This window comes from Delphinapterus leucas, chromosome 6 (assembly GCF_059928025.1).
Source record: "Delphinapterus leucas isolate spDelLeu-1000000601 "Yukka" chromosome 6, BTC_Dleu_Yukka2, whole genome shotgun sequence".
Taxonomy (NCBI): domain Eukaryota; kingdom Metazoa; phylum Chordata; class Mammalia; order Artiodactyla; family Monodontidae; genus Delphinapterus; species Delphinapterus leucas.
Genome location: NC_143134.1, coordinates 50,335,766 through 50,479,944, shown reverse-complemented (window position 1 = coordinate 50,479,944; position 144,179 = coordinate 50,335,766). Strand labels below are relative to the sequence as shown.

At 38.0% G+C, this 144,179-nt stretch overlaps 1 protein-coding gene across 3 annotated transcripts; it reads right to left on the bottom strand.

The window, feature by feature from the left end:
• Positions 1-64,306: 64,306 nt before the first annotated feature.
• Positions 64,307-138,833, bottom strand: CAAP1 (caspase activity and apoptosis inhibitor 1). 3 transcript variants are annotated; one of them, XM_089913120.1, is made up of 7 exons: positions 138,431-138,833; positions 133,745-133,945; positions 132,819-132,903; positions 131,859-131,934; positions 125,921-125,989; positions 107,500-107,573; positions 64,307-89,530 (listed from the first exon to the last, which is right to left on the bottom strand). In XM_089913120.1, the coding sequence occupies exons 1-7, from the start codon at positions 138,737-138,739 to the stop codon at positions 89,184-89,186; spliced, it is 1,161 nt and encodes a 386-aa protein (XP_089769246.1). In that variant the 5' UTR covers positions 138,740-138,833; the 3' UTR covers positions 64,307-89,183. The 3 variants fall into 3 exon arrangements, with proteins under 3 accessions (XP_089769246.1, XP_089769247.1, XP_022407340.1); XM_089913121.1 differs by having other exon boundaries at positions 138,334-138,605; XM_022551632.2 differs by lacking the exon at positions 125,921-125,989 and having other exon boundaries at positions 138,431-138,829.
• Positions 138,834-144,179: the final 5,346 nt, after the last annotated feature.

Below are 144,179 nucleotides of genomic sequence, written 5' to 3'. Positions count from 1 at the left end.
AAGCAACGCAAGTGTCTATCGACAGAGGAGTGAATAAGCAAAATGTGGTAAATACATACAATGGGGTATTATTCAGCCTTAAAAAGGAAAGACATTCTGACACGTTATAACATGGATGAACCTTGAGGACATTATGCAAAGTGAAATAATCCAGTGGCAAAAGGACAAATATTGTCAGTTACACTTACACGAGGTATCTAGAGAAGTCAGACTCACAGGAACAGAAGGTAGAATGGTGATGGTAGCTGCCAGAGGCTGGGAGGAGCGGGATGGAGTTTCAGGTGGGGAAGGTGAAAACGTTCTGGAGATAGATGGTGGTGACGGTTGCATAACAATGTGAATGTACTTAATGCCAATAAACTCTACACCTGAAAAATGGTTAAGGTGGTAAATTTTATGTTCTATCTATTTTACCACAAAAAATAAAAACAAACTAGAGTGGTAAAAAAAAAAAAAGTTTTCTGGCTGGGGGAAGGGAGAGATTTATTTTGAGCATCTGCCATAAATCCGGTTCCCTTGTTAGCACTGGGGAGATGGTTCCGTTTCTCAAAGAACCCATGTACCTCTAGAGAGAGGAACTGGATTGTTTCAATGAATTGGACCTACAGTGGAAAACTTCTCTGATAGCAGCCTGTGGAGTCAGAAAAGGAAGCCATCAACTCGTCCAGGGAAGGATGGCGTGCTGAGGGACAGTTGAAGGCTTCTCAGGAAAATAACACAGATGCTGAGTCTCCTCCGTAGCTCCAGCTCTGCACTTACTCGCCTCCCCAGCACTTTCAGAACCAGCAGTTGCATGCTCCTCTACTCCAGCCACTGCCCCATCTCCTCTGTTTCCAGGTCCTTTGTCTCATGTCCTGAAGTCTCAGCTTCAACTTCACGAGCACCAGTTGATTAACATTTTACAGAGGGCTGAGAAATTCTTCCTCAGTCAGAGGTTAGGTCCTTTAGGAAAGTCTCTTATACCTACTATTCTGCAGCTATTTTTGTTCTGCTTTGCTTTCTTATTATTACCATCCACATATCTATTGTAGGAATTTGTAAAAGTGGATAATAAAAAAGAAATGAAAAATAAAAGTCACCAATAATCCCACCACCTACCTACCTCCGAAAATACTAACGTGCACACACACACCACACATTTTACATGAATGGGGTAACACTATATGTTATCATTTTTAACCTGCTTTACCCACTTCACTCTGTCTTATCTCAGGTGACGACCCCTCTAGATTTGTGGATGGGGAGAGCACTGAAACAACATTCCAACATTCACCATCCCCCATGCAGACATGCAGTTCTCATGCCCAGGTTTTCTAAATGGCAGGATCCCTAGAGGGGTAAAGCAAGGTCTGCTGCTACATGGGGCCGGGAGCCTGAGGTTGAGGACAATGCAAGAAAAAGGAGTTTCCTGCACCTCCTGTCCTTCCAAAGCCCACTGCTCTCCCCACCTCTCCCAGCCATCCCTCCAAATACCACTCACTGAAACTTCAGCCCTTTGGACTACAACCGCCCTGCCAGGAACCAGGCAGCGTGCCACCCCAGCAGATGGGCCAGAGAATAGGTAGTCAATGTTGATTTCCTGGGACAAATAGGAGTATCAAGTGTAGATGCTGAAAACAGGACTCCTAGGTAAGAATTTATCCTTCAGCACTCAAATCACGACAGACACAGTCAGAATTCTAGCCGAGGGAAAAATTCACTCCGACCCAAGAGGAACAGCTGTCAAGTCTTGGGGAAAAAATGCTTCCGTGGAGAGGGGAGGGTGGCAGTGAGGCCAAGGAGCTCCCTGGTGGGTTCCCCTCGCATTCTGCAGAATCCATCTTCAAGCCAAAACAAGCTTGCTCAGCCCAGGCAGCGCCTGGTTAAGCGGCCATTAGAATGCAGAGCTGCACACACAGGCTCTCCAGATACATAAAGAGTCCATAACATTTGGGCTGCAGCCCTAACTCATTATTTGCTATGAAAGTTTATGTAGCCACAAAATTAAATGAGAAAAGCCCATTAGGAAGGGTTTGCAACCTACTTAACTCATGCCTGACAACAGCAAAAGAGCACAGTGTAGCTATCAGCTTAGTGGTTCTCCTTCCCAATTTAAATAATGGCTACTCCTTTTGGGAAGTTCCAAGCAAACAGGAGCCTCTCACACATCCTAGGGCCTGCCCACTGTGGCCTGGGACCCACTCCACAGAGGTAAGCGAGCCCTGCCTGTAGCAGTCGCACTCTTACAGGACACTGCTGGGGCCTCTGCTCCAGCAGCCACTTGGCAAAAGGCTCAGGCTGATTCTACAGGCTCCAATGGGTCATTTTAAATAAGGTCTGAAAATTCCCATTCAGCCACAAATTAGGCCTTTCAACAAGATCTCCTCTTTTTATTAAATCCTGGGTCAGCAAATCACGGCCCCCAGGTCAAATCCAGTCTCCTACTTGATTTTTAAATACTGTAAGGTTTAACTAGAATACAGCCACATTTCTATTTACACCTCCTCTAGGGTTACTTTTACTTTCACCCCACTGGGCAGAGTTGTAAAGTTACAAGAGTCTGCAGAGCCAATAAATTCAAAATTATTCACTAATCTGACCCTTTACAGATAAAGTTTGCCAACTCTTCTACTAAACCACTATAGAGATCAACTTTTATTAGGCATTGTTATTTTAAAACTTTTCTGGTATATTTTAGAAAAGACATGAAAACAGTGGTTATTCAGGGATGGAGGGATTATGGAGTTTTATTTCCTTCTTATTACAGATGTGTTTTTTTCCCACAAATGTTATGTATTCTTAATTATTAATAAGAAAAAAACCATTTTTAAGAAAAAGACGAATGGATGCCTTTGCTATGGAAAAAAGAATCTGTGGGACTGGTTGCAGGTGTACAAATGATGCTAAAACCAGACCAAATTTTCCATCTCCTTCCATGGAGAAAGGTGGATTTCTTATGATACCAAATATAGGTTGTATATGAGTCCAGGTCACCCAAGAAGCAGTACCCAAGACACGGAAGAACTTTCTAGGGGAAGTGCCTGTGAGAGAAAATGAGGAGGAGCTGAGAGGCTGTGTAACGCTGGTCTGACCCCAAGTGAAAGGGAAAGAGAAGGAAGATTGGGCGGCAGCGTCTGAGAATGTGGTACAGTTCTAAGAAAAGTTCAGGACTGTCAAGGAGTTCTTGAGCTGAAACCATCTGTCAGTGGAACCCGCCTCTCCCAGTGATGCACGAGCTTCATATCCTAGCCTAGCTCAGGTCACTGACTGACAGCAGCTGGCAGGAAACGTGGCCTCATGGAATTGCAGGAATGGATTTTTAGGCCAGGAGCTGGGGCCTTGAGCAACTACAGTCCTTACAATCAGAGATCTGAGAGATACACTGTCACGGTCACCTCAAAGAAAACCATAAAGAACACACACACAAAAGTACGTGACTCCAGCAAAGGAAACCATATATAAGACGAAAAGACAACCTTCAGAATGGGAGAAAATATTTGCAAACTAATCAACAGACAAAGGATTAACCTCCAAAATATATAAACAGCTCATGCAGTTCAATATTAAAGAAACAAACAACCCAATCCAAAAATGGGCAGAAGACCTAAATAGACATTTCTCAAAGAAGACATACAGATGGCCAAGAAGCACATGAAAAGCTGCTCAACATCACTAATTATTAGAGAAATGCAAATCAAAACTACAATGAGGTATCACCTCACACCAGTTAGAATGGCCATCATCAGAAAATCTACAAACAACAAATGTTGGAGAGGGTGTGGAGAAAAGGAAACCCTCTTGCACTGTTGGTGGGAATGTAAATTGATACAGCCACTATGGAGAATAGTATGGAGGTTTCTTAAAAAACTAAAAATAGAATTACCATATGATCCAGCAATCCCACTACTGGGCATATACCCTGAGAAAACCATAATTCAAAAAGACACATGCACCCCAATGTTCATTGCAGCACTATTTACAATAGCCAGGTCATGGAAGCAACCTAAATGCCCATCGACAGACGAATGGATAAAGAAGTTGTGGTACATATATACAATGGAATATTACTCAGCCATAAAAAGGAACGGAATTGAGTCATTTGTTGAGATGTGGATGGATCTAGGGACTGTCATACAGAGTGAAGTAAGTCAGAAAGAGAAAAACAAATATCGTATATTAACGCATGTATGTGGAACCTAGAAAAATGGTACAGATGAACCAGTTTGCAGGGCAGAAGTTGAGACACAGATGTAGAGAACAAACGTATGGACACCAAGGGGGGAAAACCGCAGGGGTGTGTGTGCTGAATTGGGCGATTGGGATGGACATGTATACACTGATGTGTATAAAATTGATGACTAATAAGAACCTGTTGTATAAAAAAAAAAAACCTAATACTAAACTTTCTTTGGGTTATTTGTATGGAAATATGTTAATATAAATGTTTCAGACATTACATGAAATTCCTAAACATCTTATATGTTCTGATATAATGTTATAAGTCATAATTCTAGTTATTACTTTAAAAGGTATATCTCAGAAATAACTAAATTTCCTTGTCAATTGCATTATTATGAACTTTCATCACATCTTTAACCAGGGTCATTTTTAAGTCTTCTGTCATTTACAGACAGTTCTGGGTGCACTCTGATGCTTCTGCAAAAATGTTCCTATAAAAGGGTTTCATCTTCAAGGAATTCATGGAAAAGACTCTGAGAAGTGCAGGTTTCTGGTAACTGACTGTACTGCTGAACCGAATGAATAAGCATTTTCAGAACCCTAATGGAAAACTGATGAATTCATAAAAGTGCTAACAAAAGATCAAGATGAAAAAAAAAATTAATTACATGGGACTGAGTAAACTGACGAGGATGATTATAATTTTTGTGACTTTCTGTTTGAATAAAAAGAGAAAAAATGTTAAAAAAAAAAGTGCGTGACTCTATGAAACAAATCATTTTATAACCCCAAAGCAGCATATATAAATGAGATTCCAAAAAGACACTGACATTTTGGAAGCAGAATGGACCACAGAACTCTCTAATTCAAGGTGTTTACAGATAAGAAGGTATTTCAAATAGTCTACCCTTTAGAAAATGTCTAATGTCCTATTTTTCAAGAGTATATTTTATATTCTGAGCAACACTGATTTGAGAACTTGAGATTTTCTGACACTGGTTAAATCCACGGGGCAGAGAAAAAGAGTTTCAGAGTTAAAAGTGAGCCTCAAATGTCAGGATCACCTGGGCCCAAATTCATCAATGGTAAGATTTTCAGGCAGAGATCAAATGGAAACCCCATCCTTTATTTCTTAGAGGCATATAAAATATCAGGTGAAGGCTGGATTATAGAGCTATCTAGTCTAAATCTTTCAATTTATCAGATAAAGTCACTGAAGCTGTGGAAGTAATAAAGTAGCATTTATTGAGAAAATATTATGCAAAGCAATATGACAAGCAGTATCACAAGTTAGGTGTTTTGAGAAGCTAGTTCTAGCAGCACAACAAAGGCTACTTTGGAGGCACACAGGTCAGTTAAGAGGTTATCATAATTGCTGGGGCAATGAGAGCAGGACTGGGAACAAGGGGAGACACACATCCCCTGGTCAAACAAGAAAGTGCAGAACCTAGAAAGTAGAGAAACTGGCAAAAAAACACAAAGGTGTTTCCAGACTGAAGGAGTCAGAGAAGGTGAGGCCTTTATCCAAGAGTCAGTAAGGACAGAGTAGGTGAGGGCAGACGACAGAGAGAAAACAGATGCTGCTGAACAAAACCAGACTTGTACAGTTTGAGAGGCTGCTGGAACTTTCATGTGGACCCAGCCAGAGAGGGGGTGACTATTCAAGCCTGAATCACATTAGCAAGGACAAGGCTACAGAAACAGACTCAGGAGTCATCAGTACAGATGTGACGAAGAACCTGGAGGATGACAGTGTTTGGAGAGTGGATGGAGGCACAGTACCCAGCTGAGCACAGTGGGGAAAAGGGGCAAGAAAAGAACCAGGAGGGGCGGAGTCAACATGGCAGTCGAGGAGAATGCAGAGTTCACAGCTCCGCACAACTAGGGCACCTACCAGGCACTGGTGGAGGACCATGGACACAGATGGGAGGAACCTCCAAGCAACTGGGTAGTATATGGGGGGGAAGTGAGCGTGGAGGAGAAGTGGAGGCGGGACGGGACTGGTGCCCCTGAGGGGTGGCTGGGGGAGGGGAGGGGTTCCCACACCCAGAGGGGGAACAGGGGAGGCCCTCGGGAGAGCGGAGGAATGGAAGGGAGCACGGCCAGTGTTTCCCCTGCCCACTTGGGCTCCAGGGAGCCTGCTGAGGTCCTGAGCCTAATCCTTTGGCCTCGGAGGCTCCCTCCAGCAGCTCTGAGCCTAAGCCCTGCCCCTACACCCCCACCCAGGGCCTTACCTCTTGAACTCCGGGGCCCCCCTCAGGCCGTGCTGCCTGTCCCCAGGTCCTAAGCATAGGCCCCGCCCCACGCTTAAACATCACCCAAGCCCCGCCCCCACCTAAGTTCCATCCTCCCGCCTAAGCTCTGCACCCCACAGCCAAGGCCTTTTCCGGCCTTTTTTTTTCTTTTTTTTTTAGGTTGTGGTTCTGTTTTACTTTGTTGTTGTTGATTCATTTATATTTTTACTTATTCTAATAAATTTTTTATTTTTCTAGTTTTACTTTATTCTTTATACTTTTATACTTTGTTATTGTTCTGCTCCTTTTGGCTTCTTCCCCCCCCCCTTTTCTTTTTCTGTTGTGGTTCTGTTTTACCTTGTTGTAGTTATTTCACTTATATTTTTACTTTTCCTAATATATTTTTAATTTTTCTAATTTTATTTTATCTTTTATTCTTTGTTTTTGTATGCTCCTTTTTTTTTCTTTTCTTTTGCTGCACCATGTGGCTTGCAGGATCTTGGTTCCCAGGCCAGGGTTTGGGCCTGAGCTCCTGTGGTGGGAACACCGAGTCAAAACTGCTGGACTAACAGAGAACCTCAGACCCCAGGGAATATTAATCAGAGTGAGGCCTCATGGAGGTCCTCATCTCGGCATCAAGACCTGGCTCTACCCAACTGCCTGCAAACTCCAGTGCTGGACACCTCAGGCCAAACAACCAGTGAGACAGCAACACAGCCCCAACAATCAAAACAAAACAAAAATGAAATGACAAAAAAAAATATGTTACAGACGAAGGATCAAGGTAAAAACCTACAAGACCAAATAAATGGAAACAAAATAGGCAATCTACCTGAAAAAGAATTCAGAAGAATGATAGTAAAGATGATCCAAATAACTGAAATGAAAAATACACTAGAAGGAATCAACAGTAGAATAACTGAGGCAGAAGAGCAAATAAGTGACCTGGAAGACAGAATGGTAGCAATAACTGCTGAGGAGCAGAATAAAGAAAAAAGAATAAAAAGAATTGAAGACAGTCACAGAGACCTCTGGGACAACATTAAACACACGAACATTCGAATTATAGGGGTCCCAGAAGAAGAAGAGAAAGAGAAAGGTACTGAGAAAATATTTGAAGAGATTATAGTCAAAAACTTCCCTAAGTGGGAAAGGAAATAGCCACACAAGTCCAGGAAGTGCAAAGAGTTCCATACAAGACAAAACCTAGGAGAAACACACCAAGACACATATTAACAAAACTAACAAAAATTAAATTCAAAGAAAAAATATTAAAAGCAGCAAGGGAAAAGCAACAAATAATATACAAGGGAATCCCCATAAAGTTATCAGCTGATTTTTCAGCAGAAACTCTGCAGGCCAGAAGGGAGTGGCAGAACATATTTAAAGTGATAAAAGGGTAAAACCTATAACCAAGATTACTCTACCCAGAGAGGATCTCACTCAGATTCAATGGAGAAATCAAAAGCTTTACAGCCAAGCAAAAGTTAAAAGGATTCAGCACCACCAAACCAGCTTTAAAACAAATGCTAAAGGATCTTCTCTAGGAAGGAGACACAAAAAAAGAGAAAGACACACAAAAACAAACCCAAATCAATTAGGAAAATGGTAATAAAAACATACATATTGATAATCACCATGAATGTAAATGGATTAAATTCTCCAACCAAAAGACACAGACTGGCTGAATGGATATAAAAAGAAGACCTGTATATATGCTGTCTACAAGAGACTCACTTCAGACCTAGGGACACACACATTCAAAGTGAGGGGATGGAAAAAGATATTCCATGCAAATGGAAATCAAAAGAAAGCTGTAGAGGCAATACTCATATCAGACAAAATAGGCTTTAAAATAAAGACTGTTACAAGAGATAAGGAAGGACACTACATAATGATCAAGCGATCAATCCAAGAAGAAAACATAACAATTATAAATATTTATGCACCCAACATAGGAGCACCTCAATACATAAGGCAAATGCTAACAGCCATAAAAGGGAAATTGACAGTAATACAGTAATAGTGGGGGGATTTAACACTCCACTTATACCAATAGACAGATGATCCAGACAGAAACTAAATAAGGAAACACAAGGTTTAAATGACACAATAGAGCAGATAGATTTAATTGATATTTATAGGATATTCCACCGAAAGCAGAAGAATACACTTTCTTCTCAAGTACACACTGAATGTTCTCCTGGATAGAACACATCTTGGGTCACAAATCAAGCCTTGCAAAATTTAAGAAAGTTGAAATCATATCAAGCATCTTTTCCAACACAATGCTATGAGATTAGAATTCAATTACAGGAAAAAAACCTGTAAAAAACACAAACACAGGGAGGCTAAACAGTGCACTGCTAAATAACGAAGAGATCACCAAAAAAAAAAAAAAGAAGAAATTAAAAAATACATAGAAACAAATGACAATGAATACACAACGATCCAAAACCTATGGGATGCAGCAAGAGCACTCCTAAGAGGGAAGTTTATAGCAATTCAAGCTCACCTCAAGAAACAAGAAAAATCTCAAATAAACAATCTAACCTTACATCTAAAGCAACTAGAAAAATAAGAGCAAAGAAAACCCAAAGTCAGTAGACGGAAAGAAATCATAAAGATCAGAGCAGATAAATGAAATAGAAACGAAGAAAACAATAGCAAAGATGAATAAAACTAAAAGCTGGTTCTTTGAGAAAATAAGCAAAATTGATAAACCTTTAGCCAGATGCATCAAGAAAAAAAGGGAGAGGACTCAAATCAATACTATTAGAAATGAAAAAGGAGAAATTACAAGTGACACCACAGAAATACAAAGGATCATATGAGACTACTACAAGCAAATATATGCCAATAAAATGGACAACCAGGAAAAAATGGACAAATTCTTGGAAAGGTACAACTTTCCAAGACTGAACAAGGAAGAAGTAGAAAATATAAACTGACCTATAACAAGTAATGAAATTGAACCTGTAATTAAAAATCTTCCAACAAACAAAAGTCCAAGACCAGATGGCTTTAAAGGAGAATTTTATCAAACATTTAGAGAACAGCTAACACCTATCCTTTTCAAACTCTTCCAAAAAATTGCAGAGGGAGGAACACCCCCAACCTCGTTCTATGAGGCCACCATCACTCAGGTACCAAAACCAGATAAAGATATCACAATAAAAGAAAATTACAGACCAATATCACTGATGAACATAGATGTAAAAATCCTCAACCAAATACTAGCAAACAGAATGTAACAACACATTAAAGGGGTCATACACCATGATCAAGTGGGATTTATTCCAGGGATGCAAGGATTCTTCAATATATGCAAATCAATCAATGTGATACACCATATTAACAAATTAAAGAATAAAAACCATATGATCATCTCAATAGATGCAGAAAAGATTTTGACAAAATTCAACCATTTATGATAAAAACTCTCCAGAGATTTGGCATAGAGGGAAACTATCTCAACATAATAAAGGCCATATATGACAAACCCACAGCAAACAACATTCTCAATGGTGAAAAACTGAAATCATTTCCTCTAAGATCAGGAACAAGACAAGGATGTCCACTCTAGCCACTATTATTCAACATGGTTTTGGAAGTCCTAGCCACAGCAATCAGAGAAGAGAAAGAAATAAAAGGAATACAAATTGGAAAAGAAGAAGTAAAACTGTCATTGTTTGAAGATGACATAACACTATACATAGAGAATCCTAAAGATGCCACCAGAAAGCTACTAGAGCTAATCAATGAATTCGGTAAAGTTTCAAGATACAAAATTAATGCATAGAAATCTCTTGCATTCCTATACACTAACAATGAAAGATCACAAATAGAAATTAGGAAACACTCCCATTTACCATCACAACAAAACAAATAAAATACCTAGGAATAAACCTACCTAAGAAGGCAAAAGACCTGTACTCAGAAAAATATAAAACACTGATGAAAGAAATCAAAGATGACACAAACAGATACAGAGATATACTATGTTCTTGGATTGGAAGAATCAATATTGCGAAAATGACTATTCTACCCAAAGCAATAAGCAATCTACAGTTCAGTGCAATCCCTATAAAATTACCAATGGCATTTTTCACAGAACTAGAACAAAAAATCTTAAAACTTGTATGGAGACACAAAAGAGCTGGAATAGCCAAAGCAATCTTGAGGGAGAAAAACGGGAGCTGGAGGAATCAGACTCCCTGACTTCAGACTATACTACAAAGCTACAGTAATCAAGACAATATGGTACTGGCACAAAAGCAGAAATATAGATCAATGGAACAGGATAGAAAGCCCAGAGAAAAACCCATGTACCTATGGTCAGCTAATCTGACAAAGGAGGCAAGGATATACAATGGAGAAACGACAGTCTCTTCAATAAGTGGTGCTGGGAAAACTGGACAGATACATGTAAAAGAATGAAATTAGTATACTCCCTAACACCATGCACAAAAATAAATTCAAATGGATTAAAGACCTAAATGTAAGACTGGACACTATAAAACTCTTAGAGGAAAACATAAAACACTCTTTGACATAATTCACAACAAGATCTTTTTTGACCCATCTCCTAAAGTAATGGAAATAAAAACAAAAATAAACAAATGGGACCTAATGAAACTTAAAAGCTTTTGCACAGCAAAGGAAACCATAAACAAGACAAAAAGACAACCCTCAGAATGAATCAACAGACAAAGGATTAATCTCCAAAATATACAAACAGCTCATGCAGCTCAATATCAAACAAAAATAAACAACCCAATCCAAAAATAGGCAGAAGACCTAAACAGACATTTCTCTAAAGACAAGCAGATGGCCAAGAGGCACATGAAAAGCTGTTCAACATCACTAATTATTAGAGAAATGCAAATCAAAAGTACAATGAGGTATCACCTCACACCAGTCAGAATGGCCATCATCAGAAAACCTACAAACAACAAATGCTGGAGAGGGTGTGGAGAAAAGGGAACCCTCTTACACTGTTGGTGGGAATGTAAATTGATACAGCCACTATGGAGAACAGTATGGAGGTTCCTTAAAAAACTAAAAATAGAACTACCATATGACCCAGCAATCCCACTACTGGGCATATACCCAGAGAAAACCATAATTCAAAAAGACACATGCACCCCAATATTCATTGCAGCACTATTTACAATAGCCAGGTCATGGAAGCAACCTAAATGCCCATCGACAGACGAATGGATAAAGAAGTTGTGGTACATATATACAATGGAATATCACTCAGCCATAAAAAGGAACAAAACTGGGTCATTTGTAGAGATATGGATGGACCTAGAGACTGTCATACAGAGTGAAGTAAGTCAGAAAGAGAAAAACAAATGTTGTATATTAACGCATATATGAGAAATCTAGAAAAATGGTACAGATGAACCTATTTGCAGGGCAGGAATAGAAACACAGACGTAGAGAATGGACGTGTGGACACAGGGGGGAAGGAGAGGGTGGGATGAATTGGGAGATTAGGTTTGACAAAAATACACTACCATGTGTAAAATAGATAGCTAGTGGGAACCTGCTGTATAGCACAGGGAGCTCAGCTCGGTGCTCTGTGACGACCCAGATGGGTGGGATGGGGAGTGGGGTGGGAGGGAGGTCCAAGAGGGAGGGGATATGTATACATATAGCTGATTCACTTCACTGTCCATCAGAAACTAACACAAGATTGTAAAGCAATTATACTCCAATAAAAAAAATTTTTAAAGGAAAAGAAAGAAAAGAAGATCCAGGAAAGCCTCGTGCTGAGGAAGGCGGAGGAGGGGAGAGCCTCCAGACGCCATAGCACTAACTTGACCGAGATCAAGTCACCAATACTTCCAAGACACCCTGCCCCGAAACCAGGCCAGCAGAGCAAAAGTCACACTGCAGAGCTGGAATCCAGCAGATTGTAAGGAAGTGGAGTCCAGCCAGGAAGGGAGAGAGTGGGGGAATTAGTGGAATAACCACTGGAGAGATCAAGGTTCTAACTGGCCAACCTTGAGCTTTTCACCACTGATTTTGCTGTTGTCACATGCTCGGGTACTTGGGTCTTATTGCCTTATTTCTTCATTCACTCTCACTCCTGACACTTAAGTTTGTGTAATCTGGTTTCCAGGTAACTGCACCCCATAGAATTCAACTGCGTTAAGGATTAAATAGGATTTTTGTGAGCAAGCCTCACACAACTATATGTAATAAGCAGCTATAAAGGAAACTAACCTATTCAGGATGTGGTCTGTCTCTTCCTCTGTTCATAGAGGCTTAATTTATGTCTTTTCTGAGCTTTATGCCTTAGAGAAGGAAATGGATTGCAGTTAAAAGGCTTGTGTACAAGAAAAAATACTTTTTAATTTCTTAGTAAATTGACCTCTAAGCATAATCATATCTTGGATCTCTGTTACTCTCTCTCTCTCTCTCGGTCTATTTCTCTGTCTCTGTCCTTCACACATCCACACAGTAGATGTTAAAAAAAGTTACATGAGTTTTTTTGGCTCTGGGATCATTATTATAAGTCGTAATAATATGGTTTTCAAAACATTTTTGTGTTGGCTCTGTAGCCAATCTTAACTGTAAAGATGATAAGCAGTTACTGTTATATTACAAATAAAACTTACACCTGTCTCTGTCTAAAATGCTACAGTTTATTATTGTTGTTGTTGTTATAGGAAAAGGAAAAAGCAGCCCTATAGGTATAACCCTTCACAGAAGAAAAATATCTTGCTGGCAACTCATTATTTCAGGTTGTTATTATGTTAGATGATAGCTTCTAGGTGTAAGGCACACACCTACAATGATCACATTAAGGCAGAACCTCATTAATAATAGATGAGATCTGATTATATCCATTCCTGATGCTAGTTTAATAACCTGTGGCACTTTTTCAACAAACAATAATCATTTGAACCTTTTTGCTTTTTAAAAAAGTCATCCTTGCCATATCTTGGTACCAAGTTGGAGAAAACAGGCTGCTTTTGAATCAAGGAGTAGTCCCTGATATGAGTCTTTCTGGTGCCTTTTAGCAGTAAGAATTAACATTTCAAAGAATAATAAGAATAATTTTAGACTGAATTTCTAACCTTTTAGAGATTTGGGGAGAAGCGACTTGATCATTTTTCATTGTTGTATGTCATGATTTGGGTTTTTTTAATAGAACACACCAGCTTCTGCATTTACACCAGACCCAAACACGTTGTATCTCCTGCCAGTGCATTTGGTCCAGTACAGCTATGATCTTTAAGACATGAACAGATATTCTGTGTAAAGTACTTGTTATTTCACATTATCAGAAACTTTGTTGTGGCTTTTCCTTGCCCAATTTTTGTTTAATTCATCACGTCTTATACACAAGCCCCATGTGCTGGGCTTAGTGATGTCCCCTCATTAAAAGATCTCCATATGTTACCTAATATGGCAAAAAAGAACTTTGCAGAGGTGAATAAGATTCTTGAGATGGGAGACTGTGCCAGATTAAGCGGCTATGTCTGATGTAATTACAAATGTCCTTACATGGGAAGAAGGTGATGTGATGACAGAAGAAGAGGCTGGAGTGATGTGCTTTGAAAGTGAGGGAAGGACTTACTTCACTTAGCATGATAATCTCTAGGTCCATCCATGCTGCTTCAAATGGCATTATTTCATTCTTTTTTATGGCTGAGTAATATTCCCTTGTGTATATGTCAGACAGAGAAAGACAAATATCATGTACTATCACTTATATGTGGAATCTGAAAAAATGATACAAATGAACTTATTTATAAAACAGAAACAGACTCACAGACTTCGAAAACAAACTTAAGGTTACCAAAGGGGAAAGGTGGGGGGAGGGATAAATTAGGAGTTTGGGATTAACATATACACACTACTATATATAAAATAATCAACAAGGACCTACTGTATAGCAAAAGGAACTCTACCTAATATTCTGTAATAACCTATATGGGAAAAGAATCTGAAAAAGAATGGGTGTATGTATATGTATAACTGTACACCTGAAACTAACGCAACATTGTTCTGGATTGGCCAAAAAGCCAACCGAATAAATCAAGTATATTTTAATACAAAATAAAAATTAAATTTAAAAAAATGAAATAAATTTAAAAAAATAAAAATAGAAATACTTTATTACTGAAAAAAAAAAAAAAGGAAGAGAAAGAAGGAGCCACAAGGCAAGGAATACGGGCAGCCACCAGAAGCCAAGAAAGGCAAAGAAACGGATTCTACCTTCACAGTCCCCAAAAGAACCGGCCCTGCCCACACCTTGATTTTAGCTCCCTAAGAGTCATTGCAGATTCCTGATCTCCAAAGCTGTAAGAGAATAATTTTGTGTTGTTTAAGTCACTTAGTATGCAGTAATTTGTCACAGCAGCAATTGGAAATGAATACACCCCATATCTGCTTTCCTTTCAAAAGAGTAAGAGAGAAGGGTAGATTTTATGGAGCAGAGGAAAAGGAAAAGGAGATTCAATAGATATTATTATAATCCATGTGATCTTGAACAAAAGAAGATGTGATTTTATAAACCATAATTTTCCTATTGAAATATAATGCTTGCCTATATAGAAAGCTGAAAGGTGTGAAACAAAGAGGAAAAATAAACAACCATTTTTAACATTCTATTTTTTCCTTCCAGTGTCTTTTCTACGTTTATTTTTATATACTTAAGCTTTTACTATCAGAGTGTTGGAAATATCCATGGAAGACAGGTCTTTGTTGCCCGTCTTGTAGATAAGGAATTTGAGGACCAGAGAGGTGAAAGTCATTTTGCCCAGTCATACAACTCATGAAGGACAGAGCCTGGATTCCAGATCTCTCTTAACAACAAAACTCTTTTAACCACAGCATACAATGAAGTTAGGAGATGAGAATAAAACTATGGGGAGAAAGATCCATCAAATTTTTTTTTTTTTTTTTTTTTTTTTTTGCGGTACGCGGGCCTCTCACTGCTGTGGCCTCTCCCGTTGCCGAGCACAGGCTCCGGACGCGCAGGCTCAGCGGCCATGGCTCACGGGCCCAGCCGCTCCGCAGCATGTGGGATCTTCCCGGACCGGGGCACGAACCCATGTCCCCTGCATCGGGCAGGTGGACACTCAACCACTGCGCCACCAGGGAAGCCCGATCCATCAATTTTTATGGAGGCTTTAAGATTCCACTCTTGCTCAAGTAAGTCCCAAGGTTCCTGGAAGCTTGGGAACGAGGTGCTGATGAGACACCCCCGTAGAGACATCTTCCTGTTTCCTAAACTGACTCTCCTTCTAACAGGCCAGTGAGGCCAGGAAGATATTAGGTAGATGTAGTTGATATTTAGATGAGATGCATAAATTAAAATCCCCTTTCATACCAGCAGCCAAACTGCTCCATTCATACAGCTGAAGGGAGATTTTTTTTTTTAATTCTTTGCCTCTTGGAATCCTCCAGATAAAGGCTTTCATGTCCATGCATTCTATTCATTGTGCTACCAATGTTATACTACTTTAACTTTTTCCACTTAAATGTATTTGCTTTGTCTTTTCAAAGGAAACTTAGAAAGGAAGAAAAAAAGGGAGAAAGAAAAGAGGAGAGGGAAAGAAGCAGGGAGGGCAGAAGGGAGAGAGGGAGGGAGAAAGAGAGAGAGAAAGAGAGTCAAGCTCTATGCAATGTGAAAAGTTGATTAACATGTTCTCACAATTTTGAATTTTGGAGGATCCATAGGCTACTTTTTAAAAATTATTATTCACTAAACATTTCTATTTGTGTCAAGCAATTGGGAGTTGTTTGCATTTAATAGTTTAACGCCTCATGCAGTCACTGATGTAGAGAAATTAATGTAAATGAAAATAAACTGGGTATTATGCCCAGTAGGAAAGCACCCCAGCCTGCATCCCTCATCTAATTCACTCCCTAAGCCAGAGGGCAAAACTTCTAATGCAGTGTAATTTCCTCTTCGTAAGGTGCAAAATACAGCCTCCACTAATGGTCAATTTGAAGGATGTTTCACACAGGGAGAGTATCCGCATCTCGGGAGGTACTTGGGGAGCTGGTGTCCTTTATAGGGGTTCTGGCTGGGACATTCATCCTGGAGGCAGTTTGGAGAGAGAGACAATAGGCAATAAAGCTAAATCATTGCAGAGATATCAGAGGGCTGTCCTCTGCACCTGGCTGGTGAAGCTGGGCTTGTAGCCAAGGCTGTACTACCTACTCAGAGTGCAATTCTCCTTCCTTCAAGGTCATTCTCCCTAATAAAAGGGATAGGGAAATGGGGCTGGAACTGAGATGAGATCTCTGACCCCTTTTACACAGAAAGTCTACAGCCACCGTGCTGCTCACATTTCTCTCTTTATGCATGTACCTATTCCTCATAGACCCAGGGCCTGACTGCTCCAGGTCATCTGACTACGTGGCCACAATGCATGAGGATTCACTGTGGCTGTGTTAGGACCTGTATTCCAAGATGGCGATGATGATGATGACGACGACAATGACATGATGACAAGGAGAGAAGCTAGCCTTGATTTATCACTTACCATGCACCAAGCACTATTTTAAAAGCCAAATGTATATTTTTTTCTTATTTCATTCTCCAATCAACCCTAGGAGGTAGGCACTATTGCCATCACCACCCTCTACATGAAGAAACTGAGGCACAGAGAGGCTAAATAACTTACCTGGCACCGCAGCATCTAGTAAGTGGAGACGCCAGAACCCTGGCTGTCTGACTTCAGAGTCTTCAGCCAGTATCTCTTCTGCCTCTTTTACATTTATAGTTGGTAATTCTCCCAGCAACCCCTAGGACAGATAACATTAACTATGTTTTATAGATGAGGAAACCTGGCCTTGCCCAAGCTCACTCAGCTTCTCACATTTATTTATAAATCCATAGGGCATTGGTTTGCAACCATTTTCCTTTTGCTGAAGTCTTCCAAGAAGGGAAAATTTATTGGAAGGTTGAGGCCAAACAAAACTTTTCAGACTGGAGTGAGAACAGGGTCACTCTTCACATCCCTACTTGCAGCAGGAAGACAACATCATCTTTGTTCGTTTCATAGCACTTATCATAATTTCCAAGTATTTGATGTCATTGTCTGATACTTATTCATTGTCTATCCACATAACTAGGCCGTAAGTTCTATGAGGCCAGGAAACTTAGTCTATCTTATTCACCTTTGTATGTCTAGCACCTAGCAATGCTCCAGGCACACAGTAAGCAATCAGTAGGTATTTACTGAAATGTACAAGGTTAAGTAATACTTTTCCCTCAATCCCATTATGGAGCAAATCAAGACAAAACAGAACTTCCAAAAACTGGAGAGCAGAAGGAAAAGTTAAATGAGGTTCTCTATTAACTGAGGTTTTAGTCCATTTCTATCGCTAAAATCACTTTACAGGGCATTGCTGCCACTGTGGGGAAAGCGTGGTGACTTAGGTCACAGGCACAGGCTCCAGTCACTCAGCCCAATGGTGCAGTAGGAAAAGGATGAGAGGATGAACCCAACAAGCATCTTGGAAGGTAAACAACTACACTTATGCATAGAGAGGTCATCTTCTTTTAATTTCAAAAGTGTTCCCAGAGCATACCTGGTAAATTCCCCAGAGAAACTGAAGTACAATTTACTGAAACAATGTGATGTTTCAAAGGTTTCTATCGGGAAGGCCTGCTAAAAAATTAAAGAAACCATGAAAGTAATGTCAGCAAATTTGGCTAGATCAAATAACTACATAAAATATTCACAAAGTTAAAAGAACTTCAGAAAACTATTTTTAGCAAGTAGGACAGACACTATCAAAAGATCACTCAAATTCATAGGAAAAATTCTCAGACTTAGTAGACAATTCTATAATGGGATTAAATACAAGTCTCCAAAGAACTCCAGTGGAACTAATTCTCCATTAAATGACTAATCAATATAAAGCCGTTCAATTTCACTGTAAAGCAAAAGAACTGTGACTTTAAAAAATGAGCAATGTCATTTTTTACAAGTTAGGTTTATTGAAGTATAATTTACACACAGGAAAATTCATTCTTTTCAAGTATATAGTTCAATGAGTTTTCACAAATATACACAGTCACGAAACCATCATCAAGATCAAGATATAGAAAATTTCCATCACCCCCAAAAAGTTCCCCTGGACCCCTTTCTTTTCAATCCCTTCCCTCTTCCCCAGAACCTGATCCAATTATTTTTCCTATAGTTTTTCATTTTCCAGAATGTCATATAAATAGAATCATAAAGTTAAGTAGCCTTTGAGCCTGGTTCAATGTCTTTTTTAGTCTATCAAAGTAGCAAAGATGTAAAAGGTAATAATAATGTTCATGAGTGTGCTCAGACCCAGCTAATGTATGAATAAACTGTTATTACCTCTCTTGGGTGCAAACTGGCAATATGTACCAAGAGCCTAAAAATATTGATACACTTTGACCACTAATTCAATTTGTAGAAATCCCTATACCAACAGTTAATATCAAAGATGTGCACAAAACTTACATATGCCCGAAGATGTTCATTACAGTGTTATTTATTATGGTAAAAATTTACAAACACCCTAAATGTTCAATGTAAAGGGAATGTATAAGTAAATTCATATAATAAACATATTTATCTATACACCAATTAGAAGTAAAGTTTACTGAAAGTTTTTGATGACATGGAAAATACTTATAATACTGGAATAGCACAAAAGCAACATACAATGTTGCATATATATTATGATATCAGAGTAAAAGCGCACAGAGAAAAGAATGGAAGGAAAATTATTTTCTCTGAGTGATAGATGACTGTGAAAAGTATATATTCTTCTGTATTGTCCTAATTTTCTTCAATGCCCTTCTATTATTTTTATAATTAGACAAATACCTTATAAGAGATATAAAGCTCTGCTTTCTATCTAACCTGAATCACTTTCACTCTACTCTAAACTCTTAGGAAGATTCAGATCTACTGGCCAATTACTCACACCTTTAACTAAGATTTATTAAGCACCTACTAGGCCCCAAGCACTCTGTTAGGTGCTAGGACTACAAAGAATTTGACTCTGCCCTTATCTCAAAGGAATATTAGGTCAATATGTAAACACATAATATTGATTACTTCTAATAATTTATTTTACATCTTTACTTTATGCTAGACACTAACCATTTTTCATACATTACCTCATTTCCTCATCTGTAAAATGGAGATAATACTTGGGTGGTTATGAAGAGTCACCCTTAAAGCACGCAGCCAGTTCCCAACATAAAGCAGGCAACAGATATTTGTTCTACTCTAAAAGGTTATAACAGTGGCAAGAACTCAATAAACTAAGAACTAAATATACTAGGGGCACAATTCTACAGAGGAAAGAGAGGTCAGAGACACTTGTGCTCTGCTTGACAAGATCAGGATTTTGCAGGTGGTCAAGAAAAGGAAGGGTATTCCAGGCAGAGGGGCCAGTGTACATCCTCATCTCTTTGAAGATGACTTTTCTAGCACTTCTATAAGGAAAGAGTTCCCTGTGTGATTCAGAAGAGCCTCTTAAAAGCAATGCTGCCTACTTGCATGAGACGGTCTCCAGTGTTATGACACCCCTTGATAAATGTCGAGATTCATTTTCTAACTTCATTCTATAGGAAAGAGAGACAATTCCATCCCATGCATTGGAAATTGCCCTTTTGTTGGCCTTCCCACACGGAGTAGGACCTTCACGGAAACTCACCAGAAAGCACACAAGCTACTAGGTAAGTGGAGACATCACACAGACCTTTGGAGGCAGCAACACAGCAATATTATTTTTGCCAACAAAGAGTTTGCTCACTATCTTTTCTTCCTTACTCTTTCCTTGTCCTTCGCACTATCTACTGGGAGCTCTCCAAGTGCACAAACAACATATAAATTCTAGCCATCTCAGTGATCTTCTGGAAGAGGAAAAAAGGGGAAGAAAATTTTCTTTTAGATAAAATTATCCTTGTTTTGCTTCACAAAGGTTAGTCACTAGTTGAGTGGTGTGACTGGTTACATCGCCAGCTTGAGCAGCATAAACTGAACACACAAGTTCAATGAAGACAGATGGCGAATATCCATGTTAATTATCAACCGTACCGAAGAGAGAGCTGAAGAGAAGCACCACGTCAAGGGAAGAAGAGGCACAAAGCAGGTCAACATCACGCAGTTAGAAATTAGGTCCATGTAACTGCTTATGGCAGGAGGTGGAACTTTCAATATACATATTCAATACAGATAACCTTCAAGGTTTCTGAACCTTCCCTCAAGAATCCCAGTTATTTCAGCCATAATTTCCAAACACCACTGCTTCTGCTAATACTTTGGCCCTGATTTAAGGAAACACTCCTGTTTAATTTAGAACCTAACTCCCACTCATCTTCACATTTTTCTCATGAGCACAGCTCACAAGAGGTTTATTTATAAATGAGTACCGAAAGTCACAATGGACCGACAAAGCCAAGGACATCCCTAGAAGTGGCCAAGTCAGCAGAAGCTTTGACATTCCATCAGCAGTCCTCTGCTCCTCTTAATGAAAGCACAGGAAGTAGGAAATGTAATACATGGTGGAAAACACTAGTCACAAGAGACCTTGTGAATATCTGTTCTTAGAGATGTTATGCATATAAATGAGGTCCATCCACCTTAGATTGCTGTGATGCTTTCCTGTTGGAACTGTGGGGTCGACTCTCAGTTTGCTCACTGATATGATTTTGCAAAAGGTAAATTAAGTTACTCTGAAGAAGCTTTCCTAAGTAACTTAATAATATGGCACTTTAATGTGATGGGACTATTCAATCCTAGAGACAATTGTCCATGTAGAGTAAGAAGACTATAAGGTGAAAAAAAAATAGCTTCCACTCATGAATCTCCTTTTCCTAATACCTAGGACCCACTGAACCTTCTGGATGAATATGTGCCATTTTATTTCAACCCAGACAACCTACAGTGGTCCTGAGCAGAACCCATAAATCCATCTATAATTTATTAAAGACTTTCATGGCACTCTGTTCAACCAGTTCACACAGGATGCTCTGTTAAAAAATGGTTCCGTCACTGGAAAAGAGAAAATACAAGTCTTTGCCCCAAAAGGTTTAGAGTGACTGCATGTAAATGTTTATAGACTGGAATTCCAAGAACATCTTGTCGTGATGCTGACAGGGCAAATAGCTCTGCATTTAGCCACAACTAATAGAATGTGTCCATGGACATTTCCCTAAGTATGTCTGAACATCACTTCATCCACAACTTTCCCTGAATTCAAGGAGCCCACAACTTCTAGGGTAAAATTAAAAACAATAAACACTCCGATTTTTGGTGTAATTGCAATCCTTTGTTAGCATCTTCTTTTTTGCATTTTGAGTCGCATTAGAAGAAATGCTTCATGGGCACACCATGTGTGAACAACCCTACTGCTAATGTGTTATTTCTATTCTGGGTGTAATATATTTTTACCCAGGGCCAGCAGAAGAAGAGAAATGATGCACAGATTTCTCTAAGGGGAGCAGGAAGGGGGAAAATACTGAGAACACACAACTACACTACCAGAAAGGTCTCAGCCAGGGATCTGTATAAGTCGGAAGAGCTGATAAACAAGACAAGGAAAAATCTGAGCCTTCACTGAACTTAACTTGGTGTCTTCCAGCCTTCTCAGGGCTGCCAGTGACAGAACTAGAGGGACCTCTCAGATTCAGAGTCAATGCAGGACATACTTGCTAGGCACTGTGCTAGATGATATCACCTCCATCATGGGTCACATGCAAAGGGCTCAGGCCTTTGCAGGAAGACTTGGCTCCCCTTTACTGGCCAGAGAATACAATAGCACCTAAGTAGAAGGCTTCCAGGATTGTGAGGCCAAGTGTCAGAGACCAAGTGGCCAATGGTGGGACTAGCACTGCTACTTTTAGAGCATTCACTGATGTCCAAAAGAATTTCCAGTGGCTACAGAAATTTAAAGGGATGAAACAGAAGCTCAAGGTCAAGGAGTGCCTTCAAGGCAGACTGTGCATGGTCGCTAAGGTCTTTTCCCAAGATGCCTCCACAGAATGATATTCACTATCTTGAAAGTAGACCGTGGTTCCCAGTAGGACAAAGTCAAAAACTAAATTTTTTCAGGATCCTGAGAATGAACCCACATCTCATATTAAACAAGCAAAAGAAACTAATGTGTAAAACCAGAAGACCAATGTATTTTTTCACAAAGAGAAATTAGTATCAAAGGGAATTACATGGATTCCATTTAACCATTGTTTTCCGGTTCTGTTCACAGATCTCTATGGAAAGCCATTAGAATGTACTTAAAAACAAGTCATAGAAAATCCAGCTCAAATTGGGTTAAACAATAATTTATTGGTTGATTTATATAACCCAAAAGGTCTGTGCTAGGAAGTACTCCAGGCAAGGCTTGATCCAGCAGTTTGAGGCTATCACCAAGAATTAAATTTCTTTTGATATATTGGCTCTATTTTCCATCATATTGGCACCCTTCCCATGGTGGCAAAATGGTTGTCAGCAGCAATAAGATGATATGCATTTTTCTATTCAACTTCAGTAAAAGAATGATGGCTTCTTTCTGTCCAACCATTAAATAAAGGTCCTAAACTTTACTTTGACAGGAGTAAATAAGTACCTATCCATGAACTAATCACTATAGGCAGAGGATTAGTTTAGGCCTAGGTCAGTTTTTATCCCTGAATCAATCACTGTGACAAAGAGTATGGGTTTGTGAAAATTGGTTTACAGCCAATCTCTGGAGTTAAGGGATGGCCAAACTACAATACAATCTATACAGTGTAAACCGGCTGGGATAAATGCTTGGGAGGCAGCTACATGATTCTACTGTACAAAGATATACTGTAAAGAGGGTTGCTTTATAAACCTGGGATCAGAAGAAATCCAGAAATACACATTTTAATGGCATTAAGATAAACAGCAGGCTTCCCCCAACTCCATAGGAATTCCATTGCCAAAGTTTCTAGAAAGTAACTGGCTAACTTCTATCAATATATCTTAAGAATGAAAGGGGGAAAAAAGGCCAATACTGTGTGATTCCACTTACATGAGGTACCTAGTTAATCAAATACATAGAGACAAAAGTAGAATGGTGGTTGCCAGAGGCTGCAAGTGGGGTGGTGGAGGCATGATGTGGAGTTATTGTTTAATGGGTATAGAGCTTCAGTTTTGCAAGACGAAAAGAATTCTGGAGATAGGTGATGGTGATGGTTGCACAATATGAATGTACTCAATACCCCAGAACTGCACTCTCAAAAATAGTAAAGATGATATATTTTATGTTTTGTGTATTTTACCATAATTTTTTAAAAAGGAATAAATGGATTAATTGGATGAGTTATAGGCATATCTTATAGGCCTTGGAGTTGAATTTCAGTATCTCCACTCTAAAGTGTTACGTGCTTTTTTTTAAGTCAAATTACGAAAGAAAAAAAGCATTATTTTTCTGTTGCAAAAGATCTAGGGTCAAACACCACAATGACACACTAAGAAATTGTCTTAGGTGCCTTTGGGCTCAAGGAACAGAATGTAGGCAGTTACCTAGTCTCCCACCATCATATGGCTTAAGTTGAGTCCATCTTGCTTAAGTGGGCATAGCTGGAGACAATTTAAATTGTGCTCCAGGAGAGAGATCTTCTGGTACCCGCCACCTCACATATTTATAGCTGGGAGGTGACAGAGATCACCTAACCCTGTTGCTCTGAAAACGAGGCACAACCTTGCCAGTGTGAAAAAACATTCTCTTCTCAATGCCCATCTTCTGGGAAGTTTGTGTATCAGAATTGGTGCCAACCAGTACAACTTCTGGCTCTCTCTGCCGGGCCAGCTCATTACCGGACAACCTGAGAGAAAGTTGCTGGAGGCATCCAGAGAGAAAATGGCTCGTTTTTCCTCATCATCTGACATCCAAGTGCTTGGAGGAAGCTTCACTGTGGTCCCTAAGTACTGACTGAAAACATCAATTGTATTTCAAAAACAAGTCAGTAGGACAGAGGAAAACACTTCATTGTTAGTTAAAGTAGCACGTCCAGGGGCCTGGGAAAAGAGCCGGTGGAGTTAGAACCGGTAAAGGATGAAGGAAGGATGCCGAGTGCACACACCTGATAAGGTTCATAAGCCACGGAGCTGCAGCCAGGCTTTGGTTATCTTAGCATAAGTAACAGGGCTGCATAGAGCTCTTTTATTACATTGACTTTGATTTCTTTACTCCGTGGGATCCCTGCATATCTGATAATTGAACTCTAAAAACACCAGACACTGAGCTGATGTGGCCCAAGAGCAGCCAGAGATATGCCCTCCAAAGACTATGTCTAACGTTGACAACTAAAGGATAAATATCTCACTGACTTCTTAATAATCCTTACAGAATTAATGCCATCATCTGGTGGTGGATTAGCATTTCCTAAATAAAGGAGCAAGTCCCTGGAGGGATGTAAGATGTTAGGTAATGATGAGTTAGTGTTTCATTTAGGCTTTGTAGTGAGTGAGACGATTAATACACCTACTCTTAGTGTGGCTGCACATTATTATTTGTGACATGGTAACAGTGTTTTGAGAATTTATTAACTGTAGGACATTGTGGTAACCTATATATTATACATCAGCTCCTCTAACCCTTAAAACAATGTAATGTCAGTATCATTCCAAGTTCACAAATGAAGAAATCAAAGCTCAAAGCGTTTGGTAATTTGTCCTGGATCATGTAATTAAGAAATAGCAGGGCTTCCCTGGTGGCGCAGTGGTTGAGAATCTGCCTGCCAATGCAGGGGACACGGGTTCCAGCCCTGGTCTGGGAAGATCCCACATACCGCGGAGCTACTAGGCCCGTGAGCCACAACTACTGAGCCTGTGCGTCTGGAGCCTGTGCTCCGCAACAAGAGAGGCCGAGACAGTGAGAGGCCCGCGCACCGCGATGAAGACTGGCCCCCTCTTGCCACAACTAGAGAAAGCCCTCGCACAGAAATGAAGACCCAACACAGCCAAAAATAAATAAATAAATAATTTAAAAAAAAAAATAGCAGGTCTGTGATTCAAACTCATATCTCTCTGAGCCAAAAAACTCACATTCTTTTTTTTTTTTTTTTAAACTCACATTCTTCATCATCATGGTTCAACAGGCCTATATCTCTGTTGGACTGATGAAGTTTTGGTGGGCATTCTACACTTTGAATTCTTCTCTCAAGAGGCATCTAGACAAAGCTGGATGTTGGGAAAACATAAATTTTATCCTTTAGGCAAAAGAGATGTCCAGACTTGAAGTTCCATGATATCCACTGTGACTGGTGATAGGCTGCCCCATCAGGAGAGGAAATGGAAACTGTATTCCTTAGTAAGAAGTGAGTTCCCCTGTTTCCAACCTTGGCTTTTTTTTAAAGAAAAATCAGTTTTTATTTCTATAATGTTGTATCTATTTTATTTATTTATTTTTGGGTCTTCGTTGCTGCGCGCAGGCTTTCTCTAGCTGCGGTGAGTGGGGGCCACTCTTTGTTACAGTGTGTGGGCTTCTCATTGTGGTGGCTTCTCTTGCCATGGGCACTAGGTGCGTGGGCTTCAGTAGTTGTGGCACGCAGGCTCAGTAGTTGTGGAGCACGGGCTAGTTACTCCACGGCATGTGGGATCTTCCCGGACCAGGGCTCGAACCTGTGTCCCCTGCATTGGCAGGCGGATTCTTAACCACTGAGCTACCAGGGAAGCCCCCAACCTTGGCTTTTGAAGCCTCCTTCAAAGGACTACTGCTTGAATAGCATCGGGTTTAAGCAGGGGTTAGCAGACCTGGGTTCAAATTCAAATTCTACCACTTAATAGCTGGTCAACCTCGGTCAAGTTATGTAATTCCCAGAACATCACTTTTCTAATCTATAAAATGGATATCATACTAATGTAAAATTTTTGCTCCCTTTTAACCTTTGCCATTTAAATAAGCATGTCAGTTGTGGTTTTAGTTTTCATTTCCCTAATGACTAATTTCTCTAAGGACTACATCTTCTTTGCCAAATTCTCTGTCGAAATCTTTTATACATTTTAAAAAAATTGGGTTGTTGGTCTTCTTAGTATTACGTTTTGAGAGGTTTTTTAAAAACTAAATTCTGGATATGTACCAAGTGTAGGTGAGAATATGGAGCATTTGGAAGTCTGATGCATTGCTGGTGAGAATGTAAAACGGTAGCACCACTTTAGAAAACTGCTTGGCAGGCGGGCTTCCCTGCTGGCGCAGTGGTTGAGAGTCCGCCTGCCGACGCAGGGGACACGGTTTCGTGCCCCGGCCCGGGAAGATCCCACATGCCGCGGAGCGGCTGGGCCCGTGAGCCATGGCCGCTGAGCCTGCGCGCCCGGAGCCTGTGCTCCGCAACGGGAGAGGCCACAACAGTGAGAGGCCCGCCTACCGCAAAAAGAAAGAAAGAAAGAAAGAAAACTGCTTGGCAGTTTCTGAAAAAGTTAAATATATACCTACAATATGACCCAGCCTTTCTATACCTAGGTTTTCACCCAAGAGAAATGAAAACACGTGTGCATGTTTAGTTAGTTTCCAATATTCCCCTTGTCCCGGGGATTGCCCCTTTTACAAAGGAGGAACCCCCCCCCCCCCGCAGTCATGCCTGGACCACGTGACCCTGCCTTCCTGGCCAGAGTCGGTCCATCTGACAGCAGGTCACTAAAGCTGAGAATTATAGATGTCAGTATCCTAGAAAAAAGGTCCATAATTTCCTGCTTCTGAGGTCCCTGACATTGCCTGGCTCCAACCCAACCAAAGACTGGTTGCTTTAGCTCTTAGATTTCAGAACCTGAGCGTCCTGTCAATAAATTCCTTCTATGTTAGCTAGCTGGAGGTGGTGTATGTTGTCTGCCACCCAGGGGAAGAAATGAAATTGACATTTAACTCATTGCATTGATATTTCTTATGCTTTCCATCACAAGTGGCCACACCCCTATTTTCTTTAAAAAGGGTGTTCAGTTGGCTCTGTGAGTCATTCATCCATCCCTTCATTTAACAAACTTTGATCCGATGACACACTCTATGCCAGGCACTATACCAAACATTTTCAAATCTTGTTCAAATTATACAACTGCCTGTGTAAAAATCGCATGCTCACAGCTGAGAAAGCTCAGGTTAGAGGGGTTCAGTTACTTGCTTAAACTTGGAGTCCCTGATAGGTACTGGATCCTGCCTGCTAGGATTTGAGCCCAGGCCTGACTAGCTTCAGAGCCACACTTTTTTCTTTTTTCGGTACACGGGCCTCTCACTGCCGTGGCCTCTCCCGTCGCGGAGCACAGGCTCCGGACACACAGCCTCAGCGGCCATCGCTCACGAGCCCAGCTGCTCCGCGGCATGTGGGATCTTCCCGGACCGGGGCACGAACCCGTGTCCCCTGCATCGGCAGGCGGACTCTCAACCACTGCGCCACCAGGGAAGCCCAGAGCCACACTTTTTCCATTACCCGTGCTCTGTCCGCTGGTAGTGGTAAGCCCCAACATGAGCAGTGAGCTCTCAGTGACCAGTCAAGCCACTGTGGCTGGCGGCTTTGGCAGTTAAGGGGTCCCAAGATGCTTCCTGGATGCTCTCATGACCAACGGGAGTTAGGTCAGGAGTTTGCCCCTAAAAGACTTAGTGTCCTGGGAACGGATGAATTATCTATTCTTGAAGGCAGGGACAATCAGAGGACCTTCTTCCCTGATGTTGATGTCTACCTAGTAATGAAACTGACTCCTCGGTGACAAATGAGCAGCAAAATCCTAAAAAAAAAGCCAGCCAACCACAAGCACAGGAAATGCTCAACCAGTGCCACCCTTGGTCACAAATCAAAAGATCATGGGGCTGAAATAGTCTTCCTGAGAACTCACTGGAACTTTGACCACTTATGAAAAGCTGAGGATTAAAGCTACATTTTTACACAGTTGCTGGAAACACCCCTAATAATTTCAGTTGCACGGGTTCAGGCTAAAGCCAGAGACCTCGTGATACGTTCTTTTCCTCAGGGAAGTAAGTCTACCAGAGCAGGGGGAGATTTTCATTTTCAATTTAGAGATTTCAGTAGAGTTTAAACGTGCTACTGTTGAATTTTAAAATATAATAAAAGGGGAAATTCCACAGACCTTCACTTTATATATTTTTCCTTATGATCAGCCTGCAGAAATACGAAAACTGCCCAGAGCTCACGTGCACTGAAAATCATCACAGTGTCATTTGCAGGAGTAAGAATGGAAACAAGCATTCAATAATCTGGTAATGATACGTACAATGTTACAAATTGATTTTATTCAATTTTTTAAAGTTTTTAAATAATCTGGTAATTCATGTGATAAAAACTATGTATACATCAAACATATTTCAAATACTAATTTAATAATATAGGGTAATATTTATGATTTGTTACATGATAAAAAATAGGGTACAAAAATAGATATTCAGTCTGATCCTGAAATGTGTGTGGTGTGTGTTTACGTGTGTGTGTTAGGAAGAGAATATACCAACAGCAGTGATATCTGAATATGTATAAAATGCTTTCCTCCTTACTTTTATATCTTATCCATTATTAAAATACATATATGCTAAATGTAATGTGGTACCTCAGCAGATTGGATCCTGGAACAGAAAAGGAATATTAATGGAAAAACATGGAATCTGAATAAAGTCTGTTGCTTAGTTAATAGTAAGGTAGCAATGGTGGTACTTTAGTTTGATAACTGTACCATGGTTATGTAAGATGTTAACACTTGGGGAAGCCGAGGATAAGGCTATATGGAAACTCTCTGTACTATCACCGCAACTCATTTATAAATATAAAATTATTTTTCAAAATAAAAGAAAAATTTAAATACATGTATGGCAAGCCACAGTGGAACCATAGTGGCAGAAAAGCCGTTCTTTATTTGTAAGGGCTGCATAATTTAGCATGTATAAACTGTCTCATTTTCTAGATGTATCTTGTTCTTCCACTTAGACTATAACTTCTTATGGGTCAGAGCTATCCTGGGCTTCTCTGGTGTTCCCCAGAGAGCACGTAGACCAGTGCTGGGCTAAGGATGTGCAACCAAGACCAACAGCTTCATTGGTTGGTTGACTTGTCCTGAGAAAGAAGACACCAAAAGGGACACCAAAAAATCCACTGTTGTGCCACTTTTCTTTCAAGCACTTATGGCTCATTTCCAAGTGTATTTTAGATGAATGATAGAAAATATTAACAAATTAATTAGTTTGAGCCATATGAAATTGCATTTTTAGGCCAAAGATGTCTAATATTTACATCTATATGGTGCAACTTAAATAACAAGTATTTTGTGTTAATCATTGAGGGAGGCCTTCAGAGGCAATACCTTATAAGCAACAGTATACACTTTACAGCAATTATTATTTCCATGAGTTCCTCTTCTACAGGGTTTGCTATGTTTCACTCTCAACTCATGCATTTTCTTCTTCTCCAAAAGTTATATGAGCAGTAAAAATCTCCCCAGTGGTTTGGAACTAATTTCTGAAACACCACTTCAAAAGATCACATGTCATGACGCACTGATATGTCTTGATTAATTGTGAGGTGTGTAGCAAATCATTCATTATTATTATTTTTTAATCCAAAATTTACAATGGGTTTGTCTTGTACTTTTCATATAAATGAGAACAAATTCAAGGTAATCCTTCTAATAGCCTTATACTCACACTCAGTCACTCTCAATATGGTTTCTCGAGCAGGGAAGAAAGAGGTGCAAAAACAGCCAGGGCTCTGGGAACCATATACAACTGGGTGTGTCCACGTGGCATGTGTCAACAGAGCATCATCAGTCTGTGCACATCTGCAAACAGAGGGAGGGTGAAAACCACTGTTGTAAAGACTTAGCAACTGCTACATGTTCCGAATTCACAATACAAGAGTCAGTTTAACTATTTAACCACACATGAGAAGTTGATTTGAAAGGTATATGCAACCTGACATCTATAAGAATATCTCTTGGGCTTATGGTAACAATCATTTAAAGGAGTGCTTTTTAAACTTTTTTAAAATTAGGGATGGCTTTTCTTTAAAGAAAAAAAAAGCAATCTTACAGCTTATTTATTTGTACAGAAATTCTTCCTGAGTGCCTACTACATGCTAGGAAGTGCTGTACCACAGTAATTAATAAAATAGATGCTGTCCCTCTGCACAAGAAATTAGTTGTAGAGACAAACAAAAAGTCAGGCAAACACTAAATGAAGAATTATAAGGAGTCAAAGTGTCATGAAATAATTGAACAGGCCCCAGGTGAGGGGGGGACCCAGTTAGGCAGAGAGATCGGGGAAGGATTATTTGACGCAGTTACGTTGAAGGTGAGACCTTAAGAATCGGAAGAGGACAGCCATGCAAAAAACAGGGAGATGGTGCAGGAGAAAAACACAAGTCCCTGAGGTTGGAAAATAAAGATGTGTACTGGTGCCAGTTTGCAGAACCATGTGATTTCCCCCTACTGATGCTCGCTTAGCAGCCCAGGTAAAGGATACAGAAGACGTATTTTGAATTGACACAGAATTGGGAATCGGCAGTGAGCATCATTAAAGGTTTAAGATGTGATACAAATGAAGGTGCTTTGAGAAATATGCACACGTTAACATTCGGTAAGAGACCAGAGAGATCCAATAATTACCTATGCAGAACCTTTTTTGAATACTCCTCTGCCATCCTTTCCAGAGGTCTGAATGTTTCTTATCCATCACAGAGACACGGAGACACTCAGAATTGTCGAGCAGATTTCACTTAACCTGGAGGTGTCTGGAATAAAAGTGAAGTTCACATCATCAGGATTATACCATTTCTTAGAAGACAGCTGTCATCTATATATCAACAAATGGAGCCTAAGGCAGCACTTTCTTCAGTACTTTTCTGTGATTCCATCCCCCGCCTAAAGGAATATTGCCAAGTCCGTGATAACTTGCCATGTCTCGCATATCATCCACCATTAACAAAAATCAAGTCTTCGTGTTTGTAATTTATGTTTCAGCACTTAGGGAATACCTTGCTGGTTATTTTAGATAGATAAATCAAATCAAAATTTTGTTAATAAAGTATTAGAAATGTCATAAGACCTCTGATTTATTTAAAGATGCCTAACATTCTTGATCTCCATTTATTTCAAGTTTTAGGAAGAAAAATGGTTAGCTGGATCATCTTGCTCTTATTTTTATTCCTTCATTTAGGAGATTACATCTCAGCTCCAAAACCATTTTTAATAATAAGATATGCAATTTTTAACTGTTGATATTTTTTAAAGAATAAACACGATTAAGATTAATTCATGCCATCCCAGATATACTCAAATAATGGATTAGTCTGTATAGCACATTGGATTCACGTCTGATAGCCAAGCTGTTTTTCATTTTAGCTTCATCCATATACTGTATATAGAAATGTACTCCTTTGTTTGCATAAAAGCCAGAACTACTTATGCAATAGAAGGAGATGAATGTAGACTGAACACTGCTAGGTAGCATATACCAATTACCCAGCTTACAACTTGTATACATTTACAGGGAATGCCTAGGATATAGCAAATTAACACTATAAAACAAAAAGCAAATGGTGTCCATGGATTACAGAGAGGTCTTTTTCAAATGTAGAGTGTCAGGAGATAAGACTTAAATATATGGAAAAAAAAAAGTAAAAAGAGCAGCAGAAAACTTTTGGAGGTGGTGGGAAGGTGCAAAGCACAGATTGTAGTGATGGTTTCACAAGTGTATACTTATTTCCAAACTCATCAAGTTGTACACATTAAATATGCACAGCTTTTTGTATGTCAATACCTCAATAAAGTGGTTTAAAAAACAAACAAAAGAATTAAACAAATGGAAGACAAACAAATGAAAGAAAAAGACAAAATCCGGATAAGCACACAGAGGAGGAATGGAATGGAAACTTTCCTTTTCTAGCAAAGAGTTAGATCCATGCCAGGTATCAAGTCAGAAGCTGATTCTCCATTTCAGGGGCTGCCTTATTTACATTTTCCCTCTGGGAGTCCGAGGGACAAAAGGTTTGTCGTTGACCTTGGAAATAATTAGCAACATTCTTCATCAAATACTTGACTCATTTTTGGCCTCCCTGCACTGGTGAACATGTATATTTTAGATGCTGATGAACACTCAGACAAAACAACATGATGGAGTTAGTCACTGCTTTTACAATTTCAGAGTGGACAGCTAAAGGATTCATAGTCTGGGATCATATTGGAGGAACTTGACATTGATTTGTCTAGTATTTGCCAAATAATAATAAGCAACAATATTGAACATCCAAGTAACATTTAGTGTAAAAGTAATAAATAATTCATGACATAAAGGTTAAAAATGCAAAAAGAAGCTTGCAGTTCTTAAGGTCATTCCTACTTGGTGCTGACTAAACAAAGCATAGTGAGTGGAGGGGGCGGGGACTTAACTAGGCTCAGCAACTAAGTAGCCAGGGGACCTAGAAAAACCCAGGAGCTTCAGTTTCACTATGGACAAGGGAAGAGTATGAAACAGTATGACTTCTTAGTACCTCTTTTTGCTATAAAGTTCTATGATTGATCTAAGAGCCATGATACAGTTGCCTTCCATTTAGTATAGAATCTTATACATTAGCTTCTGTCTTCTAAGTATGCTTAACTAATTATTGGATAGTCTAATAAAGTACTACACTTTTTAGCTTAGGTCTTGCTACGTCTGAGAAATACTGGACCATAATATTGAAAGAGGTCTTTAAAATTAGTTAGCTGTATAAACTCCAGCCTGAAGTAACATCCTCCTTTCAATTTCATTTCTCTTCCTTACATGACTTGTTCAAAACCAAAAGAAGTCAGACACTGTTCTCTCCTCTCATTTAGAGGAATTCAATACTCTATTGCACACACATTATTCACTGTATTCACACTACACCTTGCACACATATTATAGAATTATCAAAAGAGTAAAAAGAATCGTATGGTCAAAGAACAAATGGTACAAATAGTGCAGTTTGCCACAGTGGCAATTTAAAATCCTCTAAATATTGTAAAGGTTAAATAAGGAAGAGAAAGAATTGCTTACTATGCCCAAAGAGGCATACCTGGGTACAATTAGGAAAAAACAAAAGAGTAATAAGGATTCTCAGTAATACCTGATACACACCAAAGCCATTTCTTAAGAAAAATAAAGAGGAAAAATGGTTAGCACTAAGCTTAAACTGGGAAAAGATCAAGTTGCAGAATATAATTTTAAACAGAGTTTTATAGGATGAGACACCCTAATGGTGAGTCTCTTTTTTTTCTTCCATTTTCAAATTCACAATTTCTGTGACTCCTTCCAGTGAGGTTGCCAATACCATACAATGGTAATGAAAAAAACAAAAGAGCAACCAGCAGCTAAAAGAATGAAGAAAGTCTCTGTATTCCTACGCCCTCAAAGTTAAAATCCAGAGTCACCATTCCAGAGCCTGTCCAATAAGATAAAAGAGAAAAATTCAGATACTTGAATTTAGTCCCCCAAATCGCCCTGTTATATAAAGTGCTTCACAGTCCTTCTCTCTCTGAAGCTATTGTCATGAGCCCTTTCCATCCTTGTTCCCATTAACACAATAGCATAACTGCCTCTGGCACATATGAGAAAAATGTAATAGCGCCTCGATCTAGCCTTTCCAGTTGCAGGGAATCCAGAGAAGGCTGCAGTGGGAACATACGTCTACTTGCCCAGTAATGCTAGGTTTTACCTGTAGAGTATGAGTGTGTAGAGTATGAAGATGTAGTGGGTTGAAATAGTCAAGCAAACCAGGACGTGGAAGATCTGACTTTGCCTAATGACCTAAGAAGAAAGCCACCTACGCCCTCCAATTTCCTGGGCGCAGAGAGAAAGGAGACTTGGTCTGCCTCTCCCAATTCCTGGACATCCCTTTGCTCTGTTTGGTGGGAACATTAGGTGTCATGTGGCCCTGAAGAGAGGACTCAAATCCCACATCTAAACTATAAGGAGAGGGACTTCCCTGGTTGCAGTGGTTAAGAATCCCCCTGCCAATGCAGGGGACACAGGTTCAATCCCTGGTCCGGGAAGATCCCACATGCCGCGGAGCAACTAAGCCCGTACACCACAACTACTGATCATGTGCTCTAGAGCCCGTGAGCCACAGCTACTGAGCCTACATGCTGCAGCTACTGAAGCCCGCGAGCCCTAGAGCCCATGCTCCGCACCAAGAGAAGCCACCGCAATGAGAAACCCATGCACCGCAACGAAGAGTAGCCCCCGCTCACTGCAACTAGAGAAAGCCAGCGCGCAGCAACAAAGACCCAGTGTAGCCAAAAAAATAAATAAATAAAATAAACTATAAGGAGGAATGTGTTATCGCGAGATAGGGAAGTGCCCCACTCCCCTGCTCTAGCCATGGCTTCCTCATTGGACCCAGGGATTCAGGATGATGGAACCAGACTCATGAGAACTTACTGCTTTATGATGACCTTCAACATTAACACTCTAAAAAAAAGAAAACTTATTTATACCCTAAGCTCAGAGTATAGAAGCAGGAACAGTTGTGTATCTCAACCCTTGCCTAACCTGCAAAGGCATCATTGTGATGGTCCTGCCCAATCTCCTTGAATTTAACCTGTGAACAGAACATTCAATGTCTAAGGTTGAGGCATCCTTCTTCATTTCTCAATTATTCCTCTTTCAAATCCAGGTTTTTCTTGGGTCTCTAACAGCTTTCAAAAGTATTTCAGGCAATTCCTAGTTTTCTACCAAGGTTGAAGGGGCTAGAATGAAATTGGTTAATGTTAACACTAGATCCAGTACCCAGCGCAGAAGAGGCTGGGATTAATGGGGATCCAGTTACGTGCATCTGACACAAGTGGCCTTTTATTTTAATAAACTGCCTGTACAAGAGGCTTTCTAACAGAGCAAGAAAGAAAAGAAGCTTATGATCTGTCAAAATGTTCTGAGAGGTGTGCTAAGTTTAACCCAAATTGAAAAGGACCTTATTAACAAAGTAGTCTTTCTTCAAAATTGAGCCACAATCTTATTAGGCTCTCAACATCTAAATGCCAGTTAAAACCAATATACAGTCGGTGCTCCACATCTGCAGGTCCCCCATCTGTGGATTCTAGCAACCGCTGATGGAAAATATTTGAAAAAAACATTTTTTCACAAAGTTCCAAAGAACAAAACTTGAATTTGCCATGGCTAGCAACTATCTGTGTAACATTTACATCGTATTAGGTAGTACAAGTAATCTAGAGATGATTTAAAGTATACAGGAGGATGTGCGTAGGTTATATGCAAATACTATGCCTTTTGATACAAAGGACTTGAGCATCCATGCATTTTGGTGTCTGGGGGGAGGGCTGGAACCAATACCTTACAGATATCAAGAGACTTCTGTAGTAGATAGAGAAACAAGTTAAATGAACCTTAAGGAAACTTCAACCTCAGAATGTAGGACACTCTACAGGACTTCTGACATGGTTTCTCCAATAAATTGATGCCATTAAAAAAAAAAATGTGTGTGTGTGTGTGTACTGTTTAGAATGAATAAAACTTTAATGATATAACAACCAATTGCAACTTGTAGACCATAACTGGATCCTAATTTGAACAAACCAAAGATTAAAAGTCACTCATGATAATCAGGGCAATTTAAACCAGACTGAGTACTAGATGATATTAGGGAAAAGCCTTTATCAGTTATAAGTCTATCCTGAAGTATTTACACATGAAATGACAAGCTACTTGAAATTTTCTTTAATGTCCTCAAGAAAAAAGTGGGGGAATAGATTAAACAAGATGGGCAAAAGGTTGATTAGTGTTGAAGCCTAGTGATAGGTAGATGCAGGTCCCTTCTAGACTCTTATGAATATTTCACAATTTTCATGATAAAAAAGGTTTTAAAAGCCAATGCATTACCATTAATCTAAAAAACTACATAAGCATCATTATTATAACAATTTATTGCAGCACAAAATGGAAATAATCTAAATGTTCTACAGGAGAAAAAAATTTTTAATCTCTGATAAACCAATCTGATGAAAACTAGGCACCCATTAAAATGACAATACAGAAGAGAGCAACAAAGAAAATGGTTATGGAATCCTTATTTTTAGAATACGGCCTACGTTCACATTACAATCATAACTCTTTAAAATATGTGTGAATATAAACAAAGAATAGACTAGTGTATAAGAAATATAAAATAGCAAGTTGATGTGTCATAAAGTGGTGAAATGTTTTTCTTTTTGGTGATATAATACTGTTTCTGAAACAAATAAAAAACTGATATGAAAAAAACAACAAAAATTGATATGGACCTACATATGCTGAAATGTAGCCTAATGCAATGGAAACAGCACTGGCTTTGGAGTTAGACAATCTGGGCGATTTCTTTAAACAATCTGAGAATCAATTTCCTCACCTCTAAAATTAATGTAAAATATCGGCCGTTTAGGGATGCTACAAGGATTAGAGATGTAAGTAAATATCTACCACAATACCTGGCATGTATATAGTAAACATTCTGTAAACAGTATTTACTACTTGATTCATATTAAAAATGGGAGAGTTCTGAAAAAAAAAAAAAAAAACAGATAAAAGGTAGGTGAGAGGGCTTCCCTGGTGGCGCAGTGGTTGAGAATCTGTCTGCTAATGCAGGGGAGATGGGTTCGAACCCTGGTCTGGGAGGATCCCACATGCCACGGAGCAACTAGGCCCGTGAGCCACAACTACTGAGCCTGCGCGTCTGGAGCCTGTGCTCCGCAACAACAGAGGCCGCAACAGTGAGAGGTCCGTGCACCGAGATGAAGAGTGGCCCCCGCTCGCTGCAACTAGAGAAAGCCCTCACACAGAAACGAAGACCCAACACAGCCAAAAATAAATAAATAAATAACTTAAAAAAAAAAAAAAAGGTAGGTGAGCTAATGGTGAAATGGCCGCAGATTTTCATGGTGGTATGGCTTTTACACAAAAAACGAAGACAGGGCAAAATGCAAGGAGGTTTTAAAATGTTATCTGGGCCAGTAGGAGGTAAGGCCGAGCTGGAGAGGGGCCAAGGCTTGTATGAGGGCTGGTGTAATAAGGCCATGGAGCGGGTAATGAGGTCACCCTACAGGAAGAACGGGGGCACCATATAACACCACATTCAAACTACCCTGCAGCTTCAAGGCAAAAACTATAGTTCTAGAGGAAGGAGAAGGAGGGAGGTAAGAAAAAGTACCTAGAGGACCCCAAATCTGAATAAGGTATAAGAAATTTAAGTACCTTATTTGGGGGCTAGAGAGATGGGGCTTCTTGGAACTAACAGACAATCCCTAACCGGGATTATTATGATAGATGATAAAGTTTCAGAGCTTGAATGACCTGGAGTTCTTAAAAACTTATCTCATCCTGTCTCTCCATTCTACAAGATGAGAAACTTAGGTCCAGAAAAGGCAAGTCTCCAGGGACTATGATAAGATTCTATGGCAAAGCTCTGCCTAGGATGCTGGCTTATGAACCTGAGACCAGGGTTCTTGTCCTACCTCATCATGCCATCCTTCAGGATGGTTCATCCCATAACCTCACCAAGTCAATAACTTTTTCCCATATTTATTAAACATATGTAGCCTTCCATGTCTTCAACAAACAATAAAATACAAGCAGTTAACCTCTTCATTAATATCTTGCACGTCAGAAGCTCCCTACTAACTTCAAATTATTTTGTTGCATGAAACAAAAGAGAATGTACTGAATGTTTATCAAATGTGCCATCAGCACCTACTATGTACCACGCATATAAAAATGAATGGCACAGACCCTGTCGCCAAGGAGCTGACAATCCAGTGAAAAAGACGAGCATGCCCGCATAGAAGCATTATCTTACAGGTACAGATTACAATGCTTGTGCTGTGGAAATGAAGAAAAGGGAGCTCATTAGACCAGAGATGGGAGGAAAGGAAGAGAAAACTTCATTGCAGGTGATGCTGGAGGAGACCCTGAGGATGAATAGTTGGTCAAAAGGCAGGGACAAGAAGGTGGCTGGGGCTTCCCTGGTGGCGCAGTGGTTGAGAGTCTGCCTGCCGATGCAGGGGACACGGGTTCGTGCCCCGGTCCGGGAGGATCCCACATGCCGCGGAGTGGCTGGGCCCGTGAGCCATGGCCGCTGAGCCTGCGCGTCCGGAGCCTGTTGCTCCGCAACAGGAGAGGCCACAGCAGTGAGAGGCCCGCGTACTGCAAAAAAAAAGAAGGTGGCTGGTTCCCATACATGCCTGGCACAATAGCTTAGTGAGAGGTGGTAAGGGAAAATACAGAAAATACAGCAAGCATATACAGGAGTGAGAGCTGCGTGGGACGTGTGAGAAAAATCAGTCAGGCAAACTGGCAGCAGACTCGAGACCAAAATAAAAACCAACCTCTTTCAAGTTGTAAGAAAATATAAAAGAGAGGGAGGGAGAAGAAATGTTTCCTATCTCTGAGCTCTAAGTATAATCAGGCTATTAGAAATGAGTCGTTGCCAGCTGAGGCATAGGAAGACTCCAAGAGCAGCGCTAATTCTGGTCTTGGAGAGGCTCCAGCAGCTGCCACCAAACCTACATCTGGGGGTGCCAGTCCCGGGGTGCATATGCCAATTCTGGCTTCCTGGCAAAAATTCCTTTATTCCCTCTTTTTTTCTGGAATTTGGCCTCTCTTCTTCTGCCTTGTCCCCCCCCTTGCTCTATAGATCCATTGTGGTATTTAGATTAGATATTCCAACCCCAAAATATTTGGTCTCTCCTCCCTGGACCTGTATGGCTTTCAACAAATGATCCTTCAAAACTACCTGATGATGACAGCCCTCAATACACAGATGCTTCCTCTCTCAAGAACAACATCAATGAGCATCAAATTATAGGGACATACTATTACAGTGGGGAACTATCAATATATCCTCAAATCCAAAGTCTACTGCAAGGAAAACTTTATGAGAGCTGCAAAATACATGTGGGCCACACAGGAAGGTGAAGCGCAAGTTCCTGAGGAAATGGACCACTTCCTTGGAGCGAAAAAGAGCAGGAAACGAACACTGCTTTATACGTACCCCCTTTGTGCTGGGCACCACCATGGGTACTTTACACGTGTTACTGAATGTTTTTCTTCCCTTCTTTGCTCATTTCATTCAGTTTTATTCTTTCAAGTATCTCTCAGTAGTTTATACACATTATGCCATTTCTACTAAGGATGAATTTGGAGATGACGAGAACAAGGAGACTGCCAGTGCTAGAATCAGAGAAAGCCTATTTCTTCAAACTCATGTACATATATTCTTTGTAAGAGTTCTTACTAGTTTTCAGATGACAGAGCATTTAAGGATATACACTGACATGAACATTAGTATTTCTTTCTTTTCTTTTTTTTTTTTTTGCGGTATGCGGGCCTCTCACTGCCGTGGCCTCTCCCGTTGCGGAGCACAGGCTCCAGACGCGCAGGCTCAGCGGCCATGGTTCACGGGCCCAGCCGCTCCGCGGCACGTGGGATCTTCCCAGACCGGGACACGAACCCGTGTCCCCTGCATCGGCAGGAGGCCTCTCAACCACTGCACCACCAGGGAAGCCTGAACATTAGTATTTCTTAAAATACATTGTGGGCATAAAGAATGCTAAATACTCTATGGGTTTTGCCTTGTACTAGCACATCCTTCTGTTCAAAATGAGTACATTTTCTGAAACTGGTTGCTGAGATGAGAATGAAGGCAGGAAGAAGTTAAGAAAGCTTTACGAGGACTTAGCTCTCCCACCTGGCAGACTCTCTGGAGACCACCCAGCAACCCTGACAAATGATTTACATTCTTCTCTGTTGCATGCTTGCCTGGGCCTATTAGACTATTACAATATTAAAAGGGTCTTGGTACCTGTCATTATTAATTTTACAGAGTAACAAGGACATGCTCAGCCATAGTACTGATAGATTTGTAGAATATGTTAATCAGAGCACTCATTACTCAGCTAAGTTACCATTTTTTTTCGGATGGGCTTTCTCCACTAGTCATTTCTGATATTTAACAATTTGTCATTTCCAACTATGCATATACTTGTTCCCTAGAAATCTATTTATAGGGACTTTCCTGGTGGTGCAGTGGTTAAGAATCTGCCTGCAAGTGCAAGGGACATGGGTTTGAGTCCTGGTCCGGGAAGATCCCACATGCCACAGAGCGACTAAGCCCGTACACCACAACTACCGAGCCTGCACTCTAGAACCCGTGAACCACAATTACTGAGCCCGTGTGCTGCAACTACTGAAGCCCGTGCACTCTAGGGCCCACATGCCGCAACCACTGAGGTCGTGTGCTGCAACTACTGAAGCCCGCATGCCCTAGAGCCCATGTTCCGCAACAAAAGAAGCCACCACAATGAGAAGCCCGTGCACCGCAACGAAGAGTAGCCCCTGCTCGCCACAACTAGAGAAAGCCCATGTGCAGCAACAAAGACCCAATGCAGCCAAAAAATAAATAAATAAAATAAATTTTAAAAAAAGAAATCTATTTATATACATATTTTGTAATGTCTTGATAGCAATGATTTATTAAACATTTGTGCCTCATCACGGAAGGAAAAAAATCTTCTGACAAGTATCTGGAGAATTCAGCTAAGAAATGAGTGGATTATGAAATGTGGCATAAAAATATGTTTCTGCTTTTGAAATGAGAAAGCTGAAGCATAAAGCTAGATGAATCCCTAAGAACTAACATGCATGAAGATCTAATCTTTTTAATTCCAGAAGCTTGAAATGTACCAAGTTTAGATTTGGGGTGTGCATTTAACAAAGGCAAACTCAGGTATTTTTCTGGGTCAGGGTAAACAACTCAAATATAATTGAAAAAGAAATATTTTTCTGTTACCTAAAATACAAATTCTCTCTTCAAGTAATGATTCTTATTTTCTTGTGTGTGGGTGAAGGCCATCACACCCATATATCTCCCCAGTCTTTTTATTCTCCTCAATCTATTTCCACTATCATTTCTAAAAGATCAGTACTTTATCTGCCCAAAACAGAGATGGTGGTAGCAAAACACATAAGCCACAGTCTTAAGTCAGAGAGGCTTATGCTTCATACCCAATTATGTATAGCACAGCCTATATTGAAACACCCAGGATGGTTCAATGCTCACCCTATACTTCAAACAACTGTGTTACTGCTTACTTACTGCAGTAGCCTGGCTCTCCAGGTCAGGGGCTCTGATGAAAGGGTGAGGAATGCAGGTGGAACCAGAGAAGAATTTGTCTGGTTGCAATATCACTATCACTATTTACAAAATATCCCTTAATGTGGCTTTAAGCAGAAACAGAAATGTTTTCAATTTGGAGGCTGAAGTAGCCTCAATTGGGCTTTGTCTAAGGTCTTCTCTATCACAAATCAGGTAGTGATATATCTCTTTTTTGACATGGCCATGGCTCTTCATGGCCCAGACTCATTAAATGACAAGTTAAAGTAACAATAGGGACTTCCCTGGTGGCCCAGTGGATAAGACTCCACACTCCCAATGCAGGGGACTCGGGTTCGATCCCTGGTCGGGGAACTAGATCCCACACACTCCAACTAAGAGTCCGCATGCCACAACTAAGAAGTCCGCATGCCACAACTAAAGATTCCGTATGCTGCAATGAAAATCCCTCGTGCTACAACTAAGACCCGGCACAGCCAAAATAAATAAATAAATATTAAAAAAAAATAACAACAGACTGCTTTGTTTGTCCTCTTGAGCCAAAACTAAAGTGCAGAAAAACCTCAACCAACCCAACCAACCAAAGAACAAATGAACCGTTGAGGAAGGTGTTTTCCTTTTTCAATATTGTACAGTTCATGTTTAAACTGACAATCCAGATCTCTTCTCATGACCTTGGAGAAGCTCACATTTTTCAATTGTACAGTGTAAATCTCAGCCCACCTCCCCAAAGCATTGAATAATGAATTCTGTGAAAAAAAGCGTTATATAAAATGGGATGCTCTGGAAATAGGGTGTTATAATAAACCCATGATGCTCCACAAACTCCTTCTTACTTTCTACTCCTGTCATTAGACGTCTGAAAATTAGTTCTTTTGCCATCCTTTATATCCAGAATATAACTGAAAACTCTTGAGTGAGTGAGCCTCCCAAGTGGGTTCATTTATCATTCTGAAATCAGTGATCAGTCCATGTTATAGCAAGGGTGAAAAGTGTGATAGAAAAATACAAGAGAATGTTGACACCATAAGTATCCTGAAGCCGTGGCTTTCCCATTTTGTTCCTGACACAAATGCTTTCTCTTGTGATCTTTTTCCTAAGATTTGCAAGTGGGTGTGGCAGGGATGAGTGAGTGTGGGTGTGGGTGTGTTCGAAGAAGGGATGAAGAATATAGCCATCAAGGGCTCTGGTTCATTGACATTTGCTCCATTGTGGACCGAGCTACTAATATCCTTCATGTCAGCCTTGTTGGCCACACAGTAGCTCTCTTTGTCTCAGCCTTAGTAACTTTGCCACAATAATACAACTGGATGATGCTATGAATTGACCTGTACCACCACCCCCCCAGATTCATGTGGTGAAGCCCTAACCCCCAAAGTGCTGGTATTTGGAGATGGGGTCTTTGGGAAGTAAACAGGCTTAGGTGAGGTCATGAGGGTGGGGCCCTCATGATGGGATTAGTATCATTATAAGAACAGCCATCAGAAAGCTTGCTCTTTCTCTCCCTGTGGATGCAAAAAGAAGAGGTCAAGTGAGCACCACTGGAGATGGTCATGGTCTGCAAGCCAAGAAGGGAGACCTCCCCAGAACCCAGCCATGCTGACACCCTGATCTCAGACTACCAGCCTCTGGAATTGTAAGATAATTCATTTCTGTGTCTATGGTATTTTGTTATCACAGCGCGAGCTGACTAAACCAGGTGAAGAGACAAAGACATTCCGGGAAGAGTGATCTCCATAAAGATATGGTTGTTCTAAATGCAATGGACAGTTATTTCATCTCCTTCATACTTATATTTATGAAAGTTTCATTGAAATAGACATCCCTTGGCCATGCCCAGGGCTACCACTCTTGGAATAGGGAACAGAAGGATAAGAACTAAGGAACAAGAGGGTGGATACAGCCCTTCTCAGAAGATGGAGCAGTCGATGTCATTTTCTACATTTGATGTCTAGTCCAGTGGCAGTAGGTACAAGCAAAGGCACTTCCTGATCCTCCCACCAGAGAGGCCAGCGCTCGGGCAGACTGTGGGCCAAAGAGCCCTTCTGCACCCCATCGCCACCCTCCCTTGCCTCTGTGGTACCGGGAAGTGAATTAATTGAAGAGCTCACCTGCCTCCATCAAAGAGTAACTTAAGGGGCTTCCCTGGTGGCGCAGTGGTTGAGAGTCCGCCTGCCGATGCAGGGGACACGGGTTCATGCCCCGGTCCGGGAAGATCCCACATGCCGCGGAGCGGCTGGGCCCGTGAGCCATGGCCGCTGGGCCTGCGCGTCTGGAGCCTGTGCTCCGCAACGGGAGAGGCCACAACAGTGAGAGGCCCGCAAACCGCAAAAAAAAAAAAAAAAAAAAACAAGAGTAACTTAAGGAAAAGAATATAAAATGAAAGTATATATATATATATACACACACACACATATATATACACACACACACATATATATATATAAATAAAACTGAATCACTTTGCTGTACAGCAGCAATTAACACAACATTGTAAATCAACTATACTTCAATTTAAAAACCTAAAAAAAAAAAAGAGTAACTTAAAAGGAGAGGAAAACTACTAAATTCCACTACACAAACCAGGTTTGTTCAGTTCTTACTTTTGCACATCTGAAGCGTTCTATTTGACTCCTTATGGTTCTGTTACATTAGGACTTGTGCAAGGCCAAGATAGCTAGGTTTACTAGCTGCCAAGGGTCAAAAGTGAAGAAGCTCTCAGAGACAAATAAGCTTCTAATAAACTAAGTTTTCCCTGCTTTTAAAAACATAAGAATAAAATGTCAACGCTGTGCAAGCAAGTTTACAGAGATGGAAATGAAAGCTCTGCCTATCACCACAAGCTTTATTTTTTTTAATAAAATTGATTTGGATCAATTTGAGATAACTGCTGGGAGATGCCAGGTTTTATTTTAGAGACATCATTTGTTTTGGTTTCTGATCTGGGCTCAAAAAGGAACATTGCCAGTGTTTTTCCAGTGGCACAATGCTGTTCTAGAAGAATGAAAATAAGAAACCGTACCTGCATGATCTGGCAGAAAACACATGAGGGGAGCAATCAGCTCTGGGAAGCGTTGCTCTGAATGAGGTTTTCCTGGCTGCTTTAGGCCACGCTGTTTGTCAGTCTTTCAAAATTCAAGTCATTACCAGATGCTGATCTACTATAATATTGTGATATTTTATCTGATTACATTTACCTGATTCTGCCTTATCTGCTACTTGCTTTCCCATTCTTCCATGTATATTAAATGCAGGTGCTTTTATTATTCTGGGAGCTAGAAAGTGTTGACTGCTCTGAATATAAATGGGGATATTATATCATTAACTTGCTCCAAAAGCAGGGCCATTCACTGTATAAATCACATGCAAGGCACCTAGTGGAGACACAATAAACCATAATGTCTTGAGAAAGAAAGCAACGAGGAATGTATAAGGAGATAAAAATTTAAGACATTGTTAAAGAAGGGTAATCTTCAAAATCCTATTTGGTTCTTTCAAACCAGCATTTGTTGATAATACAACCTTTATATTAGAAACTTTTTTAACTTCATAAAGAAAGCTTTCGGGGGAGGCATCATGACATAGAATGTTATCACTATTGGACTGCATAAAAACATGATCACTAACCTTCTATGGCTTGTCTAGGTTAGAACATTTTGGGAGTACCTGTCTAAACTTTCAGAGACGTACACTCTGCTTTGGCAAATACAGTCTTACCCTCCCTGGGTTGTTCAGCTTAAACAAGGTGAGCAAATGGCCAAATGCTTTCAGCACTTCCAGACATTAAAAGGTGAATAGTTTAGAATCTGGTTGCAAATTTCAAAGGAAGTAATATGCAGCAAATTAAGGCAGAACCGTGACCACGTGTGGCTGCCCAACAGTCTGGGGTTATACGCTCTGCTTAGTTTCCACTATGTTGGCCTCACTAAAAGTTAATCCACAGCTATTTAAGTGGAAAGTTTCAGAAAATCTATTTTCAGAGCAAATGTTTCAATGAGCCACTGCCCTCTGTTGGATAGACTATCCGATGGCCTGTTCATTTATCAGAGTGTCAGATTCCTCCACCAGGTAACAGCTGGGAGCCAGGCCTTGTAAAGGAACACAGGTGACACTCCGCCTGAAGGAGGGTGGCCAGAGTCATCATCTGACCATCAGATCTGAACATATGAGATAGAAAAGAACAGGTTATGAGGACAACTGGGAACAGGAGGAGTAAGTTTCTCTCTCCTGTGTCGTCAAGGAGGATGTGGTTTCTGCTCTCACTTTCCTCCCAAATTCCGTGCGAGCAGACGAAGCCCAGCATGTGGATGCTATTCTTGTCTCCCTGCCCCTCACTGTTACCTATAAATGCACAGAACAGTCCATTTTCTTTTAACTAAACAAACATGTATTTCAAACCTCTTTAAGTCAAGGTTGCTCTTTAATCAGAGAATCCTTTATTATTCTTAAATGATATGCTTGAAAACAAAGCATGAATATGGAAGATAGTCTGATCTTTTCAATAATCCCATGTTTACACATATTTTCTCTGGAAAGACATTGTAATGGGTTTCTTGTAATGTGATGTTGGGGCTCACAGCAGGACACCCCAAAACATGCCACAATGACATATTGATTATTTTGAACTGAAGTTACTTGAGAAGCAGAGGACCCAAGGAGGAAACTCTGATGTTCCTCTGCCTCCCTGAAAGCAGGAAATAAATCTCTCATGTGAAAAGTGCACCCCCTGCATTTGGAAGTAAGACAGGCTTACCGCAGATACAAGGAGTTTGGGCCGAGAAGCTTCTATAAACAAACCTTGTTACTTCTTTAATTTACTACCCCAAGACCAAGCTCTGTTTAGATTCTTCACTAATTAAGCACCCAAAACTTAAGTGTCTTTGTCCTGTCAATTCCTCACAAATTATTTCTTTGACAGCTTATACAACTCAATATCAAAAAAAACAAACAACCCAATCAAAAAATGGGCAGAAGACCTAAATAAGCATTTCTCCAAAGAAGACATACAGATGGTCAACAGGTACATAAAAAGATGCTCAGCATCGCTAATTACTAGAGAAATGCAAATCAAAACCACAATGAGGTATCACCTCACATGGGTCAGAATGGTCATCATCAAAAAGTCTACAAATAATAATTGCTGGAGCGGGTGTGGAGAAAAGGGAACCCTCCTGCGTTGTGGGTGGGAATGTAAATTGCTGCAGCCACTATGGAGAACAGTATGGAGTTTCCTTAAAAAAACTAAAAATAGAGTTGCCATATGATCCAGCAATCCCACTCCTGGGCATATATCTGGAAAAGATGAAAACTTTAATTTGAGAATGTATCAATACATGCACCCCAATGTTCATAGCAACACTGTTTACAATAGCCAAGACATGGAAGCAACTTAAGTGTCCATGAATAAATGAATGGAGGGACTTCCCTGGTGGTGCAGTGGTTAAGAATCCGCCTGCCAATGCAGGGGACATGTGTTCAATCCCTAGTCTGGGAAGATCCCACATGCCATGGAGCAACTGAGCTTGTGCGCCACAACTACTGAGACTGCACTCTAGAGCCTGTGAGCCACAACTACTGAGCCCACGTGCCACAACTACTGAAGCCCGCACACCTAGAGCCTGTGCTCTGCAACAAGAGAAGCCACTGCAATGAGAAGCCCATGCACCGTGAATTTACCATGGGGCAGACAGCAGAAGCAAGAAAAACTACAATCCGGCAGCCTGTGGAACAAAAACCACATTCACAGAAAGACAGACAAGATGAAAAGGCAGATGGCTATGTACCCGATGAAGGAACAAGATAAAACCCCAGAAAAACAACTAAATGAAGTGGAGATAGGCAACCTTCCAGAAAAAGAATTCAGAATAATGGTAGTGAAGATGATCCAGGACCTCAGAAAAAGGATGGAGGCAAATATCGAGAAGATGCAAGGAATGCTTAACAAAGACATAGAAGAATTAAAGAACAAACAAACAGAGATGAACAATACAATAACTGACCTGAAAAATAGACTAGAAGGAATCAGTAGCAGAATAACTGAGGCAGAAGAACGGATAAGTGACCTGGAAAACAGAATGGTGGAATTCACTGCTGCAGAACAGAATAAAGAAAAAAGAATGAAAAGAAATGAAGACAGCCTAAGAGACCTCTGGGACAAGATTAAATGCAAAAAGATTCACATTATAGGGGCCCCAGAAGGAAAGGAGAGAGAGAAAGGACCCGAGAAAATACATGAAGAGATTATAGTCAAAAACTTCCCTAACATGGGAAAGGAAATAGCCACCCAAGTCCAGGAAGAACAGAGAGTTCCACACAGGATAAACCCAAGGAGAAACATGCCTAGACACACAGTAATGAAATTGGCAAAAATTACAGACAAAGAAAAATTATTGAAAGCAGCAAGGGAAAAACGACAAATAACATACAAGGGAACTCCCATAAGGTTAACAGCTGATTTCTCAGCAGCAATTCTACAAGCCAGAAGGCAATGGCATGACACATTTAAAGTGATGAAAGGGAAAAACCTACAACCAAGATTACTCTACCCGGCAAGGATCACATTCAAATTCGATGGAGAAATCAAAACCATTGAAGACAGTCAAAAGCTAAAAGAATTCAGCACCACCAAACCAGCTCTACAACAAATGCTAAAGGAATTTCTCTAAGTGGGAAACACAAGAGAAGAAAAGGAACTACAAAAAGAAACCAAAAACAATTAAGAAAACGGAAATAGGAACATACATATTGATAATTACCTTATATGTGAATGGATTAAATGCTCAAACCAAAAGATACAGGTTCGCTGAATGGATACAAAAACAAGACCCATATATATGCTGTCTACAAGAGACCCACTTCAGACCTAGGGACACATACAGACTGAAAGTGAGGGGATGGAAAAAGATATTCCATACAAATGGAAATCAGAAGAAAGCTGGAATAGCAATACTCATATGAGACAAAATAGACTTTAAAATAAAGAGTGCTACAAGAGACAAGGAAGGACACTACATAATGATCAAGGGATCAATCTAAGAAGAAGGTATGACAATTATAAATATATATGCACCCAACATAGGAGCACCTCAATACATAAGGCAAATGCTAACAGCTACAAAAGCGGAAATCGACAGTAACACAATAATGGTGGAGGACTTTAACACCTTACTTACACCAATGGACAGATCACCCAAACAGAAAATTAAGAAGGAAACACAAGCTTTAAATGATACAAATGGCCAGATAGATCTAATTGATATTTATAGGACATTCCATCCAAAAACAGCAGATTACACTTCTCAAGTGTGCATGGAACATTCTGCAGGATAGAGCACATCTTGGGTCACAGATCAAGCCTCAGTAAATTTAAGAAAACTGAAATCATATCAAGCATCTTTTCTGAACACAATGCTATGAGATCAGAAATCAATTACAGGAAAAAAAATAACCCTGTAAAAAACACAAACACATGGAAGCTAAACAATACGTTACTAAATAACCAAGAGATCACTGAGGAAATCAAAAAATACCTAGAGACAAATGACAATGAAAACACTATGATCCAAAACCTATGGGATGCAGCAAAAGCAGTTCTAAGGAAGTTTATAGCAATACAATCTTACCTTAAGAAACAAGAAAAATCTCAAATAAACAACCTAACCGTACACCTAAAGGAACTAGAGGAAGAAGAACAAACAAAACCCAAAGTTAGCAGAAGGAAAGAAATTATAAAGATCAGAGCAGAAATAAATGAAATAGAAACAAACAATAGCAAAGATCAATAAAACTAAAAGCTGGTTCTTTGAGAAGTTAAACAAAATTGATAAACCATTAGCCAAACTCATCAAGAAAAAGAGGGAGAGGACTCAAATCACTAAAATTAGAAATGACAAAGGAGACGTTACAACAGATACTGCAGAAATACAAAGCATCCAAAGAGACTACTACAAACAACTGTATGCCAATAAAATGGACAACCTGGAAGAAATGGACAAATTCTTAGAAAGGTAAAACTTTCCAAGACTGAAGCAGGAAAAAATAGAAAATATGAACAGACTAATCACAAGTAATGAAATTGAAACTGAATTTCATATTAAATGAAATTAAAAATCGTCCATCAAACAAAAGTCCAGGACCTGATGGCTTCACAGGTGAATTCTATCAAACATTTAGAGAAGAGCTACACCCATCCCCCTCAAACTCTTCCAAGAAATTGCAGAGGAAGGAACACTCCCAAACTCATTCTATGAGGCCACCATCACCCTGATACCAAAAACAGACAAAGATACTACAAAAAAAGAAATTTACAGACCAATATCACTGATGAATATAGATGCAAAAACCCTCAACAAAATACTAGCAAACAGAATCCAACAACACTTTAAAAGGCTCATACACCATGATCAAGTAGGATTTATCCCAGGGATGCAAGGAATCTTCAATATACGCAAATCAATCAATGTGATACACTATACTAACAAATTAAAGAATAAAAACCATATGATCATCTCATTAGACGCAGAAAAAGATTTTGACAAAATTCAACACCGATTTATGATAAAAACTCTCCAGAAAGTGGGCATAGAGGGAAACTACGTCAACATAATAAAGGCCATATATGACAAACCCACAGCAAACATCATTCTCAATGGTGAAAAACTGAAACCATTTCCTCTAAGATCAGGAAAAAGACAAGGATGTCCACTCTAGCCACTATTATTCAACATAGTTTTGGAAGTCCTAGCCACAGCAGTCAGAGAAGAGAAAGAAATAAAAGGAATACAAATTGGAGAAGAAGAAGTAAAACTGTCACTGTTTGCAGATGACATGATACTATACATAGAGAATACTAAAGATGCCACCAGAAAACTACTAGAGCTAATCAATGAATTTGGTAAAGTTGCAGGATACAAAATGAATGCACAGAAATCTCTTGCATTCCTATACACGAATGATGAAAAATCTGAAAGAGAAATTAAGGAAACACTCCCATTTACCGTTGCAACAAAAAGAATAAAATACCTAGGAATAAACCTACCTAGGGAGACAAAAGACCTGTATGCAGAAAACTATAAGACACTGATGAAAGAAATTAAAGATGATACCAACAGATGAAGAGATATACCATGTTCTTGGATTGGAAGAATCAATGTTGTGAAAATGACTCTACTACCCAAAGCAATCTACAGATTCAATGCAATCTCTATCAAATTATCAATGGCATTTTTTACAGAACTAGAACAAAAATTCTTAAAATTTGTATGGAGACACAAAAGACCCCGCATAGCCAAAGGAGTCTTGAGGGAAAAAAACGGAGCTGGAGGAATCAGACTCCCTGACTTCAGACTATACTACAAAGCTACAGTCATCAAGGCAATATGGTACTGGCAGAAAAACAGAAATATGGATCAATGGAACAAGACAGAAAGCCCAGAGATAAACCCACGCACCTATGGTCAACTAATCTATGACAAAGGAGGCAAGGATATACAATGGAGAAAAGACAGTCTCCTCAATAAGTGGTGCTGGGAAAACTGGACAGCTACATGTGAAAGAATGAAATTAAAACACTCCCTAACACCATATACAAAAATAAACTCAAAAGGATTAAAGACCTAAATGTAAGACCGGACACTATAAAGCTCTTAGAGGAAAACATAGGAAGAACACTCTTTGACATAAATCACAGCAAGATCTTTTTTGATCCACCTCCTAGAGTAATGGAAATAAAAACAAAAATAAACAAATGGGATCTATTGAAACTTAAAAGCTTTTGCACAGCAAAGGAAACTACAAACAACACAAAAAGACAACCCTCAGAATGGGAGAAAATATTTGCAAACGACTCAACGCACAAAGGCTTAATCTCCAAAATATAAAAACAGCTCATGCAGTTCAATATTAAAAAAAACAAACAACCCTAAACAAACATGGGCAGAAGACCTAAATAGACATTTCTCCAAAGAAGGCATGCAGATGGCCAAGAAAAGCTGCTCAACATCACTAATCATTCAAGAAATGCAAATCAAAACTACAATGAGGTATCACCTCACACCAGTTAGAATGGACATCATCAGAAAATCTACAAACAACAAATGCTGGAGAGGGTGGGGAGAAAAGGGAGCCCTCTTGCACTGGTGGTGGGAATGTAAATTGATACAGCCACTATGGAGAACAGTATGGAGGTTCCTCAAAAAACTAAAAATAGAATTATCATATGACCCAGCAATCCCACTACTGGGCATATACCCTGAGAAAACCATAATTCAAAAAGACACATGCACCCCAATGTTCAGTGCAGCACTATTTACAATAGCCAGGTCATGGAAGCCACCTAAATGCCCATCGACAGACGAATGGATAAAGAAGATGTGATACATATACACAATGAAATATTACTCATTCATAAAAAGCAATGAAATTGGGTCATTTGTAGAGATGTGGATGAATCTAGAGACTGTCATACAGAGTGAAGTAAGTCAGAAAGAGAAAAACAAATATCATTTGTTAACGCATATATGTGGAACCTAGAAAAATGGTACAGATGAACCAGTTTGCAGGGCAGAAATTGAGACAGAGATGTAGAGAACAAACGTATGGACACCAAGGGGGGAAGCGGTGGGGGGTGGTGGTGGTAGTGGTGTGATGAATTGGGAGATTGGGATTGACATATATACACTGATATGTATAAAGTGGATAACTAATAAGAACCTGTTGTATAAAAAAAATATATGAAGCCCATGCACCGCAACAAAGAGTAGTCCCCACTCGCTGCAACTAGAGATAGGCCGCGCGCAGCAACGAGGACCTAATGCAGCCAAAAATTAATTAATTAAAAAAAAAAGAATGGATAAAGAAGATGTGGTATATATATGCAATGGAATATTACTCAGCCATAAAAAAGAATAAAATATTGCCCTTGGTAGCAACATGGATGGACCTAGAGAATATCATACTAAGTAAAGTAAGTCAGACAGAAAAAGACAAATATTATATGATATCACTTATATGTGGAATGTAAAGAATAATATGACAGAATTTATTTATAAAACAGAAACAGACTCACAGACACAGAAAACAAACTTATGGTTACCAAAAGGGAAAGAGAGTGGGGGAGGGATAAATTAGGCATATGGGATTAACAGATACACACTACTATATATAAAATAGATGAGCAATAAGTATTTACTGTACAGCATGGGGAACTATACTCAATATCTTATAATAACCTATAATGGAAAATAACCTGAACAAAAAAATATATGTATATACACCTGAATCACTTTGCTATATAATTGAAACTAACATAATATTGTAAATCAACTATACTTCAATTTTAAAAATTTATTGTTTCTTTGTTTAAAAAGTATAAAAGCTGCTTGCTTTGGTCACTTCTTAGGTCTCTGTGTGCAAAAATTAAAATTTGTTTCTCCTATTAATCTGTCTTGTGCCGATTTTATTCCTAGTACAACCACAGAACTCAAGAAGGGATAGAGGGGGAAATTTCCCCCTCCCTGACAGTGAATAAAATTCATTTATTTGTTTATATATAAGAAATTTAACTGGATATTATTTTACATAGCTTAGGAGATCCATTTTTGAAAAATTGTGAAAATTAGTGAAAAAGTGAAATAAATATCCTAAACATAATAGCTAAAACTATCAGACTTTTACAACAGAGTATAGGAGAATATGTTCATGACTCATGAGTAGTCAAGATTTCTTAGGTCACAGAAAGCAATAACCACAAAAGAAAACAAAAACAGGCTTCATCAAAATTAAAAAACTTTTGCTCATCAAAATACTCCATTAAGAAAATGAATAGTCAATCCAACAGACTTGGAGGAATCATTGGCAAAACATATATCTAACAAAGGACTGTTATCCAGGATATACAAAGAACTGTGGCACTTCAACAATAGAAAGACAAAAAAACTATTAAAAATGGGCAAAAGATTTGAAGAATCAAAAATATATATAGCAGAATGGCCAATTAGCACATGAAAGAAGTGCTCAACATCACTTGTTATCAAAAAATGCAAATTAGAACCACAAGGAGACAGGACTACACGCCCATCAGAAGGGCTATAGTCAAAGAGACTGACACCAGCTACCCATGGAAGCAGGGACGCAGCACCTGGAGCAATGCTGTCCACGGTGGGGTAAATGATACAACCACGCTGGGAAAAGGTCTGGCAGTTTCTTCTAAAATGAAACATACATGTACCCTATGACCAGCAGTTCCACACAGAGGTATTTACCCAATATAAATGAAAATACGTTCACAAAAAAGACTTGTGATGTTTATCATGGCTTTATTCATATAGCCAATAACTAGAACGAGTCATAGTGCCCATCAACCGAAAAACAGATAAATACATGGTGGTAAGCAATGAAACTAGCAACACAAAAGAACAAATGACTGATACATGAAAAAACATGGATAAATCTCACAAGTATTATGCAGAGCAAAAGAAGTCTTACACAAAAGAGTATATATTGTATGATTTCATTGACATGATGCCAGAAAATACGAAATGAATCTACAGTGGAAAAATTTCAGAACAGAGGTTGCCGCTGGGGTTTGGAGGAAGGATTCACTAGGAAGGGGAGTGAGAAAACTTTCTGTGTTCTGAGTCTTGATAGCTTATATGTATATATACGTTTGCCAAAATGCAGCGAATGTTCACTTAAGATGGTGCATTTCATTGTAAATGTTACATCAAAAGAAAAATGTCAACAAATATTAAACTCTAATGCTAATGATATGCCTCTGAAGTATTTAGGGGAAGTATACTGATGTCTTAGATTTACTCTGAAGTACATCACAAATACTAAGATGGGTTTATTTATGGGATTGATAGCTAAGTAACAAGGCAAGTCCAGTAAAGTGTTAATAGTAGAATCTAGGTGCTGGGTATGTGGGTGTTCACTGTAAAATTCTTACAATGTTACCACTTGTTTGAAAATTTTCATAACAAAATGTTAGAAAACATGAAAAAAATAAATATGAAGTATGATATGCATGGCAGTAAACTTCCGGTCTGGCTATTAAGGTTAAAATTATAATTGTAGCAAAGGCTTATTTGCTCAGGTCTTAAAAACTCACAAACAAGCTTAACTTTATTAAGCTCCACAAAGCAGGGAGTTCTGCCTGTTTAACCAATTATAAGCACCTAGCATGGTGTCTGGCGTATAGGAGGTGGTAAATAAATATTTGTGGAATGAACTTGTTTACATATAATTCTTAATCAGACTATTTCAAGGCTTTCAGAAAGTGAGATGTGATCAAAGCAATTCAAGTGTCTTCTACAGCTCAGCCCATGATCAGAAGTATTTCTAAACTCAGTATAGATGATTCTAACACTGGTTAATATTAGTTGCCTAACTAAATTGATTTTTAAATGATGATGGGAGATAATAAAATACAAAGAATTTCAAGAGTTCTTGTAGTTTATTGATCTAAAACTGAGTTTGGCATCAGAATTATCTGAGAGTTTTATAAAAATTACAGTTTTCTAGGCTATACTTTGGAGATTCTGATTCAGTAGTTCAGTAGTTTTTTTTAAAGTCCTCATGTCATTTCATAGCATATCTAGGTGTGCCAATCAATGACCTTGTTCATTTCTTTTCAACTACTTCAAATATATCTTCCAAATAAATGGCAAGAGAAGTAACCTTTATTTAGCTGCTCCCACATACTAGGTACTGTTCACGTTATCCCATTTAGATCACACAATGACCCCTACAGGTGAGTATTATTAACTCCACTTTACAGTTTGGAAAATTGAGACTAAACAATGTTAAGTAACTTTGACTCAATTCATTATAGCTAACCGTAGAGGACCCAAGATTTGAAGCCAGATGTGTCTACAAAGCTACAACACTAGAACTAACCTTTTCAAAAAAGATAAGGGGAAAAGTTCTTAGAAAAGTTAGTTTCTCTTCTGGCATTAGCAACTGTGATATCATGCAGCAAGTTCTTAATTTATTACTTAAATGCCCGTTGGTATAATCTCAGCCTCTGTCTTGTTCCAGTATCAATGGAAAAGAGCAGCTAATGTGACCCTTTATATACAGCTTCCAGAAGAGCTTTGGAGGGAGACGGGAGAAAGAGAGTTCTAGATCTTTATTCTTCAATTCTTTCTATACCTACAGTGCTCTACTTCAAATCCTCAGAGTTCTCCAAATAAATGTCCCAAATTAAATATTGCATTTTCCTCTCTCTCACACACAAAAACAAGAGTCTTTAGCTCCTCACTATTTAAACATATCTTAGGCAAATTGTCATCTGCCTCACTGCTAGAATAAAGAATTTGTGGTCAAGGTCAACAGTAAATTGCTACCTCCTTCCTGGATTGCTGAAGTGACTGTTTGGGCTTTAGTTCTTTTAAGCTGTTTCCAAGTTTGAAGACAATCTAATTACAGACAATACCGCTTCACACACACACACACACACACACACGTTTTTATTAAGATTTTCATATTCCATATTGTGTTGCACATTGTAAGTCAGGGTCTTTTCTCAGGGACAGTGGGATCAGGAATCAGGTGTTGAAAATGTAAAACCTCCATCCTTCATTATATGGTTTCACAGCAGAGGTGTTCTAAGTCTTGGCGCTGTTCTCCCTGCAGGGGGCTCAAGACATCCTGCAGCTCACCCCTTTCAGAAGAGCACTGTCTCAGCCAGACACACTCTACTGCCGAAAAGATCAAGCCTTCCTGGGTCCAATTCCTTTTTAGTGCCCAACTTTCCTCTTTTATCCTAAATATCTCCTTCTAAGGAGGCATCACTGTGCACATAACGACTTCATGTGATACATGAAAGAAACATAAACCCTAATCTGCTATAACAGCCTATGATTCTTTCATTAACAAATAAGATAAATGCCTAAGTCACAAAAATAGATGTCTTTTCAATGTTCCTGAGCTTCAGATTCTTCAGCTATATAAAATAAGGAAGTACATTCCATGATCTCTATGATACCTTCCAGTTATAAAATTTTGGTATTAGACCAAAACAGGATTTGTTGGCTTGGAGAGGGTTCTCATTCACTTGGTCCTTAGGGTGATACCAAGTGAAAATCAAGCTGCACTTTCAATAAATACTAGCCTAAATTGGGCAGGATGTTAGGTTAGAGGTGTTGCACAAAACTCAGAATGTGCCTATACATAATAGGTACTCAAACCATTTTTGTATTAATCATAATTAACATTTATTGAACACTTTGAATGTGCCAGGCACTGTTCTAAGAAATTTACATATATTAACTTATTTAAACTAACGACCTCTTTGAGCTAAATACTATTATTACGCCCCATCTCATAGATGAGGAAAACTGAGGCACAGAGAAATTCGAGGCCAAAGGTCACAAAGGTGCCAGGGTTAGAACCAAGAGGTCCGACACCAGAGCAGAATTAGTATTTGGTTATACTCTGAGAAAACTACCCGGTACTTGAGGGTCTTTTTGGAATATATTTTACTGATCTAACAAGTGGTGGCAAACTCATGACTCACTAGCTCTTCCTGCACCTTTGGCAGACATCATTAATAGATCATGGCCTCCAGGTGGGTTCTCAGAATCCTTTGTAACATAGAGCTCAGAGCAGGCCTTATTGTCATTTGGAGCTGACATGTGGGAAACCTACTCTCCCTCACATAAAATAGACCACTGACTGAAAAAGAGATGTATATACAGCTACCAATTATCTGCCCTTACTTTACTTTCCCATTAAATGAAAATACCTACTTGGCACTTGCTCATGCACCACCTATGATTAGTGACTTCTATGCTATTGGAGCACAGCGAGAAAATGTAAAATGCCTCTATCAATGATTGATGATGCTCTTACCCATTGCGTGCAGCCACTCAAGTGGGGAGATGCTGCTTCCCCTGACATTCACAGAAGGTCACCAATGGCATTCAGGAACAAACAGGGGCAAAGTGGCTGATGGCCCGTGGGCGCCATGCTTTCCCAGGGTGGTATTCCAGTGATCAGACAAAACCTCCTGTCACCATCAAGGCACTTTGTTTATTTTCTTGGCTCATAGCTCCAGCATACGTTTTAATCTATTCAGATCCTCGGAGCCAGGAAACCATTTGTATGGGGGGTGAAAAAATCTCTGGTTCCAGAATTAACTTTGTCTCTCCATAATCTGAGAAAGCTAAGAAGGTCCCTATCCTAAAATCATGTCCCCTTGTGATATCCAGAATTCCAGTTACCAGCCATTCATAGTAGAAAATCACAGCACAAAGGAAAGAGCCTGGCTTTGGTGTCAGACAAACGAACCTTGGCTCTGTTATTTTCCTGTGCTATTGTGGGCATGGCATCTAAGAAATGGGGAGAACAATCACTCCCCACTGGTTTCATGGTGGAGGACAATGTATATAGAGTACTTGGCACAGTGCCTGATACAGGTAACTCATTATCATTATTAGTATTACCATTACCTTTATGGCTAGCATTGCCATTTCCCTGGGTTCTCTCTTAAAATGTCACTGCTCTTGGTATGTGTAATGTATTAAGTCCCCACTGTCTTTGTTTGATGGGGTTTCTTCCCTCTTTGGGGCCCAGGCAGCACTGATGGCACAAATCCCTTCAGCAGGAAGGACACTTCAAAAGAGGCAATGGGTTGCCAGAAAGGCACTTGGCCTATTTCACAGCTCTGTCTGAGGACATCCATTCCAAATTAGTTAACATTCCCCATACAGTAGCTTTGCCCCTGCCAAGGGCCATACTGAAACAAAAATCTTTTTTAAAAAATACCTCAGCTTGTCCAAATGTACAGAGGCAGTAAAAAGCAGTGCAATGAGGCAAACCCTGTATGAAGGCTATTAAAAATGTGACATAATATTTTAAACTCTGTTTTCAAACTTCTAACCACCCTGCCTGCCTACACCTGCCAAAAGCCCGAGATAATAGCTGATGGCACCTTAGGGACCATTTCAGGCATCTCCTGGTTCCTCGTTCCTCATATGCAGAGATGCATAAAGGACTGCTTGGGTCCATATCTCACTTGAAAATTCAAATCATATTCACTTGCTTTTAGGTCATCTCTTTGTTCATTTATAGAGCCAGGGAATGTTGCTAGGTTCCAAACAGGGAAACAGGGGCTATTAGGCACCATACCTATCAAACAACTACAAGTTTATAGTCCCTGCAGCATATTTATAGAGAAACATGGCAAGAGCAGGAAATGTCTTTGGCTACCAAGGTTATACTTTTATACAAGGCAATTGACATATAGATAGATAGATGATCTCAAAGACACCACATAACCCAGCCTAATAAATACTCCAAAAATGAAACTACACAAATATTTTATTGGCAGGTTTTCACAGATCTGATGAGGTTTTCACTGATGAAATCTATACTTTCTCATCTCACGACATCAGGGTAAAATTCAACTCACGAAACAGTCATGGCAAATTTCCATGACAGCAAGTGGAGTCGAGTGTCTAGAAGCAGCACAGGGGCATCTCTCACTGAAATTACAATGTACCGCCACACACCAACGCTCAGTGGTTGACCAGTTAGTCTTTGTTAGTCTGTAAAAATTTCTTGATCTCCAGAGAGTCACTGAAATCCAAGGGTCTGGATTAGAAAACCCACAGAGCATTCTTAAAAGTCAAGAGAAGTTGAGTAGCTCTTTGCTTGCAGACTAACTCATCCATCTAGAGATTGATCTCTGCCAAATTCTCCGTGATTCTGTTACGCTATTATTTATGAGGACGGTGGCATCATGTTACAGAAATTACCATCCAGTCAGCACTGAAGGGTATGTATTTTTCTTGCTCACTCAGTGGCAAAACACATATATAATAAATTCTTAGGAACTTCATCTCTTTCAGGGAAAGTCAAAATAACTGCTGGCTCAGTGGTCTGCCACAAAATCTATTCCTGGATAAAAGAGAGGTCCACCCCCTTTTTATTGAAGTATTTCAATACTTCAGCAGTTCCAACAAGAACAGAGAAGTACCAATGAGAAGCAAAATAAGAAACTATGTTCCATGACTAAGAAATTGTTCTGAATATTTTTATACCATTTTAAATTTGTTCTCAATGGAAAGATGGCAACAGATTAATTGCCCACATGTCCATTTGACAAAAAAAAAATTTTTAAAACAAACTTATTTTACTTTTATGGCTGCAGATAGGAGTTATTAACCATCTGTCTTTGTATTACTTAAACATTATACGAATAAACATTATTTTACAACCAGAAAACAGTTATTCATAGAATTGTACATTTATTCCCCAATAATTCTTCTTTGCCAATTTAATAAGGGCCTAAAGTTGCCATCATTTCAACTCTCTTTAAAATTCATTACCTATAATACTAAGAAAAACAGATGGCAATACAGTTATTTCATTGCAAATGAAGAAGGCCTAAAAGAAATTTTTAAAAAATGTATTAGCAGTATCAATTATCTCTAAAATTAAGAGGGAAAACTGACAATCTAAGTTATAACTCACACTGTTAAAGGAAATGAGGGTAACACAAATAACTACCAGTTGACGGCTGCACTAACTAATACTCTTACGTAGGCAAGTATCCTATTGCGTAATAACAAAACATGGATAAACGATTAACATTTTAGTTCTCTACTTCTATGAAACACAGAAATGAGTATGTCTCCAGAAGCAGACAACACATCATATAAGATAAATAGAAAGACAGTTCTTTGCTATGTAGGGTGAGGGAATAGAGGAAAATAGGTGTAAAGAGAGGCAGATAAGGCTTCAGATCATCTGAAGGGAGTATGACAAATCTAGATTTATTAAGACTAGAGAAACACCCTAAAGAACAAAAGTCAGAATTAACTAGCCAAAGACAAATCTGCACTGAAGACAAACTCTGACTTGCACTCTAAACCAGAGACAAGAGAGCGACGCAGAAAGAACTCTGCAGAAGTACAGAGGCCTTCTCAAATACTCAGCTGGGATTGAACAGGGAATGCAGGTGAGGAGACTGCCAAGGCCGGGAGAAGAACCACTATAAGGACAGGAAGTAATAAGGCCCAGCATTCACACGAAGCTAGGAGCAGTGCCTGTTCACAACAGCCAGGCTGGAACCTCATGACTCACAGAGCACTAGGCGAAATAGTTCTTAGGGCTTTTCTTCAGTAATGAGGATAAACAACACCTAGCATAAGCATGTTCCAGTTGGGCCTAACAAATCTTAAAAGCAAGAATGGAAAGGATCAAATTGTTTACGAGTAACTTAACGATGTCCCAGTAAAAAGGCTCGAGAGCATTTATATGAATAAAAATATCCAGCACCCAACAAAGTAAAAGTCATATCGTCAATCAAAAATTGCCAGGCCTATGTAGAAACTGGAAAATGTGACCCATCAGTAGGAGAAAAATTCATCAACTGAGACGAACTCAGAACTGACACAGAATAAGCAGACAAGGACTTTTAAAAAAGTTACTATCACTATTTTTTATATTTTCAAAATGTTAAGCAATGATATGAAAAATATAAAAAGATGCAAATCAAACTTCTTAAATTGAAAATTACAATGTAAAATATGAGAAAGTATTAGATGGGATTAACAGCAGGTTAGATATTACAGAATAAAAGATTGTGAATTTGAGAGATGAAGAGAAAAGAGACTTTTAAAAAATGAACAGAGCAGCAGTGAGCTATGATAAAAACTTAAAGTACTCTATATATGTGTAATGGGAGTCCCCCAAAGAAAAAGAGGGCAATAAAAATTATGTGAAGTAATAATGGCTGAAAATTTTCCAGATGTGATAAAAATAATAAACTCACAAACCCAAGAATACCAATGAACCCCAAGCGCAAGAAATATGAAGAAAACTACATAAAGCCACATTGTAATCAAATTGCTCAAAACTAGTAATAAAGAAAACTGTAAAAGCAGTCACAGAAAGACATGTTATATACAGAGGAATAATAATGACAGGAGATATCTCATTGGAAACAAGCAAATGAGACCACATTGAAGCAACATCTTTAAAATACTAAAAAGGCAGACAATTACAAGTATTGGCAAGGAAACTGGAACCCTAGTACATTGCTGGTAGGAAAGGCAAATGGTACAGTCATTTGGAAAAAAGGTTGCAAATTCCTCAAAAAGTTAAACATAGAGTTACTATATGACCTAGTAACTCCACTCCTAGGTATGTATCCAAAAGAAATGAAAACATTTGTTGACACAAGAACTTGTACATGAATGTTCACAGCAGCATTATTCATGGTAGCCAAAAAGTAGAAATAACCCAATAATTAACAAACTAATGAATGGATAAATGAAATGTGATATATGAATACAATGGAAAATTATTTAGCCATAAAAAAGGAATGAAGTACTGACATATGCTATAACATGGATGGATCCTGAAAACAACAAAGCTAGATATAAAAAGCCACCTATTTTAAGATTCCATTTATGTGAAATATCCAGAATAGGCAAATCCATACAGAGAAAAGTATATTAATGTCTGCCAGGGGCTGGGAGAAGGTGTGCATGGGAAGTGACTGCTAATAGGTATAAAGTTTCTGAACTGTACACTTTAAAAGGGTAATCTTTACAATTCCCTGGTGGTCCAGAACTCAGTGCTCTCGCTGCGAGGGGCCTGGATTCAATCTCTGGTCAGGGAACTAAGATCCCGCAAGCCGAGTGGCAGAGCCAAAAAAAAAAAAAAGAAAAAAAGGGTAAACTTTATGGTATGTGAATTATATATCAACAAGACTGTCAATATAAAAGAAATGATAGAAATATAGTGTGGAAGATATCTAAAAGGTGAGAGATAGTGTTACATATTATACACTATGTGCAAATAATATGTATAAAAAATAAACTGCAAAGAAATTCTAAAAAATAAAGTCAGAGATTGTAATATTGGATAAAAAAAGTAAGACCCAACCATATGTTACCTACAAGAATCACAATTTAAAGACACAGAGTAAGACGCGGAGATCAACTTCCTCCCCACAGATACACCAGAAATACATCTACACGTGGAACAACTCCTACAGAACACCTACTGAACGCTGGTAGAAGACCTCAGACCTCCCAAAAGGCAAGAAACTCCCCACGTACCTGCGTAGGGCAAAAGAAAAAACAGAGACAAAAGAATAGGGACGGGACCTGCACCAGTGGGAGGGAGCTGTGAAGGAGGAAAATCTTCCACACACTAGGAAGCCCCTTCGCGGGCACAGACTGCGGGTGGCGGAGGGGGAAAGCTTCGGAGCCGCGGAGGAGAGCACAGCAACAGGGGTGCGGGGGGAAAAGCGGGGAGATTCCCGCACAGAGGATCGGTGCCGACCAGCACTCACCAGTCCGAGAGGCTTGTCTGCTCACCCGCCGGGGCGGGCGGGGCTGGGAGCTGAGGCTCGGGCTTCAGTCGGAGCGCCGGGAGAGGACTGGGGCTGGCGGCGTTAACACAGCCTGCAGGGGATTAGTGCGCCACGGCTAGCCGGGAGGGAGTCCGGGAAAAGTCTGGACCTGCCGAAGAGGCAAGAGGCTTTTTCTTCCCTCTTTGTTTCCTGGTGCGCTAGGAGAGGGGATTAAGAACGCTGCTTAAAGGAGCTCCAGAGACGGGCGCGAGCCGCGGCTAAAAGCGCGGACCCCAGAAACAGGCATGAGACGCTAAGGCTGCTGCTGCCGCCAACAAGAAGCCTGTGTGCGAGCACAGGTCACTATCCACACCCCCTATCCGGGGAGCCTGTGCCGCCCGCCACTGCCAGGGTCCCGGGATCCTGGGACAACTCCCCCGGGAGAACGCACGGCGTGCCTCAGGCTGGTGCAACGTTACGCCGGCCTCGGCCGCCGCAGGCCCGCCCCGCACTCCGTACGCCTCCCTCCGCCCGGCCTGAGTGAGCCGAAGCTCCGGAATCAGCAGCTCCTTTAACCCCGTCCTGTCTGACCAAAGAACAGACGCCCTCTGGCGACCTACACGCAGAGGCGGGGCCAAATCCAAAGCTGAGCCCCTGGGAGCTGTGAGAAAAAAGAAGAGAAAGGGAAATCTCTCCCAGCAGCCTCAGGAGCAGCGGATTGAAGCTCCACAATCAACTTGATGTACCCTGCATCTGTGGAATACATGAATAGACAACGAATCATCCCAAATTAAGGAGGTGGACTTTGAGAGCAAGATTTATGATTTTTTTCCCCTTTTCCTCTTTTTGTGAGTGTGAATGCATATGCTTCTGTGTGAGATTTTGTCTGTATAGCTTTGCTTCCACCATTTGTCCTAGGGTTCTATCCATCCGTTTTTTTGTTTGTTTTGTTTTTTTCTCTTAATAATTATTTTTTTATTTTAATAACTTTATTTTATTTTATATTACTTTATTTTATTTTACTTTATCTTCTTTTTTCCTTTCTTTCCTCCTTCCTTCCTTCCTCCCTCCCTCCCTCCTTTCTTTCTTTCTTTCTTTCTCTCTTTCTACTAATTCTTTCTTTCTACTTTTTCTCCCTTTTATTCTGAGCCGTGTGGATGAAAGGCTCTTGGTGCTACAGCCAGGAGTCAGAGCTGTGCCTCTGAGGAGGGAGAGCCAACTTCAGGACACTGGTCCACAAGAGACCTCCCCGCTCCACATAATATCAAATGGCAAAAATCTCCCAGAGATCTCCATCTCAACACCAGCACCCAGCTTCACTCAACGACCAGCAAGCTACAGTGCTGGACATCCTTTGCCAAACAACTAGCAAGACAGGAACACAACCCCACCCATTAGCAGAGAGGCTGCCTAAAATCATAATAAGTCCACAGACACCCCAAAACACACCACCAGACGTGGACCTGCCCACCAGAAAGACAAGATCCAGCCTCATCCAACAGAACACAGGCACTAGTCCCCTCCACCAGGAAGCCTACACAACCCACTGAACCAACCTTAGCCACTGGGGACAGACACCAAAAACAACGGGAATTACAAACCTGCAGCCTCCAAAGGAGACCCCAAACACAGTAAGATAAGCAACATGAGGAGACAGAAAAACACACAGCAGATGAAGGAGCAAGATAAAAACCCACCAGACCTAACAAATGAAGAGGAAATAGGCAGTCTACCTGAAAAAGAATTCAGAATAATGATAGTAAAGATGATCGAAAATCTTGGAAATAGAATAGAGAAAATGCAAGAAATATTTAACAAGGACTTAGAAGAACTAAAGATGAAACAAACAACGATGAACAACACAATAAATGAAATGAAAAATACTCTAGAAGGGATCAATAGCAGAATAACTGAGGCAGAAGAACGGATAAGTGACCTGGAAGATAAAATAGTGGAAATAACTACTGCAGAGCAGAATAAAGAAAAAAGAATGAAAAGAACTGAGGACAGTCTCAGAGACCTCTGGGACAACACTAAACGCACCAACATTCGAATTACAGAGGTTACAGAAGAAGAAGAGAAAAAGAAAGGGACTGAGAAAATATTTGAAGAGATTATAGTTGAAAACTTCCCTAATATGGGAAAGGAAATAGTTAATCAAGTCCAGGAAGCACAGAGAGTCCCATACAGGATAAATCCAAGAAGAAACACGAAAAGACACATATTAATCAAACTGTTAAAAATTAAATACAAAGAAAACATATTAAAAGCAGCAAGGGGAAAATAACACACAAGGGAATCCCCATAAGGTTAACAGCTGATCTTTCAGCAGAAACTCTACAAGCCAGAAGGGACTGGCAGGACATATTTAAAGTGATTTAAACCATTAGCCAGACTCATCAAGAAAAAAAGGGAGAAGACTCAAATCAATAGAATTAGAAATGGAAAAGGAGAAGTAACAACTGACACTGCAGAAATACAAAAGATCATGAGAGATTACTAAAAGCAACTCTATGCCAATAAAATGGACAACCTGGAAGAAATGGACAAATTCTTAGAAATGCACAACCTGCCAAGACTGAATCAGGAAGAAATAGAAAATATGAACAGACCAATCACAAGCACTGAAATTGAAACTGTGATTAAAAATCTTCCAACAAACAAAAGCCCAGGACCAGATGCTTCACAGGCGAATTCTATCAAACATTTAGAGAAGAGCTAACACCTATCCTTCTCAAACTCTTCCAAAATATAGCAGAGGGAGGAACACTCCCAAACTCATTCTACGAGGCCACCATCACCCTGATACCAAAACCAGACAAGGATGTCACAAAGAAAGAAAACTACAGGGCAATATCACTGATGAACATAGATGCAAAAATCCTCTACAAAATACTAGCAAACAGAATCCAGCAGCACATTAAACGGATATACACCATGATCAAGCGGGGTTTATTCCAGGAAGGCAAGGATTCTTCAATATACGCAAATCAATCAACGTGATACACCATATTAACAAATTGAAGAATAAAAACCATATGATCATCTCAATAGATGCAGAGAAAGCTTTCAACAAAATTCAACACCTATTTATGATAAAAACCCTGCAGAAAGTAGGCATAGAGGGAACTTTCCTCAACATAATAAAGGCCATATATGACAAACCCACAGCCAACATCGTCCTCAATGGTGAAAAACTGAAAGCATTTCCACTAAGATCAGGAACAAGACAAGGTTGCCCACTCTCACCACTCTTATTCAACATAGTTTTGGAAGTTTTAGCCGCAGCGATCACAGAAGAAAAGGAAATAAAGGGAATCCAAATTGGAAAAGAAGTAAAGCTGTCACTGTTTGCAGGTGACATGATTCTTTACATAGAGAATCCTAAAGATGTTACCAGAAAACTACTAGAGCTAATCAATGAATTTGGTAAAGTAGTAGGATACAAAATTAATGCACAGAGATCTCTGGCATTCCTATACATTAATGATGAAAAATCTTAAAGTGAAATCAAGAAAATACCCCCATTTACCAATGCAACAAAAAGAATAAAATATCTAGGAATAAACCTACCTAAGGAGACAAAAGACCTGTATGCAGAAAATTATAAGACACTGAAGAAAGAAATTAAACATGATACAAATAGATGGAGAGATATACCATGTTCTTGGATTGGAAGGATCAACATTGTGTAAATGACCCTACTACCCAAAGCAATCTACAGATTCAATGCAATCCCTATCAAACTGCCACTGGCATTTTTCACAGAACTAGAACAAAAAATTTCACAATTTGTATGGAAACACAAAAGACCCCAAATAGCCAAAGCAATATTGAGAACGAAAAACGGAGCTGGAGGAATTAGGCTCCATGACTTCAGACTATACTACAAAGCTACAGTAATCAAGATAGTATGGTACTGGCACAAAAACAGAAAGCTAGATCAATGGAACAGGATAGAAAGCCCAGAGGTAAACCCACGCACATATGGTCACCTTATCTTTGATAAAGAAGGCAGGAATGTACAATGGAGAAAGGACAGCCTCTTCAATAAGTGGTGCTGGGAAAACTGGACAGGTACATGTAAAAGTATGAGATTGGATCACTCCTTAACACCATACACAAAAATAAGCTCAAAATGGATTAAAGACCTAAATGTAAGGCCAGAAACTATCAAACTCTTAGAGGAAAATATAGGCAGGACAATCTATGACATAAATCACAGCAAGATCCTTTTTGACCCACCTCCTAGATAAATGGAAATAAAAACAAAAATAAACAAATGGGACCTAATGAAACTTCAAAGCTTTTGCACAGCAAAGGAAACCATAAACAAAACCAAAAGACAACCCTCAATGGGAGAAAATATTTGCAAACGAAGCAACTGACAAAGGATTAATCTCCAAAATTTATAAGCAGCTCATTCAGCTTAATAACAAAAAAACAAACAACCCAATCCAAAAATGGGCAGAAGACCTAAATAGACATTTCTCCAAAGAAGATATACAGACTGCCAACAAACACATGAAAGAATGCTCAACATCACTAATCATTAGAGAAATGCAAATCAAAACTACAATGAGATATCTCACACCAGTCAGAATGGCCATCATCAAAAAATCTAGAAACAATAAATGCTGGAGAGGGTGTGGAGAAAAGGGAACCCTCTTGCACTGTTGGTGGGAATGTAAATTGATACAGACACTATGGCGAACAGTATGGAGGTTCCTTAAAAAACTACAAATAGAACTACCATATGACCCAGCAATCCCACTACTGGGCATATACCCTGAGAAAACCATAATTGAAAAAGAGTCATGTACCAAAATGTTCATTGCAGCTCTATTTACAATAGCCCGGAGATGGAAACAACCTAAGTGTCCATCATTGGATGAATGGATAAAGAAGATGTGGCACATATATACAATGGAATATTACTCAGCCATAAAAAGAAACGAAATTGAGCTATTTGTAATGAGGTAGATAGACCCAGAGTCTGTCAAACAGAGTGAAATAAGTCAGAAAGAGAGAGACAAATACCATAAGCTAACACATATATATGGAATTTAAGAAAAAAAAATGTCATGAAGAACCTAGGGGTAAGACAGGAATAAAGACACAGACCTACTAGAGAATGGACTTGAGGATATGGGGAGGGGGAAGCATAAGCTGTGACAAAGCGAGAGAGAGGCATGGACATATATACACTACCAAACGTAAGGTAGATAGCTAGTGGGAACCAGCCGCATAGCACAGGGAGATCAGCTCGGTGCTTTGTGACCGCCTGGAGGGGTGGGATAGGGAGGGTGGGAGGGAGGGAGACTCAAGAGGGAAGAGATATGGGAACATATGTATATATATATAACTGATTCATTTTGTTGTGAAGCAGAAACTAACACACCACTGTAAAGCAATTATACTTCAATAAAGATGTTAAAATATATATATATAAAGACACAAATAGATTAAAAGGTAGGATAAGATATACCATACCAACGCTAATCAAAAGAAAGCAGAAGTAGTTATAATACTAAGAAAAAAATAGATTTCAGAGCAAAGAACATTACCAGGGATAATAATGTTATTCCATATGATAAGTCAATTTTTAAAGAGGATATAATAATCCTAAACAGAGCTTCAAAATACTTAAAATAAAAATGACAGCATTACAAAGAGAAATAAGCAAATCCACAGTTATTGTTAGAGATTGTAATACTCCTCTGTAGTGGGCAGAATTCTAAGAACACGCCCAAAATTCTCACCCCCTTGCTATACTTGCCCTGTATAATTCCTTACCAAGACCTGTAAATCTGATGCAATTTCACTCCCATGACTAAGTTATGCTATATGGCAAAAGTAAAGGGGTTTTGCAGATATAATTAAGGTCACTTATTAGTGGACTCTGAATTAATTAAAAGAGAATTATCCTGGGTGGGTGTGACCTACGTAGGTGGGCCCTTTAAGGTAGGGTGTAGAGATTAGAGATAGAAGTAGTCAGGGACTCTGTCCTATTGGCCTTAAGAAAAAAAGCAAGCCACTGTGAGTTCTACAACTGCAAGGAAGTTGCCAAACACATGAGCTTAGAAGAGGCCACCAAACCTCAGACGAGATCGCAGCCCTAGCTGTCACCCTCAAAGCAGACTTCTGAGACACTGAGCAGAGGATCCAGCTAAGCCATCCCCAAATTCCTGACTCATGGAAACCGTGAGATAATAAATGTGTGCTGTCTTAAGCCCAATTTGTGGTAATTTGTTATGTGGCAATATAAAACTAATATGGCTCTCTCTCAATAAGTAAAAAAGTATACACAGAAAATCAGTAAGAACATAGAAGATTTGAACAACACTATTAACCAACCTGATCTAATTGACATTTATACAACAACCCACCAGACAACAGCAGGATATGCATTCTTTTTAAGTGATCAAGGAATACTACCAACATAGCCTACCAATATGGCCTATTTTAGGCCATACTACAAATCTCAATAAATTTAAAAGGATCCAAGTCATAAAAAATATGTTCTATGACCACAACAGAATTAAGTTAAAAATCAGTAACAGAAAGATTTTAGAAAATCTCCCAATATTAGGAAACTAAGTAATACATTTCTATTGATAAGTAACCCCTAAAGTCAAAGAAAAAATTAAGAGGGAATGATCCCATCAATATTGCAAATCACCGCAAAAAAAGAACAATTATAGCATCACAAAGTTTTAGGTAAATGAATAACCAAATGTAGATTTACATATTTTAACATTGAACTATTATAGAAGCCAATGAGATTCTATCACAGGTCTAGAAACAGGATTGTTATACTATCTAATATTTTTCCTATAAGCTGACAAAAAGAAACTGTCTCTTAGCCTGATGGCAATAAAAGACAGAAGATGAATAATTGCTTGTGCAAACCAATTTATTTAGTCACTTTGGACTGCCGTTATTTATTACTTGTCAGCACATGCTGTTAGTTCAATTAAATATAAAAATTTTAAGGTCTCTTTTTTTCCCACCTCCATCTTTAAAAAACAATAAGACACGAATTAAAAACATTAAAAGAACATTTTAAATTTATTGTGTTTCAGGAGGGCACCTTCAAGATGGTGGAGGATTAAGACATGGAGATCACTTTTTTCCCCACAAATACATCAAAACTACATCTACATGTGGAACAACTCCTAAAGAACACCTACTGAATGCTGGCAGAAGACCTCAGACTTCCCAAAAGCTGACAGAGTCTTGGTGCTGTGGCCAGCTGCCAAGCCTGAGCCTCTGAGATGGGCGAGCTGAGTTCAGGACGTTGGTCCACCAGAGACCTCCTGGCCCCATGTAATATCAAATGGTGAAAGCTCTCCCAGAAATCTCCATCTCAACACTAAGACCCACCTCCACCCAACGACCAGCAAGCTACAGTGATGGACATTCTATGACAAACAACTAGCAAGACAGGAACACAACCCCACCCATTAGCAGGGAGGCTGCCTAAAATCATAATAAGTTCACAGACACCCCAAAACACACCATCGGACGTGGTACTGTATACCAGAAAGACAAGATCCAGCCTCATCCACCAAAACACAGGCACCAGTCCCCTACACCAGGAAGCCTACACAACCCACTGAACCAACATTAGCCACTGGGGACAGACACCAAAAACAACTGGAACTACGAACCTGCAGGCTGGGAAATGGAGACCCCAAACACAGTAAGTTAAGCAAAATGAGAAGACAGAGAAACACACAGCAGATGAAGGAGCAAGGTAAAAACCCACGATACCAAAAAAATGAAGAGGAAATAGGCTGTTTCCCTGAAAAAGAATTCAGAATAATGATAGTAAAAATGACCCAAAATCTTGGAAATAGAATGGAGAAAATACAAGAAATATTTAACAATGACCTAGAAGAACTAAAGAGCAAACAAACAATGATGAACAACACAATAAATGAAATTGGAATCAATAGCAGAATAACTGAGGCAGAAGAACGGATAAGTGGCCTGGAAGATATAATAGTGGAAATAACTGCTGCAGAACAGAATAAACAAAAAAGAATGAAAAGAAATGAGGACAGTCTCAGAGACCTCAGGGACAACATTAAACATACCAACATTCGAATTATAGGGGTCCCAGAAGAAGAAGAGAAAAAGGGACTGAGAAAATATTTGAAGAGATTATAGTTGAAAACTTCCCTAATATGGGAAAGGAAATACTACTCAAGTCCAGAAAGGACAGAGAGTCCCACACAGGATAAATCCAAGGAGAAACACACCAAGACACATATTAATCAAACTATCAAAAATTAAATACAAAGAAAAAATATTGAAAGAAGCAAGGGAAAAACAACAAATAACATACAAGAGAATCCCCATAAGGTTAACAGGTGATTTTTCAGCAGAAACTCTGCAAGCCAGAAGGGAGTGGCAGGACATATTTAAAGTGATGAAAGGGAAAAACCTACAACCAAGATTACTCTACCCAGCAAGGATCTCACTCAGATTCGATGGAGAAATTAAAAACTTTACAGACAAGCAAAAGCTAAGAGAATTCAGCACCACCAAACCAGCTTGACAACAAATGCTAAAGGAACTTCTCTAGGCAGGAAACACAAGAGAAGGAGAAGACTTACAAAAACAAACCCAAAACAATTAAGAAAATGGTAATAGGAACATATATATTGATAACTACCTTAAATGTAAATGGATTAAATGCTCCAAACAAAAGACATAGACTGGCTGAATGGATACAAAAAGAAGACCCGTACATATGCTGACTACAAGAGACCCACTTCAGATCTAGGGACACATACAGACTGAAAGTGAGGGGATGGAAAAAGATGTTCCACGCAAAATGAAATCAAAAGAAAGTTGGAGTAGCAATTCTCATATCAGACAAAATAGACTTTAAAATAAAGACTATTACAAGAGACAAAGAAGGACACTACATAATGATCAAGGGAACAATCCAAGAAGAAAATATAACAATTGTAAATATTTGTGCACCCAACATAGGAGCACCTCAATACATAAGGCAAACGCTAACAGCCATAAAAGGGGAAATCAACAGTAACACAATAATAGTAGGGAATTTTAACATCCCACTTTCACCAACGAACAGATCATCCAAAATGAAAATAAATAAGGAAACACAAGCTTTAAATGATACACTAAACAAGATGGATTTAATTGATATTTATAGGACATTCCATCCAAAACCAGCAGATTACACTTTCTTCACAAGTGCTCATGGAACATTCTGCAGGATAGATCGTATCTTGGGTCACAAATCAAGCCTTGGTAAATTTAAGAAAATTGAAATCTTATCAAGTATCTTTTCCAACCACAATGCTATGAGACTATATATCAATTACAGGAAAAAATCTGTAAAAAACAGAAACACATGGAGGCTAAACAATACACAACTGGGCTTCCCTGGTGGTGCAGTGGTTGAGAGACCACCTGCCGATGCAGGGGACACAGGTTCGTGCCTCAGTCTGGGAAGATCCCACATGCCGTGGAGCAGCTGGCCCGTGAGCCATGGCCGCTGAGCCTATGTGTCTGGAGCCTGTGCTCCGCAACGGGAGAGGCCACAACAGTGAGGCCCGTGTACCGCAAAAGTAAAAAAAAAAAAAAAAAAAAAAATGAACAGTACACAACTAGATAACCAAGAGATCACTGAAGAAATCAAAGAGGAAATCAAAACATACCTAGAAAGAAATGAGAATGAAAACACGATGACCCAAAGCCTATGGGATGCAGCAAAAGCAGTTTTAAGAGGGAAGTTTATAGCAATACAATCCTACCTCAAGAAACAAGAAAAATCTCAAATAAACAACCTAACCCTATACCTAAAGCAACTAGAGAAAGAATAACAAAAAAAAACCCAAAGTTAGCAGAAGGAAAGAAATCATAAAGATCAGATCAGAAATAAATGAAAAAGAAAAGAAGGAAACAATAGCAAAGATCAATAAAACTAAAAGTTGGTTCTTTGAGAAGATAAACAAAATTGATAAACCATTAGACCGACCCATCATGAAAAAAAGGGACAGAACTCAAATCAACAGCATTAGAAGTGAAAAAGTAGAAGTAATAACTGACACTGCAGAAATACAAAGGATCATAAGAGATTACTACACGTAAGCATATGCCAATAAAATGGACAACCTGGAAGAAATGGAAAAATTCTTAGAAAAGCACAACCTTCAGAGACTGAACCAGGAAGAAATAGAAAATATAAACAGACCAATCACAAGCACTGAAGTTGAAACTGTGATTAAAAATATTCCAACAAACAAAAGCCCAGGACCAGATGGCTTCAAAGGCGAATTCTATCAAACATTTAGAGAAGAGCTAACACTTATCCTTCTCAAACTCTTCCAAAATATAGCAGAGGGAGGAACACTCTCAAACTCATTCTATGAGGCCACCATCACCCTGATACCAAAACCAGACAAAGAAGCCACAAAAAAAGAAAACTACAGGGCAATATCACTGATGAACATAGATGCAAAAATCCTCAACAGAATACTAGCAAACAGAATCCAACAGCACATTAAAAGGCCATACACCATGATCAAGTGGGGTTTATCCCAGGAATGCAAGGATACTTCAGTATATGCAAATCAATCAATGTGATACACCATATTAACAAAAGGAAGGAGAAAAAACATATGATCAGCTCAATAGATGCAGAAAAAGCTTTCGACAAAATTCAACACCAATTTACGATAAAAACCCTCCAGAAAGTAGGCATAGAGGGAGCTTACCTCAACATAATAAAGGCCATATATGACAAAGCCACTGCCAACATCATTCTCGATGGTGAAAAACTGAAACCATTTCCACTAATATCAGGAACAAGGCAAGGTTGCCCACTCTCACCACTATTACTCAACATAGTTTTGGAAGTTTTAGCCACAGCAATCAGAGAAGAAAAAGAAATAAAAGGAACCCAAATCAGAAAAGAAGATGTAAAACAGTCACTGTTTGCAGATGACATGATACTATACATAGAGAATACTAAAGATGCCACCAGAAAACTATTAGAGCTAATCAATGAATTTGGTAAAGTTGCAGGATACAAAATTAATGCACAAAAATCTCTTGCATTCCTATACACTAATGATGAGAAATCTGAAAGAGAAATTAAGGAAATACTCCCATTTACCACTGCAACAAAAAGAATAATATACCTAGGAATAATCCTACCTAAGGAGACAAAAGACCTGTATGCAGAAAACTACAAGACACTGATGAAAGAAATTAAAGATGATACCAACAGATGGAGAGATATACCATGTTCTTGGATTCGAAGAATCAACATTGTGAAAATGACTATACTACACAAAGCAATCTACAGATTCAATGCAATCCCTATCAAACTACCACTGGCATTTTTCACAGAACTAGAACAAAATGTTGCACAATTTGTATGGAAACAATAGACCCCGAATAGCCCAAGCAATCTTGAGAAAGAAAAACAGCTGGAAGGATCAGGCTCCCAGACTTCAGACTATACTACAAAGCTACAGTAATCAAAACAGGATGGTACTGGCACAAAAACAGAAATATAGATCAATGGAACAGGATAGAAAGCCCAGAGATAAACCCATGCACATATGGTCACCTTATGTTTGATAAAGGAGGCAAGAATATGCAATGGAAAAAAGACAGCCTCTTCAATAAGTGGTGCTGGGAAAACTGGACAGGTACATGTAACAGAATGATTTAGAACACTTCCTTGCACCATAGACAAAAATAAACTGAAAATGGATTAAAGACCTAAATGTAAGGTCAGAGACTATAAAACTCTTAGGGGAAAACATAGGCAGAACACTCTGACATAAATCACAGCAAGTACCTTTTTGACCCACCTCCTAGAGAAATGGTAATAAAAACAAAAATAAACAAATGGGACCTAATGAAACTTAAAAGCTTTTGCACAGCAAAGGAAACCATAAACAGGACGAAAAGACAACCCACAGAGTGGGAGAAAATATTTGCAAATGAAGCACCTGACAAAGGATTGACCTCCAAAATTTACAAGCAGCTCATGCAGCTCAATATCAAAAAAAAAACAACCCAATCCAAAAATGGGCAGAAGACCTAAACAGACATTTCTCCAAAGAAGATATACAGATTGCTAACAAACACAAGAAAGGATGCTCAACATCACTAATCATTACAGTAATGCAAATCAAAACTACAATATGGCAGCACCTCACACCAGTCAGAACGGCCATCATCAAAAAATCTACAAACAATAATAAGTGCTGGAGAGAGTGTGGAGAAAAGGGAACCCTCTTGCACTGTTGGTGGGAATGTAAATTGATACAGCCACTATGGAGAACAGTATGGAGGTTCCTCAAAAAACTAAAAATTGAACTACCATATGACCCAGCAATCCCACTACTGGGCATATACCCTGAGAAAACCATAATTCAAAAAGAGTCATGTACCAAAATGTTCACTGCTGCTCTATTTACAATAGCCAAGACATGGAAGCAACCTAAGTGTCCATCGACAGATGGATAGATAAAGAAGATGTGGCACATATATACAATGGAATATTACTCAGCCATAAAAAGAAACAAAATTGAGTTATTTGTAGTGAGGTGGATGGACCTTGAGACTGTCACAAAGAGTGAAGTAAGTCAGAAAGAGAAAAACAAATACTGTATGCTAACACATATATATGGAATCTAAAAAAAAAAAAATCGTCCTGAAGAACCTAGGGGCAGGACAGGAATAAAGATGCAGATTTATAGAATGGACTTGAGGACACGGGGAGGGGAAGTGTAAGCTGGGACAAAGTGAGAGAGAGGCATGGACATATATACACTACAAATGTAAAATAGATAGCTAGTGGGAAGCAGCTGCATAGCACAGGGAGATCAGCTCGGTGCTTTGTGTCCACCTAGAGGGGTGGGATACAGAGGGTGGGAGGGAGCCATAAGAGGAAGTAGATATGGGGATGTATGTATATGTATAGCTGATTCACTTTGTTATACAGCAGAAACTAACACACCATTGTAAAGCAATTATACTCCAATAAAGATGTTAAAAAATAAAAATAAAAAAAAAATTATTGTGTTTCTATTATTTTACTTAGGCATTGTTTATTAAACATTCTGCAACAAAGCAAAGACTTTGTCATTGCTTTGACTAGTTAAATTAAATGTTTACAGGGACTGGATATGGAAACATAATTTGCAAGCTGTCCTTTCAGGATAATACAAACACAAAAATTTAAGGCACTCAGAGAGTATTCATTGCAACACTACACTGAATTGCGAGAAAGCTAGAGACAGCAAACTCATAGATACTAAAAAGTTGGATTTCTTGGGCTTCCCTGGTGGCACAGTGGTTGAGAATCTGCCTGCCAATGCAGGGGACACGGATTCGAGCCCTGGTCTGGGAAGGTCTCACGTGCCGCGGAGCAACTAGGCCCATGAACTACACTACTGAGCCTGCGCGTCTGGAGCCTGTGCTCCGCAACAAGAGAGGCCGCGACGGTGAGAGGCCCGCGCACCGCGATGAAGAGTGGCCCCCACTCACCGCAACTAGAGAAAGCCCTCGCATGGAAACGAAGACCCAACACAGCCATAAATAAATAAATAAATAAATATACAACTTGCTAAAAAAAAAGAAAGTAGAGGAATTAAAAAAAAAAATTGGATTTCTTGACTTGATTTCTTAACTTTCAGGTAAGTTATAATATTCACACTTGTTACATACAAAGTATACAATACTTCACTTTGACCATATCACAGGGTTCTCATTTAACTGCAATCAACCATTTGTTAAAAATCTTGTTCATATCAAGTATCAGACACATGGGGGAACATGTTGCTATGGAAAAAAGTGATATTTGGAGAATCTGTCAAGAGAGTAATATTAAGCACTGTATGTTAAATAAATGCGCCACCTACTCCTGCCAAGCATTAAAGCCTGCTATCCCTAATTACGTTCCTCACTGAGTTTATACCTTTAAAGTGTCAAACACAGCCCCCTAGTTCTGGGGCTAATTTCAGTTTTCAGTGATAAATATGTTTTATGCTTCAAATGACATTATGTGGCCATCTACCAAGGAATACTCAAGTCCATTTTCTCTATTCTATTGTTTCAGTGAACAGAAATTACATATATTCTAACTGCAGCTAGGACTCAAAGCGGAGATAAGAGAATATAACAGGATGTTCTCAAATAGTTACCTAAAGATGATGTCTCATTTATCCAGTAAATCAAGAAAAGAAGCTGCCCATATATACAGTCTTCTTATACCCAAACATCTGCTTTTACACTTTACAACAAAACTTAAATTTGCAAACAATTCCACAGGAACTCCATTTCTTACAGACTCGGATTCATCATTAGACACGTCAGTTATCACACTGTAGTGTGATACTTGAGCAAACAAAACCTCTTGAGTGTGACACTATTTGGCCCTGCACTAAATGGTCTCCAGGGACCACAGAACCAGAGCTCTTTCACTTCTTTCATTGTGAGCTGTCATTTCTCCTACTGGATGTGCTTACTCCGCACATCTCCCAGCGCTGTCTCCTACCCCTCCAATATTCTCTGAGCTTGAAGAATCAGCAACCACAGTTAACACACAATTCTACGATATTAACACTTTGTAATTTCTTGATTATATGTATTAAATCTTAATATCTTAAGAATATCAACCCTATGGCTTTCATTTGTACACATGCCCTTTTTCCTCCAGATTGTTTGCCTTTTATGTTTTTACTCCTTATACAGATGGTCCCCAACTTATGATGGTTCGACTTAGGATTTTTCCACTTTATGATGGTGTGAAAGCGATATACATGTTCACTAGAGACCGTACTTTGAATTTGGATCTTTTCCCAGGCTAGCGACATGCAGTATATGATACTCATGATGCCGGGCAGTGGTGGGGAGCTGTAGCTCCCATCAGTTACGCGATCACAAGGGTAAACAACCGATACCTTTACAACCATCCTGTACCCAGACAGCCGTTCTGTTTTTTACTTTCAGTACAGTATTCAGTAAATCACGTAAGATATTCAACACTTGGTTATAAAATAGGCTTTGTGTGAGATGATTTTGTCCAACTGTAGGCTAATGTAAGTGTTCTGAGCATGTTTAAGGTAGGCTAGGCTAACCTCTGATGTTCAGTAGGTTCGGTGTATTAAATGCACTTTCAGCTTACAGTATTTTCAGCTTATAATGGGTTTATCAGGCCATAACACCATTGTAAGTCAAGGAAGCTCTGTACTCTTGACAACACAGAGTATCCTGACAACACACTGTGTGTGTGTGTGTGTGTGTGTGTGTTGTACTGCTAATTTGATCAACAATGATTTTAAACATTGGAGAACAAGGTAAAATACCCAATAGATTACGTCTAGACATTGAGGTTCCTCTCTATGCTTTTCTCTTTTGTCCAAGTTATCTGCAATAAAGCTCTAATGCTGCAAATGAGAAATTAGGAAACAGAGCTTTAAAAAAAGAGAAAGAAAACTTTGAACTCAAAATCACCTAATGTTCATGTACTTTTGATAATTTAAACTGAAGCAGTGGAAAAAACAGGAGGAAGAGAATTAATATTTGGGTGACATATGCACTGAAATGATTGTGGGGAATGGGGGAAGGAAGTGGCATGACCAAAAGCTTTAATCTTTTCTTGTAATGGTAAAACACTAAATCAAAAATGAAGTTTTTTGAAGATCATATACAAAAATAGACATTCAATTTGTTGGTATTTTGAACTAGATCTTTAATATCTCATCCAATCAAAAATTCTGTTTCTCTGATTCTCAATTATTATAAAATTCTCAATTATATACTTTAAAGAAAAACAGGTTTCTAAACATAAAGTTTTTGACATTTTTTAAAATATATAGATTGAGAATACAACAAAGAATTTAAAAAATTTTCTCAAATAATGATCAGTTAAGGAAGAAAATGCAGAGCAGGAAAATGAAAAAAGAACAAAGGAAAGAGTTAATATTTATAGCGAGGTGGAAGAAAAAAGGGAAGAAAAGCAAACAAAGAAGAATTACTAAAAATTTTGGTCAGTAGGGCTGTTTCAAAACAGACACACCAACCAAGCTAATGTGGGTAGCTGCACCCCATGGTCTCCTATCGATTTGTTAGCTCCATAAGCTCTAAATATAAAGTTCCTTCTCTTACCAATCAAAACTCTATTTTCTGATAATATCTAGCTAATAAAGACAAATAATTTCAAACTAATTCACAGAAAAGTGTGCTTAAGATTGCCAACTCACAATGTTTAAATACTTTGAGCTACAATTTAAAAGCTTCTGAATTCCAAATCAACGCACTAATAAAGGTTCATTTTGGAGATTCAGGGGAAAGAAAAAAAACTGCCAATGAAATGTCTCTCCTCCACTAAAGACTAGCAGGCTTTCCTAAAAAAAAAAAAAATCAATTAATATTTAATTAATATATAAGTGGAAATATGAAAACCAAGTTCTTATAGATGTCACATGTCGATATAAACATGTTCCATAACTGGGAGGGATTGATTTCATTTACTCAACACAGAAAACAATAAGCATTTATATAAGACTGATTTTTACCATAGGTTAAAATTCACATTAAGTTCTGACAAAAGAGTCTAAAGATTAAGTGGAAAAAGATAATATTCACATTAAGTTTTGACAAAAGTATCTAAAGATTAAATGGAAAAAGATGATATCTGAAGGTATACTGAAAAGAGAATAGTCAATTGTATGAACATATATTTTTTTTAAAAAGAGGGATGATTACTTGTCCTCCACAGTTTCATAAACATACAGTATTTACAGTTATCATCTTTGGTTCTTTCTCATGGGACTATAGCAGCAGTTTGATCAACTAGTGTGCAGCAAAAATCTTTTTGCAGACTTCAGAGTGCATAAGGATTCCATTTATGCATTTAAATGTTAATAGCAAGAACTATGAAACATGAAACCTGATTGGAAAATGCAGTATTTTAACCTTCAAATCTGGCTGTAAATAAAATATACATAATAAACATTTTTTCTCTTTTTACATATTGCATATTTGACATAGATGTAAACAAGAAAATTTATATAATCGTGAATAAGCCAAAGGCATAATCGGATTTTAATTTGATATCTTAAGTGTTCCTAATATAGTCTCCATGTTTACTAATAGAAAAATTCCACAAATAAGCTATTACACAGATATTTAATACCAAAACAATTGTGTTACAGTAATCAACCACATCAAGCTATCTTTTAAACTAAAAGACAGAGAAAAACTTTATGTAATAATGATACTGACACTTTCTGAATCTCTTTTCAGGCAGAGTTTTTTTGGTTTTTGTGACCATGTTATAATAGATTGATAAACATGGCATACGATAATACCAATTTTTCATTAATATGGTGATTTTAAATATCACACTAAAGATAGAATCTTATTTAAAATCCTCCACCAAATGTATTTAGAGGGAAAAGAATCAGTTACTAAAACTCGTAGCTCTCTTTTGGCCTCAGGAAATACGTTCCAGGCAGAGAAGATATACTAAAACAGAAGACTAATGAATAAATATAAGTTATTCAAAGAATAAGGAACAATTTATCTTTTAAAAGTGACACAGTGAATTATCTTCCCCCCAAATTTTAAAACATTAAAATATTGGTTCTCTGAATCTATAATGTCATATCTTTTTATTTTTGTACAAATGACTTTTAATCTTAAGAGAATAAAAAAGATCTTACAACTGACAATAACTATTATAAGAATATACCTAATAAAGCTAATTCCCTTTGCTATTAAGGAGCAGTCCTAACGTGTTTTACATTCAGGGTAACAACTGCTTCTACCAGATAACAATCAAGCTTTGGTTTTAAAATTTAAAAATAACTTTGATAAAATTAATGTAATAATTTTAAGAATTCTTTGAAATAATTCAATAAGATATCTCATATATATGTCAGCTCTCCTTTATATAAAGTACATTTTTATTTGTATACAATGAAGACTGACTACATGTCTTAAAATGAAAACACAGGGGTACCCTGGGAAGATAGTGGTAGCAAAAGCAAGAGTTTTTGAATCTCTCCATAAACCCAGGGAGAGCAATGGAAAGAAAACTCGAAAACCATGGACAACATTTAAAACAAGACTAAGTACAGGTATGCAACAACCTCAAAATATAAGTAGGTAGCACAAACCACTAACAAGTCCTATGACCTTCATAATATCAGCACTTCTGTAGGAGAAAACAAAGGGAAGCCAACTGGGCATCTAACAGACCTGATAATAGGAGATGCTCAAAATAAGTAGAAATCAGGTGAGGCAATTTGAGACAGCAACTGAAGGTGGGATGGGTTTTGCCTCTCATAATAGCAGGTGAATGTGAGGATAATAATGTCTCAAAGCAGCAGGAGCACTCTAGACCCTAAGCACTCCTGAAACGGACCAGCCAGGGCTCCCTTCTAGGAGAGAGTCCCACTAAGAAGAATCACTTGGTGGTAGAATCAAAACTGATCAGGATAGTGGAAATCAACAGATCGAAAGAGGAGTTCAAGTAAAGGTGGGAAAGGGGGACAGAGCTCTGAAAGCAAGGCAGCACAATTTTGAACACCAGAGAACAAAAAACAAAGGAGGGGCTTCCCTGGTGGTGCAGTGGTTAAGAATCCACCTGCCAATGCAGGGGACACGGGTTCAATCTCTGGTCCAGGAAGATCCTACATGCCACGGAGCAACTAGCCCCATGTGCCACAACTACTGAGCCTGCGTTCTAGAGCCCGCAAGCCCCAACTACTGAGCCCACATGCCACAACTACTGCATGCCACAACTACTGCAAACCAAAAGGAGCATGAAGATAGAAAAGCTAATTTGAACCAGGTTCCTTTTTTTTTTTGTTTGTTTGTTTTTTTTTTTGCTGTACGTGGGCCTCTCATGTTGTGGCCTCTCCCGCCACGGAGCACAGGCTCCCGACGCACAGGCTCAGCGGCCATGGCTCACGGGCCCAACCGCTCCGCGGCATGTGGGATCTTCCCGGACCGGGGCACGAACCCGTGTCCCCTGCATCGGCAGGCGGACCCTCAACCACTGCGCCACCAGGGAAGCCCCAGGTTCCTTTTTAAAGTTCAGAAAAATGAGCTTCACTAAAAATGAGAAACAAAAATATCAAGATCAAATCCTATGCTATATTTTTATAAATAAAACAGAGAATAAGGAACAGAATAACATCCCTCCAGACAATAAAAGTACACCAGAAAGACCCACAGAACATATCAAAACTATTACCTTGTATTTTAAAATGAGATTAAAGTCATTACAAAAATGATACAAGCCATAAAAAAATGAAATATGAATCAGAATTAGAAATGAGGGGACAGAATTTAGGGAGAAATTAGAAATGAAAGAAAAATGTCACTCCAGAAATGAAAACAAAACTAGAAGAAACATAGGAGTGAATAAACATAACAGATAGTGCCTTAAGAGAAATAGGTGAAAAGGGAAAAAAATTTAACTCAAAATGAGGATAAAAAAGGTTCACAAGAAAGTGACATATATTGAAGATAAGCAAAGACACATGGCAAATAACAGGAAATCCAGAAGAAAACCAAAGCAAGGGCAAAAGAACAAATACTACAATAAGAATTCAGGTAAATATTTGTAAAATTAAAAAGAATGTGAAATTACATAATGAAAGAGCACACGGCATATTTGAAAATACCAGCACAATAACTAACGCCAACACATATTCTCTTAAAAATTACTAGAGTGAAAGAAGAAAAACACATGGTGACCTATATAAGCCAGCCTCAGGTATCACAGATTCTAGTCTACCATCATCCTTGTCTACTCTCTTTCACACCTTTCCACTTGAAACCAATTAATCTAAGCTTGGATTTAAGAAAAACAAAAACTCAGAATTGACCAAAGCAAAAACAAGTTAAAAATTCAAGTCACATCTGCTTAGATGTATACTAAACAACCACATTTGCCACTGCTCTCTCATGAAAGTCCACCGAAATGATAAGAAAATTTTGGAAGCTGAAGCACAAATGAGTGGAATTGACTTAGCAGGTGAAGAAATTTGCAACCCGAAGGGCTGTAGGAAACTAAGAAGCAACTTGCTTCTAAACACAAACCCAAGTAATGAAGATCCTAGGTTCCTCCAAAGACAGTGCAGAGGGGAAAACGCGAAAGTTGTTTTCACAAACAGGCAACCCTTCTTTCACCAACTCCACAGAAAACTCTGGCAGAGTTGAAGCATGAGATTCTAAACTCAGGCATACCAAGCAAAGCTAAGGGCATTCAGGAAAAAGCCTTCAGAGCAAACCGTGGATATCCTCAGACAGCCCCAAAGAAAAGTGAATTGTACCAATTAGCAAGCCTCATCCATAAACAGGGCTTCCAATCAGCTTTTTAGGGTCTTACTAATGAAAGCAGCTAAACATCACCACAGATTGAAGGAAATTTGAGACAACCTTAGAGAGGAAAATAAGAAAAAAATTAAATTGAAGGAACTAGAAGGCAAAAAAGCAGAAGAAAACTTGAAAACAACCACTAAAATTAACATCCTCAGACAGGTGAAAATGTTTCATCCAGGAAACTATCAAGCGCAAGTCCAAGGCAAGGGTCAAGCAAGGCCCAACAGACTTAGCCATTAACGAAAAACAACAAGCTCTTTTTAGATGCAGGCAGCTTATTACTTACACAGTGAAAAAATCGTAGTCAAAGGTGCCAAGTCCCCATGGCCTCTGGGTAGGGTGACACCAAAGTAAAAGGAACCAGATGCAACAGGATTAACGGGACACTGCTGCTGAGGCGCTAACGCCAGGCTGCAGCTAAGAAATTTTATAGCCTACAGCTGAGCCCTAAGCGGGGCAAGATAGAAAGTCTCAAGTCTCCAAGGAACCAGGGAGGCAGATGGGAAAATTGCCTCAAGACATCCTTCTGCAAAATAGGGAGCTTCCCTCAAGAAGAAAAGGCCGATGAGAAAATGTTCTTGTGATGGCTCCTCACAAGACTTGACTGTCTGACCACGTTCCTAGGAAGATAACAGGGCATTGCACCAAGACTTAGGCCAGGAGGTTCAAGCTCTGACTGCATGGCCTACGGGGATATGTACAAGGTCACCAGAACACCATGGAGTGGAGCCATGGCCCTACAGACACAACATACTGCTACTTTTAAAAGGGAATATTCAGAGAATTAAAAGATCTTTTGGATATTAAAAATATGATAGGAGAAAAAAATCATTGGAAGAACTGGAAGAGAATATTAAGAAAATATATAAGAAAGCAGAAGAAAAAGATGGAAAAGAGTGAGAAATAAGAAATGTTAAAATTAGGCCTAGATATCCACATCTTAATAAAAGGAGTTCTAGAAATAGAGATTAGAAAAAATTAGAGGGAAGGAACTTATCCAAGAAGTAATATTAAAAATCTTCCCAGAACTCAATGATGTGAAATTTCCTTTTAAAAGAGTCCATCAATGATGAACTCAAGGATGAAAAAAAAATCCATCCTTTAACACATCATCAAGAAATTTCAGAATATTAGGAGTAAAGATAAGATACTAACAGCTTCCAAAGAGAAACAAACAGGACACACATAAGTATCAAGAATCAAAATGACAAATGACTTCTCAATAGCTTCAGTGGAAGTTAAAAGGCACTGGTGTAATGCTGTAAAATTGAAAAGGACAATGATTTCCAGCCTAATGTCAACACTCACATAATGTTTCAATTGAACATATGGATAGAACTGAGCCATGTTGAGTCACACCAATGAATCAAAACTATTTATTCTTTATGCAGTTTTTCACAGGCAGCTGTTGGAAGAGGTAGACCACCAAAATGAGGGAATAAACGAAAAGAGGAAGACAGGATTCAGGAAATGGGATATCCAGCATGAAAGAGGTGAAGAGCAACCAATCCAGATTAGCATAGGACAGAGAGCCCCAGGAGAAATGTCTTTAAAGAAAGAAAAAAACAAAGCTAGATTACATGATGTGTTTGAACCTACTAAGAAACTGAAACTCCTGGAAGGTAGTTAGGGTACAATTTAACTGCTACTACAGAGAACACTGAGCAAATGAAAGAATAAGGTCATTATAAATTAATTCCAAACGGCTTAAAACAAAAATTGGAACAAAAAAGGAAATCTAATTACAGATACCACACAACCCAGTTGTGAATAACATTTACACAGTCAAAAGAGTATAAATATTGAATGCTAATTGAACCAAAACTGTGATGTAACTGCACTAAATTGGGAGGATGAGAGAGGAAGCTACATTTTAAGGGAACAGGGAGAAGGAATAGAGCTTAATTTTCATATTCCAAAATAGATCAATAAATAAAATCTAAGACTGAAATATCAAGGAATAGCAAAAAATCATGTTACTCAGAAATACAAAGGTAAAATTTTAAGAAGGCTAAAAGATTTGAAAGTGGTTACCTCTCAGTAGCAAGAGCTGGTGTAAAAAGAATAGGGAAGGCAGTACTGTTTTTCATTATAATAAGCCTTGGAAAAAATTTTTTTGACTTAAAACTATCTACATATTTTGAAATAAATAAATAAAGCAATAAGTTAAAGATAGCAACCTAAGTTTATAGGCCAAAGTGAATAATTCTAGACAACACTTACCAAGTGACCCTGACAATAAAGACTAATAGGTAGGACTTCCCTGGTGGCATAGCGGTTAAGAACCCGCCTGCCAATGCAGGGGACATGGGTTCAATCCCTGGTCCAGGAAGATCCCACATGCCACGGAGCAACTAAGCCCATGTGCCACAACTATTGAGCCCACGCACCACAACTACTGAAGCCTGCACACCTAGAGCCCATGCTCCACAACAAGAGAAGCCACCGCAATGAGAAGCCCACGCACCACAATGAAGAGTAGCCCCCGCTTGCCACAACTAGAGAAAGCCCGCGGGCAGCAACGATAAATAAGTAAATAAATAAATAAATAGTGAAAAAATAGGTAAAAGAAATAAAAACTGGATTATTGTTCATATCTAGCAACCCTATGGGACAAAGAAAGATTAGACTGTTTCATTTTGAATAGGGGGAAGAGGAGGGGAAGCCCTAAAAAATACTTGAACTCAAAAGAGTTCCCTAAGTTTTACAAATTTTATGGTATTTTCTACTGGAATCACAGGATGTTACAGCAGAAAGAAACCTTATATATTGGCTAATGATTCATCTCTCCTATTTTATAGTTACTTGTCCAAAGTTACACAGCTGGTTTGGGCAGAATCAGAACCCTCTGTTAACTCTCACACTCTTTGTCATTTTATCACAATGCATTTTAAAATAATAATTAAATATCAAGGAAATTGAGTTCCTACTGATATATTCATTAGCACTTTTCTTTTTATTTAAAAAGGGAGACTACTTGAAAATAAAAAATGTAAAAATATCTATTAGTTTTAAGTTAAAGCATATTGGTCTTTTACTTTTAAATAATTAGATATTATACAATAAAGGAAAAGTATCTATAACCTAATGCTCTGTTCCTACTTTTTATGATGAAATGGAACTGAGAATTTTTAAAACTTTCAGGCTGCCATCTATATTTTGCTTAAATTGTGGGTTCACTCCTGCTTTATCTACCTGGAAAATGGCATTGAAAACACGTATTTTATTGCAATTTGTATTACTATTCAAATGACTCAGAACACCTTTATTCAGATAGCTAATCATGCCCTAGGATCTAACGGTTGGCTGAAAGTAGGTTTTGACAACAAGATTTACAAGGAAAAGATATACTGCCCTACAGTTTTAAGGAACTGATGGTGTTCAACCAAAGGACTTGAGAGTGTTAGGTGATTTTCATAATTATTATGCTACACACTGGTAACCTAGTGATAGGTTTTTAGGATATACCTTGAGCCTCTGAATTAATAGGAACATCAAAAAGCGGGCCAAGGCCTATTGCAGAGGACCCATTATTACCAGTTGCCACCTATCATTCAAGTCTTGGGTCAAGTTCCTAGTCAAATATCAGAATTACCTGACTTTGGATGGAAAGTTAGGCTGCCCATTTTTTTCCTCTTAATCACTAATTAAACATTGCCTAAAATTTTTCTTTACCTTGGCAAAAGGGAAGAATTAGGCATAAAGCGAAGCAGCACTCATATGTTTATTAATCAGTCTATTCCATGCTAAAATCTACACCACAACATTCCTACACCATAACAGTTTAAGATTCTGAACAAGACTAAACACCTTTGAGGTAGTCAATAAATACCTGTGAGCTGATGATTTAAATGACAGCATCAGATCAATATATGATATTTTCCCATATATTGATCTAGGCGTTTCTAAAATAACCTTATTCCTGTTCTCTAAAGCCATTCATTTGCAAAAACCTCTCGTCTTTCAACATTACAAAAAAAAAAAGTGAGAAAGTTGATTTTCCAAGGTAAGAACCCAAGCAGCCTCTGATTTGTTCAGTTCATTCTACCTCAAACACTCCCACTCTAGTCAAATGTCCTCTAAACAATTCTGCACAGTGAATACAGCAGACACACGATGCTTCATGAAGGTGGTGACTTTAATCAGCTATAAAGCACTCAGACCTTTTTCTACTCCTATGTTTGATCACACACACAAAAGTCATCTACTGCATCTTATAATTAATAAGCAGCAATAAAGTTTATTCTGCACTACTTTATTATTTTAACTTTTAATTTAAGTTGAAATAGAAACTGATTTTTTCATTTTGAAGCAGTAACTATGAGAACTATTTAAATCATATCCATGTTTATCAGCCTATGAGAAGCATTTCAAATGATATAGGCCTCTGTCCTTCATTAGAAAGATTCCACAAGAAAAAAAAATGACAGGATTATTTAAAGGCATGTTCAGGAACAACAAAAATGAATTTGTTAACTACAACTCCAGTGTTTCATAAATACTATTTTCATAAGAAACCCTCTAAAATTTACATATAATTAAGCCAGCTAATAAGACACAATCCCTGTAAGTCTTGTGTATAAGGAAAATCCTCATACAACATTAACAGAACATGGCTTATAAATAAAATATACTGTTTTTGTTAGCAAATATAAAAACAACAGTTCCAGATTTATCTTTTAGAAAAAAATTAATTTATTTTAAGAGTCTCCGCCTAAATTCATTTTGGTATCAAACAACTACAATTAGTGATGGGGCAAGCATCCATAATTGTGGCAGGATGTTATTTACAAAAACTATACAAAATTAGATTAATTATTACATCAACTTATCAAAGCTTCCTGAAATTAGTTTCATTTTTGGAAATGTATCAAAATTCCTCAGATTCAGAATGATAGTCTTTATTATTTTTAATTCATTAATTTAAAATTAATTATTTTAATTGTAGCACATCAGATCTTCAAGCAAAAACATCGGATGAAAGGCTGTACGATAAAATAGTCTCCTTTTCCTAATAGCTTGGAATGTAAATTAAAATGTGTTCCCCTTTTTTTTTTTGCGGTACGCGGGCCTTTCACTGTTGTGGCCTCTCCCGTTGCGGTGCACAGGCCCCGGACGTGCAGGCTCAGCGGCCATGGCTCACAGGCCCAGCCGCTCCGCGGCATGTGGGATCTTCCCAGACCGGGGCATGAACCCGTGTCCCCTGCATCGGCAGGCGGACTCTCAACCACTGCGCCACCAGGGAAGCCCTTCCCTTTTTATTGAAGGGAAAAAAAATGAACTAAGCATCCAGTAATATCAAATACCTGTTAGAATAACTTGTCTGCTCGAATTAAAGTTGGGCAATTACTTCTACATTGTTAAAAAATGCTTTAAATTAAGTCCTTTTTCTCTTTTATAAAGAAAGCTTTTCTCAGCCATTTTGGGTCTCTAAGTCTTGTAACAAAAATGTCACTCAGTTTTTACTAGCAAGTCCACACCCATAGAAGGCATCTTCAATGCAGTACATACTTTAAAAGTGCATATAAGCATAACTAAATTTCTTAAATTGTTAACAAACCTAGGAGCAATAATTTAATATTCTATCGCAAAATACAGGTAGCCTAAAGGCAACATGCTTGGTCAATCTTTCATAAACTTTTTGGTTTGATGTCAAAACATTTCAAAATAAAGAAAAAAATACCATGACTCTTTGCTAATGGCTTTTCTGGTATTAATTTGCAGATATAGCTAAATACTCATCTAACAAAGTATCCCGGTTACCCAATGATATTTGCCATGAATTCAGAAAACAATAACATATATAATACAAAAGTAACAACAACAACAAAAACATGTATTTTAGGCCTAAAATGAGTTTATCTAATAAGAGTTACATGAGAAATATCATGTAAGACCCCAAATAAACTTTAGATACAAAATTATATGATGTGGCTTTGTTCAAACACATCTAATATTCAGATACAATTTAAATAAACTAGGCTGGCTTTTTTATATCACCAGCTTTCATTAGGGCTTTAATTGCTCTTGCCCTCATCTCAAGTTCTAGCAGCTCCAGCTGCTGTGCAGAAGGCTGAACATCTTCTGGTGGAGGAACAGTCAGGGTGGCGGCTTTCGGTTCCTTTGGGCTAGACTCTGCCAGTCCCAGAATCTCATTCACACTTTTCTCAATGTCTTTCTCCAGGTCATCTATCTGACCAGCTTCACTTTGGACTGTATTTTCTGAGACCTCAGGAGCAGCTGCTTCTTCGTTGCATGGGCCTTCTATGTCGCTGTCATAAGCATCTGCATTTATACTGAGTACATCACTATCTTCCCCTTTGCCTGTAACGAACAAAAAAGGGCAAAGAACCATGTAACCTAAATGCCCTGATCAAAATTTCCTTTCTGTTTATGATGAAAGGGCTGCTGTGACCCCCACCTCCCACCATGGAGTCCCAAATACATTCCATAAACCCCATCCCAACCCCCTGTTCCCCTGACTCAACTTCCTTCCTCCCTCTCTCCCTCCCTCCCGCCCTTTCTTTCCTTCTTTCCTTCCTTCCCTCCTCCTTTCCTTCCTTCCTTCCTTCCTTCCTCCCTCTCTCCCTCCCTCCCGCCCTTTCTTTCCTTCTTTCCTTCCTTCCCTCCTCCTTTCCTTCCTTCCTTCCTTCCTTCCTCCCTCTCTCCCTCCCTCCCGCCCTTTCTTTCCTTCTTTCCTTCCTTCCCTCCTCCTTTCCTTCCTTCCTTCCTTCCTTCCTCCCTCTCTCCCTCCCTCCCGCCCTTTCTTTCCTTCTTTCCTTCCTTCCCTCCTCCTTTCCTTCCTTCCTTCCTTCCTTCCTTCCTTCCTCCCTCCCTCCCTTTCTTTCTTTTTCCGCCCCCACATAGATTGTGGGACCTTAGTTCCCTGACCGGGGATTGAACACAGGCCCCAGCAGTGAAGATGCCGAGTCCTAACCACTGGACCGCCAGGGTTCCCCCCTTCAACTTTGAAAACAGATCTAATTTAATGTAAATTTTAATGTATTTTTCATTCCAATTTAGAAGAATATGGAAGCACTGGGAAATGTATACCATCATATGGATGTCCCTGATCAATTTTCCTAATTAAAATATCGTTAACTCTTTAGACCACAGTGAAGCCTCTACATTACAAAATGCTGACACCCTTTGGATAGAGTATAGCTTATTACTGAAGAAGCAAAATTCTATTTGAGAAGCAGTTTAAAATACTTTGCCTTATAAACTACAAAAAAGGAAAAATATCACTAGCAAGCTGGACATCATGTGCATTGCAATTATTTCAAAGCTTTTCATATACTTTTTCAAACACTTTGTTCTAAATCAATAAATTAAAGGAGAATGCCTAAGGCCACTTTCTAAGGTAAAATAACTTTTCACCAAGAGGATTTTAATTAATAAAGTTAGTATGCCATAAATTTTTAAAGTACGTTTGTTATAAAACTTCTATAACTGATACTAAGAACTTGCATATAAACACAGATTGTAGCCCTCAACCACCTTGGCCTGGACCATTACTGAAGTCCATGAGTTATTTACAACTTTGAGTGCTCCCTTATACCTCCAATTTATTTATCTTTTAAATTCCTAATATGTCTTTTAAAAAGAAAGTAATGATCCCCCAATTGTTAGCTTTGTTAATTTTCTTGTAGTAGGAAGAACTTATTGACAAAATATAGATTGACAGATGGAAAATTCTGATAACAGAATGTATAAACAATTCTACTCCATGGATTTTAAAATAAATGATTTAGTGACCTTGATTCTGCTACACACCCTCTCAATGTTTCAAAGGAGAAAACTCTTTATGAACAAACTTCTTTTGATTATATTTTCTATGGGTTTGTTTCAAACATTTTTAGAGGGCAGAGGTGGGGTTTGCTTTATTTTTTTAATCAGAAACAGCTATACATGTTATTCACTGAAGAAATGGGGCTCTATAAATTTGGTGTTCTCAGTTTACATTAAAAATTATCCAAATCCAAGTGACTGAGTTCTCTGTAGCACAGTATTGGTAAAAGCATTCACAAGTTCCATCTGCCCATTATACCTGCACCATGGATGCCAAAGCTTTGTAGAATCTGTACCTGAAATAATTTAGCATAAGCACTTCACTTCACAAATGTGAAAATAAGGTAAGTGATTTGTACAATGTAATCTGACAAACTATGTAAAGATCTAGGATCATACTTCAAGTCTTTTCACTACTTCTTAATTTTCTTCATTCTACTGACTCACTTTTAAAGTATAGCTTGCAAATATATGAATACATTTTCAAAGATAATTTACTCTCATCCTAAGTATTAGAAATAGCAGGTTTTTTTGTTGTCAATTATGATCCTCAAATCAGAAGGGGTATAACTTGTACACTCTTTCTAAAAAAGTAACTTTAACCTAAAATGCCTCATTCTAAGCCCTCAAAACGTCAGTGTGGTAAAGTTCTGTCCTTCCACACCCCCATTCTACATATGTGAAAATGTGTGTGTGTGCGCATGTGTGTTCACAGGGAAGTGAGTACACATTTAAATTATAAGAGAATTCTACAAAAGAGCATCTTCAAGTTTTTACATGGGCTTAGGAGTCTGAGAGTAACAAATCAATCTCAGGGAAATTGTTTGTACTCCTCTAAAATAAATAAAAACAGTTTTACTGTATGCATGATGTTAAAGTAAGGCTATTGAAATCCACCAAGAAAAATAAAAAGACAGGTGGGTCTGAGGTAAAATAATACAAGTGTAATTGAAAATATTAAGAATAAGAATTCAGACTGTTGACTGTTAAAGACATTACAATAAAAAATGGTTCAGGGAAGAGAGCAAGCATAAAATTAGACCCAAATTACTGATGTCATAAAGCAGCAAAATAACTAAAGTAACTTAGATGTGGTACATATATACAATGGAATATTGCTCAGCCATAGAAAAGAATGAAGTAATGTCATTTGCACCAACATGGATGAACCTAGAGATTATCATACTAAGTGAAGTAAGTCAGAGAGAGAAAGACAAATATCATATAATACCACTCATATGTGGAATCTAATTTTTTAAAAAAGATACAAATGAACCGATTTACAAGACAGAAATAGACTTACAGATATCGAAAACAAACTTATGGTTATTTACAACTTTGAGTGCTCAAAGTTGTAAATAACAAACTTATGGTTACCAAAGGAAAAAGGTGGGGGGAGGAATAAATCAGGAGCTTGGGATGAACATACACATACTACTATATATAAGATAAATAACCAACAAGGACCTACTGTATAGCACAGGAAACTACTCAATATTCATATTGAGTATGAATATAGGTGATAACCTATATGAGGAAACAATCTATAAAAGAATGAATATATGTATATGTTTATGTATAACTGAATCACTCTGCTGTACACCTGAAACTAACACAACATTGTAAATCAACTATACTCCAATAAAATTAAAATAAACAAATTAAATTTAAAAATTTAAAAATAAAGTAACTTTAAAACATACACAAAGAAACAAGAGGGTATGATATATTCCTTACTAGATTATATAAAAGAGCAGAATTAATGTAACATGGGTGGCCCTTAAAATACTACATACCATTTAGAGAACTTCAGAGAAAAAGCAGCATAACTAAAGAGATGAATCAAATAACTTAAGGGAAAGGACTAAAGGAGTTGAAGAATTTGGCTAAGGAACACAGAGTAGAGTTAAAATATTTTTCAGGGAAAAAGCAATACAAGGATTTATTGAGCATTCATCTCTTATGGTTGATCCCCTAGCCAACTACTCACAAATATACATTCTATTCCATTTTCCTCTGATCCGTATACATTCATCTTTTCTCTTTTCTTTTGTTTTCCTGCTATCTTCTGTGCTACCAACTTGATTCATACCCGTCAAACTCTACCCAAGTACCAAAGCTTTTTAAGTAACAAATCAATCCATCTAGATTCAGTATCTAGACAGCAAAATGAATCAATCACTATCTAAATTCATCACTAACACAGATGAATAAATGGAACAATTTATCAGAGAAAATATTTGTTTATATTATTTAATGAGGCATAGTTATAAACATGGGATAAAACCATAAAGGGAAAATATCTCACAACTAAACAGAACACCCAACACTCTTTAAATATTTTACTGACAAGGAGAAAATTTACAACTACAAAAGACTCAATCACTTTAAAATTAATATAGTTTCGGTATTTAAAAATGGGAGTGTACTACATAATAGAAAAGCTAAAATGCAATACCTGTATTTTTATTATCATCTGTAACAAACCTCAATGCTTGAAAGCTACAGAGATTCCCCTAAGCTAGATAAAGGAAAACATTTTATGTTTTATGTTTGCTTTTTGTTAAAATAAAAGTTTTAATTATCCAAAGTAAACAAACATAGAAGAATTATTAAATATTTTGAGTAATAAAAATTAAAAAGGACTTTTAAGTTATATTACATTTAAACCTTGATAGGGCCTATAATATTCCACTTGCAAATAATTCAACATATCAGAGTACTTTTTAGGCATAAAATGAAAGCATATCTAATGTTATGAGTGACTACATGCTTGTGAAGCTTCTTGATAGTGAGTTATTAAATTAAGCCAAGAGACAAACCCTAGTACATGGAATAATTAAGTACCTGTCTGAATTCCTGATAAAGATGGCAAATTGAGCACACATATCTAATTCCTTTCCCTATCAAGAATCCACTGAAGTGACAGGAGATACTTAAAAATAATAGCATAAGAACTGTAAATTAGGACTTCCCTTGTGCCACAGTGGTTAAGAATCCACCTGTCGGGTTTCCCTGGTGGCGCAGTGGTTGAGAGTCCGCCTGCTGATACAGGGGACACGGGTTTGTGCCCTGGTCCGGGAAGATCCCACATGCCGTGGAGCGGCTGGGCCCGTGAGCCACGGCCGCTAAGCCTGTGCGTCCAGAGCCTGTGCTCTGCAATGGGAGAGGCCACAACAGTGAGAGGCCCGCGTACCGCAAAAAAAAAAAAAAAAAAAAAAAGAATCCACCTGTCAATGCAGGGGACAAGGGTTTGAGCCCTGGTCCAGTGAGATCCCACATGCCGTGGAGCAACTAAGCCCGTGCACCACAATCACTGAGGCCCGAGCTCTGGAGCTTGTGAGCCACAACTACTGAGCCCAAGTGCCACAACTACTGAAGACCATGTGCCTAGAGCCCGAGCTCTGCAACAAGAGAAGCCACCTAATGAGAAGCCCACGCACCGCAACGAAGAGTAGCCCATGCTTGCCGCAAACTAGAGAAAGCCTGCACACAGCAACGAAGACCAAACGCAGCCATAAACAAACAAATAAATAAATTTATAAAAAAGAAAAAAACCTGTAAATTAACTGAGAATGAAAATAACAAACATCAGTCCTTCCTAAGTAAAATACAAAACGGAGAACCACAAAGGAAAAATATCAACAAACAAAGCTGAAAAAACGTAAGACTTCTGAGAAAGAAAATAGACTACAAATAAAATTATAAGACAGGGCAAACCTATAAGAAAATATTAGCAAAATACATTTTTTAACAGGACAAATGTAAGGACATATACAACGTCTGGGTATTGTTAGAAATAACTAAAAACATGGGCAAAGGATAGAAACGGGTTAAGCATTTCACAAAATATGAAATACAAAGGATCAATAAACATATAAAAAATGATCAACATAATTTTTCATCAGGGAAATACAAATTAAAACATTAAGATATTACTTTTTACTCATTAGTAAAAAATAAGAATGTCAGCCATCTGGAGAAAAAAATAATAAATTGGCAAGATGCAAAAACGATCAAGACATTGTTAAGTCAAAAAAGTAAGCTAAAGAGTAATAATCATACTATGTTAAAAATAACATAAGTAAGTTATTAATAGTGGTTTACTTCTGGGGAGGGGAGTAAAAGTAGAAGGGGAAGAGAAGAAATTTGAGTTTTCCAATTTTGCTCTATGAACATATGTATTTCTTCAACCATTTCTAAGAATATAACCTTGTAGAAAGTTTAAAAAAGAAATTATAATATTAGATAAGAAAGGGTATCATCTAAAAAGAAATTTTGCTGGATTTTTAGAAAATGTAAGTAGGCAGGATAAAATTGACAGAAAAATAAAGGCAAAGCAAAATCACTGCCAAAGACACCACAGATAAGTGTAATTCTTTCTTAGAGTCTTGGAAGCAAGGAAGAGTTGGCTTTGGAACATACAGCGAGATAATTAAACTCATTCAGAAAAGTTGAGTCAACTGAACCCTTCCTTCCTTCCCTCCCCTTCCCTGACACATGCCCAAGCACTCTGTTGGGAGGCCTACCCCATTCACTTACACTAAAGAGATCTGGTAGAGAAATATAACTAAACATCTATTGAAGAAATCCAAACCAGCTACCAGAAAAACTACAATAAATGAAGAACCAAGATGAACAAAGGAGGACATAAAGAAAATTTAGGGTTCAGAAGATATTCTACCGGAGGAGAATGAGGGGTTGGGGTGTCTACTTAGTATCCTTATGGAGTTTGAAGTAGACAATGTAGCCATAAAACAAGCACAGGGTGCAATGAAAAAGGACCAGAGAACAAGAAATATTATAATTTACAATTATAGTTATCAAGAGCAAACATTCAATGGTTGTTGAAAGACAATGTTTAAAAAAAAAAAACCTTTCGAAATGTAGAAAATAAAAATATATTTAAAATATGCAATAAAAGTTAAGAGATGAGGATGAATGACTCACAAGTCCAACAACCTAATATAATTGATTCAACAAATATTGTTGAGCACCTACTATGTACAAGACACTGTTTTAAACACTGAGGAAACAGCAGTGAATTTTAAAAATTCCTTGCCTTACCATTAAGTCATAGGAGAGACACTATAAATAAATCAACATCAGGTGCTATGAAAAAAATAAATCAGGATAGAAGATAGTAGCAGAATGTTTTCATACAGAGTGATCACTGTGATTTGATACAGTAACAGTTGAGCAGAGGCTTAAAGCAACAGAACAAGTCAGAAAGCAAGAAGAGAGGGAGTCAAGAGGGAAAATACTATGTATAAAATAGTTAACTAATGAAAACCTATTGCATAGCACTGGGAGCTCTACTCAGTGCTCTGCGGTGACCTAAATGGGAAGGAAATCCAAAAAAGAGGGGATATATGTATACATATAGCTGATTCACTTCACTGTACAGCAGAAACTAACACAACATTGTAAAGCAACTATACCCCCCAAAAATACAAATAAAGAAATAAGAGAAGAAAACTGATATGAAACAAAGAAGGCTTTCACACTGAAAGGGTCTGCCAAGAGCATCACACCTAAGACACATCCTGTGAAATATCAGAACTCAACGATAAAAAAAAAATAGTTCTTAAAATTTCCGAGGAGGGAAAAAATAGATGTCCAAGAAAAGATAGCCTCAAGAAATCAAGAGCATTCTTATCAGCCACTGTGGACAATACATTCCAATGGCTACGGACATGCTCACAAAAAACAGGAGTAATGACATACTCTGTGTCTCGAGGACACAACACTGCTTCTAAATATTCTTGTTAAGAGATTGAACATGAATCTGATCAAGCCTCTATATCTAATTATCAATTTACAGAAAAATAATGTTAAAGAAAACACTGAGATGCAATCAGTAAATTTAAACTGAGCAACTCCGACAACCCAGCTTCTTCAAGAAATAAACTGCAAAGAGAGGGAGAAAGGGAGAGAAAGGGGAGTAGATTAAAAAGAGACTCAGTATCGTCCAATTGCAATGTAGGGACCTTATTTGGATCCCGATTCTTACAAATATAGTTTTAAAAATACTATAAGACAATCAGAGAAGTTTGAACACTGAATATCTCAGGATTAAAATTACATTATCACTGTTCTGTAACCCCTAATGAAATAATGGAACTAGACAATACTAAATAGCTATTAAAACCATTAGGCTGACAACACCTGACCCAATAGATCAATCTTAATGTCACAATACCCACCAATGAACAACTAGGTTTAAATTTGAACACTTTCTGAATATTATCTGATGGTTTAAGAAATGCTACTTTTTAAGGTATTATGATTATGTTTAAAAACCCACCTCTTATCTTTAAGAGATATATTGATACTAAAATATATACAAATGAACTGAAAAGATGTAGGATTTGCTTTAAAATAACATAACGGGTAGGAAGCAGGTAGAAATATAGATGAAAAAAGATTAGACATAGGTGGATAATTGTTGAAGATGTAGCTGAGTACATGGGAATTAATATTCCTATTTTCTTTCCTATTTTTGCTTGAAAATTTCCCAAATAAAAAGGTTTTTTAAAGTTGATTTTTATTTAGAAACCTGTAACAACAGGTTTTAATACATACACACACACACACACACACACACACAATGGAAAAGAAAATGAGAAAATCGAAATCCAATTTTCCTATCAAGCAAACATAGAGTTGGTTATTAGAAGGGTTAAACTACTTTACTTTTTCTATTTTAATTAGTTTTTCTCATCTGATTTTAAGTTATTCACGTTCAGTGGTTATGCCATTTAGAACAACACATTTCACCATCCTTCCCTCTAGAATCTTAACTCTCCAAGGCCTCCGGCGTTATCAATCTGCTGGAATCTCATTAGTAACAAAGCGTATGATATATTGGACAGCAATGCTATGCCTCCATGGATTTCTTTTCTTAGACTACAGATAATTTTGGTTTAAAAATTTTTTAAGTTATGAAGAACACATTTTTAATGTATTCTAACTGTAGAAAGTCAGCTTGATAACTTTTAACATTTTTAGTGAGTTCCAGCCTTTTCAAGAAGCCAAAATTTTATTTTCTGAAAAAGAAACAAAACTGTTCTTTTAATATATAAGAATAATTTTTTCTGGATAAGCCTTCAATCTTCCTCTCAGCAAAACTAACAGATCTTGGCTATTTTTTTTCATGCAGTGTTTTAAACTATTGATTTAACTTTAAGTGCATCATGTTAACCATCATATTCAAAACTTAATCATGACATTAACCAACTATTACTCATAAAAAAGAAAATGCAAACAATTTAATACAGAAAAACTGTCTAGTATTCTACCAAACCCCTTGAACTACCCATTAAACTTCTGGATAAGTGATTGTCTGCTAGCCTGTAAACCTAACTTTTAAGAAACACGAATCCAGAGATTAGTCCAGGAATCAATAAATATTCACTCAGCATCTATTTACCTATGTGCTGTAAAGGCCACAGAAGTAGGCCTTACAAAATGCCACAGGTAGTGTAGACTAAATATGTGTGGCAGGATTTAAGACACAGGTTTTGCCTTCATGGTGCTTAAAATATGAACATCACACTTTAAAATGCTAAATTGTACAATATAAAGTATAATAGAATATCACAGTATACAAAGCAATAGTGAAAAGTCAAGGAGATCTTTACAGACATGTATTATTAAGCAGGTCTTAGAATCTAACAGGTGATATTGACAGGGGAGGAAACTCCAAGTGTGAGGGACAGAATGGACAAAGGCAAAGTATTAGATCTAAACTCAGTACAATATGTGAGCCTAATAGAATAAAACGCAGACGTGAGAATACAGAAAAGGGTAGTACCCAAAATTACTGCCTCTGAAGACATCACCATTCCAGGATAAAAAGCACAACAGGCTTTTACAATGGATCAGGTAAGTAAATATTTTGGGGTCACACTGGGGTACAATAACAGGCTAACACATGAGAGATTCCTGACTACCCTTCCTCTAGTAATCTGAAAGTAAACAGGAAGAACATATTTTTAAATGTCATTCATCATTTCTCCTATCATTTGATTAAAAAGGCTTCTAATATGAAAACATACAAACATACAAAACATAAAACATGGGGTTAAAAATGAAGACAGAGTAGCGTATTTACAAGCACTGCTGTTTAAAATCAGGCAACTGTTCTCCCCAAAGACTTGTTGGAACTTATGAATTTAAAAGGGCACCACACTCAAATATTCTCTGCTAGTAACATCTCAGTGCTCCACAACCTGCCCATCCAAGGAAGGCGTTCTTAAACTCATCATCTACCTCACAATACGCCACGTTTCCTGCGACACTGCTTTAGTTTGTCTAAATATAAGCTTACAAAGAGATACTAAAGACTGGATTCTAATTTTAGATAATGTAAAAGTACCTTTTATATACTCATGCAGAAAGCAGCCAGTCATTATCAGTATGCCAAAAAACTGGTAGTGCATTTCATAAAACATAGAAATCCTACCCTAAAACTAAAAACACTTTCATTAAAGAAGTAGGAAAAATAATGAAAACTGTCAGTTTCACCCTCATTCTTTCCATGAAAGAAAATATGTGGAAGTAGTGAGAGTCTTTGGAAAAAATAACTATGTCACCTTAGAGTATATGGTATGAAGGTGGAAAATGCAGTATAAAGTGTCCTGTATGTTTTCAGAATGGTTGGAAAAAAGATAATCTCATGAGGAAGGACAGTTCAAGAGTGTAGAAAGATGCTCAAAAATAAAACTCGGGCTTCCCTGGTGGTGCAGTGGTTGAGAGTCCGCCTGTCGATGCAGGGGACACGGGTTCGTGCCCCGGTCCAGGAAGATCCCACATGCCGTGGAGCGGCTGGGCCCGTGAGCCATGGCCGCTGAGCCTGTGCGTTCGGAGCTTGTGCTCCACAACGGGAGAGGCCACAACAGTTAGAGGCCCGCGTACCGCAAAAAATAAAAAAATAAAACTCTAACCACACATTAATTATCCAAATGAGGAAATATCCAAAGAAATATAAGCTACAGAAGAATCTCTATGATGACCACATATTTTATAAAGGGCACATGATCAATGCTTAATATAAAAGACTGGTATGAATCTATACAAGCAATATAAACAAAGCTAAAGGCTAAGGGAAACAAACCAAAACATGGCTCAGTTTTGTTAAGACCAGAAAGAAAAACAAGCTTATAAGCAACTCACTCTTTGGGGTAGGTGGTAGAATATTAATAGGTAAATATAACTAATTTCTATTTCATTTCTATCTTCTTTTTAAGAACCTTGTACATACTGGACAGGACAGAAGAGAAAGAAGGAATTCTTTTAGTCATCTATCCATCCACTTACTCATTCAAAAGAATATGAGTACCCGCTATAGACAAGCAGTGAAGACTTAAAGAATCCTAAGACACAATCCTTTACCTTAAGTACCTAAATTTAGGTACTCATAAATGCTTATTGAATTGAAAACAATTATTAATTATTGGGCAGTGTTATAACAGAAGTAAATAAACAGGCAACTATGGACTTTAGTTAGTAATAATGTATTAATAGTGCCTCGTCAATTTTAACAAATTTACCACACTAATGCAAGATGATAATATGGGAAACTGGGAGAAGCAGTGCTAAGTGGGTATACAGGAGCTCTGCACTTTCCACTCAATTTTTTGTAAACCTAATTTAAAGCTGTTCAAAAAAATTTTAAGTATTAGTTTTTAAAAATAAAAATAAAGCTTGTTAACTACAAGCTCAATATGTATCAACTATATGATGTGGCAACCAAAACAGCTGATTAAATCATAGGCTAGGTGTGAGGTGTATAAAAAGTTCAGGAACTGTTAACAAAATTGATTTCAAGCCTAGTATTTACTATCTTTCTTTTGGTAGCAGCACTTCTATATAAGGAGGTACTTTTCCCAATGAACTGGATGAGAACATAGTGGCTGAAAAACGCAGAGGATCCAAACATCTGAGGAAGGGCTGGAGTATGCAACCTCCAAAGTAGCTCCCCTAAGAGTGTGTCTAGGATCCTATGAAATGCATCACAAGATAGAATGTTTAAAATGAGTACAACTTAAAGAAACATGGAAATAAACATTTCTCTCAATACTGAAGCAAATTCATAATTTCATTCTTGATAAAAAACACACAGAGCATTATGCATCCAAAAACCTTATCAGTTTACTTTTTTTTTTTTTTAAATCCAGAAAAGTCTCACATTCAAATGCAACAGAGGGGCCTTCAAAAGGTACAGGAACAGTATGGGCTAATTTCCACATAAAATGTAATTTTTACCCTTTCATTCAACTACTACTCATAGAAAGAGACAAATTAAAAAGCAGGGAGGATCATGTTGGTGTCATTGCTGGTAATAACTTGTGAAAAAGCTCAAAGGAATGAGAAAAGAAATGTAAATTCTTATGCCACACCGATGGTTACACCACAATCTCTTCTTACTTCACCAATTGCTGAACTGGATAACATTTCCCCAGAACAAGTTTTTTTAAATCTTTTAAAGAAGTTAACTTGTGTTGAAAAGCTGCATTCTGTGAATACTTATTTGTTAGAGCCAGTCAAGGAGATAATCAAGGGCAAGGAAGAAAGGAATTAGACTCAAACTTTGAAAACAAATCAGTAGTACACATGCTTCTCTGCTTCCAACTCCAGAACAGCCTTCTAACACTTTCTTTTCAGTTTCCCCTCAGCTCTCTAACACTCCTACCTGCAATTTTGGTTTTCAAAGGAAGAGGCAGCACAGAGCTCATCTGCCAATCCAGACCTCTTCACGTAAAACTTTTGGCCTACAAATGCTACTTAATTAACTGATGATATTCATTCTCTCTTTCTTTACAGTGCAATAAAAGTCTCTGATGACATTTTTCTCATTATCTTTTCAATTTTTGTAACTTGTACTTATTCCTCATGGTTGTAAAGTTCTTTTCAGCAAAACTCAACCCCTTTGTAACTGCAAACTGATTTCTTCACTCTTTTTTATTCTAGTCCCTCTCCGTACCTACCTTCCCTTCTCCTAGTGCAGTACTACCTCAGAGCAACAACAGAAGCAATAAGAACAAAAATTGAATTTTTCCATTTCTCTCTCACCTTAAGGACTCAAACAGTCTCACACAATTTTACGTTTAATCTTTGCTAAATGATGGAAAATATCCCATATAAAATTGAATTTTTTTGAAGTAATAAATGAATACATTATGGCCACCATCAATCCTTTATAATAGTCTAAAAGAGTGGTCTCTCAACTTCATTATTTACATAAACCTATCAGTGAAAACATTTTTTAAGTACCTGTCCAACTACATATTTTTTATTTACTTATAAATTAATACATAATTAATATGAACCATTACAATTACATACATGTAACTGAAAATTTTAAAAGGGAGAGGTTTAAATATATAAGTTTATATGTATTTATTTACTTTAGAAGCTCTAGTATTTTTATCTTGCATTCCCAGGGAGTGTGTATAATTACACCGTGGTGACCAGTGGTCTGAAAGGCTGAAAGAAGCCCAAAGAAAATACCTATCTAAACTTTCATCACACGGTTTAACCACTGAAAACAATCTTCCCCTATTGAAGTCTACTTTTCAAATTCTTAAAGCTGTCTATCATTCATTAACTGTTTTTTAAATTTATTTATTTATTTATTTATTTTTGGCTGCGTTGGGTCTTCGTTGCAGTGCACAGGCTTTCTCTAGTTGCTGTGAGCAGGGGCTACTCTTGTTGCAGCATGCAGGCTTCTCATTGCAGTGGCTTCTCCTGTTGAAAAGCACTGGCTCTAGGCACGCAGGCTCCAATAGTTGTGGCACGCAGGCTCCAGTAGTTGTGGCACATGGGCTTAGTTGCTCTGCGGCATGTGGGATCTTCCGAGACCAGGGATCAAACCCGTGTGCCCTGCACTCTACCCCAGGATTCTTAACCACTGCGCCATCAGGGAAGTCCTATCATTCATTAACTCTTGAATTAGAAGGCCAAAATATAATTGCATGAGGCAACTACATTACTTTAAAAAAAGTGACAAGATTTGAGTCTAACCATAGCAAAAGTCTGTGCATTTTGTGTGTGTGTTTGCACATCTTTCTCTAATAGAAAAGAGGAATAATTTTCACAAGAGAAAGCTAATGTAAAAGATTCAGAGTAAAATGTAGTCAATGTCTTATTAATTTTAATCGTTTTATACACCATGTGGTTACATTACTTATTTTTATAACTGTATTCAAATGAATGCATCTTAAGGAACCATCATACAGCTTAAAGACTAAAAAATCAAGCATCTTTTTCTCTAACAGAAAAATGTAGAGATAGATAAAATTGTATATCTCATTCTTCTTCCATTAAACAATTTAATAAAACAGTTACTAAGAAGCACTCTTCACAAGTGCAGACACTGCTCTAGGCCCTGTTCTTTAGAAAATCTGATAGAAAGGAACTTCAAGATCGAGGCCAAACATCCAAATATTTAAACACTGCGAGAATCTGCTCTACAACAGCAACACCAAGTGGCCATTTGTGCAACCTGTGTTCAAACACCTTCAGCAATAGGGATGAATGTATCTCAGAAGGCAGCCCAATGCATTTTCTGATACATCTGATTATTTGAAATAAATAAATCGATCCAAACATGTTTAATGATAACCTTATCTACTGGCCCTGCTTTTATTCTCAAATTCTCAATACAGAACAAGCCTAGTCAGTCTTCTATTTAACAGCCCTTCAGATATTTTAAAGGGACTACTATAAACCTCAACTCTTCTTGTCAACCTAAATACACAATTTTTAACTTAGCTATTTAATTAATCATGTATAGTAAAAAAAAATTTCTCATAACTATTTCCAAGAAGGAATGCAAACAAGAGTTTAATTCTTGAAGTTACAAAGGAGAATAATTTGCAAAATTACACAAAGTTTACCCCAGTTGTAAACTTTAAAGCAAAAATTTAAATTGTTTTAATATTACTAAATGTCTTAACTTTATTTATTTATAGATAAATATATAGAAGAGAATTCATTAAGATTAGCAAAGATTTGTTTGATATTTTAAAAGTATTTTCTATGCACTGAATACCTTTGACAAACAGCAGTTTCATTTTTTTCTTAACTGTAGCACAAATGACTAATTTAGAAAATTTATATAAACCATTCTTATACAACTACCCTCCTGCTAAAAATGAATGACTTAGGACACTAGTCCTAATCCTATTTTACTACAGGACCAATCAATCAACTAGTAGATTATATTTACATTTAAATAATGTTTGCACAGTGAAGGTGAAAGTTAGTGTACAATCTGATACCTTCAGCACAGCCAGTTTCATAAATAAATTTCCTATCGATAAGATAAATAATACCAGTACTAGACAAAGAAATGCCATTTTCAATTTACCTAATTCATAGTCACTGTTTCTCAGTATTATTTTAGAAACTGAAAAAACTGAAAATATAATTTAAATAACTTGTCAATATCATATACCATTAATAGGGCATATAAGATTTATTTTATCCTGAAAGAACAAAGGGAAAATTCAATGCTGCTTTATATTTTGGTCTACTGAGCAAAGGGTTACTTTAGTGCTAAGTAAGCTTCAATTAATTTTCTTAAATGGTCAAGTCATTAAATAAAATGACAACGCATTCACAAGGAGAATTATGCTGTTTTTATTGAGCTAATAACTGTGAGCAAAAATAGAAAGTTACAGATAATATTAAATCAATTTTGAAAGTTCTGCATATTAAAGACAGACAATATTAGTTCATTTAAAATAAAGGCAAGGGCTTCCCTGGTGGCGCAGTGGTTAAGAGTCCGCCTGCCGATGCAGTGGACACGGGTTCGTGCCCCGGTCCGGGAAGATCCCACATGCTGTGGAGCAGCTGGGCCCGTGAGCCATGGCCGCTAAGCCTGCGCGTCCGGAGCCTGTGCTCCACAACGGGAGAGGCCACAACAGTGAGAGGCCCGCGTACCGCAAAAAAAAATAATAATATAAATAAATAAAGGCAATAATCTTTACTGAGCCTGTCAGGATTTGTTTCCTGGGGTACCTCACCTTCTTGGTTAACTCCAAGCAAGTTAGTTACTATCTGGTTCAGATTTCAGCTATACTAATATTTGTCTGTAAAAAGTTCCATATAATTGAATCTTCTAAATAACTTACAGTTATCCCATTATGCAACAAAATTTAAAATTTTAACCATTTCATAGGCGTTTTTCTAAAAGACTTCACTTATTTCCCTGCTTTCTTAAAAGACCTGAAATTTAATTTAACCATTTTCTACAAATTTCGTTACAGTATGAACATGCACTGTACTGCAAAATGGTAACTGCTGTGCTTGGATCTCCTGTTTCCTCTCCTCTGCTTGCTGTCACTTACTGATGACAGTGTGTTCTTGATGTTTCTGATGCTGAGGTGAGAACCCAAGAGTGTCTATAAAGGCTCCTGAGCATAAAAAACTAGGCTTTGTGATATCTGGTTACTGAGTTATTTTTCTCTCCTTCTTCACCTCCATCGCTAATTTTCCAATTACTGAAGTTACCATAAAAAAAATATATATATCACAGCAAAATAGGCTGTTAGCACCAGGAAGGGAATTCTGAAGAGAGGTCCAGGTACCTGAACACAGGAGCAGAAAAACCCCTTCCCTTAGAGGGCAGCACTGGCTAATGTGCACAATGAGGTCTCCATTCCTTTTTCCCTGGGAACTGGAATCAACCTGCCCATTCTAGACCTTTCTATCCTTTATATGGCATTCTTTTTTTAAATTTATTTTTCAGGACTTTTTTTTAACATCTTTATTGGAGTATAATTGCTTTACAATGTTGTGTTAGTTTCTGCTGCAAAACAAAGTGAATCAGCTGTACGTATACATATACGGTATTCTTCTCTCCACAGATAATTTAATAGCACAGTCTCCACACCTTCTGCTCATTAAATGCAAAGAACAGAACAAAGGCAGAAACAATAGCAGTGCTGTCAAATTACACATGGGGCATAAGAGTTAAATGACCATGACTACATTATATGGAAACAATGTGTGCTTGGCATGTATTGATACACGACAAACAAATGTAAATAAAACTATGAATCTGAGTTTCTGTGTATGGGGGTGCTGAGAAGGATAAGGGCACAAAGCTGTAATTTTGTCTGGCACTAGAATTCTCAAAATCATCAGAAATATTTATAAACACCAGAGAACGTAAGTTAGAATTACAGAAAATCTAGATTTTTTTCTCACTACACATAAACTGAAAGAATCACAAAGTTAATTAATCAACATTTTCCCTTTTTCTTTTAAATACATATTTTGTTTTTTTGTTTTTAATTTATTTATTTTATCTATTTATTTTTGGATGCATCGGGTCTTCGTTGCTGCACACGGGCCTTCTCTTGTTGCGGCGAGCAGGGGCTACTCTTCTTTGCCGTGTGCAGGCTTCTCATTATGGTGGCTTCTCTTGCTGCAGAGCACGGGCTCTAGGCACAGTGGGCTTCAGTAGTTGTGGCACAAGGGCTCAGTAGTTGTGGCCTGCGGGCTCTAGAGAGCAGGCTCAGTAGCTGCAGTGCACTGGCTTAGTGGCTCGGCAGCATGTGGGATCTTCCGGGACCAGGGATCGAACCCGTGTCCCCTGCACTGGCAGGTGGATTCTTAACTACTGTGCCACCAGGGAAGTCCCTCCCTTTCTTAATTAAGCATTAGTAGTACAGGCCACGGCTTAAAAAAAGAAATTCTGCCTAAGTAAACTGATGACCTGTTTCTCTCTACCAAATAAGTTCTTATGATTCAAGTTTTAGAGAAACTATTCTAAGCCATCAAAGACTAGTTGCCTACAAAATAACCAACATAACCGTCTTGGCTGCAACAGATTCTCACTGCTCTGAAGTAATTTTTATCAGAAAAATGGAAAAATGTGAGGTAATCTTTGACTAACTAGTAAAAATTTATTTTTACATTCAGTTTTCCCTACTAGGCATGAGAAAACAACAACAACAACAAAAGACATCTAAAAGATTAACCCTATTCATCTACCTGGCTTGAATAAATAACAACTACCATTTTACTTCTGTTAGCTGGTAATGTCAAAAATTACTGATTTATAGAAAATAATATATGAGGAAGAAAGTAAACAAGGATAAAATATCTAGCAAAAAAAAAAGACAGAAAAAAGCTACTCTATAAAACTTTTTTCCCCATATACAACCCAAAGATATCCAGTTAACATAGCTACAGTATCTTGGAGGCGAGAATATATAATAGATTACTGAATTAAAACTATTCAAAAATGACACCTTTCTGTTGGCATCTGTAACCATACAGCACTAAGACAGAACCACTCCAATGGCTAAAGGAGTCATGAAATAAAGGATGTATATCTTACTCTTGATCTTAGACTAAATAAACTATTTTGTTTCCCTATCTATAAAATGGGGGCAAACTGGAAGACTGTGAAAATTTATTATTGGTAAAATGCTTATAATTTTCAGGTAAAATGTTACAGAAAAAGTTAAGTACGTGATCCATACCTTGTTTTAATTCCAAACCTTCAGGTTGCTTGTTCTCTCTTAGGGATGAGGTAGAATCTATACAGATGTCTTGTCTGAGGAATGAAAATAAATAAAAACAATCTTTTAAACATTATTCAATGAAATAATATTTACTGCTGAGGTTCCTAGAATTAAGTTATACACTTGAGAAGACAGTGAATTCTTCTCAGCCCCCAGGGTACCATTCGGTACATTCTGGAAACTCAGAAACATGTATACAAGTGTCAGAAGCAGCGGCTATAAACTACTACCAATTTAAGTAGTATGCTTTGTAAAATCAAGGAACAAACCTGGAATGAATACCGAGGTTAATTTTCTCTCCCTTCCAATCCTCTGCAGGGTAGCTAATGGGAGAAGTCATAAATCACAGAAGAATCTAGTAATTTTTCAAGTTCAGCTGTTAAATTTAATGGGCACTCTGGCATTCAAATTATTTTTGTTTGTTTGTTTTTGCTGTACGCGGGCCTCTCACTGTTGTGGCCTCTCCCGTTGCGAAGCACAGGCTCCGGACGCGCAGGCTCAGCGCCCATGGCTCACGGGCCCAGCTGCTCCGCAGCATGTGGGATCCTCCCGAACTGGGGCACGAACCCGTGTCCCCTGCATCGGCAGGCGGACTCTCAACCACTGCGCCACCAGGGAAGCCTCAAATTATTTTATATTCATCTAATTTCATACCTCAAATGCTTTGGTGTCTACAGGATGTGGAAAATACATATCTTATTTGTAATATACATATGTAATCAAAGTAAATGGATTATGTATAAGATCATGCCATAAAAGAAGTTCTTGATTCACTATTTCTGCAAAAGAGCTGTAAACTAAACTAATACTCTTTCTTAGAGAGCATTATACCATTATAATATTGATGTTACAAATACTTTACAGCAAAAGTCAAGACATTAATTATTATAAATATTCAAAATAACTATTTTCTTTAAAATACATATCTATTACCTTCTGAGAATTTTTATACACACCCCTAAGACTAACATACTAGAAATATCTAGGAAATTTTCGTATTCACAAAACTTTTTATATCCACTTAATAACAAATCCCTCAAATAACTAAAGGATAAAGACTTGTGATTATTTCTTTGAGAAGTTTACAATTTTCTTTCCAGTCAACACATTTGGCACTTATAAGTTTGTTCTGTATTAAAACTTTACTAATACAGTACAAACTCAAATAGAAACTATGAAAATATTTAACTTGGTACTATGACATCTTAGAGATTTATAATTGAGATAGCTCCATTTTTTATCCTTCTTTCTGTCTAATGTCGCCTACTCAGATTTTATTCTTTCACCAGAATGACTAGCAGATCCCAAGGAGGATATCAACAACACACCCTGGCAATCTAGGGGCAGATTAAATGCCAATATACCACATTAAAAGCTTTGCAAAGGGGACTTCCCTGGTGGCACAGTGGTTAAGAATCTGCCTATCAATGCAGGGGACAAGGGTTCGATCCCTGGTCCAGGAAGATCCCACATGCCACGGAGCAACTAAGCCAGTGCACCACAACTACTGAGCCTGCGCTCTAGAGTCCACGAGCCACAACTACTGAAGCCTGCATGCCTAGAGCCCATGGCAAGAGAAGCCACTGCAACGAAGAGTAGCCCCTGCTCGCCACCACTAAAGAAAGCCCAAGCACAGCAATGACGACCCAATGCAGCCAAAAAAAAAGAAAAAAAAAAAAAGCTCTGCAAAGAATAAAGTTAAAATATGCCACCTCAAGCCCTACGTCAAATTAGACTTTACCTACTGGGAACATTAATCTATTTCTAAGTATATTCCTTTAGAGAAAATATTTGTTTGCTCTAATACCTGAATGGCACTTATTTCTCTTCTAAACACATACACCTAACTTTTTCAAAAAATGACTTGAACAAAAACATAATGTAACATCACCATTAAAAGGACCATGGGCATATGCAATACCTAATAAAGACACAACATCACTCACGCAACATTATAGCTGAGAATGTATAATCTATATCATGAGGAATCATGAGACAAACCGCAAGTGGAAATGAGTAATGTTCTATTAAAAAGAGGGAGGGGAGTTAAAGTCAATGTTATAAAAGACAAAGAAAGGCTGTGGAAATATTCCAGGTTAAAGGAAGCTAAAGAGTCATGACAAATGTTATAACTGACTTGAGACTGCTCAACTGGAGGGGAAAACATTATAAAGGATATCACTGAATCAAGTAACAAACTAAAATACTGATGGCAGATTGGATAAAAGTATCAATGTTAAATCTACTAAAGCTGAATTTACTGAAGTTAACAATGTATTGCGGTTATATGAAAAAGAGTATCACTATTTTAGGAAAAGTACAATGTAGTATTTAGAGGTAAAGTGTCATGATGTATATAACTTAGCCTCAAATGTTTCAGAAGAAAATATACAACTATATAAAGAGAAGGTGTGCAAATGGGACTAAATGTTAATAATAGGTAAATCCAAGTAAAGGATATATGTATGTTTCTTGTACTATTCTTATTCCTGCAACATTTTAATAATTCTGAAATTATTTCCAAATAAAAATTTTAAATTAATAATAATGTAGTGAAATGCATTATTTTATGCATTATTTGATTTTCTCTGTGAAAGCTCCTTGAATCCCCTTCAAATAAAACTGGACCCCTCTATAAAGACTATCTGCTGTCATAAACAAATTTTTTTATTGCCCAAAGTGAATGTTTATAATGTTCTGTTTTCTCTTAAGTTGGATTTGATCAGGCTGTTGAAGAAAATCACCAAAAAGAACTTCAGACAGTAGAGGTAGTACACCACCTTGTGGTTGAAAAGTGAAAAGCTAGACGCTTTTACATCAGTATCATCTGAAGCTGAAAAAATGTTCCAGAAAATAGTTTGGAATTTTAATTTTTCCAAGACATAGATTTGCAACTAAAATTATCATACACATTCAGAGTTCTGTAATGCAACTTAAAGATTTTCACTAAAGAGCATAAAAGGCAAGATGGAAACAAAAAAGGAAATGTCTTAAAGTGTAAGAAAATTATGTCTCCCCCAACATAATAAAACATACTAAGTGTCAGAGTTAGGAAAACTAAAGGAATTCCAATTTATAGTTAAATTACATTTAAATATTTCTATCAAACGCTTTAAAACCATGTAAGAATTTTATAACAACTGGAGAGAAGAGGTGAAGAGAAAAAAGGGGGGAGGGAAGGAACACACTAAAAATCTGGCTTGGGTTAAGAATCTTGCAATGTTTTTTGTAGTCTTTTCCATTAAGAAAAAAAAAAGACAGTTTTTATTTCCCCAATTCTCTTCTCCCATCTGCAATGCTCCTTAAAGCACCTTAATTTACAATCTTGGCCTTGAATTATAAAAGAGCCCTATATCTATCCTTGGGATTTAAGTTCTCAAACCAATATCAGTCCAACTTTGTTTCTTTTACTCCAAATACGGTTCTATGAGTGATACTTTCTTATAACTCCAATGAATTTGTTTTTTAAAATCAGAGTAATACACTGGGGAGATCTGTAGGACTTAATCAAGAACAACCACACATGTGAATTACTAAGGTTTAAAATATATTGCTAAACAGAAAAAAAAAATCAATTTCTTGTCTAAAAGAAAAGTACTGGGAAGAGACCTCAACAGAAGGATAAAGAGAGAACCAAACCAGAAGGATTCCTCCCACTTTGGAAAAAGTCAGCTAACAAAGAATCAGGCAAACTGGCCTAACGACAGATATACCCTTGGTTCTCTCCACTATCCTGGGAGTAAAACTAGAGGCTGAATGATGCCAGCTTATCATGTTATGAGCTTTCTACTGTTAAAAATAAGAGACAGGCAAAGAAACTAGAGTAGCCAAAACAATTGTGAAAAAGAATAACCAAGTTTAAGGATGCACACTATCATATTTCAAGAGTAAAAAGCTACAGTAACCAAGATAGTAATGGTATTAGAGAAAGGATAAACATCTGGATTAATAAAACAGAACAGAGTACAGAAACAGATCTAACACATATATGGTCAATAGTTTAAAACAACAACATAAATGTGTATCACAGTTCTGTAGGTCAGAAGTCTAGGAGGGGTCTCACTGGACTAAAATCAAAGTGTCCACAGGCTGTACTCTTTTCTGGAGACTCTAGGGGAGAATTCATTTCCTGCTCATTTGGATTGTTGGCATAAATTTGTTCCCTGAGATGGTAGGGCCAAAATTCCTGTTGCCTTGCTGCTTACCCAGCTTCCAGTCAAGGTCTTCTCATGTCACTTCTCTCTGACCTACTCTTCTTCTGTCTTCCTCTTCCACTTTTAATAACTCAGTGTGATGAGACTGGGATAACCTGGATAATCCAGGATAATCTCCCCATCTCAAAGTCCTTAACCTTAACCAAATCTGCAAAGTCCCTTTTCTCACTATATAAAGTAACACATTCTTAAATTCTGGAGATTAGAGAGTCATTTTTCTGCCTACTATATTACCTGAACTGGAGAATGGATAAGCAAACTGTTGTTCACCCACGCAATGGAATATCAACTACTCAGCAAGGAAAAGGAAGGAACTACTTATATACACAGCAACATAAGTGAATCTCAGATGCATTATGCTAAGTGAAAGAAGCCTATATACTGTATTTATCTATATGACATTCTGGAAAAAGTGTGAGGACATAAATCAGGTTGTCAAGGGTTGGACACAGGAGAAGGAATGGACTACAAAGAGCCATGGGGGAAATTCTGGATATGATGGAACGGGTCTATATTGTGGCTGTGATGGTAGATAAATCTGTCCAAATCTGCATAACTATATAGTAAAAAAAAAAAAAAAAAAAAAACAACTAAATTACACTTTTATCTAAATTACACTTTTAATATTTTTGTATCTAAATTACACTGTTAATATTTTTTAAGTTGGGGTACCACAAAGCCTTAGAACAAGTTCAGAAAAATGAAATCATCTAGTGCTCAAATGTAACCCTCAAACACTATGGAATGGAGCAAAACAATCTTTCTCAAAGGCCTTTCCAAACAGCAAATAAATTCACATCTCTAGTGCTTCCCTCAGCAAGCTCATTCCTCAAGGTAGCAAAATTTAACCCTTGTTTCCATTTCCTTTCCCCAAATAACATAATTCCAAAAATCAGTTACCATACTCCAGTTTCTCTGATCCATGATTCTCTAAGAATTCATTCTATAAATTGCCCCCCACAGCTCCAAGTTTTTGTAAATAAGTCAATTCTCTAAATGGGGGCTCTAATCTATATAAAAGTGACTAAAGGGAATCACAGAGGTTCTCCTCTTTGTTCTATCCCTATATTCCTGCTTTCAAGCCTTTTCCAGTTTTAAAAATTGTATGAGATCACTTTATAAGTGCTTTATTTAAAGGTGCACAAGTAGGATGTGTAAATATCCTACTACTTTGAATGTGGAGTCCTATCTAAGCATTAAGTCGCAATACTGTCAATGATTAGTAGTACTTTCTGTGAAGGTTTTCTGAAAAACGTATTCTGTTATTTCTGATAAAGTTATTATATAGAATAGTCTGCCTAAGTATTACAGCTAGTTTAGAAGGACACAAGAGCATAAGTGCCAAAAAGCACAGTCAAGCCCTTTATAATACATATACTATGTCTAAAAGAATTTAGCATACAGAAGTAATGGCAATTTAACAAATTGATCTCATTTGTGAAAAAAATCCTTTTATGCTTTAAAATATGTATACAATAGTTTTCTCTGAATTTAAACTATGTTTGTAATAAATGAAAAAGTTAGACACTTGTAAGCAATAAATTTTTAAAAAGCAGTAACAGTAAAGAATAATAATTTTAAAAATCACAATGAATTCTTTTGCTTTCTTTAGGCTTTCATAAAAGGAATTTGGGGGAGGGAATCCCCAATACTCATCAATGTAAAGTGGAATTTTAAGAACAGTGATTGTGTGACTCAAAGTAAAAATCTGGTGATTCACAGTAAAAATTCTAGAGCAAATACAGCAACATTTTTTTCAATGCATTTCAACAACTACTATTCTAAGCACTTTACAATCTTCTCCCATTTAATCATCATCACAATCCTATGAGTAGGTACTGATATTACCCCTATTCTCCAAACAAGGAAATTGAGGCCCAGAGAGGTTAACTAACTTGCCAAAGGTCAGAGATAGTAAGCTGTGGAATTCTGCTGCTAAAAGTGCAGGCAGTTTAACTCTAGAACCTTCATTCTTTACATTTATGCAGACTTTCTCCTACTTAAAGAAATAGTTCTCCAAGCGGTAATATTAAAAATTATACGTAGCCATCATCTATATCTCAAAGTATCAGGTCAGTTTTCATTCAAAATTTGACCCCAAGACCTAATAGGAAAATACTTCTTTCTATTGGAAAAACTAAGATACGCTATTAAATAATCAAGACAGAATTATTATTTTACAGTGGAAAATTTCAATGAAAAGACAGACATGAGCAAATACAACTGGTAACCAGAACAAATTCCAAATGAATCAAAGATTTAAACATTTAAAAAAACCATAAAGTACTAAGAGAAAGTATGAAAAATACTTTTTATAATTTCAGAATAGAGAAGGACTTTTGTAAATATAAAACCCAGAAACCATAAAATATTGATAAAATCAGACTACATAAACATGAAATATTTATGCATGTGCAAAAGAACAATAAAAGCCATAAACAAAGTAAAAAAAAAAAAAGCAACAAGCAAAAAGAAAAAAAATTGCAACCCACATCACAAACAACGGATTAAAAAGACCAGAGGGGACTTCCCTGGTGGCGCAGTGGTTAAGAATCCTCCTGCCAATGCAGGGGACATGGATTCAATCCCTGGTCCAGGAAGATCCCACATGCAGTGGAGCAGCTAAGCCCATGTGCCACAACTACTGAGCCTGTGCTCTAGAACCCGTGAGCCACAACTACTGAGCCTGCCCTCTAGAGCCCGCAAGCCACAACTACTGAGCCCGCATACCGCAACTACTGAGCCTGCATGCTACAACTACTGAAACCTGTGTGCCTAGAGCCCATGCTCTGCAACAAGAGAAGCCACAGCAAAGAGAAGCCTGTGCACCGCAATGAAGAGTAGCCTCTACTCACCGCAACTAGAGAAAGCTCGTGCACCCCAACAAAGACCCAGTGCGCCCCAAACAAATAATAATAATAAAATAAATTAATTTTAAAAAAAAAGGCCAAAGCCCTCTACCTACATACACACACAAGGTAAACAAAAATGACAAAGCTCACAGAAAAAGGAAATTCAAATAGCTTTGTAATATATGGAAAAACAGTCAATTTCACTCAGAGAATATAAATTAAAATTCCAATGAGATATCCTTTTTTACCTATCAGATGAACAAAGATCAAAATGTTAGATAACATTATATTAGCTAAAGTATATGAAAACATGTATTCCACATTTTGGGGGAGGGGTATAAATTGGTGTAAACTCTGAAAGTCAATCAGGCAGTATCTATTAAAATTTCAAATGCCCAAACATCTGATCCAACAATTAACTTATAGGGCTTTATATAATCACAGAAGAACAAGATGACTTACATACAGAGATACTCATATCATATGCAGTAACAGAAGACAGTAAACACTTAAACGTCCAGAAGAACAAGATTACTTATATACAGAGATACTCATCATATACAGTAACAGAAGACAGTAAACACTTAAATGTCTATAGACTTTTGCTATATTCAACAATGGAATAGTATACAGGTGTGTGTGCGTGTGTGTATGAAGCCTTATATGCACTAGGTAGAACAAAATCCAAAAAAGTCATACTATTAAACGGAAAAAATTAAACAAAAAAGGGTATGGAACAGTTTGCACAGAATGCTACCATTTGCGTGACAAGAAAAACTATACATACACTTATACATTTGTAAATGTATACAATTTCTCTGGGAGGATACACAAGAAACTGGTTTACTGTGGTTGCCTACAAGAAGGGATTCAGAATGGGGAACAGAAAAAAGAGTGAGGCTTATTTTCACTATATACTTTAAAAAACTTTATACTATGCGCATACATTTACCATTCAAATAAATAAGCTGTTAAATAACGCACACAAGATATATGGCTATGTGGGAAAATGTCCTCATTTACTGAAAATTCAAACATAAATATGGAGAATCAACTTACAGTACTTCAAGAAAATAGATAAAATAAATATGGAAAACTAATAATTGTTAGGCCTAGGCAATAGTTATTTGGGGGTTTCATTATACTGTTCTCTCTACTTTTCTATACACTTGACAATTTTCGTAATAAAAAAATAAACACAAGAACAACCTAATACAGTGAAGTCCCTTTTGTCTAACTCGGACAAGATGGTATCACTTAACTGAAAAAAAAATATTTTATTAACACAGGGAAACACTTTTAAAAGTTACATATAGGAGGAGCTTCAAGATGGCGGAAGACTAAGACGCAGAGATAACCTTCCTCCCCACAAATACATCGTAAATACATCTACATGTGGCACAACTCCTACAGAACACCTACTGCACACTGGCAGAAGACCTCAGACCTCCCAAAAGGCAAGAAACTCCCCACGTACCTGCGTAGGGCAAAAGAAAAAAGAATAAACAGATACAAAAGAATAGGGACGGGACCTGCACCAGCGGGAGGGAGCTGTGAAGGAGGAAAGGTTTCCACACACTAGAAAGGCCCTTCATGGGTAGAGACTGCGGGTGGCGGAGGGGGGAAGCTTCCGAGCCACAGAGGAGAGCGCAGCAACAGGGGTGCGGGGGGCAAAGCGGGGAGATTCCCGCACAGAGGATCGGTGCCGACCGGCACTCACCATCCTGAGAGGCTTGTCTGCTCACCCGCCGGGGCCGGCGGGGCTGGGAGCTGAGGCTCGCGCTTGGAGAGCAGGGAGAGGACTGGGGTTGGAGACATGAACACAGCCTGAAGGGGGCCAATGCGCCACAGCTAGAGGGGAGGGAGTCCGGTTAAAGTCTGGAGCTGCCGAAGAGGCAAGAGACTTTTTCTGGCCTCTTTGTTTCCTGGTGCACAAGGAGAGGGGATTAAGAGCACCCCTTAAAGGAGCTCCAGAGACGGGTGCGAGCCACGGCTATCAGCGCGGACCCCAGAGATGGGCATGGGACTCTAAGACTGCTGCTGCCGCCACCAAGAAGTGTGTGTGCAAGCAGAGGTCACTCTCCAGACCTCCCCTCCTGGGAGCCTGTGCAGCCCACCACTGCCCTGGTCCCGGGATCCAGAGACAACTTCCCCGGGAGAACACACGGTGTGCCTCAGGCTGGTGCAATGTCACGAAGGCCTCTGCTGCTGCAGGCTGGCCCTGCATCCGTACCCCTCCCTCCCCCAGGCCTGAGTGAGCCAGAGCTGCCAAATCAGCTGCTCCTTTAACCCCGTCCTGTCTGAGTGAAGAACAGATGCCCTCAGGCGACCTACATGCAGAGGCGGGGCCAAATTCAAAGCTGAGCCCCGGGAGCTGTGCAAAGAAGGGAAAGGGAAATTTCTCCCAGCAACCTCAGGAGCAGAGGATTAAATCTCCACAATCAACTTGATGTACCCTGCATCTGTGGAATACCTGAATAGACAACAAATCATCCCAAATTGAGGAGGTGGACTTTGGGAGCAAAGATATTTTTTTTTTTTTTCCCTTTTTCTCCTTTTGTGAGTGTGTATGCTTCTGTGTGTGATTTTGTCTGTATAGCTTTGCTTTTACCATTTGTCCTAGGGTTCTGTCTGATTTTTGTGTGTGTTTGCTTTTTTTAACTTTTTAAAAATTTTTTCTTAATAATTATTTTTTATTTTAATAACTTTATTTTACTTTATTTTTTTAATTTTATTTTATCTTCTTTCTTTCTATTTTTTCTCCCTTTTATTCTGAGCTGTGAGGATGAAAGGCCTTGGTGCTCCAGCCAGGCGTCAAGGCTGTGCCTCTGAGGTGGGAGAGCCAACTTCAGGACACTTGTCCACAAGAGACCTCCCAGCCACACGTAATATCAAATGGCGAAAATCTCCCAGAGATCTCCATCTCCACGCCAAGACTCAGCTTCACTCAACGACCAGCACGCTACAGTGCTGGACACCCTATGCGAAACAACTAGCAAGACAGGAACACAACCCCATCCATTAGCAGAGGGGTTGCCTAAAATCATAAGGTCACAGACACCCCAAAACACACCACCAGACGTGGACCTGCCCACCAGAAAGACAAGATCCAGCCTCATCAACCAGGACGCAGGCGCTAGTCCCCTCCACCAGAAAGCCTACACAACCCACTGAACCAACCTTAGCCACTTGGGACAGACACCAAAAACAATGGGAACTACAAACCTGCAGCCTGCAAAAAGGGGACCCCAAACACAGTAACTTAAGCAAAATGAAGACAGAAAAACACACAGCAGATGAAGGAGCAAGATAAAAACCCACCAGACATAACAAATGAAGAGGAAACAGGCAGTCTACCTGAAAAAGAATTCAGAATGATAGTAAAGATGATCGAAAATCTTGGAAATAGAAAAAATAGAAAAGAGAAACGTTTAACAAGGACCTAGAAGAACTAAAGAGCAAGCAAACAATGATGAATAACACAATAAATGAAATTAAAAATTATCTAGAAATGATCAATAGCAGAATAACTGAGGCAGAAGAACGGATAAGTGACCTGGAAGATAAAATAGTGAAATAACTACTGCAGAGCAGAATAAAGAAAAAAGAATGAAAAGAATTGAGGACAGTCTCAGAGACCTCTGGGACAATATTAAATGCACCAACATGTGACTTACAGGGGTCCCAGTAGAAGAAGACAAAAAGAAAGGGACTGAGAAAATATTTGAAGAGATTATAGTTGAAAACTTCCCTAATATGGGAAAGGAAATAGTTAATCAAGTCCAGGAAGCACAGAGAGTCCCATACAGGAAAAATCCAAGGAGAAACACGCCAAGACACATATTAATCAAACTATCACAAATTAAATACAAAGAAAACATATTAAAAGCAGCAAGGGAAAAAAAACAAATAACACACAAGGGATTCCCCATAAGGTTAACAGCTGATCTTTCAGCAGAAACTCTGCAAGCCAGAAGGGAGTGGCAGGACATATTTAAAGTGATGAAAGGGAAAAACCTACAATCAAGATTACTCTACCCAGCAAGGATCTCATTCAGATTTGATGGAGGAATTAAAACCTTTAGAGACAAGCAAAAGCTAAGAGAATTCAGCACCACCAAACCAGCTTGACAACAAATGCTAAAGGAACTTCTCTAGGCAGGAAACACAAGAGAAGGAAAAGATCTACAATAACAAACCCAAAACAATTAAGAAAATGGTAATAGGAACAAACATATCGATAATTACCTTGAGTGTAAATGAATTAAATGCTCCAACCAAAAGACACAGACTGGCTGAATGGATATAAAAATAAGACCAGTATATATGCTGTCTACAAGAGACCCACTTCAGACCTAGGGACACATACAGACTGCAAGTGAGGGGATGGAAAAAGATATTCCATGCAAATGGAAATCAAAAGAAAGCTGGAGTAGCAATTCTCACATCAGACAAAATCGACTTTAAAATAAAGACTATTAGAAGAGACAAAGAAGGACAGTACATAATGATCAAGGGATCAATCCAAGAAGGAGATATAACAATTGTAAACATTATGCACCCAACATAGGAGCACCTCAATACATAAGGCAAATACTAACAGCCATAAAAGGGGAAATCGACAGGAACACAATCATAGTAGGGGACTTTAACACCCCACTTTCACCAATGGACAGATCATCCAAAATGAAAATACATAAATAAACACAAGCTATACACTAATGATGAAAAATCCGAAAGTGAAATTAAGCAAACATTCCCATTTACCATTGCAACAAAAAGAATAAAATATCTAGGAATAAACCTACCTAAGGAGACAAAAGACGTGTATGCAGAAAATTATAAGACACTGATGAAAGAAATTAAAGATGATACAAATAGATGGAGAGACATACCATGTTCTTGGATTGGAAGAATCAACATTGTGAAAATGACTCTACTACCCAAAGCAATCTACAGATTCAATGCAATCCCTATCCAACTACTGGCGTTTTTCACAGAACTAGAATAAAAAATTTCACAATTTGTATGGAAACAAAAAAGACCCCGAATAGCCAAAGCAATCTTGAGAAAGAAAAACGGAGCTGGAGGACAGGCTCTCTGACTCACACTATACTACAAAGCTACAGTAATCAAGGTAGTATGGTACTGGCACAAAAACAGAAATAGGATAGAAAGCCCAGAGATAAACCCACGCACATATGGTCACCTTATGTTTGATAAAGGAGGCAAGAATATACAGTGGAGAAAAGAAAGCCTCTTCAGTAAGTGCTGCTGGGAAAACTGGACAGCTACATGTATAAGTATGAAATTAGAACACTCCCTAACACCATACACAAAAATAAACTCAAAATGGATTAAAGACCTAAATGTAAGGCCAGACACTATCAAAGTCCTAGAGAAAAACATAGGCAGAACACTCTATGACATAAATCACAGCAAGATCCTTTTTGACCCACCTCCTAGAGAAATGGAAATAAAAACCAAAATAAACAAATGGCACCTAATGAAACTTCAAAGCTTTTGCACAGCAAAGGAAACCATAAACAAGACAAAAAGAGAACCCTCAGAATGGGAGAAAATATTTGCAAATGAAGCAACTGACAAAGGATTAATCTCCAAAATTTACAAGCAGCTCTTGCAGCTCAATATCAGAAAAACAAACAACCCAATCCAAAAATGGGCAGAAGACCTAAATAGACATTTCTCCAAAGAAGATATACAGATTGCCAACAAACACATGAAAGAATGCTCAACATCATTAATCATTAGAGAAATGCAAATCAAAACTACAATGAGATATCATCTCACACCAGTCAGGATGGCCATCGTCAAAAAATCTAGAAACAATAAGTGCTGGAGAGGGTGTGGAGAAAAGAGAACCCTCTTGCACTGTTGGTGGGAATGTAAATTGATACAGCCACTATGGAGAACAGTATGGAGGTTCCTTAAAAAACTACAAATAGAACTTCTATACGACCCAGCAATCCCACTACTGGGCATATACCCTGAGAAAACAATAATTCAAAGAGAGTCATGTACCAAAATGTTCATTGCAGCTCTATTTACAATAGCCAGGACATGGAAGCAACCTAAGTGTCATCAACAGATGAATGGATAAAGAAGATGTGGCACATATATACACTGGAATATTACTGAGCCATAAAAAGAAACGAAATTGAGTTATTTGTAATGAGGTGGATGGACCTAGAGTCTATCATACAGAGTGAAGTAAGTCAGAAAGAGAAAAACAAATACCATATCCTAACACGTATATATGGAATCTTAGGGGAAAAAAAATGGTCATGAAGAACCTAGGGGCAAGATGGGAATAAAGACAGAGACCTATTACAGAATGGACTTGAGGATATGGGGAGGGGGAACGGTAAGCTGTGACAGAGTGAGAGAGTGGCATGGACATATATACACTGCCAAATGTAAAATAGATAGCTAGTGGGAAGCAGCCGCATAGCACAGGGAGAAAAGCTCGGTGCTTTGTGACCACCTAGAAGGGTGGGATAGGGAGGGTGGGAGGGAGGGAGGGAGCCGCAAAAGAGAAGAGATATGGGGATATATGTATATGTATAACTGATTCAGTTTGTTATAAAGCAGAAAGTAACACAACATTGTAAAGCAATTATACTCCAATAAAGATGTTAAAAAAGAAAAAGAAAAAAGTTACATATATAATTTAAGCTTTTTAGGTTAACATAAAACAGAAATGTATCTTCATTCATCAGCCTTTGGATATGAAGCCTTATCTTTGATATGAATCCATGGAAAAGAGTTCAGTCTCATCCTACTCATATAAGCCATTGACTACATCTCTACTTTTGGCTTATTTAAAGCACAAAAATCTGAGTGCAGAAAAAAATAACCCTCTTTATTTATACAGTGCTGCCCAAACTTTTACTGTTGTTATCCCACAGCTAAAAACAACTGCAGTTTGAGTTTTTCCAAAGCATTCAGTGTGATCAAATAATCTTTTTATACTGATATTTCACCTGTTTTTTCATATAACTATATTGTAAAACTACAGTAACTGCACTGGAAACAAATACAAGTGACTCTTGGTAAGCAAAAACTTCAAATGGTGGGAGAAGTGCACCAGCGTATTAAAGAATAATCATTAACAACCAGTTTAGTGCACTTAACACCAGTGAATTTATTTTTCAAGTGAAATGGAAAAGACAGTTAATACAAAGAATCAGATAAGTGATTAAGAAAATCTTACATTTTTTAAAAAAGTCATAAGGGAAGAGCAGAAAAAAGGAAAACTACCTGCTTACATCTAATCTAGTGCTTGAGCAGCAAGCTGAGGCATTAAAACGACTGATGGGAAAACAACAGATACAGTTTAAAAATCAGCTTTCTGTAACACAAAGAAAGATTTTTTTTGTGTGTAGACAGTTACAAAACCAGAAAATCCTTCCCAAGACCCTCAAAATTCCCCAATGGAAAACACAGTTGCAATTCAAATGAAGAGCCTATCTAAGACCTCTGAGAAGCTCAGGCCCTCCCATTTCAAGGAATGTTCTAAAGATTCTAGAGGTGCCTATCTGCTAAATATTTAAAAAGAACTGGGTCAACATCTGCTTCAAAGTTATCAAGTTGAAAGCAGGGGGTTTAAAATAATATGGGAGGAAACATAGTGGGTGATAGGTATTCAAGCGTTCATCGTACACTGAAATTTTTCATAATAGAGTTAAAACAAACAAATAACTGTTACAAAACAACCTCATACATTCCAGAGTGGGTTATGTGAGTTAGATCAATCACAGGTCAATTTGTGAAGGTATTATTCCTAATAAGCCCAGGTCTAGGGTCTACCTGAGGCCTATTTTTGTATCTATTGATAAAAATGCTTACTTAATTATGTACTGTAGATTTATGCTGCCCATTAATTCAATGCTCCGGAGCACTGTAAATTTTATTCAAATGCTTTATTCCTTTGAAGCTTAATAATAGCAGTTTATGAAGGACTCTTTTATTCCCAACAAGTTTAGTTTTATTGACACTTACTGAGAATTCAGCATTTGGCTTAGTACTATTGCCCCTTTGAAAGTTACTTATACATACATAATCCAAGGAGTGCGTTGCCTGAATTGGAACAAATCCAACTCAATACTCTAATGCCAGCTGAGCTGAACCCACAAGACAGCTATAACTCATCAAAAAGGACATGAATGCTTCTCCCTTACTAAAAACAAAACTAACGCTTTTTATTCAACTAACAAATGGCATCACAGTTCTACCACATATCACTATAAGGGTTGTTGTCCAAATTATATGTATTACCTAAAAGCTCTAAGGCCTGTTCAGGAGTATCTTACTTTTTCAGAAAGTTAATCACCCAAAACTACAATTTGATAATAACTAATTTAGAACATGCCCATCCTCTGCTAAGAAGCAGTGACTAGGATCAATAGTTCCAGAACACTCCTATAGAACCTACTTTGCAGTATACCTTAGTTTGAGAATCTCGATTTTTAAATTTCTTTGCCTTCTAGAACTAGGATATTATCTCATCACTGCTTATTATCCATAGAGAAATACAACTTCATTTCCACTGACATCTCCCTCAATATCATTCACTAAAAGCATATTAATTTAAAATTCATAAAGGTATTTATTAAATCAATTCTAAAACATTAAGATTTCCCTAAAGTGTTTGTATTTTTATTCTTTTTCTATAAAAACTCAAATCCTGATTATTTTATTGCACTAGTCAAGACTTAAGTTTCATTACAAACATATTCTTTAGGGTGTAATCATCTCACATTATAGGCCAAGCTAATACCTGTTCTCATTTTTAGTGTTACTTTAGCTATAATAAAGCTTCTTTTCCAAATGAAGACAGCGCTCTGATTCCAGGCATATTACCTTATTTACTTAAAATTGTTGTTCTTGTTAAGCAACTTGTCATCTGTAACATGTGCAAATCTTGTCACAATATCTAAGTTTTAAAACACTGCAAAATTGTAAATGCTAAAATTTTTAGACTATCTCAGTACAATAAAAGTTGCTCATTTACTTACCTAAGGTGAAGTAAAGTGACAGACAAACCCATCCCTCACCTTTTTAAAAATGAAGGTATTTAGAAACTACGAATGTTCTATCTTCATAGTTCCTGCATCTCATTCCGATTAAAATTGTTATAAGTTAACACTCACTAATTTCAAGTTTCAAAGTAGTACACTGTCAAAAATTTCTTATAACTACTACTTTCTTTTTCCTTTGGGTTGTAAAAAAGAACTATTGTAAAGTAAGTAAGAGTAAGCAATCAAAATTTTAAAAAACAGAGATCAAGAGAGCTTGGGGGAAAAAACGTGTATTTGAAAGCTGACCTTAGAAGATAAATATAACTTAAAAATATAAAGCTAACAATGTGAGGAGATCATATAAAACTGAAAATATAAATTTAGATTTTTTTCCCTTGTGCATAAACGTTTGTGTGTACTTCTGTATTTTCAAACTTTTAATGGTTTACGAGAAAATTAATTTACATAGGGCATATTAAATACCATATACATACACATACGCATACATATACCTCATACTGAAAGTTGTCGCTTTACAGCTTCTTAGATAATTCTAAGAAGCTATTCATGTTATGTCCTTTCCCATAAACACCACAATAAAAGCACACAGGTTGGGCTTCCCTGGTGGCGCAGTGGTTGAGAGTCCGCCTGCCGATGCAGGGGACACGGGTTCGTGCCCCGGTCCGGGAAGATCCCACATGCCGCGGAGCGGCTGGGCCCGCGAGCCATGGCCGCTGAGCCTGCGCGTCCGGAGCCTGTTGCTCCGCAACGGGAGAGGCCACAGCAGTGACAGGTCCGCGTAACGCAAAACAAACAAACAAAAAAATTGGGATAAAAAGGTAAAGGTGTATGTCTCAGTTGATAAGACACTGACAAACTGACAGAACTGGTTCCAAGGCAAACCTTTGGCCTTTATGTATTTTCCCTTGAATCAGAGTTTCACTTTCTAGACATTCTGTACATTAAGCATATAGGCAAATGAAGTACTATGTGACAAAGGGAAACATATATATGCCACTCAAAAAGAGAGCACCTACACTCAGCTCCAAATTTTTTTTGCCCTCTCAGGAAAGGTTGCTTGATCTGATTTTCAAGCAAGTCAGAAATCCAAACTTTGGTGTGTTATCACTTGATTTTTAAATGTTGGAACTATTTGAAAATTTTTTAAATATTTAAATTGAGCAAAACATCTCTATGGTTACAGGCAACAATCTAAAACTCTGGCTTATGTCTAGGTTTTAATCAAGTACCTTGCATAGTTTTCTATTGCCACTGTAACAAAAATCACCACAAATTTAGTGGCTTAAAACAATGTGAATTTATTATCTTACAGTTCTGGAGGTCAGAAATCCCAAATTAGTCTTACGACACTAGAATCAAGGTGTAGGTAGTGCTACATTTCTTCTGCAGAATCCATTTCCTTGTCTTTTCCAGCTTCTGAAAGATCACCTGCATTCCTTAGCTTGTGGCTCCTTTTTCCATCTTCAAAGTACATCAATCACTCCAGTCTCTGCTTCCATCATCCCATCTCTTTTAGCTGCCTTTGACCAGTTAATTACTCCCTACCACCAATGTTGCATGCGTGTGTGTGGGTGGGGGGGGGGCGGGGTTGTTTTTTGTTTTTTTGGTCTAAATGCATTTGCTAGAACCTCCAAGAAACATTGAAAATGAATGATCCTGTCTGATTCGTCATTTTAATTCACCAAGTGGGTAGTTAAGCTTGGTCAAATGGTCATTATCATATCTGAATAGTTTTCTACTCTATCTTTTTTACCTACAGCTTATATTAGAAATGACTGATGAATATTAGCAAAGGCCTTTTTAGCATCTACTTATCTGACCATGTAATTTTTCTCTTTTAATTTGATGAAATGACTTATGCTAATAGACTTTCTAATGAAGTCTCCTGTAAATTCCTAGAGTAAATCCTACTTGGTCAGTAGCATAATTACCCACTGATACACTGCTGGATTCGATATGCTAATGTTGTACTTACAATTTTTACATCTATATTCACAAGTGAGAAGGCCTATAATCCCCTGAACACTTTTTTGGCACTATTTATGAAATTTGGTATATTAAAGCTATTCAGAAATCATAAAGTAAACTGAAGATCTTTTCATCTTTTTCTAGGGCTTGGACTAATTTAAATAACACAGGTGTAATCTGTTTGAAAATAGTAACAGATGGCATGCATTATTGAATGTTTTATTAGCTGTAAACACATTAAATACATTACATCATGCAAATAATAATTCAGTTGTGAATTCACCTTGTCTTTTTCAACAGATCTCTATTCACCTTTCTAATTTCTTCTTTGTTAATCTCTTCAAGTTTTCCACTTTTGGGAGAAGTTAATTTGGTTAATTTGTATTTTGATAGAATACCATACATTTATTTGCTCGCTTCAAGTTTGTTTATACAATGCTGCATGTGGATTCTCATTATTCTTTTAAACTCATACATGCCTATGATTCTGTCTCCTCCTTTCTCACTAATCTCAATTTTAATTGCTCTCTACCTATTTCCTTAATCAGACCGAAGAAGAGTTTATCTTATTTTCTTGTCTTTACAAAAATCAAGTTAATAAATTTAAATTATCCTTTTGTTTTCTGTTTCTTAGTTTTAATGTTTACCTTTGTTGTTTCATTTTTCCAACTTTCTTTTGGTTTATTTTGTTATTTTAAAAATTCCTTTAAGATGTGAACTAAGTTCCTGGGCTAGTCATTAAGCTTTTCTCTCTCATATCTAAATCTTCTCTTTAAATTTAGCTTTGAAATACTAACAATCAAACAGAACACATGAATTCCAACTGGATCCTGGATCAGAATCAATCAATTAATTAATTAAAATAAATAAGTAAACTATAAATTTTTTTTAGTAATGGGGGAATTTTACATGGGCAATATATTAGATGATATTATTTGAATTACTGTTTATTTCTGAAAAATGATGATGGCATTGTGGCTGTAAAACTCTCCTTATTTTTAGGAAGTACACACTGAATTGTTTAAGCATGAAATGTTATGACATCTGTAACTTATTTTTTAATAGGTTATGAGCCGAACTGTTTCCCCACAAAGAATTCATATGTGAAACCCTAACCCCAGTGCCTAAGAATGTTGACTGTTTTTGAGATAGGGCCTTTATAAAGCTAATTAACTTAAAATAAGGCCATTATGGTAGGTGCTAATCCAATCTGACTAGTGTCCTTATAAGGGGAGATTAAGACACAGGGAGAGACACCAGGGGGACACACACAGAGAAAGACAACCAAGTGAAAAGGCAGCAAGAGGGTGGCCATCTGCAAGCCAAGGAGAGAGGCCTCAGAGAAAACAACCCTGCCAGTACCCTGATCTGGACTTTCAGCCTCCAGAACTGTGAGAAAATAAATTTCTGTTGTTTAAGCCAGGCAGTCTGTGGTATTCTGCTATGGCAGCTCTAGCAGCCTAATACAAATGGCTCTTGGGGAAAAAGGATAAATATAAGGAGAGAGCAAAAGCAAAAATGGCAAGATGTTAATGTTGCTGAATCTAGGTAGAGGGTATATGGATGTTCATTACATCATTCTTTCAACTTTTATATAAGTTTGAAGTTTTCCAAAATAAAAAGTTTGGGGAAAAAAATTTCACTGGGAAATATATACACACACACGTACATGTAAGTTTGTATTTGTTTGTTAAAGCTGCCATAACAAAATACCAAAGGCTGGCTGGCTTAAATGACAAAAATGTGTTTCTCACAGTTCCGCAAGGTAGAAGTCAAAGATCAAGGTGTCTGCAGGTTTGGTTTCTTCTGAGGCTTGCAGATGGCTGCCTTCTGGCTGTGTCCTCACATGGCTCTTCTCTGTGTGTGCCCAGCCCTGGAGTCTTTCAGTGTACTCAAATTTTCTTTTCTTATAAGGACAGCAATCAGATTGGATTAACTTAATCACCTCTTTTTTAAAAAAAGATTTATTTATTATTTATTTGTTTATTATTATTTATTTAATATATAAATATATAATAAATTTATTTTTATTATTATTATTTATATATTAAATATTATGTATTATTTATTTGTTTTGTTTATTTATTTTATTTTTATTTTTGGCTGCGTCAGGTCTTAGTTGCAGCACTCGGGCTCTTCGTTGCAGTGCGTGGGCTTCTCTCTAGTTGTGTGCAGGTTTTCTCTTCTCTAGCTGTGGTGCACAGGCTCCAGGGCACATGGGCTCTGTAGTCTGAGGCACGCGGGCTCTAGCTGAGGCGTGCAAGCTCAGTAGTTGTGGTGCATGGGCTTAGCTGCCCCACGGCATGTGGAATCCTAGTTCCCTGACCAGGGACTGAACCCACATCCCCTGCATTGTAAGGTGGATTCTTTACCACTGAACCACCAGGGAAGTCCCATTTACCTCTTTAAAGACCTTATCTCCAAATGAGGTTACATTCAGAGGTGGTAGGGGTTAGGGATTTCCACATATGAATTTTGAAGGGACATAATTCAGCCCATAACCAGGTGTTTTCTCGTTATCCTTGCCCTTACAGTATTAAGTCTTTAAATCAAAATTTTTAATTCTATCATTTCTTCAATACTTTTCTAGCTATTTGTTTCTCTTTCTATAATTTCTAGTATGTTCAGGATAGGTCTAAAATTGTCTTCCAGGTAGCCATGAGTTAAACATAAGGATTTATACTTTTTGTGTGTGGTTTTTATTATTCTGTATTTATTTATTCAACTTGATTTCTTAGGAAAATGATGTAGCCCCCAGTCATAGCTAACCTCTTTATCAGTTTGTCTACTAAGTTTAGGAATTCAGAATTTATTTTTAGCTCCTAAAACTACATTTGTGGGGACTTCCCTGGTAGCACAGTGGTTAAGAGTCCACCTGACAATGCAGGGGACACAGGTTCGAGCCCTGGTCCGGGAAGATCCCACATGCCGCGGAACAACTACGCCTGCATGCCACAACTACTGAGCCTGTGCTCTAGAGCCCACTAGCCACAACTACTGAGCCCACGTGACACAACTAATGAGCCTGTGCTCTAGAGCTCAAGCCACAACTACTGAGCCCACGTGCCACAACTAATGAAGCCCGCACACCTGCAGCCCATGCTCTGCAACAAGAGAAGCCACCAGCCCCCACTCGCTGCAACTAGAGAGAGCCTGTGTGCAGCAACAAAGACCCAACGCAGCCAAAGATAAAAAGATAAATAAATAAATAAATTTATTTTTAAAAAAAACTACACTTGTGCTCTAATTGTACTTCTTTGAGAGTTTTCATTATTTTGTTAAAGTTTTCTTTCCTATAGTCTATTAATTCTGTGTTCCACAGAAGCTACCTATTCAACTTATTCAGCTTCATTTTCCTCTCTCAAATTACTGAATTCCTTTCATTGGTCTCTGCCTACTCGTAACTGTTCCCTCAGCAACTGGACAGCTCAGACTACTGTTACTTATTAGAGAGTAAAAAAACAGCAGGTAATAAAAAACATGGAAATTTTCAGCACCAAGGACCAAACATGTTAACTAACTTAGCCCTCTGTTGAAGCACTGGAACAAGGTTTTTATAAGTCTGCCCACCACCAGGTTCAGTTCTCTTCTATAGAGATTAACAGGACTGAATTGTCCCTTTAAGCACAAAGCACATAGCAAATGTCAGGAACGTGCACTAAAGCCAGCATCTTCTCACATTAACTCCCTGTCCCACCTTCATTGTTTCACACTGCAGTATATCTCCCCATTCATAACTAAGATTATTAATAATAAAATAGTCAACATAACAAACAAGTCACATTAGCTCATTTAAGCCCAATAATCCTATTGAAGCAAGGATTACCTACATTTTACAAATGTATAAAGTGATTTTAGGGACGGTCAAGTGTCTTAAAGCCAGGTCCATTAACATGAATGCTTACATAATCTCTTCAGAACTAACATTCCTCCTACTTCCACGTTCATTTGTGTGACCTCAGGCACACAAATCTTTCTGGGCCTTATCTTTCCATTTGTAAAATGATGATGCTAATACCACCTGCCTCACAAGGTTGTTGTACAAACCCAATGAGTGAATGAGGGCATATAAAGTGATTAGAACAGTGTCTGGCATACACCACTTACTGGCTCAGTAAGTGTTAGCTTTAATATTATTATTTATCTGGCATCTTTAGCTTATTTGGCATCTTCTAGCTTAGTATTATTATTTATTTGGCATCTTGTAGCTTTTTTTTTTAAAGCCTATATTCTCAAATAACTCAAAAGAATCCCAATGATCTGGCACTTATCAGATCCACAAGTGGCTACTATGACGGTTTTGGGTAATATTTGTGATTGCTTAACCTGCTCATTGCAGCATTTAAAAGCTAACATGATCTGTCTTACAGTAACACTGTAAAAGTGGGTTCTTTGCAATAGTCACTTTGAATCTAATCACCATTTTTTTCATTAGAAAAGTTCAGAAGTCAAATATTGTATTTTGTTGTAATTTTTTTTTAAGAGAATTAAAAAATGATTGGTTATCCATCAAATGGCTTCTAACAGTAGAAAAGGTAGCATTAATGTTCAGGTGTGAACAATAACGGACTTAAACTTGACACCTCAAAGACTGGGAAAAATAAGCAGAGGCAAACAAAGAGGCAAAACATTTGCCTTAAATAAAGGCAAACAAATGTAATCAAGCAGAAGTTGATGCTCTGTAAGAAACATCAAGAAGCAAGACGGTTAATTTAGATAATTTAAGAAACTAAGGACTTCCCTGGTGACGCAGTGGTTAAGAATCTGCCTGCCAATGCAGGGGACACGGGTTTGATCCCTGATCCAGGAAGATCTCACATGCTGCAGAGCAACTAAGCCCGTCATGCGCCACAACTACTGAGCCTGTGCTCTAGAGCCCGTGAGCCACAACTACTGAGCCCACGTGCCACATCTACTGAAGCCCGCACGCCTAGAGCCCCTGCTCCACAACAACAGAAGCCACTGCAAAGAGAAGCCCACGCACCGCAACAAAGAGTAGCCCCTGCTCACTGCATCTAGAGAAAGCTTGTGCACAGCAACAAAGGCCCAACGCAGCCAAAAATAAATGAATAAATAAATAAAAATTTAAAAAAGAAACTAAAAAGTACTAAAAAGTGACAAGCCTTGTAAATGGTTAAACTATCTGAACTAGATTAGCATACTACATAGACAATTTAAAGCTAAGTATTTTGAAGGAAAATCAATAGCAAGACTTTTTAGAAATGTGTACATTTTCTACTCTGTGGGTAAGTATAAATCATCCTGTGACACTCCTAGGCAAGATGTATGTGATGACCAAAAATCTACTGATTATGAGGCAACCAAGATATAACGATTTCTTCAATGCTTCAGTATAAGTAGATTATTTGATGCCCTCTACAGTTATAACATGAAATTAAATTATCTTTTTTCAGTGATGCTTACCCAATAGCATTGTATTAGAAATGAAAATATACTCAAGGTTTCAGGTTAAATCTGTGCTACTTATTTATGCTACTGCCTCTGGTTATCTGTTTTTATTTGTGCTCCTGCCTATAGCCAAAGTCTGCAAACAGAGATACAAGTCAGTCTTTGGCAACTACCAAAAAAAAAATTGTTTTAGTCAAAAATCATCAATAGATGATAAAATCAGTGGGTGAAAGTTTGATGAGCCCATGGCAGAGCAGAATAATCTAGAAAAAGAAATTAGCATGTTGCTTCTTGATTAGTCAGCATCCCAAAACATCAGGTATTTTTCATCATCACAATAATCAAATTATATGTACCTATATAAAGTGAACCACCTTACTATCTCAGCTATGAAAAGAAGCTATTATCACCAAACATTAATAGGTATGTAGAAGATATTCAGCGAGATAAAGTCTTCTAAACTACTAACATAATGTTTGGTAGAGTAAGTATAATACTTAATAAATAGTGGGATCACTAGTGATACATATATTCAAATTCCAAATGAGAAATGTGATTCTGCTTGAGGTTGGCATTGTTGCAGTTCTATATCTGAGCAGTAGTTTAAGAAAATCATCTTAATCCTGAAAGCAATTAACTTCATTCTCATATATACCAAAAGGACTAATCATCACAAGTAAAAAGATCAATCCAACATTGTTGAATCACTTTATATAAACATAACATAGAAAAACAATCACATTCTTGAGGTAAGAAATCACCAAAGGGATAACAAAGAAATTCTGAAATAAAAATGAAAGTTTTTAACTTACTGACTAACGAAATCAGATCCCATCTTAGAGCCATCATCGGCCTCTTCTTCCACATCAGAGTCCATACCACTGTCACCTTATGAATGACATAAAAAAAATTGAAAGCGTGCTCATAAAATGTCAGTGATTTAATCATTATACAGAAAGTGTCATGTATAAAGTGACGATTAAATAACTTGAGAGCTGCTGAAAGATGACATTTTTAATTGCTTATATTTAAAATGCCTTATTAGGTATTTGTCATTGCCTTCTCTTGATCTATTTTATAAATGTACAAAATATATATAAGCAAGAAGGTGTGTACATATAACACTTACAAACTATACACACATGTATACATCTATCACCGTTTTAAATTTTAAAAAGATGTTATCTCTGGAAATTGAAATTCTCCATTTTTTTGTTCCTTCTCTTGTAATGCTAATGCTAATATCCTTGTAGAGTCCAAAAAGAAAAGCTTTAAAATCCAAAATTCTACAGGTAATATATACAAAGAAGAGTCTTAGTTCAGGCAGACAGATAAATGTTGGCAATTCTTCTAACTCTGCATTTGGGTCTTATCAGAGCAGAAATGGTATTCAACAGATAATTAAAAGCAGTAAGAATATAAAGCAGAAAATTTTTAAATATTTTAAGAGAAGGCTTTGCCTTCTCAATAAGTAACTTTTTATAGTATTTTGGATAAACATTTTTTATTTCATTTTTTTATTGTGCACAAACTTAATGCTCTTACCTACACAACTGATTTGGAGAAACCATACATATATCAAAAAGTCCATTCCTGAGATGCTATTCTGATATGTAAACTATATTTCTGTACAAACAGAAGTAGAAATACTCAGTGATTACCCAATAATAAAATTAAAGTAACAGTTAAAAAAAAAAAAGAACACCTCAGGATTTATGCTAAGTATAGTATTAACCACTAAGTTACCAGAAGGTAGAAATACACATCCTTACCCTCAAGAATCTTCAAGATTTTTTTTTCAGACAGGAGCTCTAACTGTTCCTGGCACAGTTTTTTAATTTCTTCTATTGAACAGTTCTAAAGAAAATGACATTTTAAAAAATGCATTTATATAACAAAGCACCAATATAAACTAGAAAACAGCAACCATTTAAAAAAAAAAGTCTGCTAAGCAAAATCCTACAGCAAAACAAATTAAAAGCCACATAAATTTTTTTCTGGGATGAAATGTGAAGACCTGCCAGTTAACATGTAAATATTATAATTTATAGAGTTTTGATTTGGATATAAAAAGTCATGTTTATTATGAAAGAACAAACTGAAGAATAAGTAGGTGCCCAGATATTCTTAATAGCAGCCTGCTTATGTTAGGTAATACCTCTAAAGGCTTAAATATTCAAGTCCTGGCTCCATACATCTTAAATATATATGATGTTGGGCTTAACTTGTCCAGGGCTTTTTTTCCACATCTGTAAAATTAGAATACCATGTATTTCCCTGAATAATTTTCAGAGATAAACATATGAAAACATTTATGAATTTAATGAAATACAGGCTATTACCAACGATCATTGCATACTGTCACACAGCAGTACACTACTTCTTAAAGCACCAGAAAGAATCAGCACACCTCTAACTTAGTTACTTAAACTGCCTGTATTTAATAGAATAATTTACAGAAGGTCAAAAAATTCCTTACCTAAATATAGTAAAGTACCCTATTTCTTCCTGGCAAATTTTTAAATATATAAAGCCATTTACAGTTCTACAAAATCCCTTCTTTATATCTTTCTGAAGTAGCTCACATTAGTTGAAAATATCCGATTATAATTTCCATTAAGTAAAATGACTGCTATAAAAAAAAGTGTTTGTATATTCTGTATATGTGGATAGCCTGATAATGTATGTAATGAAGTACCTTTAACACATCAGGAAGCATCTTCTGTAACTTCTTCTCTCCTATGATACAGAAACACTGCTGAAGCATTTCTTTTTTGTCTGATATATAGAAACTAACTGGTTTTAATGCCACAGTCAGGTCTAATCCACCTTCTTCAAGGTCACTGTGCTCTGCCAAGAATAACTCTTTTTCCAGAGTTGGCAAAAGATATTTGGCTTCCTAAAATTAAAAGAGATAAAGAACCATTAAACAACAGAAATATGTCTATAATGTTATACATTTTCATTTAATAAAATCTTCGTTAAACATTTCCAAATTCTTTTTTTGCACAAATTATTTATTTAAAACCATAGGAAAGATTATTTAATTGCTCAGTATTCTTTGAAGTTACTCTCCACTCTGTAATTATCAATAAATTGAGAAAAAGTGAAGAGATAATATCCTAGAACACACAAATGAAAATATACTCAATACTGAATGATTTCCTACAATTTTATACTTGTGGAATACGATATTCCTCCAGTAGACAATTCACCCAAGAATTTTATGCATGCATTGTCATTCTTCTTAATTCATAAAAAGAAATGGGATAGCAGCAAAAATGTTATAAACCACAAATATTATATAATAAAGTATCATTGCTTACCAGAAGCTATTGTCATTTTTTAAAATAAAGATTTCTTTTTTAAAAATATTTATTTATTTATTTATTTATTTTTGGTGGCATTGGGTCTTAGTTGCAGCACACGGGCTCAGGCTCTCTAGTTGAGGCGCATGGGCTCAGTAGTTGCAGCGTGCAGGCTTAGTTGCCCCGCGGCGTGTGGGATCTTGGTTCCCTAACCAGGGATTGAACCCGCATCCCCTGCATTGGAAAATGGATTCTCAGCCACTGGGCCACCAGGGAAGTCTCTATCATTTTAAAAACTGTTATATATCTAATGATATTCAAAGCAGGCAAGTAATTTAAGACATTTCAATCAATTTTACCTCCTATCTCCCAAATCTATCCAGTCTCTCCAAATCTACTGCCATAATCCTGATCCAAGGTACCATCCTCTTTTTGCCTAGATTACCTCAGTAGCACTTAACTGGACTCCCTACATATAATCTGAGGTCTTGCCAATCTGTTTTGTATACTGACACCAAAATGGATTTTATAAAATGCACATATACTCATCCTCCCTATTTCCTGATATAAGCTGTCAATGACTTCCCACTGTTCTTAGGGTAATATAGCCTATTAGGTCCTTCATGCTCATTGTGTTCCAAACGCAATGACCTTGTCTGAACTACTCAAACATAAAGTGTTCTCCCTTCATTTCATACAGGCAGGGCTTTTGTACACACTGTTCTTCTGTCTAGGAGAGTCTTTCTTCCCCACCACTCTATACTCCCAAGATCAACAAACTCAGGTATCAATTTAAAAGTCATTTCCTCAGGAAAATTCCTAACTATATTATTCAAGTAGGTTTCCTTTTTATACTTTCTAACGCAATTGTTTAAAATGCAGTTTAAAAACAGGCTAATTTTAAAGAACACTATGATAATTACACTGAAAAAGCAAAGGTTAGCTCTTGTTCTAATGGCTCACAAAGCAATTCAGGTGTTAGCAAGGATGTAAAGGAACTGAACTCCCATACAGTGCTAGTAGGAATATAAAATAGTGCAGCTGGTTTGGAAAATGGTTTGTAGTTCCTTATAAAGTTGCCATATGATGCAGAAATTTCATTCCTGGATATATATCCAAAAGAAATGTAACCATAATGTCCGCACAGAAACTTGTACACAAATGCTCATAGCAGCATTATGCATAATAGCCAAAAGTTGGAAACAATCCAAATGTCTATATCAATTGACAAATTAAAAACTTAAATGTGGTATTAGCCACACAATGAAATATTATTCAGCTACAAAAAGAAATGAAGTACTGATATGTGTTAAAACATGGGCAGACTCTGAAAAACAAATATGCTAGGTGAGAGAAGCCAGACACAAAAGATCACATATGATTCTATTCATATAAAATGCCCAGAACAGGGAAATTTATAAGTCTATAGAGGGGATTTCCCTGGTGGCTCAGTGGTTAAGAACCCGCCTGCCAATGCAGGGGACACAGGTTTGAGCCCTGGTCTGGGAAGATCCCGCATGCCGCAGAGCAACTAAGCCCGTGTGCCACAACTACTGATCCTGCGCTCTAGAACCACGCGCCACAACTACTGAAGCCGGCACGCCATAGAGCCCGTGCTCCGCAACAAGAGAAGCCACCACAATGAGACGCCCACACATCGCAACAAAGAATAGCCCCGCTTGCCACAACTAGAGAAAGCCTGCGCACAGCAACGAAGACCCAACGCAGCCAAAAGAAAAAAATCCATAGAGATAGAAAGTAGATTAGTGATTGCCTAGGGATAGAATGGGTGTATGGGTGTAGGGCTAGTAGGGATGACAGCTAAAAATTGCATATAGGGTTTCTTCTGGGGATGATGAAAATACTTTAAAATTGACTACAGTGATGGTTGCACCACTCTGTGAATATACTCAAAAACCAGTGAACTGTATACTTGCAATTAGTGAATTGTACGGTATGTGAATCATATCTCTATAAAGCTGTTAACAACAATAGGGAATGCAATACACAACAAATATTATGGCACTATTGGAATTTTGCGATGTTCTCTACATGCCTAATATATAATGACTTCTTTTTTTTTTTTACAACTACAGTTACTTCTCATGAGAAGTACAGTTTAGTTCTGTATGCAAATGCTTATAGAATCCTTATTATTGGTCTCCCCATAATAATAAAGAGTACAAAAGACATGGAAACTATTTAAGATAAGAATGGTGATATCCAAAACTGAATCTAAAAGGGGTGGAAAAATGCATAGATCTATAACTATTGAAGAATTTGGGGAAAAATAGATGGCAGTTAAGAGAAAAAAAAAACACCCCTAGAAAAATCCACCAGACCCCAACAGCTGTATGGTTCAACAGTCAAGTTCCGACATATCTTTGAGAAAAAGATATAAACTACTCTGGAACACACCAAAAAAAATGCGAAGCTTTCCCAACTCAATCCATAAGGCTACCATAACCCTGATACCAAAACAAGACAGGTTAACTACAAAAATAAAAACAATAAGCTGATTTAACTTAAGAACATAGGCACAAAAGTAAAAATACTGAATTTCAGCCAAGTACAACAACCAAATCAACAAATCAAATAGTATTTATCCCAAGAATGCTGAGGACAATTCAATATAAGTTAACTTATCAATAAAATTACATAATCAGAGTAAGAATGAAAACTACTGATCACCTCAACAGAATGCCCTAAAGACATCTGATAGAACTCTACAACCCTCAGAAAACCACAAATTAAAGAAAATGTCCTTAACTTCATCAAAGGTATCTTTCAGAACCTATGGCAAATACACTTACTGGTGTAAAATTAGAAATGTTTCCACTACAAAAAAAATGGGAAAAGAATGCCTACTATGAACGCTTGCGTTCAACACTATACTAAAAGCCTTAGATTAAAAAGAAAGAAAAGGACTTCCTTTGTGGCGCAGTGGTCAAGAATCCGCCTGCCAATGCAGGGGACATGGGTTCAAGCCCTGGTCCGGGAAGATTCCACATCCCACATGCCGCAGAGCAACTTAGCCCGTGCGCCACAACTACTGAGCCTGCGCTCTAGAGCCCGTGAGCCACAACTATTGAGCCCGCGTGCCACAACTACTGAAGCCCGTGCGCCTAGAGCCCGTGCTCCACAAGAGAAGCCACTGCAATGAGAGGCCCGCGCACCGCAATGAAGAGCAGCCCCCACTCACTGCAACTAGAGAAAGCCTGTGCGCAGCAACAAAGACCCAACGCAGCCAAAAATAAGTAAATAAAATTTTGAAAAGAACAAAAAATAAGAAATATCAGGGCTGAAAAAGAATAGATATATGTACATGTATAACTGAAGCACTTTGCTGTACACCTGAAACTAACACAACACTGTAAATCAACTATACTCCAATAAAAAATAAAAATTTTTTAAAAATTAAATAAAAAAAGAATTATCAGGGCTGACAAGAGTTAATAAAGAGGCTGCATATCAAACTATTAATGGGGAAGCATAGAGGCTTCCATGATTTTCCTTTCATTTCTGTGTTGTATACATTTAAAGTATGTATTCATGCATTTGTTTTATAATGTAAGCAAACTTTTTTTTAAAAAGTTAATATCTTGCTAGGTCGATGGAGCATAAAGAACATGGCTTTTATAATCAGATATTGCATTCGAAGGTAGGCGTTATTAACAAACTGTGACTGTGGGTAGACTTCCTTAACCTCTTTGAGCCTCAATTTTCTCATCTTGTAACGTGGAGGAAGAGAGAAATAAAGCGCGGCTCGCAAGGGCACTGAAGGGTAGTTCCTGACCCATACTTTTCAAGGAGACTGAGGAGACCACAGGAGTGGAAGGAGCCAAAATCAGTATGAGTCAGACGATCGGTAAATCGGAAACTTTAAGTTCAAGACGTGCGAGTGTGAGGTTCAAGAGAACTTAGGAACGTGAACTTCAAACACGGGACCCCTTAGGATCGCAGCGCTAACATAAGATACCTCCGGCTCCGCATCCCGCTGCCACATTCCGCTCCTAGCCCACCTTCTTCCGGAAACGCAGCCGCTTCGAGAAGAGGCGAGAAGAGCACGCACGCACCTGCTGCAAGGAGCCGGAGACGCTGGCAGATGAGTCAGTGCTCCTCCGCTTACGGCGCTCATTGCGCTCCACGCTGCCCCCACCCCAGCAGCTGCCGCAGCTCCCACCGCCAGTGACACTTCCACTCAAGCTGGTGTTCCCGCAGCAGGTGACGCTCCCGCAGCCGCTGGCGCTCCCACAACCGCTGGTGCTTCCACTGCCGCCGCTGGCGACGGCGGGAACCGGGTCCGGCGCCGCGAGCGCCGCCGCCGCCGCCTCCTGACCGCTTCGTTTGCGCCGCTTCTCCCGGGAAGACTTCTTCCCCGTCATGATCCCTCTGCTGCAACCATCCGGGGAAAGCCCGCCGCTTCTGGATCGACCGAAACCCTGCCGCAGCAGCCAGCAGCGGGCACGGGGCGTCGCAGCTTTGACGTCACTTCCGGCCGCATCGCTTACGTCAGGAGGCGTTTCTGGAGCCGGGGCCGGGGCCAATAGCGCTGCCACCGCCAGCCGAGGAGGTAGGCTTGAGTTTGCGGCAGGTGAGCAGCGTGGCTGGTTTTTTGGTGTTTGTTTTCATACCCCTACAAAGGGCCGAAGGCGGAGCATTACAACAACTCTTTGCCTTATTGATACTGTTTTTCAATCTTTGTCTATATACAATACACAGTAAGGTAAAGGTATATTGTTTGATTCTCCAGTGTCATTTGTCTTTCAGTTTTTGGTTGACAATGACAACAATAAAGAAAATTTAAGGGAAATCTCATTATCATCATCACGTGGATAGATTTTTTTTTTTAATGTATTATAGGGAGTTGTACAAGAGTAGGTTCTTCTGCTTCTTTGTTTTTCCCCATTAACACTACTCTCTGGGCATGATGCCTTTTCACTCTAAAGGCCCTTGACACTTGTATTTATTCTTTCTCAATTTATTTAATATTCAAATACTGGCGCTTAGGTTGTTGACAGCTTGGCACATTGTCAGAAAAATGCTGCTATATATAACTTAAGAAAAAATTTACATTATTTTGTACTCAAAAAAAAGAAATTGACCAAAGGATATAAGCATCTTATTTTTCTTCTATTTAATCGAGTTCTTTTGAAAAAGAAGGGCTGAACCAACTTAGAATGTCATGCATACACTGAAATCTTTGTAAGAATTTGTTCTAACACATGATAATAGTAGTTTTAACTTGGATTCTTGACTTACAGTGTTGAATACTTTTCCACTGATTGGAACACTGTTTCCTCATCATCAAGTAGTCTGGTATTGTTTAACCATTTATCTACCAGAATAAGTATAGCGAACTGCTAAATGTAAATTAATTCTTTATGTTGGGGAAAGGGGAGCAGGAATAAAATACTCTTGGCATATTAGTGTTGCTACCTTTTCTCTCTTCCTTCTTTCCTCATAAACTGCCGTTTCACACTAGTTCATGGTTTTTTGAAGGAGAGGAAAACAAGAAGAGTTTAGGAGTGGAGGTGACCAATAAGGAGATCCCAGACCATTTTTTAAAGGGATTTGAGGCAAGAAATGCAAAAGAAAAGGAGCAGTGTGTGAAGGCAGCAATGGAAAAGAATAGAAGAGAATTTAGGGAGTACTTCCGGAGATTATGTATTTCCTGCATAGAGTGCATGAGGGACAAGAAAAAGACGAGTGAGTTTTTGAAAATAGATTATGGGTCATAGTTTTATGAATGTTAGCTTTTGTGGGCTGCTGTGTGGGATTTTTGGATCTAAACACAAACCAGGTTTTAAAATCAGAGATCAAGAACACATAAAAAAATGTGTCACCTTTTGGCTTCGGTGGTCTCAGCTGAGGCCTTTAGCCACAGAAGGAAAAAGGTAAGGATAGGGCAACACTAGTTGGGTGGTAGTAATTTTCTAACTTTCATTGAGGTGACAGAAAGCAGTTGAAAAAAGAAACCTCCCTTTGACCACATTCCCTACCTGTCTCAGTCACTCAGCAACTATTTAGTAAGTGCCTAAAACAAACCAGGTTGCAGGGGCAATCCCAGGTCTGGGAAAATAGCTGTCTCCACTCCCCATTCCACCCTTATATTTGCCTTCTAAAGTCAATGCTGAGGCCAAGCCCACTGTGCCCTCAGGAGTTCCATATTGGCCTCATTAAGTCTCATGCCTGAAAGGAATGGGACTATTACAGTATATTCACAGACAGAATAAATACATAAAATCAATAACATGTAATTGTTGTGACCTTGTTATGAACTGAATTATGTTCCTCCAAAATTTATATGTAGAAACCCTAACTAACCCAATATAACTATATTTGGGGTAGGGAGTTTAAGGAGGTAATTAAGCTTAAATGAGGTCATGAGGACAGGGAAAAGGCTTTGACTCATGGTGTGAATATGACATTCAGGTTGTCATAGAGTCAGTGAGATGCCATTGTCTATTTAGGTTGAACCATACGAAATTGCCTTTTTTCTAAGTCAAAACTGGTTGAATGGTGACAGTTTCATATGGTTCAACCCAATATTATAGAGCTTAAGAGGCCCAGCACTAAATATTGTTATGAACTTAAAAGCTCTGCAAGCAGTTGCAGGACTGCTTTTCTGCCCTGGAACAGATATACGGGAGGGTGGACAGAGATTGGGATTTACATGCCATTTTCATAACTAGTCTTCAGTGAGTTAACCCAGTGAGAATTAATCACAGTGATTGGCTAGGGACAGGATGTATTAATGTTTGGGTCAATCAGTACTTCTCTGGAATTTTATAAAGAGACATTAGATGAGAATTTTGCTCTTTCATCTTAAATGATGAAGTATAAGGAAGTTACCTCATAGCTGCTAGTTGTCGTGTTCCCTGTCCTGGGAAGGATGCTAAGAGAATGAGACCAACAAGAGACACTTGCTGAAACAAGACACAGAAAGTCCTAATGGTGTCATTTTTCATCAGTGAGCCAATAATTCTTTTTTTTTTAAGCTGATTTGTTACTTTCTGTCACTTGCAGCCTAGAGTCCTAATTAATACAACTTACGACATGTAAGATGTTCCAGGAACAGCATTTTTTTCTGCTGCCCCATAGCTTTCCTAGAAATATACCCTCCGAGAGTATTCAAAAACCCCACCTCCACTCACCTTAACTACATCTAAGATTTCACTTCAAGTATCACTTCTTATTGAAAACCCTTCCAAATCACTTGCATTCTGAACCCTGCTAAGATTAGCCGCTTTTTCCTTTGTAACCTACTGTTCTCCCTACAGAGCAACCAAAACTCTCTACTGCAGGCACTTGCTAATATCTTCTTCAAAATACTGTTAGTTCTCATGAACAGAGGCCGTGTATTACATATCTTTGTAGTCTCAACATATAATACAGTATCTGGCACATGCTAGAAACTCAATGCTTGTTAAACTCTGTACTGAGAAGTTGCAGATCCACACAGAGCTTCTTTCTATGTTGTCACTGTGGTAAATGGCATTAATGGCTCCAGGTCTTCACCTCTCTGTATTCGTGCCCTTTGCCATGTAATTTGATAGTGTCCTTCTTCCACTGACTAGAGACATAATTCCTGCAAAGTGGAGTCAACCATATGACTTAATGAAGCCAAGGGGATATTAGCAGATGTGCAGCAAGCAGTCTCAATAAAAGCTTGTGCAGTTAAGATGGTCCACTCTTGTGCTTCCACCATCACCATAAAAATTATATACTCAGACTAGCCCATTGGTCCCAGGAGAAAGAGGAGACAGATAGGGCTCAGCTGCCCCAGCTAAGCTATCCAGTCAAGTCCAGAGTAGAGCAGAGTCACAAATGAGCCTAGCCAGGATCAGCCAAACCCCAAACGTGTTAACTCCTGAGCTAAATAAATGCTATCGTTTTTGTTATTGTTTTCTGTGCACTATTACTGTGGCTATAGTTAACTTATATGCATACTTTCTAGACTCCCCCTGCCCCCTCTTTCCTTGTATTTCTCTGCTAGTTATGAGAAGGACCTTCAATGCTGTTTGATATCAAATGAGTCGCTGTTCAATGCTACAGCTGTAGGATGGGTAGATGTGATTCTTATATCCTAACAGAAATGCCTTTATATTTCATGGTGAGGTTCTGTGGCATTATAAAGAAGTGTAAGGATATTTGTGTTTAGAGTTCCAACCAACTGCTTTTATTAAAAAATCATCAGGACACCACCACCCCCTACCACCTACATGGGCACTTTTTCCCCCTGTAGCAATAAAATCTAGTATTTTTCTTTTCCTTTTAAATATTCTTTGTACACAGCAGTCACTTTCATTGTTAAAGAAGATGTTAGACTTGGTTATCTTTGAAAGTAATGCTTGGTAAACACATATGTGGCAGATATTTTGCTAGCCTTTTTTTTTGGCTGCGTTGGGTCTTCATTGCTATGCGCGGGCTTTCTCTAGATGCGGCGAGCAGGGGCTGCTCTTCCTTGCGGTGCGCGGGCTTCTCATTGTTGTGGCTTCTCTTGTTGCAGAGCACCGGCTCTAGGCGCACAGGCTTCAGTAGTTGGGCTCAAAGGCTCTAGAGCGCAGGCTCAGTAGTTGTGACGCACGGGCTTAGTTGCTCCGCGGCATGTGGGATCTTCGCGGACCAGGGCTCGAACCTGTGTCCCCTGCATTGGCAGGTGGATTCTTAACCACTGCGCCACCAGGGAGGCCCGTATTTTGCTAGGCTTTTACACAAATATCTTATTCTTCTATTTTATGAAATCTCAATGTAGAGATATGTAAACTGGGACTGAGGTTAAGCAACTTGCCTTAACTCATTAGTAAGTGGTGGAAATATCACTGAACTATATGGCTTTTTAACTCCAAAGCCAGTACTCTTTTGCTATATTACACTGCATCTCTGGTTGCTCTTACTATTGAAATTTTAAATGATGTAGACGTAAGCAAACATTTCTTGAATTTATTAGTTCCTTTGAGGACACAAGAATGAAAGAAATGTGGTTTGAGGACTTGTTTCAGGCCACTTTTTTCTGCTCTATGTATCAACCTTACATGCCACTACCAACCATCATAGTTGCTATTATGATAAAGTGAAGTGGCTACTACAAATCGAGATTTTTCTCCATATGGATGTCCAGTTTTGCCAACATAATTTTTTAAATATAATTTTGTTGTTTTGTTACTACTGACTTGTCAAAAAAATTTACTTGACCTCTTTCAGTTTCTTCACCTGTAAAAGTAAGATTACTAGCAGTACTTGCCCCATGGAAATAATGGTAAACATAGGAAATAGCATAATGTACTTGCTTAATGCATGCTATTTAGTTTACTTAAATTCATCTGTTCTTTGCAATGCTGCTCAACTGGTTGGTTTTAAATACAGTTGCAAACCATTGAGTAAACATTGCTATATCATATGCCTTAAATGTAGAGTGATGTTATCTCTATCACATCATATCTAATGAAAATATCATTGCCACTTGGACATTATACTTTTGTGATTTATTATAAAGTGTCCAGGAAACCCAGGGTCAAGTTTTAAGTCCCAGGAATTCATCTTAGGCCTAGCATCAATATCAGCTTACCTACTTTACAGAGGTATGTTGGTCAACTTTCTCCTCTAAAACTTCCATTACCCACCTTATTCTGAAGGCTGTTTTCCTCCATGACAGACACGAGTGGTTTACTTTTGCCCTCAAAGTCAAGATCCTGCCTTTCTTAGTATCCCTGGAAAACAAGCATCCTAATTTCAAATATTAAACAAATAAAACCTGATAACCACTTTAGGAAGCAGACAGGTGGAAAAATATTTAAGAACAAGAAAACTTCAAAAACATGT

Coding starts and splice junctions, on each gene's coding strand:
- CAAP1 (XM_089913120.1), bottom strand. CDS start 138,739: ATGACGGGGAAGAAGTCTTCCCGGGAGAAGCGGCGCAAACGAAGCGGT. Junction 133,946..138,430: donor TCTCCGGCTCCTTGCAGCAG/GTGCGTGCGTGC, acceptor TTTTAATTTTAG/GAAGCCAAATATCTTTTGCC. Junction 131,935..132,818: donor AATCTTGAAGATTCTTGAGG/GTAAGGATGTGT, acceptor GTCATTCATAAG/GTGACAGTGGTATGGACTCT.